The 144179-nt window shown below is 36.4% G+C and overlaps 4 protein-coding genes, 1 long non-coding RNA gene and 1 pseudogene across 11 annotated transcripts in view; 5 read left to right on the top strand and 1 right to left on the bottom strand.

Moving 5' to 3' along the window:
- The window catches only part of LOC136837025 (N-acetylated-alpha-linked acidic dipeptidase 2-like), a 25769-nt gene extending 23872 nt beyond the window's left edge, over nt 1-1897 (top strand). Inside the window, exons 16-18 of the mRNA XM_067101567.1 lie at nt 214-301; nt 581-673; nt 1306-1897. Of these exons, the coding sequence (XP_066957668.1) occupies nt 214-301; nt 581-673; nt 1306-1507 (383 nt within the window). The 3' untranslated portion in view covers nt 1508-1897. The remainder of the gene's footprint in view (nt 1-213; nt 302-580; nt 674-1305) is intronic.
- A 2170-nt stretch (nt 1898-4067) lies between these two features.
- Nucleotides 4068-29146, top strand: LOC136837070 (N-acetylated-alpha-linked acidic dipeptidase 2-like). 2 transcript variants are annotated; one of them, XM_067101674.1, is made up of 18 exons: nt 4068-4584; nt 10874-10998; nt 14304-14441; nt 15103-15259; nt 15375-15495; nt 16343-16488; nt 17452-17641; nt 18191-18281; nt 18468-18652; nt 19420-19539; nt 20157-20239; nt 21146-21274; nt 22051-22130; nt 22436-22526; nt 24255-24513; nt 24967-25051; nt 25769-25861; nt 26785-29146. In XM_067101674.1, the coding sequence occupies exons 2-18, from the start codon at nt 10874-10876 to the stop codon at nt 26987-26989; spliced, it is 2298 nt and encodes a 765-aa protein (XP_066957775.1). In that variant the 5' UTR covers nt 4068-4584; the 3' UTR covers nt 26990-29146. The 2 variants fall into 2 exon arrangements, with proteins under 2 accessions (XP_066957775.1, XP_066957774.1); XM_067101673.1 differs by lacking the exon at nt 4068-4584 and adding an exon at nt 9005-9244.
- A 322-nt stretch (nt 29147-29468) lies between these two features.
- Nucleotides 29469-40305, top strand: LOC136836986 (glutamate carboxypeptidase 2-like; annotated as a pseudogene).
- Nucleotides 40306-47653: 7348 nt separating this feature from the next.
- CysRS (cysteine--tRNA ligase, cytoplasmic) lies at nt 47654-62233 on the top strand. Its single transcript, XM_067101519.1, has 15 exons — nt 47654-47730; nt 49867-50052; nt 50994-51137; nt 51534-51657; nt 52172-52255; nt 52298-52327; nt 53506-53667; nt 55003-55234; nt 56119-56195; nt 56698-56864; nt 58231-58377; nt 59870-59978; nt 60558-60656; nt 61072-61255; nt 61419-62233. Exons 2-15 carry the CDS (start codon nt 49877-49879, stop codon nt 61736-61738), a joined length of 2055 nt encoding a protein of 684 aa, XP_066957620.1. The 5' UTR covers nt 47654-47730; nt 49867-49876; the 3' UTR covers nt 61739-62233.
- A 452-nt stretch (nt 62234-62685) lies between these two features.
- On the bottom strand, nt 62686-110421 carry LOC136837069 (ectonucleoside triphosphate diphosphohydrolase 5-like). Of its 6 annotated transcripts, XM_067101667.1 has the most exons (15): nt 105112-105148; nt 104672-104894; nt 102208-102334; nt 100897-101064; nt 95291-95359; nt 78591-78670; nt 77291-77434; nt 76331-76442; nt 73948-74116; nt 73549-73689; nt 71758-71878; nt 70163-70247; nt 69746-69802; nt 69500-69606; nt 62686-67166 (listed from the first exon to the last, which is right to left on the bottom strand). In XM_067101667.1, exons 2-15 carry the CDS (start codon nt 104795-104797, stop codon nt 67089-67091), a joined length of 1584 nt encoding a protein of 527 aa, XP_066957768.1. In that variant the 5' UTR covers nt 104798-104894; nt 105112-105148; the 3' UTR covers nt 62686-67088. The 6 variants fall into 6 exon arrangements, with proteins under 6 accessions (XP_066957768.1, XP_066957772.1, XP_066957771.1 ...); XM_067101671.1 differs by lacking the exons at nt 104672-104894; nt 105112-105148 and adding an exon at nt 110301-110336; XM_067101670.1 differs by lacking the exons at nt 104672-104894; nt 105112-105148 and adding an exon at nt 109537-109708.
- A 24418-nt stretch (nt 110422-134839) lies between these two features.
- LOC136837068 (uncharacterized) overlaps nt 134840-144179 on the top strand; it is a 9526-nt gene continuing 186 nt past the window's right edge. The window contains exons 1-2 of the long non-coding RNA XR_010852569.1: nt 134840-136524; nt 137841-144179. The exon at nt 137841-144179 is cut by the window's right edge and continues 186 nt beyond it. This is a non-coding gene — a long non-coding RNA (uncharacterized lncRNA). The remainder of the gene's footprint in view (nt 136525-137840) is intronic.

Here is a 144179-nt window from a genome sequence, read left to right as displayed (position 1 = left end):
CAAAAATCATTGAAAACTTATTGATGGGGTATGGTTGCAAATTTCAGAAACGGAAGCTACCTTAGTGTCAGTTGCAAATTTCATTTACCAATCACCTTAGTTTCACCTGTAATTTCCATTTTTGGTCAACCAGAATAAGCTCTGAGAACAGAAACGATTAGTTTTTCTCAGACAATTAATTACTGATGAATATTTTCTGTTAACCCTTTGCAGCTCTTCTCGAAGAATCTGTAGACAACTTTACTTTGGCAACATCTGCCTTTGTCAACAAGTTGAAGGACAAGAAAAACAGCCTTAAAGAGTTAGTATTGTAGTATTTACAAATCTTAATAGAATCTAAAAGTAATGGCTAATGTTTATTTTTGAAACATTCCCCACAATTTTGCATTGGCAACGCCTTGATAGCCTGTTCTTTAGTATCATATCTTCTTGAGATATGATACTAACAGTTGATATTTGAAGCCATTAAGAATAATTCTGATTCGTCACCCATAATTTCTTCATGGTAATATTCCCTCATGAATATTTTCCCGTATATATGTTTTCCTGATTATTTTCCTCTTTTTATTTTTTCACTCAGCCCAATTATGATTCGGGCGATTAACGACCAGATGATGAAACTGGAACGGGTGTTTGTGTTACCTGCCGGTCTACCTGGAAGGCCGGAGACCAGGTGAGTTTCGACTTTTTAACCTTTATTATAACTGTTGGTGTTAGAACCTTTAAACTAATAACACTAAGCTCATGCTTGAAATTAGTAACAAGAACTGAGGTTGTTTGTTATTTTTGTTTTGATTAACATCGTTTCTGTGATACCTCTGCACTCTAGCGGGAAATTTGCTCAATTTGGACATGGTTTCTCTAAATTGGTCCACAAAACCGCTCTTGGGTGAGACTATAGGAAAACCCCCGTCACGTTTGCTACCCGTCAAGGATAATCGACATATTTTTACTAACACAGACATCTGATTTTATATTACGTAATTATTGTGCTCTTAATACCGGGTTCCTGTGGTGTCGTGTGCTTGTGTAATTGGGTGCACTAAGAAATGATTAGTAGTTTTCTTAAGTACCCCATCTTTGAAAGAGCGTTTCGAAAATTCCCATTTTCTATGAAATTACAAAAAAACACTTCCTAGTGTTTTCAATTTGTTCTTAGTTCCTTTTTCTATCACTGTAGGTCTTTCTCAAACGTTTTAAATGTCTTATGATATCTACTGTCATAATATATCCTCTGCCGTTGCAGATTTGCTTTCAGTAGTTCAAAAGATTGTTCGTTAACACCCGTTTTCTTTGTCATTTCAGGCACGCCATCTTTGCTCCCAGCCTGTTCGACGACTACGCTTCGTCCGGTTTTCCGGGGATAGCCGATCTCCTTTACGAATACAATACCCTTCTTCCACATGCCCGCCAGGACAAAGAGAAGGAGATCATGAGACACATCTCAGACCTGACGATCCTCTTCCAAAGGGCAACGGGACTCCTGGAAGACTTCCACATCATATAGGCCTAGGTCAAGGTCTCGATTTTCACATCACAAGAGCAACTTTTCTAGTGTATTTTTAAAGATAGCTTTCCAAACGAACGCTGACTTTTTGGATTCCTATTTAATCAACAACATTGTCTACTTTATCCCAAGTCTGCCGATAAATGGTAAAATTTGTGTGGAAACTTGCTCGTGTGATAATGTGTTTAGATTTTTATTTATTTGTCAATAGACCTAGTTACAGTTTTTTCTTTTTAAACTTGGTTTATAACATCGATGAGTTTCATTGATGTTTTTTTTAGAATTATAAGGACGCAGAAGTGTTCGTTATCAGTGAATAACGAATGTTGTGCTTTTCTATTTATTTGTTGCTATGTTGTTGGTTCTGAAAATAAAATGCTGTTGACTAACCTTGTCCACATTCAGAAATATGGATTCCCTCGTATTATCATTATCATTTTATTATTATTATTATTCTGCGATAGGCATACATCCACGTGAAATAAACCACAAAAAAGGACTAATAACTGGCTGAAGTTAGCTTTCACATAGTGAAAAAACAGTTCGAAAAAAGACGTACAGTTTAGAAACCCCATTTGTGTGGTTTCAGAGGTTTCCAGCAAATATTCAAACTCATATTTTTTTCTTATAAAAAGATACTTTAGCTTAAAGATAAAAAGATACGTTGGCTTAAAGATAAGACTTTTGATAACTCAACAACAGAAATCAAAGTTTTAGGATTTTTCGAGGTTCTTCCTAGTCACGTCAGGGCCCTTTTAGCTGCGTAAATCAACCGAATACACGGCAAGGAAGATGTTCTAATAGGCTGAGTAATTCATGGAAGCCCAGGAGAAGGCAGAGAATCCCGCACTCTGCATGACTCCCAATACTTTCTATACGTCTACATTATCTCAAAACGCTAACTTGTTTTTATCGATTTTTAAGCGAACATTGACGTCATGATACAATGTACTATCTAACTACAATTTCACTCCGGTCAAATGTAAGGTCCTGAAAAAAAATTTTGTGGGAACTGGGCTGTTAATTCTTTGGTAATTGGAAATTAGCCTACTAGGCCGAGACTTAATGGCCCCATAGACGTTACGACCGGCGGAATCAGTTTCCATTCTAACTCTGGCATCCGCGTTGCTCATAGACGTTCGGATTCACTTCAGTTTGCCGAGATCTTTCGAGGGAAAACTTGTCAGCTCACATCGGTGAAGACGCCCTAGACTGCGCTCTGGCAGCAGAAATTGGGAAAACCCCAGCGAAAAATGAGAACCTGGATTAAACTATGGTTGAAGAAGAGAAATGAATTATCTCACGCTTGTTTATTTAATGAAATGAAACTTTACCTAGCTGGCGACTGGTTTAATTATCCGAGAATGGACGAGCTGACCGACATGGAATTATTGTATATGGTCTCCTCTCCCATAGAGATAAAAAAATACACTTGTATGAGACAACCAATATCACTGTACAACAGGTTGCTGGCCACACTTGCTTCCGCGCCACCAGTAGGGGCATATAATCCTAGAGACATGTAAAGCAATAATTCAAATTATGCAACACGAGTTTACAAAGGTAAAAAGTAACTATGTTGCATACACAGCATCCTCCATAGTCTAGTGGTATATAATCTGGTATACAGTAGGTCTATAATCCATTAAAGCAGAGTAGGCCCTTAAACCTACGTTTCTTTAGCCAAGTAAGAGTAGAATGTTCAACTTTTTTTACTTAAAATTTTTAATTCATACAAGGAAAATTTAAATATAAAACTTTTATTTTTTGTGCGGAAAATAACAATGTAATTTAAATAATAGTACTAATACTCACATACGTATGTGTGTGTATTAGTACTGTTGTTTAAATTACATTGTTATTTTCCGCACATAAAATAAAAGTTTATGATAATATTTTCAATAATATTTCAATTTTCCTTGTATAAATTAAAAATTTTGTGTACAAAAAAGTTGAACATTCTACTCTTACTTGGCTACAGACAAGTAGGTTTAAGGGCCTATTCTGATTTAACGGATCACAGACCTACTGTAACCAGACTATATACCATTAGACTATGCAAGATGCTGTGTATGCAACATAGTTTACTTTTTACCTTTGTAAACTCGTGTTGTACAACTTGAATTATTGCTTTATATGTCTCGGGTAATTAAACCAGTCACCAGGGTAAAGCTTCAATTCATTAAATAAATAAGCGTGCGTGAGATCATTCATTTCTCTTCTCAACCATTATATATATATATATATATATATATATATATATATATATATATATATATATATATATATATATATATATATATATATAAATATATATATATATATATATATATATTGCATCCTTCTCCTATAATTTTCAAACTAATTTATCATAAGCCTCATTTTGCTTTCCAACGACGTTCAGTGAACTTCTCCAAGAACTCATCTGCCGACGTAGCTGCCATGTTACCCTTTTAGCTTCTAGTCGAAACTGAAGTAAATCTTGAGATCACGCCATAGATGAGGAGGCTTCGGGCCACCTGAACTAAAACGGAAGCCACGAACCTGGCAACGGCAGGTTGCGAGCTGGTCGGATAGGCCGACGGACTCCGCCCACTTTTGGTCGGAGGAGAACACCACAGAGTGAGGTTTACTTCCGGTTCAGACGACCGGATCCGGTGATCGTAACGTGTATGGGGCCCTTTAGACTCATGCCAATAGTTCTATTTGTTTTTTTTTTTTATTGTTCGTACGAAAGGTTCAGTGTAAATATAAGTGATCAAAGTTTCGCCAGACACGAACACGCCAATTTGTCAACTGCAATAGGTTACAACTACGGCAGTAGGTAGTTCAACCAACCCAGTTTGACAACGGAATAATGGATAGTCATTTTCCAAACACTACTTCCATGTTAGTACCGTCCGTTAGTGCCCCTTCATAAACAGCTCTGTCCTAGAGACCGTTGCCACTAGTTAATCTTAAATGCAACAAAACTGCACCAAGGATTGATTTTTAAAGTGACCGGGAGGTTGTTATGTAATCTGTGGAACTGCTCCTAACTTAGGCCTACGTCTTGACGTTCCATCAGTAATAGCAAGGTAAGCATTTATTATCACTGCCGAATTGGCCAAAATTTCACAAGTAATGTATAGATAATAAACAGAATGCTATGGTCTAGTACACTTAGATAAGTGGCGAAAGTGAAGTTCCTTTGTGTTACTCTTTTATATAAAGCATTTGAAATGTATCAAAATCAAAAGTTCATCTGTCGAGTCAAAATACTTTGTTATTTGATTTGGTTAAACGATTACAGTAAACCGGTATATATATTTTTTAATTATGCTCTGTAATCAAGCCGTTTATTGGCCCCATTTAATTCCACAGAGGTCTCACATCTCTGACCGTGGAAAATCATAGGCCTATAGAAATACATTCAGATATAGTCCTTACGAGAATCTCCCAAAATACATATTCCATACATAAGTGTATGAGAGGTTCAGTTCCTTCTGAGCTGGCGAAAGTCTAATCATCTAATGGATACCTATGTGCAAGAAGATAGGAAAGTTCGCGGATCTCTCTCTCTCTCTCTCTTTCTTTGACCGTTATGAAGTCTTCAAGTTCATAACGGTCAAAGAGAGAGAGAAAGAGATCTGTGGACTCTCCTATCGTCATGCACATATGTATCCATTACATGCACATATGTATCAATTACACTTTCGTCAGCACAGAGGAACTGAACCTATCATACAATTACGTATGGAATATGTATTTTGGGAGATTCTCGTGAGGACTGGATCTGAATGTATCTCTATAGACCTCAGATTTTCCACGGTCAGAGATGTGAGACCTTTGTGGAATTAAATGGGGCCAATGAACGGCATGATTACACAGCATAATTTTAGAAAAAAGTCACAGGGAAAAGTCACAGTAATTCATGGCGGCCGGTTATAAAGTAATAGGAAAAAAGTAACCTAACTCAACTTAGCCTAAAATGTAACCTAACCTAATGATTACCAGCCACCATATATTAATGTGACCTTTTTCCTGTGACTTTTTGTCTTAACCAAAATTTACTTTTTTTCTGTAACTTTTTTTTCCTGTGACTTTATTACCAGCCCCCTTCTCGACCGTTTGTGTGAGAATTCGGGATACAGTTTCACTTTGATACTTTGTCTAAACTATTATTATTAGTGAAATTAATAGTAGTAGTAATAGGAGAAGTAGAACAAGGCAAAAGTAGGCCACTAACATGCTAAGTACGCTTGTAGTATATATACAACCTTCATGATGTAATAAAAAAAAAATTACCAACCCTTGTGAAAGCTTAGTGGTATTGTCAGCAACTCACAGTCTGTGAGTCCCGAGTTCAGGCCTCGCTCAGGTCATGATAAGTTTTCATTGGCACGCGGATTTACTATTCCTGATAACTAGGAACTGGGAATTTGGGGTCCTGCATAGGTCTACCTGCTGAGACAACAGCAACCTTTGCCTTGTTCCTCCAGGTCTCACGTGGGTGGAGAGTGGTCTATAGTATATGATAACATTTCATTTCCTACATATAAGAAGCTTATGTCATATTTGTTATGACTAGTCATATATTAAGATTCCTGAAAACAGTTTCTTATTATCGAAAGATGATGAGTGGTAATTATGTAAAACAAATGACGATAAAGATTAATTAGTATATATTACAATCATAAAAAAGCAAATAACCCCATTTACACAACAAAAGTTCTTTACAAAAGATAAATATAAAAACTGTAGGCTATACACATTCAGTAAGTCGAACCCAAAATTGTGGAAGACGACGGTACAGACACTGCGCTCTCCATTCATAAATTAGTGAAGATGGCAGAAAACTTGTTTTTACATTTAAAAAAACAGGATACGTTGCTTATTTTTTAAAGTATAAAAAGTACACAGAAATAAAATTGCTCATAAACGCTACTATAACCCGTGAGACTATACTGAAGTCTAACCCACCATCAGAGCAAATAATATGTGCAGCATGTTCCGTAAATTAGGCTGATTATTTACAATTAGTTCGAAATAAGAGTTATTAACTGTAATTTCCTTTATCATAAAATCTACAATCTTTGACCACCTAAAAAGTCACCATGGACCACCAGTTGAGTACTGTTTATTATATATATATATATATATATATATATATATATATATATATATATATATATATATATATATACATGTACATACATACATACATACATGGATACATACATACATACATACATACATACATCTCAACAACTGACAGTAACAAAGATTAATTTTATCATAGCTGCGGAGTGAGGTTGAAAAATAGAGGAAATAATGAATTCTACAAAACGTATCAGTAGACTGTGTTTTCAAGAAGCCTGAACAGCAAGTATAGAAGAAGAATATGTAAACCAAGGTATTCTTTAGACTTTGCTGTAAACACTGAGCGATGTTTGACGTCAAGATACGCTCATTATCTTGACGTAGGTCTAATGTCTTGCCTCCACTAGGCTGATGTTGCTGGTAAGCCAACTAATTCTGTTGCCTAAAATTTCCAGAAGCTCTGTTTGAAACGTAACCATTACAGTAGTTCATCTACTTGTGGAACTTCCATAATTTCCATTAATCTCTTAAGTATAGTTTCATTGCCACAAAATCATTTGCCATTTCATACTAGACTTATGCATTCGTATGTATTATGTATGTAGTTTCAGAATGATTTCCAAACATTTTTTTGTTTGACCTTTTTTAAGCTTTCATTAAACTCCAACCAAGACCAATATTGATATCAATATGCCTTCTCGTAATCAACAAAAGCCATCAGAACGAGATTTCTAAATTCCATATATTGCTGGTCAATCTCGTAACACAAACGCATTATTGTGCAACTCGTGGCTTGTCAAAAACCGGCTTCCTCTTGCGATTATCATTTTTTTTTTTTTTACTCTCTAAACAAGGGGAGGATGAGCTTACTGAATATTTTCATCACAACCAATCTAAGTGCATTGCTCTCTCTCTCTCTCTCTCTCTCTCTCTCTCTCTCTCTCTCTCTCTCTCTCTCTCTCTCTCTCTCTCTCTCCGCAAGAAGCTTGCATGGAACTGTTAAACACTCCTTTAAATGATTCAAAAACGAATTAATAGTCCGTGTTATTATTACCTGGTCAGGAATTCTCCTCTGTTTAATTAACTTTATGTCTGAAAAAAAGTGTCCAGTTGCCCTTGATATCATGCAAAAATCCTTTGCCCTTGTGACTTCAAGAACCAGTAATTAACAGAAGTAGAACACGTAAGATAACTATTCTCTGTCTGGGGAAGTAAGTCATTTATCTTGTTGCCTCTAGTTTTTCTTTACGACTCAATGTCACTTGCAACAGACCGAAAAGATCTGTCGAGAGTTCCGGTAAAGCTTTGCTTTTGGCAAGGATGGGCCCCAGTTGAAACTGGTTCCAGCTCACCCAATCCGGTTGTGTGACCTGGGTGTCGTTACACGTGAACACGTTCCGGTGTCTGTTGGTCTATCCAGTGGGTTCACATCCGATTATAATATCATTTATATCGGGACGACTGAAACGTGATCATCTAGAGCTATTATCAATCATGGCGCAGACTATGCTTCATTTTACGGACGAATTATTGTTTTAAATACTCTGTGGTAAAGTAATAGTTATCAGTTTTAGCTTAGGTTTGGCCTATATTGAGTAGGTTACAGTGTTATTTAGCCAGGTCTACAAAAATTCTCTCTTAATAAACAGCTAAATAGAGACGTGATGAACCAGTGCTATTAGAGCTACTGAATCACATATTTCAAGAAGGAAGGTTATCCTTTACTAATTATTGTAAAAATAATCACTGTCAGTTTTAGCATCAGCCTAGGCCTATAGCAGTGTTTATAGCCCAACGCTTATGATTGGCGCACATTAACAGTAATATCGTGAGGAATTCCTTTCGGCTTACATAGAGAGAGAGAGAGAGAGAGAGAGAGAGAGAGAGGTAAATCTACAATCTGAATCCACTTGTGAAAATTGTCTTTTCTAAGCTTGGCCTTCGAATTGATTAGCAATTATACGAAATCGATAAACGTATAGGCCCTAATTATAAAAAAAATAATTCAAGGTTTTTACTTGGCTAAATTCAGTACTTATGCAACTGCCGACTGGAGGAAGGAAAATACTTGCGCATAGCAACAAGCGATTCGGCCAAGATGCAGCAAGCACGAGATGTCTGGAGTGCTTGCTCGTGCCTGAGCGCCTCAATTTCAACCAGGTGATAAACGGTACATGATACTTTCCGAAACTTTCTTAACCGATAAACCGCAAAGGCATTCGGCAATTTATTCAGTGAATTAATGCCTCTCAAGCAATGTTATGTCCTATCGACCTGCAGTGCTTCCTGCTTTGGGGCCAAGCAAGTGAAAACAACGGTACATTGACTCCCGAGTCTTGGTTCTTGGGGTGGCGTTGGGCGGACGTTGATTTAGTCTCATAGGTTCTCGTTGGATGTCAGGTGACGAGGGTGGGGCGACCTCAGGATAGGATTTTGGGGGGACGGAGGTGTCTTAGGGGAGGTGATAACCATCCCTAGCTGGCCAGGCTTAGGTCACTCTTCCAGGACTCGTCTTGAGGAAAGCAAGCGCTTTGGTGCTTGTTGGCAACGTTCTATCGAACTTTTTCACAGCTCTTCGTGGAGGGAGGCAGTTACAGAGAGCAGTCTCGTGATCACTGAGTGATTACTGATTATTGCCGAGCTTCTATTCCAAAAGTGAGTTAGATTTTCCTTATGCCCACTGACTTTCTTTTGAACTGTGATGGCAAATAATAACTTTGACCTTTATTCATTTACTTATTGCTAGTTTATCTTTATAGGCACCTCTTAATATAATATCAGCTTATTTTTGTAAGTTAGCCTAATGGCTAGTAGTAACTGATGCAGAGCAAACGAGGTTTAGGGTCATATGCTTATATTTCAGATAACTTGAAATCATTCTCAAAAGGGAAAATATTAATGGCTGAGAATTTTTCTCATTTTACTACTATTGGCCTAGTTAGAAAAAAAAACCTATATTACTTTTTCGTTTAAAAATATTTTGTTGTTAATGGTTCTGCAGTAATATATATACATATATATATATACCTATCAAGTTTTTTATATATTCTTTTGTTTTATTTTGCACTCTTCTCCTCATATGGTATAAGATTTGTTTTTGGTTTTCAATATCTTTTAATTTTCTTAAATTCTCTTTCTTGTTCTCACCTTTCTTTTCTGCATTCCGTACAAGATAACACAAAAATGATTAGACCTACGTTTACACAAAAATTTAAATTGATTCTCTCCTTTGTATGCCTATGAATAAATTGCAATTTCTTGCTCTAAGAAATAATGTACAAATAGTGTCGTCTATTTGTTCTTTAGCTTCTCGTTTTAATTTCTAATAGCTTTATGAACTTAATTTATATTTACTTTATACTGATGAAAATTAAGCTTCAAATACCACTAATATTGAATATAATTTACCTTGGGAATAACTTACAATCAAAGGGAAGTATATATATATATATATATATATATATATATATATATATATATATATATATATATATATATATATATATAATATATATATATATATATATATATATATATATATATATATATATATATATAATAATGTGTGTGTGTATATGTGTGTACTGGCCAGAATTCTAACGTATGCCATCTGGGTTTGACATAGAGGAAACAGAGACTTATTAAATCTCGTTATCAAACCTAGCAATCAGTTATCAAGGTGGTTATGGGGTGAATTATGAGTTCAGCGGGAATATCTAAAGTAGAGTTGAAATCACTTCTGTCTCTCTTGATATACTTTTGACATTTCAATGTGCTCCGCTTCCTACCTGCTGCGTTCTGTTTACTCTAAATCAGTGGTTCCCAGCGTGGGGCATAAGCCCCAGGGGGTATTTTGATTTTTAAGGGGGGGGGGCATTTCGAGAATGTTTAGACCAAGTTAATGGTCTTTTAGGTTTCCTCAATGTGAAAAGGAGTTCACTTTTTGAATAATTAGAATTATATATCACCACAGGGGGCACCATGATGGCAAAAAAAAAAAAAAATCATTAGGCGGGGCGTGTCCAAAAAAAAGGTTGGGAACCATTGCTCTAAATTATTGAGATTGCTTCAGTTTTTACGTCTTATTCAAGATAAAATCCTTTAGATCACCATTGTGATAAAACTCAGGGTTGCAGTGCTTTTAGAATAAGAAACAAATTAAGGTCTTTGTCTAATACTGCCAACAGGTTTGGAAACTTAGGCGCATTCCATGGAAAATGTTTGGAGGCTGGGGAGGGGGCGTTTCTAACTTTCAGTATGTGATATATATATTATTTTTTTCAGATGTTCGCCCCAAAATCAGGGCTGGGGTTCGTTGTCCTAGCAGCTTTCTTGAGTCTGCTTCTAGGAATCTTCATCGGCCAGCACAGCAGTTCGAAACTGTCTGAAAGTGGCCATCTCAGAGTAAAGTGAGTATTGTCTTCCCCCGTTGATTGGTCAGTGCCGTCATTGCACCTCACGCGGTGCACTGTAGGCATTATTTAAAGTTCTTTGCAGCGTCCTTTCTGGCCCTAGCTGCAACCCCTTTCATTCCTGTTACTGTACCTCCGTTCATATTCTCTTTCTAACATCTTACTTTCCACCCTCTCCTGACAACTGTTTCAACATTATTTTCAGCTCCGAATGACCTCGTGTGTCCCAGCACTTGGCCTTTGGCCTAAATTTTGTATTCCAGGTATTGTCTTGTTTAGCAATAAGATCTGCCCACTACAAATCATCAAGTTACTCCTTCACATGCACTCATTTTTTCACTCTTCTCCTACTCTTTTGAACCCATTTTTCCAAAAGTCTGTACCCCTAAGAGAGGAACATTGGAGAGTGAAGTATCTAATTATAGGAGGCTGAGCAGTAGGGTCTGCCCTTTCTAGGAAATTTTCGTCTTCCTTGACAATTACCAACTTTTTCCCTTTCCCTGTCCTCTTATCACTGACCTCCTTCTCCAAAATGTAGTTAGAATTCAAGATACCTACTCGTATGGAACGAGACCACCGCAGGGGCCACTGACTTGAAATTCAAGCTTCCGGAAAATATGAAATCATGAATGTGGAATATTATCACTAATGCCGAGACTAAGACTTGTCCTGGATTATGAAATGCATTTTTTCCGTGGTGTGGAAGCTTGATATTTATCTAATTTAAATTTACTGTTAAACGAGAGTGGTATTTATTTTCACACAGATGGATAACTGGCTTCAGATGATGATCGAATTCTTACAATAGCAAGCATATATCCCGATAAGTATCTGTATTATAGATTTAAAAGCAAAACCAAGCGAGAATTCCTCCGAAAATTGCCAGTTAGGTAACCCGGGGACCGGAGCACCCTGGACGAAAACCGGTTTGGGAAGGAAGCCAGTCATGCAGGGAGAGAGGAAAATTAAAAACAAGAAAGCATGGCATGACCACACTGGCTGCCTGCCAAGGGCTTGCCCTTCAGATGACCTTTCATGACCCTTTTATCAACGTCTCCAATCTCCTTGGAAATCTTTCGCAGCTTTTATTGGAATCTTTCGCAGCTTTTATTTTCAGTATTTTCATATTTCATGGTTTGAACTTCGTGCTCTAACAGATCTGAATAAACTCTATCTCCCCCTAGGGGGGTTAGTGCCTTCAGTACACCTCACATGGTGCACTGTAGGCTTTACTTAACGTTCTTTGCAGCGTCCCTTCGGCCCTGAGCTGCAACCCCTTCCATTCCTTTTACTGTACTTCCGCTCTTCTTCTCTTTCTTCCGTCTCAATTTCCTCAACCTTCTAACAATTGTTTCATTGTGTAACTGCGAGATGTTCCTCCTCTTACGCCTTTAAAACCTTTTTACTCTCGGTTTCCCATTCAGCGCTGAATGACCTCATAGGTCCCAGCGCTTGGCCTTTGGCCTAAATTTCATATTCCATAAACTGTATCCAGTTCCAGACTTTCATTCAAAGGGTACATTGGCATTACATTGTTTTGCTGGTAGCTTTAGGTAACCCGTAGTAAGGTGTACAGTATTACCTGTAAGCTTCCGTTGCTAGGGTGCCACCTCCCCTACCCACCTTACTGCCGGAAAAGAGAGAGAGAGAGAGAGAGAGAAGCTAGGGTTAATTTGCTCTGCTGCCACCTTCAGGCCACCCAGAGACAAGGTGTTTTACCACCAGTAGGCTTCCGTTGCTAGGGCGCAGCTCACCAACCCCCACCCCTCACTCACCCTCAAGAAGAATGAGAGAGAGAGAGAGAGAGAGATTGTCAACATAGCTCTCGATGCGATAGACTGGCAGAAGAGGATTCCAAATCTGCACTGGCATGTGCTACAATGGCCCCACGGTGACCGCCCTATAGTCCGAAGGCCCGATAGTCCGAAGGTCCGATAGTCCGAAAGTCAGCAGGCCCGATAGTCCAAAGGTCCGATAGTCCGAAAGTCAGAAGGCCCGATAGTCCGACGGACTGTAATCAGCCCCCCACCCCTCCATAGCTAATACGGCAAAATTGTAACCGGTAAACACCCATAAAAATACCAACATAACGTACCCTAGGGGTGTTTACTGGTTACAATTTTGTCGTATTAGCCATGGAGGTGGGGGGATTAATCAGGCGGGGGTAGGGGGCGCTTGCCTCGGAATGCCGGCTTAGACCTACGACTATCGGACCTTCGGACTATCGGGCCTTCGGACTATCGGGCCTTCGGACTAACGGATTGTAATCCATTGGGCCACTTTTAGTTAAGATTTATCATACCATAGAAGAAGAAGGCTCTGCCTGAAGGGTACTGATTACCCCATGGCATCCACGTCGCCATAAATCTTGCCTTAGCATGCAACCTAAATTCCCCGTAGGGGGTTAGTGCCGTCAGTGCACCTCATGCGGTGCACTGTAGGCATTACTTTAGGTTCTTTGCAGCGTCCTTTCGCCCCCTAGCTGCAACCCTTTTCGTTCCTTTTACTGTACCTCCTTTCATATTCTCTTTCTTCCATCTTACTTTCCACTCTCTTCTTACAATTAGTTCACAGTGCAACTGCGAGCTTCTCCTTCTGTTACACCTTTCAAACATTTTAATTTCCGTTTCAGCGCTGAATGACCTCATTGGTCCCAGTGCTTGGCCTTTGGCCTAAATTCTATATTCAGTTCAATTCAGTTCAACATAAATTCCTCAGTCGTTAGTTTGGACTGAGGCTACGACAATCCAGTTCTGTAATTCCTCCTCTCTTTGTAGCTTCTACCTGTATCCACAAACACTGCTGCCTCCCAATATCTAAACAAACCAGTCCCTGAACCTGTCATATTCTCCGTCAGTTCTTACTTCTGTAACTCTCCAGCTTTCTCCAGTAAGATGCTTTTGATCCTGTCTGGTCAAACTCATTCGTCTAATTACTATTCATGGCAGTTTTTCAACAGATACTGTCATTATTAGATTAGGCAGTCCATTTATATATAGATGTATTAAGAACTCTGCATGTTTTCTGTTTAATATATTTAAAAACTAATATTTTAGCGCAGTTTTTAGGCATTATGATGTTTTCATCGCACAGATTATTATTATTATTATCATTATTATTATTATTATTATTATTATTATTATTATTATTATGATCTAAGTCTTTATGCACATTTTCACACTTATCTCTTAATTTCTTTACTGAGAGAAGTGGTCTAATCAAACTAGTTTTGACTAAATCAACTGTATTAATTCTGTTGACCTTCTGTAAACCCCAATGTTTCATTTCGTTTCAACCCCCAGGAGATGCGACTCACAGGGCGGCAACGACGAGAAGAGCCAACTTCAGAAACTGGTCGAGGACAAATGGGAATCGGAACAGCACTTGAACAAGGAAATACTCGACCTCATCAACACCACCAACCTGAGGAACGACTTGAAGTGAGTTTAGAACTTCAGCACAACTTAATGGCTATTGTAGATACGTTAAGTATTAGTGAGTGTTCTGTGCTGGAGATTATGAGCACATGATGATGGGTTGATATATGAGGTAGAAGATGCAAGTATTACCCTACACGATAAAGGGGTTAGAATGAAAGAACAATTCTTTGAGTAAATGAATGTCAGGGCGGAAGACCTGTGGGGCAGCCACTTTAAACTGACTGCTAATGCAGTGACAGAAAACTGTGCTGGCTGGACATTGCTGTGACAGGTGCTTGTGGTACTAACCCTCCATATTCCAAGACCGAGGAGCATCTAATGGAAGGTTACAGTCCATTGGTGTAGGGTCAGTTCGTTTATGAAGGGCTACTACCACGGTGGAACTAAGTGGTACAAACTGCCCATTGCTGACCTAGGAAGTGCTAGTGGCCTGGATTATAGAAATACTGTGCCCTAAAGCAGCATGAGGGTATGAGATTACGTGGTGGAAGGAAATGGCCCCTAAAGGGCAGATGAACCACTTTTCCTGGCGCCAGTGGCAACCTCACTTCTTCTCCCGTGGTATGTTGTGCATGAAGATGATGGGGGATGATTGTAAGAATTAATTATTACATAACATTTCTTTGCATTACTTTCTATTCTCCTGACAACTCCATTCCAGAGAGCTGTCCAGCAGACCTAAATTGGCAGGAACAGAGAGAGACAACGAACTGGCCAGGATGATCCAGCAGAGGTTCATCGAGTCAGGTTTCGACTCGTCCGAACTCGTCCCATACGACGTGCTCCTCAGCTACCCTAACCAGTCGGACCCTAACTTGGTGAGTAACTGTTTTGTCAGAGAACTAATTGAAATTAGCAGTTCGTGCTTCTAATCAGTCCAGTACTGAAAGTTGACGGTTGGCTGAATGTCCCTTATTTCTTTCAATCTTTCAGATCACAATTCATGACGGCTCGGACAACGTCGTGTTCACGAGCAAATTCAAAGAGGAAGTTTTGCATAAGGATGACGGAGATCCGGAGTTTGTCCATTCTTACGCCGCCTACAGTCCACCAGGTAACTGACTTTTTCTAAGTTGACTGTTAATGAGTAGGTGAGAATCGGGGTAGTAAATAAGAATTGGAGTATCTTCAAATGCTATAACAGAAGGCTACTTGGTCATTCAGGGAGAGTGCAAAATGTACAGTAGTAGTGACTCAGAATATGGTAGTGACCTCATTTCACGTCTTACCATGGAGAGGAAAACCTGATGCTAAAATGTTGTGATGATAGTATTCTATATAGATCAGTATTTTGCTGTAGTCCTTCTATTTCTGAGTTTATTGAGGAATATTCATAGTAACGGCAGTAACCAGTCTCGAAAATTCACGGTTTTTTGTAAATAAATATGAATCCATAAATTTATATTCCATGCAGAGTAGAAATAAGTTCATCAAAAACAGGAATAAGAATATCATTGGACAATGAATAGCCTCACACCAGGACCGATGTACATACAGTTATACATAATACACAGTGACACCCATGTTTTGCAGTGCAACTCACGCGGTTCACTGTCGGCATTACCTAAGGTTCCTTTGCAGCGTCCCTTCGACCCGTAGCTGCAACCCCTTTCATTCCTAACAAGTGATTCATAGTGCAACTGGGAGGTTTACCTCCTGTTTCACCTTTCAAACCTTTTTACTCTCAATTTCCTAAACTCTATATTCTATTCTGTTCTGCGAACAGAAATATGAGTACCATTTTCTAATGAGTAACCTCACTCTAGGGCAAACGCACATGCATTGATACATACATACTCATGTTCTGCATAGAGTATATTCTCATATTTCTGTTCATCTCAAACGAATGTAAAATAATCACTATGACAACTGTCTCAACGCCATTCCTTGACTCCCTGAAGGTGACATCAAAACGAATCCGGGAACGGGCCCCATCTACGTGAACTACGCACGCGTGGAGGACTTCGACAAACTGGAGGAACTCGGGATTGACGTCACAGGACATCTGGTCATCGCTCGCTTTGGAAAGATCTACAGGGGGAACAAGGTCATTTTGGGGTTATGCTTTGTGATTTTATGCGTGTGTGTGTTTGTGTGATATGTTAGTGTTTTATGATTTCCTGCAATTTTGACTCAATATTCGCCTCTTTTCCTGACCATGAGAATAAAAACAGTAAAATTGTGTATAGTAAAAATTATGTAACACGCTCCACTTCTCTCACTGCCTTCACCTAATTCGTGGTGCCAGTGTATAGCACTCAATCAATCAATCATTGGTTACGTAATTCAGGGTTTGGCTGCGAACTTCCTCTAAGATAACATAAAATGGGCTTTTGGAATGCTACCATGGATATAAAATATATCTAATCCATTTCCTTCTCTGTCAGACATAGGCTTATGATGATATGTAATATACTAAAGTTTTTTTGCGGCTCGTCAGTCTAAAATATGACATCTAATGTATTAGACAAATACTTATCTTTAATCATGCAAATAAAAGATCTACATCCTTCCAATTGTAAAACTCTCTCTCTCTCTCTCTCTCTCTCTCTCTCTCTCTCTCTCTCTCTCTCTCTCTCTCTCTCTCTCTATATATATATATATATATATATATATATATATATATATATATATATATATATGTATATATATACATACATATATATACATATATATATATATATATATATATATATATATATATATATATATATATATATATATATATAATATATATAATATATATATATATTAAATATTAATAACCGGACCTCATTTAAACAAAATGGTATCTTACAGAGATTTTTATTAAAAAAGTTCTAAGTTTTCAAGGACTATCTGTCCTCATCGTTTGGTAGCCACCCTGTTTAAATAAGGTCGTGTTATTGATATATATATATATATATATATATATATATATATATATATATATATATATATATATATATATATATATATATATATATATATATATATATATATATATATATATATATATGTGCACACACAGGTGACCATCGCCCAAGAGAGGAACGCAACAGGTATCATACTCTTCTCGGACCCGCACGATGTAGCTGCCTTAGGTACTAGTCCTGCGGACGTGTACCCCAACTCCTTTTGGGTTCCTGGGTCAGGGATGCAGAGAGGAACGACCTTGGATGGACTGGGTGACCCTCTCACCCCTGGGTGGCCCTCCACAAGTATACATAAATCAATCTCTGTACTGTTTCTCATCAGGAGGCCGATGTGAATGGCAGCCCAGTGCAGTTGTCTAGCCAGTGAAAGCTAGGAAAATAGTGGAACTCAATCTTGCCCTCAGCTGATTTTGTAACACCCGTCAATCCATCATTTCTCGCTCAATGTAGTAATCAAATTAATACCTCAGTTTTTTTTTACTTCGTTTTTTCGGTTTCTTTCAGCCCGGGTTAGAAAAATTGTTTTGGTTGCCCATTCCATAGGACTCTGAATTGTAAAGAAAATCTGTAGGACAAATCTTTGAAACATTATTATTATTATTATTATTCACTTTTAAGTTTTCTGAACTACAGAATCCACGTCACAATGTTAAAGATAATTATGGCTAGGTTCAAATAATTGCTAAGTATTTTTTATAATCAATAATAACGATATTCTTTTGTAATTATATAATAATATAGGATAATCCTTTAGTTTTTAAAGTTACAAAATTCACAACAATCCATGTATTTCAAACTTCATTATAGTAACAATTGCTCTTAATCTCTCAACAGAGGACGCCTACAGACTGGACGAAAAAGATGTCGTTTTGCCCAAGATACCCTGCCAGCCTATTGGGTATGACGATGCCCGGGAAATCCTGAAGTAAGTGCTTCTCTCTCTCTTTCTCTCTGGTGTGAATTTGGCAGTGACCATTGTCTTGTTTATTCTTGGAAGCCACCCCTTCTTAGGGGAGATAGTTTAATGTTAACAGGCTTTACTAAATGGAGACATCTGGCAACTGTTCCAAATGTAAACAAAAGGTTCTTCTTCTTCTTCACGCTTATCCAGAAAGCTGGGCGGTCCAGCCCCTCCCGCTGGCTGGAAGGGAGATATTAAGGAAGTCGGATACAACTTGGGTCCACAACTGTTGGACGAATTTGGGGACCATTACGTCCGTCTTCAGTCTCACAATTCAATGCACATAACGAGATCTTACAACGTCATTGGAACGATCAAAGGGGAGGTTGAACCTGGTAAGTTTTTATTATTATTATTATTATTATTTCACGGTGAATAACCCAAGACTGATTATAATAAACCATGTTCTCATTAGGTATTGTAAATACGGCAGTGGCCACTTCCATAGTCTTACTTTAACTACTGAATCAAGAGTGATTTCCCCGTGCAGTAACTTTCCAAAGTATAAGTCGCGTTCTCGACGACCTATCGTACTCCAGTCTCTCCGCATGACCAAACCATCTCAAAACATTGATCATAGTTTTTCATCTTCTCTAATTTCCATGAACATCAAGATTTCTCACCTTTCCAGTTCTCCTTTCTCCACAGATTCTGCACAGAAAATTACTTTCTACAGCTTCTACCTCTTATTTTCCTTCTTTCACATTCAGCTTCAACACTTCACTTCCATAAAATAGTGTTAGCTCAATAATCCCTACATAAATTATTACTCTAACTTCCTTTGACATTCCTCTTTGCATCCTTCTGCAAACATACCTCCAAATTGCTATTTGTTACATTTATTCCCAAATAACTCTTTGAATCAAATTCAAATGGAAGTCTTTCGTGTGTATCTATCTATCCATCTATCTATCTATCTATCTATCTATCTATCTATCCATCTATATAAATATATATATATCTATCTATCTATATATCTATATAATATATATATATATATATATATATATATATATATATATATATATATATATGCCCATGTCTATGCAAGTAACTTACTACATAAGAGACTGAAATCATATTTTCTTAACTCTCCCCACAGATCGCTATGTCTTGTTCGGAAACCATCGCGATGCTTGGGGCTACGGCGCAGTTGACCCTTCCTCGGGCACTGCAGAACTGCTGGAGGTCGCCAGGGTCTTTGGGGAACTCAAGAAGAAAGGTTGGTCCTCCTCCTCCTCCTCCTCCTCCTCCTCCTCCTCCTCCTCCTTCTTCTTCCTCAGTTAATTCTTAAACTTATTAGTGAGCTACACAGATCGTCTGAATACTTCTGAGGTTAGTTTGCAAGAAAAGGTTAGGTTAGGTTAAGAGACAGTTAGCAGAAGAATGGAAGCTGATGGCTGATGTAGCCATTTGGAAGTAAATGAACGGATAATGGTAAGGTGAGAAAATAGGTGAGCCACAGAATAGGTGAAATAGGTAGGGAACTGGTATGTGTATAGAAGTCATGGTTCATGTGTGAAAAGAATTTTAAGCCAATTCTCCTGCATGGAAGTAAAATTGGGTTATTTAATGTGAGTGAAAGAAATAAGGTTCAAATTGTAAAAGTAGGTTATTTGTTTAAATGACAGAAGGTTGATAAAACAGTGAAGAGCTTGATGGAATGGAGAAGGTATTGGAGAGGAAGGACCTTAATATCCTACAAGCAATAGACTGCATGCAAGATAAAGGTGAGAGGCAGAATGTTATAGAGTGATCTGATGTACTCCTGATGAGCCCTCAGTGTAAATGCCTGTCCTGATAGTTTTTAATCTTTCCAATCGATTCCTTTACTTTCAGGCTGGAGACCCAGACGAACAATGGTCTTTTGCAGTTGGGGAGCTGAAGAGTTTAGCGCCTTGGGATCTACCGAATGGGTTGAGGTAAGCTGAACTAGATCTCAGTCTAGGTTTTTCATTTCCAAGAAGTTTTGATGTTTTTTATATGATGTTGGTACCTTTCACTTCCAGCAGAACATAACAACATCAATGGAAGTTGTTGGCAAAATCTCAGAAACTCATTTGTGGTTAATCAAATGATTCATTTACGTTACCCGGTAACAAGTTTTCTTGTTCCAGGGCCTAAGCTCTCTGGTGATCATATTCTCCTTTCTCGTTCCAGGGCTTAAGCTACTCTGTGATCTTATGCTCTTTCTTGCTGCATTTTTGTTCCTGGACTTGAGCTACCTTTTAATCTTATGCTTCTTTCTTGTTCCATTTTTGTTCCTGGACTTGAGCTACCTGGTGATCTTATATCCTTACTCGTTCCAATCTTGTTCCAAGACTTATCTTCCTTGTGATCTTATATCTTTTCTTGTTCCATTTTAGTTCCAGGACTTAAGTTACCTTGTGATCTTGTATCCTTTTTCGTTCCAGTCTTGTTCAAGGACTTGAGCTACCTAGTGATCTTATGCTCTTTTCTTGTTCCATTCATGTTCCAGGACGTAAGCTACCCGGTGATCTTACATATTTACTTGTTCCAGTCTTGTTCCAGCACTTGAGTTACCGTGTAATCTTGTATCCTTACTCGTTCCAGTCTTGTCCCAGGACTTGGGTTACCTTTTAATCTTGTATCCTTACTCGTTCCAGTCTTGCTGCAGGACTTAAGATACCTGGTGATGTCATACTCTTTCTCGTTCCAGGAATTAAGCTACCTTGTAATCTTATATCCTTACTGGTTCCAGGACTTGGGTTATCTTGTGATCTTTTATCCTTACTCGTCCCAGTCTTGTTCCAGGACTTAAGACACTTCGTGATCTTATACTCTTTCTTGTTCCATTCTCGTTCCAGGACCACGTGAACAAGCTGCAAGACCGCGCTGTCGTGTACATGGGTTCGGACGCTTGTGCTCGTGGACCCAACCTCCAGGTTGCAGCGAGTCCCCTCATGTGGGATGCCATCAAAAAGATCACGAAACTAGTTAGTATCACACACAAACACACACATGCATACACACACACACACACACACACATATATATATATATATATATATATATATATATATATATATTATATATATATATATATATTTCTATTATAATTTATAAATGTCTTACTCAATATATTTCTGATTCTTTTAGTAAATGTCTCCTCAAGACTAGTTACGAACCGTGTAATGGATTTATTTACTTATTAAACTTTAAATATTGCCATTCCGTATAAAAAGTATGTAACATATCATGTGAGCCCTTATATATATATATATATATATATATATATATATATATATATATATATATATATATATATATATATATATATATATATATATATATATATATATATATATATATATATATATATATATATATATATTCAAGTGAGAGAAAGCTAATGTTTTTAAATCAGTTATACAAAGATTTATTAATATTACTTGACTGTACTGATATTTTTTTAAATTATGCAAGCCTTATTCTTTATAAATTTTACTCATACTGAAACCTATAGAAATTCTTCATACCCTATCACTCACATGCATAGAAATTCTTTATCTCATAATCTTCATATTCATAACAAAAATCTTCTCATATGTAGTACTGACCACAGTTTGCCTTGCACTAAGCACTGTAGACGACTAAGAGCTCCTTGCAGTATTGCTTTCTGCCTTGTACTTGCCTCTGGTTATCTTTGATGACCCCCTACTTGGCTGTCCAACTTCTTTGACACAAAAATTTGTCTTTCCATCACAATCAGATTCCTGGTGTCAGCGACGGTGAGACAGTTTATGAGGAGTGGGCAGCCGACTACGCTTTCCAGAACAAGACTGAACCTGTGTGAGTATGCATTATTATTATTATTATTATTATTATTATTATTATTATTATTATTATTATTATTATTATTTCATAAACTTGGGGAATACCCCAAAACATAACGCGGATTCTGTGTTTTCTTTCGATCTTCGGATCCTGAGCACTTTTTTAGAAAGTGCTCTGCAGATTAGGCCTAAAGCGCAAAAGCTCCTGTAGACCAACGGGAAGAGAGAGAGAGAGAGAGAGAGAGAGAGAGAGAGAGAGAGAGAGAGAGAGAGAGAGAGAGAGAGAGAGTTATCAGTAAGTTTTTTATATTTTCTTTTCAGAATAGAGACGCTTTCGTCATCGACAGATCACGCTTCATTCATCTTCTACTGTGGAATCCCCTCTATGGATCGCTACTTTGCCTTTGACACCGTGAGTAATGATAAAATAAGTCTGATTTTGCATTTGAGTGGAGAGTTGATAAACAGGCTTTGGGGAAGGTGATAAGTATGCTTTGGGAAAGTTGATAAATAGACTTTGGGAAAGTTGATTAATAAGCTTTGGGAAAGTTGATAAATAGACTTTGGGAAAGTTGTTAAATGAACTTAGGAAAGTTAATAAATAGGCTTTGGGAAATTTGATTATAAGCTTTCGGAAATTTGGTAAATAGGCTATGGGAAAGTTTATAAATAGGCTATGGAAAAGTTGTTAATTGGAGTTGGGAAAGTTGATAGATCTGCCTATTGAAAGTTAATGAATAGATTTTGGGAAAGTTAATGACTAGATTTTGGGAAAGTTGATAAACAGACCTTGGGAAAGTTTATATATAGGCTTTTGGAAAGTTAATGTATAGGTTTCGGGAAAGTGAATAAATAGGCTTTGGGAAAGTTGATCAATAGCCCTTGGGAAAGTTAATAAATAGCCCTTGGGAAAATTGATAAATAGGCAATGAGAAAGTTGATAAATAGCCCTTGGGAAAATTTATTAATATGCTCTAGGAAAGTTGATAAATAGGCCTTGGGGAAGTTGATAAATAGCCCTTGGGAAAGTTGATGAATATGCTCTAGGAAAGTTGATAAATGTGCCTTGGGAAAGTTGATAAATAGCCCATGGGAAAGCTGATGAATATGCTCTAGGAAAGTCGATAGATAGGCCTTGGGAAGTTGATAAATAACCTTGGGAAAGTTTATGAATATGCTCTAAGAAAGTTGATGAATATGCTCTAAGAAACTTGATAAATAGGCTTTGGGAAAGTTGATAAATAGCCCTTGGGAAAGTTGATGAATTTGCTAGATGAAAGTTGATAAATGGGCCTTGGGAAAGTTGATAAGTAGCCCTTGGGAAAGTTGATAAATAGGCCTTGGGAAGTTGACAAACAAACCTTGGGAAAGTTGATAAATAGCCCTTGGGAAATTTGATGCATATGCTCAAGGAAAGTTGATGAAAAGGCCTTGGGAAAGTTGATAAATATCCCTTGAGAAAGTTGATGAATATGCTCTAAAAAAGTTGATAAATAGGCCTTGGGAAATTTGATAAGTAGCGCTTGGGAAAGTTGATGAATATGCTCTAGGAAAGTTGATAAATAGATTTTGTAAAAGCTGATAAATAGGCTTTGGGAAAGTGGGCAAACAGAGTTTGGGAAAGTTGACAAATAGGCCTTTGGGAAAGTTGATAAATATGCCTTAGGAAAATTGATGAATATGCTTTGGGAAAGTTGATAAATAGGCTTTGGGAAAGTTGATAAGTAGGCTTTGGGAAAGGTGATAAATAGGCCTTGGGAAAGTTGGTGAATAGGTTTGGGGAAAGTTGATAATTTTGGCCTTGGGAAAGTATATAAATATGCTTTTGGAAAGTTGATATATAGGCTTTGGTGAAGTTTATAAAGAGGCTTTGGGAAAGTTGATGAATAGGCTTTAGGAAAGTTGATAAATAGACTTTGGGAAAATTGACGAATAGGCCATGGGAAAGTTGATAAATAGGCCTTGGAAAATTTGATAAACAGGTGTTGGGAAGTTGATGTACAGACCCCGGGACTCTTACCTTAATATGCCATCATTTACAAAGACATATAGGGTTATAAAATCCCCCTTTCTTCTTCTTCTTCTTCTTCTTCTTCTTCTTCTTCTTCTTCTTCTTCTTCTTCTTCTTCTTCTTCCGCAGAACAAATACGACGTCCACCTCTACCCGTTCTTCCACACGGGGTACGACACCTTCTACATGGTGGACAAAATCGTCGACCCCGACTACAGAATCACTCAGGGATGCGGCAGGATGACCGCCCTCCTCCTCAAGTATTTCTCGGACTCCGCCGTGATTCCTTACAGTCTGAATAGGATGGCCGAGACCATAGAGGAGGACTTGGTCAAACTGACATCGGACGGCATTGGAGACAGACTGGTGCAGATCTACGATAAGTTCCGTGAGTCGTGGCGAGGGTGAATTTCTCTTAGAGAGAGAGAGAGAGAGAGAGAGAGAGAGAGAGAGAGAGAGAGAGAGAGAATGATAATATCATTGAGAGAGAATACGATACCTTCTTAAAATGTTCGGACAGATTATTACTATATAAGTCCTGACAGGTTTTTCATATATATATATATATATATATATATATATATATATATATATATATATATATATATATATATATATATATATATATATATATATATATATATTTTTTTTGTATGTATGTATAACTGAATCACGAAGATGTGGAAAGCAAATACCACGAAGGAAAGGTGAAACAACAGAGTGGTTTCTAGTTCCTTCGACACACGGTCCTTTGCTGGCTAGTAAAGGACTGTGTCGAAAGGCCTAGCAACCACTACTTTGCTTCACTTTGTATATATGATATTTTAATTTGCTCTTCCAGCTGTTCTCGAAGAAGCTGTAACTAACCTCACACAAGCCATAAACAAGTTTGTCAAGAGAGTTGAGCAGACAAAAGATACCATGGGGTGAGTATTACCTACTGAGTGGGAGTATAGATGTTTCCCAAGAAGAAAAACAGAGTAAGTTTATTTTCATTAATTATCAACTGTTTGGAATTTGTTTTTTGTAAATGCTTTTTGTAATGTACTATACTTTCCAAACAAGTTGATAGCCAGTTTTTTCTTTTTTGTATGAATTCTCATTTTTATGACCTGACCCTCAAAAGTAACATGGAAAATGTTTTGTCAGTCTAGCTTAGATCCGTAGGAGGTTAGTGCCGTTAGTGCACCTCACGCGGTGCACTGTAGGCATTGCTTAAGGTTCTTTGCAGCGTCCCTTCGGCCCCTAGCTGCAACCCCTTTCATTCCTTTTGCTGGACGTCTGTCCATTTTCTCTTTCTTCCGTCTTATTTTCCACCTAACAAATGATCCACAGTGGAACTGCGAGACTTTCCTCCTTTTATACCTTTCAAACCTTATTACTCAATTTCCATTTCAGCGCTGAGTGACCTCATAGGTTTCAGCGCTTGGCATTTGGCTTAGCAACGAGGCAGATAAGAACAGAATGGCGTTTGTTTACTGTGCTTTAAGACAATCGTATCCATATTAGTTGCTTTAATCGTAAATAATACTAAAGATTTTGATGGGTTCAGGTCACGAGCCTTTAAAGAATAATAGAAAGCAGTCTCAAGGAAAGAATATTCACTGCGAAGTTCAAACTCAATGTCCCCTGTCTCTCTTTAGGCCGATGTTGCTGAGAGCTGTCAACGACCAAATGATGAAGCTGGAACAGACCTTCATTCTGCCGTCTGGACTTCCAGGCCGACCCCTGGAACGGTAAGTAAATTAAAACAGGTTTATTGATGTATTTTGCCTTGAGATTATCTGACACCAAAAGGGATTTATACATAAGTGTGTCTGGCTTGTCTTATTGAGTTGGTAGCGGAAAGATAGTCAGTGACTTTAAACACGCAGCTATCGACTCAGTTATTCCCAAAGGAAATTTAACTCGATGTTAATAGATTATTTATGGTTAATGTTTAAGTGTATAACAGTATCATTATGTGAAATTAGTGACCAGTTATATAAATACATACATACATACATACATACATACATACATACATACATACATATATATATATATATATATATATATATATATATATATATATATATATATATATATAATGTGTGTGTGTGTGTGTGTGTGTGTGTAAAAGGTCAGGGTAGTAAAAACCAAAATGTTTTTATATTATGTTAATACAGAGACAGAAATAAGCGTAAAATGAATGGGAGTGGAAAAAAAATTTGAAATTGGGACTAACTCTTTTTGAAGTGTATGTGTAAAAAGGAAGGGTGAGCAGGTGAGAAATATGGAGATATAAATAAGAGGTAACAAGGTTAGAATTGGTATGAAGATGAATCTGAATTTTTTTAGGTGGTCTGGAGATGTAGAAAGAATGGGAAATAATAGGGTGGTGAAAAGAGGAGGAAGACCTAGAAAGTGTTTCTGTCGTCCCTCAGATCTTAAAAACTACTGAGGCTAGAGGGCTGCAAATTGCTATGTTGATCATCCACCCTCCAACCATCAAACATACCAAATTGCAGCCCTCTAGCCTCAGTAGTTTTTATTTTATTCAAGGTTAAATTTAGCCATGAACTTGCGTCTGGAAACGCTATAGGACAGCCAACCACCGGGTTTGGGGCTGAAAGTTTAATGGCCCGAGCATTTTTCTCTTGTTTATCTTGTGTCCCAGACACGCCATCTTTGCCCCGAGCCTCTACGACGCCTACGGGACCTCGGCGTTCCCGGGCATCAGCGACCTCCTCTTCAGAATCAACACTTCGAAGGACAAAGTCAGGAAAGAGCAGAGGAAGGAGACGCTGCGTCGCCATATTTCTGACGTCACCATCGTCCTCCAGAGAGCAGCCAGATATCTGGAAGATTTCCAGTTTATCTGAAGAGTTTGTTGAGGTTGAATTCAGACAACGTTTAGGTTATGATATATTCTGGTTTGACTTTTTGCTTTTGATTAATTTAATTATTTAGTATTAAAATGTGCATGCATTGTTTTAAATCAAGTTGAAAAATGAGAAATTTGCCCAAGAATCTTCTGCCAAATCGAATGTCCTTGAGAATCAAGCAAATGAATAGTAGGTGTGTGTGTGTGTGTGTGTGTGTGTGACAGTATATCTATCATGACAGATATTGCGGTATGGTATATGAGTGTTTTTGATTAAATACAGTATGGTTGTCATGGCAGAAATTGCAATCTAGTAAAATCAGAGCCTCTATTAGTAGAAACACTAGTAGGAATCACTGGCAGGTGCACCAGGTGTTGCTATTATAGTTTTAGCTTTAGTTTGCCTAATGCCAGCACTGGTTCATGCTCTTGGGCAGCCTGTAATCTACAAGATTCACACTACAGGCGAGGAATCTCAAAAATACTTTCAGATTGACAGAATTAGTTGATTTGCAAAATATTTCTACTTTCAAGCATCGAGTAAGAAGAAGGCGGGAAAGATGATGCCCAAAGTAAAACCATGATCTACCCTGGGCACCTGAAGGGAAGGGTAGGCCACCCACAAGTGTAAATATATAGAAAGACATGACTTGCAACGTCAATCAAGTGCTCATTGGTACCCAGTAACAGATCACTTTGGATAAGACCATTTTTCATTATAAGAGAGTAACAAAGTTGCAGTGCTAAGCACTTCCTTGCCGTTTCTCAAAGAGTCACAAGAGCTGATTAAGAGAACGTCAACTAGAGGCTTTTGCGACCTAGCGACTCATCACGATCTTGCGTCGTCAGCAGATTTACATTTTGTGGGATGCCGTTTTTTGCTGTCATGATCCGAGTGCTGAACGAAGAATTTATTGATCGAATAGGCAAGTCTCGCTTTCTTACTGATTTCGTTATTTTAACAATGCATAACTTTGGTAATGAGAATACTTGGTGCAATTGAAGTTTCCACCAGTGGAAAGTCCAACTGTAGTTTCTACCAATAGAATTATATACAGAATCTTTTAGTAGAGACTGCTTGTAGTTTCTAGTGGTGGAGGCTGGTCAGAGTTTCCACTGGTATAACTACAGTTGTACCTGATTGTAGTGTGCCATATATATATATATATATATATATATATATATATATATATATATATATATATATATATATATATATATATATATTACAAGTTTGATCCTGTTGTGCAGCTGTAACGGTGTGAGTCAAGTGGCTGACCAAGATTTGTAAGGTATCCGGAGGAATAGCTGATCAGAATAATGGCCCCGTTGTATAACAAAATAAGGTGGCAGAGGAGACTGTGAGACTCATAAGGGCATAACTTAATATACTATGGAAGCAATATGACAGGATTTTAATTAAAACAGGTGACAGGAGGACGGATAGGTGAAGAGCAGTGGTTATTTAGACAAGGGAAAGACCGCCTTGAACCAAATGTTTGTTTTGAGAAGTTTGAAGGTAAAGAAGAAAAAAGCTTTATGTGACATACATGGGCCTAGAATTTCTCTTCCGTTGGATAAATGGAGCAAAAGAAGTATCGGAAACAAAGGGCCTGATTAGCCAGGAACCGCGAGACTGCTTGCAAGACAGGAGAGAATGATGCAGCATGTGTGCGGGGTTTTCAAAGCACTGCTGGTGAGCTAATATTGTGGAGGCATTACTGCAGGGGTTCATCCACGATTCAGCTGTTGAAGCATGAATGTGACGTTGACCCTTGAGTTGCTAATCCTCCGTAGCCAACCCCTGCTTTGCATACATCTGCAGACATCCTTTATGCTATAATATAATTATTATCCTATATATACTATAATATTGTGTTGTTATTATTTATCGTATAACTGAATGTTTGTTACGTCACATGTTGTGTTATAAGAAATACACAGCAACTGATCGATTTACTGTTATCTGGAGTAAAGTACAGATGAAAATAATTATTTAATTAAAAAAAAAAAAAACCACAGCTTGTGAATACTATACTTATATATGCCTTAATTAAAAAATAAAGTGTGCCTCTGTACTCTGCTCTTGCTTCAGATAAGTTTATTTATTAAATTTCCTTCCTGTGCAATGAAACATATTAAAAATCAATTCTTTGTTCATTCATTACCTTTCCTTTTCATAGTATGAAATAAAAATGAGGACTTTGGTTTGGAAAAAAGGAATCCAAACATTTGCACAAAATTCAGGTGAGATATTTATGCTCATTTTCGTTGACAAGGCGACAGTAGCCATATTTAAACGCATATCAGCAATATAATCAGTAATTAATATCATTTGACATGGATGAATAGGCCTAATGACAACCGCATTCATGCAAAGACAGAATTAGCAGAAGGCGTGTTGTGCCTACAAGCCAAGACGTCACACCGTCATTCGGTGGACTGCTAAATACCACCACAATTCACATCAGTGATGCCACAAGTTAAGTCTTAAGCAACATATATTCGAATGAAAGTGACGTAGAAGACAGAACTTTTAATAAAATAACGGGACGCGATAAACGTCTACACAGTACATTGTTAATTTAGATTAAAATATGTCTGAATGCCATGAGAGCTACCGGTTACACTTAATCTAATAACAACATTATTTGAAATGGTATTTTAAAATTAGAATTTACTATTGGATTAAAAAAAAGCATGTACGAAAAGGGCGCATAGTGTCCTTTGGCTAATTTTTTTCACATCAGATCACATTTTCAAAGGCTACATAAACTCTTTAAACCCGTTGTTAAATAAGCAAAGATATTGTTTCAAACTAACAGCGCAATCTCGGGCGAACAGTAACTTAAAAGTTTCTCTAAGTAATACATTAACACACTGAATATCAACAACAGTCTAACTGCTTCTTTTTCTACCAATGGAAATTAGAAAGCAAGAGGGGCGAAGAATGATAAACCGGGTACGTAAAAGTGCAAAGAAGAGGAAGAAGAAGAAGAAGAACAAAAACAACAACAACAACGACGAGGTAGCCCCTAACCAGGGTCCATAATCAACGGAAGAGAAGGAAGGAAGGTAGGAAATCCTTGGTAAATCAAATGGTGCCTAAAGACAAACATAAGGTAACAAAGGCAGCGTGCAGGTTTTATAGAGCAGGAAAGTGCATGAACGGTCAATCTCGTGAGTACTTGCATATGTGGAAAAGCAGGTTTTATACTAGAACCCCAAAACAGTCAGAACAGAAAAGTAGGCCTAAGCGCAGAATGGAAGTTTTTCAAAGAGGGGAACTACAAATATGACAGATACTGTTAATACTTTCACAGTATCAGAAACCAGAATAGGGCTATAGTACGAGGAAAGGAAAGAAACATAACGGGATTTCTAAATTTTGCTGGTCATTCCCATAACACGAATATATGATTGCGCAACTCCTTCCTTGTCAAAAACCGGCTCGCTCTTGTTATTATATAAACTTTTTTTTTCTTTCTCTAAACATTGAAGATGAGATTACTGTATATTTTCGTCACGACCGATCTAAGTGCATCGTCCTCTCTCTCTCTCTCTCTCTCTCTCTCTCTCTCTCTCTCTCTCTCTCTCTCTGCAAGAAGTTTGCATGGAAATGTTAAATACCTCTTTAAAAGCCCATTTCCAATCAAATAAGCCATTAGCATAGTCGAAATAATAATAAAAAATTAAATAGTCCCGCCAGTATTACCAGGTCAAGAATTCTCTTCTGTTTAATTAAACCACAGTAATATGTCCGTAAAAATGTGTCCAGTTGCCCTTGATATTATGCAAAATCTAGCCCTTGTGACTTCAAGAACCAGTAATTGCCAGAAGTAGAACATGTAAGATAACTATTCTCTTTCTGGGAATTAAGTCATTTACCTTGTTGTCTCTTGCTTCTCTTTATGACTCAATGTCACTTGCAACAAACCGAAAAGATCTGTTGGAAGTTCCAAACATAGCTTTGTTTTTCGCAAGGGTGAGTCTAAATTGAAACTGGTTTCAGCTCACTCAATCCGGTTGTGTGACCTGGGTGTTGTACACGTGAACGCATTTCCGGTATCTGTTGGTCTATGCAGTGCATTTGCATCCGATAATAATATCATTTATATCAATACAACTGAAGCGTGATCAGTTGGAGCTATTATTAATCTTGGAGCAGACTATACTTCATTTTACGGACGAATTATTGTTTAAATACTCTTTGGTAAAGTAATAGTTACATTTTAGCGTAGGTTAGGCCAGTAGCGAGGAGGCTACAGTGTTATATAGCCAGGTCTGCAAAGTACTGACTAATTTTTCTTTATTAATAAACAGCAAAATAGAGACGTGATGAACCAGCGCTATAAGAGTTATACTGAATCACATATTTGAAGAAGTAAGGTTTTCATTTACTGATTGTTGTAAAGTGATCACTGTTAGGTTTAGCATCAGTCTAGGTCTAGGTGTATAGCAGTGTTATGACCCAGTGATATGACTGGCGCACATTTACATTAATATCGTGAGGAATTCCTTTCGACTTGCATATCAAGAGAGAGAGAGATAAATCTACAACCTGAATCCACCTGTGAAAATTGTCTTTCACGAGCATGGCGTTCAAACTCATTAGCAATTATACGAAATCGATATATGTATGAATATACATAAAATATACAGTTTTACTTGACTAAATGCAGTACGTATGCAGCTGCCGACTGGAGGAAGGAAAATGCTGCGCATAGCAACAGGCATTCGGCCAAGGTGCAGGCACGAGATGTCTGGAATACTAGCTCGCGTCTGAGCGCCTCAATTTCGACCAGGTGATGAACGGTGCATATGCTCTCCTTAAGTTTCTTAACCGATAAACAGCAAAAGTATTCGGTAATTTATTCAGTGAATTAATGCCTCTCAAGCAATGTTATATTCTATCGAGCTGCAGCGCTTCCTGCTTCGGGCCTAGCAAGTGAAAACCAACGGTACATTATTGACTCCTGAGTCTTGGTTCTTGGGGCGGCGGTGGGTGGACTTTGATTTAATATTTTACTATAAGTAGGACTTAGGGGGCGTTAGGGGAGGTGATAACCACCCCTAGCTGGCCAGGCTTAGGTCATTCTTCCAGGACTCTTCTTGGGGAAAGCAAGCACTTTGGTGCTTGTTGGCAACGTTCTATCTGACGTTTTCACAGCTCTTCGTGCAGGAAAGCAGTTACAGAGAGCAGTCTCGTGATCACTGAGTAATTACTGATTATTGTGGAGCTTCTGTTCCAAAAGTGAGTTAGATTTTCCTTATGCCAATTTATTTTCTTTTGAACTGTAATGGCAAATAGTCACTTTGACCTTTATTTAATTACTCATTGCTAATTTATTTTTATAGGCAAGTGAAAGAAATAGACCCATGTGCTTTTGGGAAAATTTCCATGTTTAACTAATATGTGTCAACACGTGTCAGAATTTAAGGAATTAGTTGCGTTTTCTTCTTAAACTAAATAAGCACAGGCTCCTGTTGAACCAGTATAAGAACTTGATTGACAGAGGATCAAAATTGTACTCTGCACCACTTAATATCAGCTCATTTTTGTAAGTTAGCCTAATGGATAGTAGTAATTAATGAAGAGCATGCTAGGTTTAAGGTCATATGCTTATATTTCACATAACTTCAAATAATTTTCAAAAGGGAAAATATTAAAGGGTGAGAATTTTTCTTATTTTATAACTATTGGCCTAGTTAGAAAAAACCTATAGCCTACTTTTTTTTTTTTTTTACATTTAAACCTATTTTGTTATTTATGGTCTTGCAGTGGTAACAGAAGGTTGATTATATATATATTTATTTATATATATATATATATATATATATATATATATATATATATATATATATATATATATATATATATCACCCACATTCTTTATATAGTCTAGTGGCCAAACTATTTTCCTTTTCACCGGCTCCTCTGTTGCTCGTGAGAAGTTTCTCCAATTTTACACATACCCTTTTATTTTGTATTTTTCCCCTCATATGGTACAAGATTTCATCTTTCTTTTCAGTATTAATCTCACGGAACAGAAATTTTCTTATTAAATTCTCGTCCTTGCTCTCACCTTTCTTTTCTCTATTCCGACCAAATGACAAAAATTATTAGACCTACATTTTCACAGATATTGAAGCTGATTCTTTCTCTTATGTGTCTATGAATAATATGCAATTTCTTGCTCTGGAAAATAACTGATGTGTAAGTAGTGTCGTCTATTTGTTCTTTAGGTTTTCGTTTCCATTTCTAATGGCTTTGTAAACTTACTTTATCTTTACTTAGCATTCATGAAAAGCTTCAAATACCACCTAATATTGAGTATAATTTACCTTTGGAATAACTTGCAATCAAAGGGAAGTATGTGTGTGTGTGTGTGTGTGTACTGGCCAGATTTCTAACGTATACCTTCTGGGTTTGACACCGAGGAAACAGGGACATTAATCTCGTTATCAACCCTAGCAATCAGTTATCAAGGTGGAGACGGCTGATTTATGAGTTCAGAACCTGAATTCAACGGGAACATGTAGAGCAGAATTGAAATCACTTCTGTCTCTCTTGATATGCTTTTGACATTTCAATGTACTCCCCTTCCTTACCCGGCTGCATTCTGTTTACTCTAAATTATTGAGATTGCTTCAGTTTTTACGTCTTGTTTAAGATCAAATCTTTTTGACCACCATTATAATAAAGCCCAGCGGGCTTTTAGACTAAAAAGGAAAAAAAAAAGTAGTTTGCCTGATACTGCCAATAGGCTTAGAATCTTGCTCGCATTCCATGGAAAATGGTTTTGGGTGGGGGGATTGGGGGGCGGGGTCCAAGAAGTTGTACCCTCCCGTACGTAATGCATGTATTTTTTTTTTTCCAGATGTTCGCCCCTAAATCTGGGCTGGGGTTCGTCGTAGCCGCTCTCTTGAGTCTGCTTCTAGGAATCTTCATCGGTCAGCGCGGCAGTTCGCAACTGTTTGAAACCGGCCATCTCAGAGTGAAGTAAGTATTGTCTTCCCCCGTAGGTTGATCAGTGCCGTCAGTGCATCTCACGGGGTGCACTGTAGGCATTGTTAAAGGTTCTTTGCACGGTCCCTTTGCCCCTTAGCTGCAACCCCTTTCATTCTTATTACTGTACTTCCGTTCATATTCTCTTTCTTCCACCTTAATTTCCTCAGCCCTCTCCTAAAAACTGTTTCATTGTGCAACTGCTTCGAGGTTTTCCTCCTGTTACAGTACCTTTCAAACCTTTCTACTCTCAGTTTCCCTTCCAGCGCTGAATGACCTCAAAGGTCCCAACGCTGGGCCTTTGGCCTAAATTTTATGTTCCATTAGCTGTATCCAGTTACAAACTTTCGTTCAAAGGGTCCATGAGAGAGAGAGAGAGAGGAGGGTGTTTATTTGCTTTCCTGCAAGTTTCAGGTCACCCAGAGACAAGGTGTATTACCAGTAGGTTTCCGTTGCTAGGGCGAAGCTCCCACACACACACCCCACCTCTCTTCTCCCTCACTCACCCTCAAGAAGAATAAGAGAGAGAGAGAGAGAGAGAGAGAGAGAGAGAGAGAGAGAGAGAGAGAGAGAATCAGCTGGCAGGAGAAGTTTCCAAATCTGCTCTGGCATATGCTGCAATGGCTCCACTTTTAGTTGTCAAGATTTACCTTGCCATAGAAGAGGGAGATTCTACCTGAAGGGGTACTGGTTTAACCGTGGCAACTACATTCCGCCATAGATCTTGCCTTGGCGTGCAAGCTAAAGGCCTCAATCATTGGTTTGGACTTAGGTTACGAAAAACAGTTCTGTAATCACTCCTTTCTTTGTAGCAGTACTCAAAAAGACTCCTCTCCATCTCAACCTGAAGAACTCTTGTCATAGAACCTGTTATATTCTCCGTCAGTTCCTGCTTCTTCTGTAACCTCGATTTCAGCTCATGACTTGTCCAGTATTTCCCCCAGTAAGCTGCTTTTGATTCTGTCTGGTCAAACTCTTTCATCTTAGTAATACTCATGACATTATTTTAATAGATATTGTCTTTTTTAGGTTATAAATCCATTTATGTATAGATGCAGGTATTAGGAGCACTGTCAGAAACTTGTTAAATGTGCTTAAAGACTGCAATATTTTTAGCAACACTTTTAACCTATGTGATGTTTTCTTCACACTACTTTTTTATTAGCATTTATTATCAAAGACTTTATGCACATTTTCACATTCATCTCTTAATTCTATTGCTGAGAGAAGAAGTCTAATCGACTGTATTAGTTCTATTGACCTGTACACCCTAATGTTCCATTTTCTTTGAACCCCTTCTTAGGAGATGCGACTCCCAGGTCGGCAACGATGAGAAGAGCCAACTTCAGAAACTGGTCGAGGACAAATGGGAATCGGAACAGCACTTGAACAAGGAAATACTCGACCTCATCAACACCACCAACCTGAGGAACGACTTGAAGTGAGTTTAAAACTTCAGCACAACTTAATGGCCATTGTTGATACGTTAAGTATTAGTGAGTGTCCTGTGCTGGAGATTGTGAGCACATGATGATGGGTTGGTATGTAAGGTAGAAGATGCAAATATTACCCTACATGATAAAGGAGTTAGAATGAAAGAGCATTAATTTGAGTAAATGAATTGTCAGGGCGGAAGACCTTTGAGGCAACCACTTAAAACTGACTGCTAATGCAGTGACAGAAAACTGTACTAACTGGGCACTGCTGTGACAGTTGCTTATGGTATCAATGCTCCATATTCCAAGACTGAAGAGTATCCAATGAAAGGTTGCAATCCACTGATGTTGGGCCAGTTCATTTATTGAGGACCTCTACCACAGTAGTACTAAGTGGTACATCCTGTCCATTGCTAACCTAGGAATTGCTGATGCCTGTATTATAGAAATACTGTGTCCCTAAAGCAGAGGAGTGCCTAGTAGAAAGAAATGGCCCCTAGAGGGCAGATGAACCCCCTTTCCTGGGGCCAATGGCAACCTCACTTCTTCTCCCTTGGTATGTTGGGCATGAGGACGATGGGGTGATGATTGTAAGAATTAATTATTACATAGCATTACTTTGTATTACTTTCTATACTCGTGATAACTCCATTCCAGAGAGCTATCCAGCAGACCTAAACTGGCAGGAACAGAGAGAGACAACGAACTGGCCAGGATGATCCAGCAGAGGTTCAACGAATCAGGTTTCGACTCGTCCGAACTCGTCCCATACGACGTGCTCCTCAGCTACCCTAATCAGTCGAACCCTAACTTGGTAAGCAACTGTTTTATCAGAGAACTAATTGAAATTAGCGGTTCGTGTTTCTAATCAGTCCAGTATTGAAAGTTGACAACTGGTTGGCTTTCTCATATTTCTTTCAATCTTTCAGATCACAGTTCATGACGGCTCGGACAACGTCGTGTTCACGAGCAAATTCAAAAGAAGTTTTGCATAAGGACGACGGAGATCCGGAGTTCGTCCATTCTTACGCCGCCTACAGTCCACCAGGTAACTGACTTTTCCTAAGCTGACTGTTAATGAGTTGGTGGGAATCGGAGTAGTAAATAAGAACTGGAGTATATTCAAATACTATAAAAGTACTTGGTCATTCAGGAAGAGTGCAAAATATAGTAGTGGTCCAGAATATGTTAGTGACCTCCTTTCACTTCTTACCATGGAGAGAAAAACCTGATGCTAAAATGTTATGATGATATTGATGGTGATGATGCTGATGAAGAGTTGCAATAGCGGGAACAAGGACACTATTATTAATTAGTCGTATTTTATTGTATAGATCAGAATTTTACTGTAATCCTCTAATTTCTGAGTGTTGAAGAATATTCATAGGAACTGCAGTAACCAGTCTCTAAAATTCACATTTTTTTGTAAATATAATTGCATAAATCGACAGTATATTCCATGCAGAGTAAAAATAAATTCATCACAAACAGAAATATGACAATCATTGGTCAATGATTAACCTTGCACCAGGACAGATGTACATACAGTTATACATGCACAGCCATGTTTTGCAGTGCACGTCACGCGGTGCACTGAAGGCATTACTTAGGTTCTTTTGCAGCATCCCTTCGGCCCATAGCTGCAACCCCTCTCATTCCTTTTTGTGGCTCCGTTCATATTCTCTTTCTTCCATCTTACTTTCCTCAAACCTCTTCTAACAATTGGTTCTTCGTGCAGCTGCGAGGTTTTCCTCCTGTTACGCCTTAAAACCTTTTTACTCTCAATTTCCGTTTCAGCACTGAATGACCTCAGATCCCAGCGCTGGGCCTTTGGCCTAAATTATGTATTTTATTCTATTCTACAAACAGAAATATGAGTACCATTTTGCAATAAGTAACCTCACTCTGGGTCAAACGTACATACAGTTATACATACATACCTATGTTTTTTTTTTAGTATAGTGTATACCCACATTTCTGTTCATCTCAAACGAATGTAAAATAATCATTATGACAACTGTCTCAACGCCATTCCTTGACTCCCTGAAGGTGACATCAAAACGAATCCGGGAACGGGCCCCATCTACGTGAACTACGCACGCGTGGAGGACTTCGACAAACTGGAGGAACTCGGGATTGACGTCACAGGACATCTGGTCATCGCTCACTTCGGAAAGATCTTCAGAGGGAACAAGGTCATTATTTGTGATTTGTGTGTCTATGTGCATGTGTGTTTGTGATGTGTTAGTGTTTTATGATTCCTGTATGTTTGTGGTCGTGTGACTAAAATTTTGACTTAATATTCGCTTCTTTTCATGACCACGAGAGTAAAAACAGTAAAATTATATAGACAAAATGATATAACACGCCACTTCTCTCACTGCCTTCAACTAATTCGTGATGCTTATAGTGCACAGCACTCAGTCAATCAATAATTGGCTGCGTAATTCAGAGTTTGACTGCAAACTTCCTCAAAAATTCCATAAAATGGGCTTTTGGAATGGTACCATGGATATAAGATATAAACCATTTTCTTCTCTGTCAGACATAGGCCTATTATGATATGTAATAGTACTCAAGGTTTTTTGCAGCTTGTCAGCCTAATATATGACAACTATCGTATTAGACATATACTTATCTTTAATCATGCAAATAGAAATAATGAAAGATCTACTTCCTCCCTGCTTTAAACTCTCTCTCTCTCTCTCTCTCTCTCTCTCTGTATATATATATATATATATATATATATATATATATATATATATATATATATATATATATATATATATATATATTTTCTGACTCACATCAGGAACAAACCCAGGTCATTCCAGTTGAAAGACCTGGGTTCGATCCCTATGTGAGTCATAAATTTAATTCTGTTCCACGTGTGATTGTGTATTGATACCTCTATCATATATACCTATATATATATATATATATATATATATATATATATATATATATATATATATATATATATATATATATATCAGGAGTTCATTTAAACAGGATATTATCTAACAGACTTTCATTCAAAAAAAGTTACAAGTTTTCCAGGACTATCTGGCCTCATTGTCTGGTAGCCACAATGTTTAAACAAATTCATGTTATTAATTGTATTAACGCACAGAACAATGTGTAAGTGATGTAGTCTAATTATATAAATAAATAAATATAAATATATATATATATATATATATATATATATATATATATATATATATATATATATATATATATATATATATATATATATTTGCAGGTGACCATCGCACAAGAGAGGAACGCAACAGGTATCATACTCTTCTCGGACCCGAATGACGTGGCTGCCAGAGGTACGAGTCCTGCGGACGTGTACCCCAACTCCTTCTGGGTTCCCGGATCAGGGATGCAGAGAGGAACGACCTTGGATGGACTGGGTGACCCTCTCACCCCTGGGTGGCCCTCCACAAGTAAACTTAAATCAATCTCTGACTGTTTCTCATCAGGAGGCCGATGTGAATGGCAGCCCGATGCAGTTGTCTAGCCAGGGAGAGCTAGGAAAATAGTGTAACTCAAACTTGCCCTCAGCTGATTTTGTAACACCCGTCAGGCCATCATTTCTCGCTCAGTGTAGTAATCACATTATTACCTCATTTTTTTTTCATTTCATTTTTTCGGTTTCTTTCATTGTGGCTTATAAACTTGTTTTGGTTGCCCATCCCACAGACCTCTAAATTTTAAAGAAAATATGTAGGGCAAATCGATGAAACATTATTATTATTATTATTATTACTATTATTATCATTATTATTATTATTATTATTATTATTATTATTATTATTATTATTATTATTATTTCCTTTTTTCACTTTTAAGTTTTCTGTACTGTAGAATCCTCAACACAGTGTTAACGATAATTATGGCTAGGTTCACATAATTGCTAAGTATTTTTCATTGTTAATAATAATGATAGTAATAATTCTTTTGTAATCTATAATAACAAAATCCAAGCGGATCTTTCTTGTTTGTCTGCTGCGGGTGAGGTCGGGGTAGGTAGGGGATCGGAAGCGTAGGCGAGACATGATACATCCACCCGCCTCCTGCAAACCTGTTTGTCTGCCCTAGGTGGGGGCAGGGTATGTAGATCATCGGGAGTGTAGGGGACACATGACACATCCACCCTCCTCCTGCAAACCTGTTTGTCCGGCCTAGGTGGGGTCGAGTAGGTAGAGGATCAGGAGGGTAGGGGAGACATGACGGGCAGCGCCAGGTTCCAGTGTGGTGTAGAGCAAGCGCCATCAATCTCATTTCATAATAATATAGGATAATCCTTTCGTTTTTTAAGTTCAGACACTTCCATTTATTTCAAACTTCTGCATAGTAATACTTGCTTTTGATCTCTCAACAAGGGGACGCCTACAGACTGGACGAAAGGGATGTCGTTTTGTCCAGAATACCCTGCCAGCCTATTGGGTATGACGATGCCAGGGAAATCCTAAAGTAAGTGTCTGTCTGTCTGTCTGTCTGTCTCTCTCTCTCTCTCCTCAAATATGACTTTGTTGGTGAACATTGTTTTGTCTGTTCTTGGAAGTCAACCCTGTTAGGGAAAATAGCTTAATATGAAATATCTTTGCCAGAAACATCTGGCAACTGTTCCAAATGTAAACAAACGATTCATCTTCTTCTTGTTGTTCACACTTATCCAGAAAGCTGGGCGGTCCAGCCCCTCCCGCAGGCTGGAAGGGAGGTATTAAGGAAGCTGGGTACAGCCTGGGCCCACAACTGTTGGACGAATTTCGGGACCACAGCATCCGTCTGCAGTCTCACAATTCGTTGCGCATAACGAGGTCATACAACGTCATTGGAACGATTAAAGGAGAATAGATTCACAATTGAAAACAATCTGAGTAATAAAATCACAATTATATAGTAAATATATTAAGTTTCTGTTAAAATGCATTTAACGTTATTATTATTATTATTATTATTATTATTATTATTATTATTATTATTATTATTGCAAGGTGAATACCCCAAAACTGATTATCAATAAACCATGTTCCCATTAGGTATTGGGAATATGGCAGTTACCACTTCCATAGTCTTACTTTAACTACTTAATCAAGAAACTTTCCAAAGTATAAGTTGCTTTCTCAACGACCTATCCTACTCCAGTCTCTCCTCATGACCGAACCATCTCAAAACATTGATCAAACCTTTTCATCTCTAATTTACAGGAATCTGCAGATGTCCCACCTTTCCAGTTCCCCTGACTCCATAAATACTGCATAGACAGTTACTGTCTATAACTTCAACCCCTTTTAACTTTCTTTCACATTCAGCATCAACACTTCACTTCCATAAAAGAGTGTTAGCACAATAATCCGTATATAGATTATTATTCTCACTCTCTTGGACACCTCTCTTTGCAGTCCTCTGGAAATATCCATCTCAGCGCTGAATGACCTCATAGGTATCAGCGCTTGGCCTCTGGCCTAAAATTCCATATTCTATTCAGCTTAGCTTAGCAACAGGGCAGATAAGAACAGAGTGGGCGTTTGTTTACTGTGCTTTAAGACAATCGTATCCATATCATTTGCTTTAACCGTAAATAATACTAAAGATTTTGATGGGTTCAGGTCACGAGCCTTTAAAGAATAATAGAAAGCAGTCTCTAGTAAAGAATATTCACTGCAAAGTTCAAACTCAATGTCCCCTGTCTCTCTTTAGGCCGATGTTGCTGAGAGCTGTCAACGACCAAATGATGAAGCTGGAACAGACGTTCATTCTGCCGCCTGGACTTCCAGGCCGACCCCTGGAACGGTAAGTAAATTAAAACAGGTCTATTGAAGTATTTTTCCTTGAGATTATCTTACACTAAAAGGGATTGATTCAGAGGTCTATCTAGCCTGAACTTGTTGGATCAATATCAGAATGACAGTGACTTTATACACGCAGCTATCGCCTGTCAAATTAGTGACGAATTATCATATATATATATATATATATATATATATATATATATATATATATATATATATATATATATATATATACATGTTATCAGGTTATCTGACAACTTTTATTCCCACAACCCCCAGGGGCAGGAGAACTTACCTAGGGAACAGTTGGCATCACTGACGGCTCATGACCGAAGGTTCCTCCAACAGCCGCCTCTCTCTCTCTCTCTCTCTCTCTCTCTCTCTCTCTCTCTCTCTCTCTCTCTCTCTCTCTCTCTCTCTCTACTTTACTGAGAGACCTCCTAACCTAAGTGTGTGTGTGTGTGTGTGTGTGAATCAAACCCCAGAATACAAAAAAATAGACATTTATTTTGCAAATCTAACAAAGGATAGGCAAACGAAAAATCATGTGTTAGGTAATAAATCCCAATTCCACTACGTCCCAAAGCAAAATAAGACTGTTGCAAGAAATATGTAGGAACTAACTCGCTCTTTCCACAGAGCAATCCCAAAATCCACTACATAAGTTTGTCCGTAATCTGTCAAGAAAACGCATAGTCACTGCGGCCCCAGTTTCATTCCCACGAGGGGCTATATGCCATATTAAGGTTCTGCCTCACCTAAAACGTTCTGCAGTGGACCAAGCAATGCCCATTAGACCAAAGTTCAAATATATAATGTGCACAATAGAAAATATCCCATAAAGGCAAGTATTAGTCACTGCAAGTCAATCAGGTCTGAAATGCAAAATCATAAAGATTAGTCATTTTCCTAAGATTTCTACCCACTTTCAGCAAATGGGAATTCCAATTCCCAGTGTGTCCTAAACACTTCCGACAGTTATGACTTCACACAACCCAATAAAATGACTTTCACAAGAGCGCATTGCACCAATCGCTTTTCACAATGTACACACGAACATACACTTCATTGGGCACACCTAGAAATCCAGCTCAAACCCACCCGGGACCTCGGCGTTCCCGGGCATCAGCGACCTCTTCTTCAGAATCAACACTTCGAAGGACAAAGTCAAGAAAGAGCAGGGGAAGGAGACCCTGCGTCGCCATATTTCTGACGTCACCATCGTCCTCCAGAGAGCAGCCAGATATCTGGAAGATTTCCAGTTTATCTGAAGAGTTTGTTGCGGTTGAATCATTCAGACAACGTTTAGGTTATGATATATTCTGGTTTGATTTTTTGCTTTTGATTAGTTTAATTCTTTAGTATTAAAAATGTGCATGCATTGTTTTAAACCATGTTGAAAAATGAGAAATTTGCCTAAGAATCTTCTGCCAAATAGAATCCCCTTTAGAATCAAGCAACTGAATAGTAGGTGTGTGCGTGTGCGTGTGTGTGTGTGCGACAGTATGTCTGTCATGACAGATTGCAGTATGGTATATGTGTGTTTGTGTTTAAATGCAGTATGATTGTCGTGGCAGAGATTGCAATCTAGTAAAATCAGAGCCTCTATCGGTAGAAACTCTAGTAAGAATTGCAGGCAGGTTCACCAAGTGTTCCTACTATAGGTTTAGCTTTAGCTTGCTTTATGCCAGCACTGGTTCTTGCTCTTGGGCAGCCCGTAATCTGTCATATACTGTACAAAATTCACACCACAGGCGAGGAATCTCAAAAATACTTTCAGATTGACAGACTTAGTTGATTTGAAAAAATATTTATACTTTTCGCCCTAATTCAAGCATCAAGTAAGAAGAAGGCAGGGAAGATAATGCCCAAAGTAAAACCATGATCTACCCTGGGCACCTGAAGGGAAGGGTAGGCCACCCACAAGTGTAAATATAGAAAGACATGACTTGGCAACGTCAACCAAGTGCTCAGTGGTACCCAGTAACAGATCACTTTGGATAAGACCATTTTTATGATAAGAGAGTAACAAAGTTGCAGTGCTAAGCACTTTCTTGCCGTTTCTCAAGGGGTCACAAGAGCTGATTAAGATAACGTCAACTAGTCGTATACTTAGCAACGGCTAAACAGCGTACACAATTTGTCACCTCTATCATAGCCTTCCGTATTTGTGGAGTGCATTTGATGATATGGTGTTTATAATTGTCATCTTTGGCTACCATTTCCTTTACAATTTTCAGGTCGTCATTTTTAGAAATGAGGCTTACCTATCCATGGATTTTTCTTTACAATGTTATCGACAGTGTCGTCTTCATCCTTCGGGACATAGACTACTTTTATTTTTGGTTTAAGCTTACCCTTCTCATTTACTGATATATTGCTGATTTTCTGAATCTCCATTTTTGCCTTTGCATTTTTCCTGTCTGGAAATCTTACAAATAAGTGTCCATCTCTTGTTGTTTTAACCTGTTCAACTGGCGCCATTATTTTACTCATAATTTGTCTCTTTTCATTAGCTGCTGTGCTCTCTTCGTTTGTAGATTTAATCAGGAGCACTTTTTTTGTCTTTAGTAATTCAGCATAAGTTTTGTCCTTGGTCTTTACATCTTTATCAACATTATCAATTTTGTTTTGGATTTCATCTATGTTGATCAGTACGTCACTAGTTTTCTGAGCCGAATCCTGAATCAACTTTGCTAATATCTCTGTGTTTGCTTTTATTTCTTCAAGTTCATCTTTAATGAGTTTTTTGTGTGTTCTTTGTTCAGGCCTCTTGCAATTGTCACAGATGTATATGTTGTCACTCCGAAGTGTGGGTGTGTATCTGTCCTCAATACTTGAACATTTGTAGTGGAACCATGTATCACACATTTCACAGCAAGTTGGATTGACTCGTCCTCCTCCAATATTTTCTTTAGTGTTCCATCTTTGCGTGCTGCTTCGATAATTATGAGATAATGTTCGTATGATAGGTTGATCTTTCCTCTACTTGATTTAATTCTTACGGTATTTGTTTTCTCTTTTCCCTTCCTCTTCGTATTCACTTTGAACATCGCGCAAGTCAGGCATTCTCACAGAGCACTCCACAGACACGTCGTACTCGCACGAATGCTAGGGGGTAACTTTGTCATGTAGAGACTGGAAGGTCTTGGGGTCCATTCTTACATAACTTGGAGGCGTTTGTTGCTCACCTCCGCAATTCTCTTAAAATATTCGCATGAAACCCTAGAGCGTTCCTTTTCATGAACCAGCTTTTACACCATTCCTCTTTACCCTGTGCTCTTCTCTTCTTCACACATATGCCTATCAATAAGGCACAGAGTCCCAGTCGCTTTCTGTTCTGGCTAAGAGCCATGCTGCAGTTATCGTACTATGCTCATCTCCATCCACACTTCGACCGACCAGACACGGCCGTGTAAACAACGGACTTCATTTTTTTTTTTTTTTTACAGATTTTGTCTGGCAGGGGACTAGTCTCCCAGACAGTCTGGTCGTGTGGACGGGTCATTACTTAAACTTGAGTGGCAATGTATTAGCCAAAGACCAATAGTGCTATAGGTTCGTCATTCATGTTATTTTATTTATTTATTTTTATTTTATTTATTTATTTTTTTGCGAGATGGTTGTGCTTATTATTGAAAAAAATGCTGGACAAAACATACAAGAAGCTTGTATTTATGGTGTTATTTATATACTTCAGATATTCTGTATCTTTGTGTCTCCTCGGGCTAAGTGTACTCATCTGTCCTTGCCTAGTGCATTATTACTTGCTAGAGAAAGCCTATTTAACCACAGATCAACTTATCGCGCTGTTAAAAACCTTCCCCTTGCCTTAAACTAGAGTCCATCTTTGCCAATGAAACTTAGCTGTTGGTACTCTTTGTGAAATTATGAAAACCCAGAGTCTAAGCTAATTACATAGACTTGTCAGGTTCACACACACAAATTTGTCGCGAAACGTAAGAATGAGTTTATAGATTCTCAAAGATTTGTGAGTCCCGATTGACTATGCGTCAGTTATTTTTCCTCATGTATCATTGTAATGCAAAATGGCTCTTTACTTTGGTCTACAGTTCGGTACTTCGCAATGAAAATGCAGTACAATGATATATGAGCCTTGCAAAATATATATTTTTTGTCAGTGCATCAGTGAAGTCACAATACATGATGTACATAGCTAGCAGTCTGGTAGTTAATTTACTCCTTTGTACCGAAGGAAAATAGGCAGGATTATATCACAACATAAACCCTGCTTTGTCCATCCGTTCTCAATATATTGTTATAGTAATTATTATTCAGAGTGTGAGCATATGCATGTGGGAAGAATTGCATTTGCTTTGGCGAATGTTTGCAGTCACTCGACGCTCGAATGTTCATTAATGTTTATTGTTATCTCTTTATACATATGAGTGTTGTTCAGAAATTTTCTTTCATTTATTCTGTACTTTCAACTTTAAAAAATCTTAAATCATTCATCTTTTGTCTGTTCTTTTCTTTATTTCTGTGAGAACATGTTTGGCAAGTATATGGGTGTATGCCCATTACGAATAATAATAATAATAATAATAATAATAATAATAATAATAATAATAATAATAATAATAATAATAATAGTACGTGATTCAAGGTGGATTTGTTTTCATTCATTAGTAAAGATTAAATACCTATTAGTTTATTCTCCCTTCCAGATACACGAAATCATAGTACAACCTGTGGGAGCTTAGCAAGACACGGAAGAAGAAGCATAGCCTCTGTTATCAGCTGAAACTGTGGAATTTCCTTTTGAATCTGTGCTCCTTTGATTCTCGCCCCCCACCCCCCCCCCCACACCTTCTTTTCTTGTCCTTCCCCTTTCTTTTTCTCGGTTCCTTCGGGCCTGGGCTGGTAAAGACATATAGGCCTCTGTATAAGTAAGAAATAGGCCTATAATTAAAATCTTGTACATTGGAGAATTATTGTATTACTATACCTCTGTGGGTATCTTGTCTGTTAATGGTATTGTTTAGAAGTCTATACTTGTATCTATTGCGATATTATATCTGTATATCGGAAACAAAGTCTGAACGATTTGTAAGGCTTGATGATAACAAAATCCGTCGATTCATATCTTTTGATAACAAAATTCCTTGATTCATATCTTTGGATGATGTAACAACCGAAAAAAATGAAGAATCGCTTTTGGAGTCTCCTTTAGTGAACACTTCCCTTGATTAATATTTGATTTTAGTGAGACACCAGTAACCATAAATCATGCTAATTTTCCCATATGAATTTCTTTTTAGTTTTTTTTAATCTGACCTGGGCTAAACGGGCAGTAGGTGTGGCCCAGGCCTTTGGCTTCTGAGCCAAGATTAATCTTGAGCTGCAGGGTAGCCTATCTAGTGTAATTCTAGACAGTCTGTACGTGGAGAGTTGGAATTATTTTTTCCCATAAATTAGAAAGATCAGCATATTAAAACTGAATACATTTAAACAGTAGCGTATATGCAAAATAAATGGATAAATCATGAAATATATACGCAATAAACAGAAAGTGTGAGTGAAGCATAATTTCGTCAGCCGTGTAAGTTGGAAAAATGACGTGTTCTTTTGAGCGCATTGCTCTTGGTGATTTAAATCTTGCGTCATTCCAACATGTGCACCTAAGGCGCATTCTACTGTGAACTATAATTAGGGCACAATATACTCGCTCAAAATATAGTATGAAGTAAGTAAGTTTGCGAGGGGCCTTTTAAGACATTCTGATTTTTAAACCAATAGATGAGCGGCAAATTTAATTCATGAATAAAATAATATCTAGATATTATAGGAACATATGGCATTATATCTGGGTATTATTAACTTCACCTGTCATGAAATACAATATCATCAGGAATTTTCGCCCATATCATTTAGATACTTTAGACAAGTATGTTTTAAATAAACAATGACCATGTTTATGCTATTATATTGCCAAAACAGGCTAAATCACACAGCTCGTAAAACATTTAATGGTAGAATACGCTTTAATGAATAACTTGCCACCTGCCAGAAGTAGTGAAGAGAGACGATGGTAACTTGTTCAGATGGTTCTTGGTTTGTCAGTCAAATTATCAGTGAAGTAAATTTATAGGATACAGATGCTTTTATAAAGCTTCGTGTTACAGTTTGAACTGTGATGTCGAGGGATTTCTAATTCCTCTTTATCTACTTTTCTAGATCTTTTCTTTTTTCCTTCACATTTAAATTTACTTATTGTATCGGTGACACAGTATGGATCCGAGACTTAAATCCACATCTTATTTTTAATATTTCGTAGGTAATTACATATAAATACAGTATTTCGGGGAATATGACATAAAAATGAAAAACGAAAACTATGGATTCTATAGATACAATACAATATCTTTCCGTAAGTTTCTCTTTTGCCACACCGTGGAATATTACCACGTGTCAACAATAGGACCAACTGACATAAGCCTCTGTTGCCTGAAGGTACGGAACCAAGGTAAAGTTATATATCGTTGCTTAAGTTTTAAAGACAGTAATTGTAGCCATGATTTTGTGATTGATGTTGCTTTGAAAAAATGTGGGTAAAAAAAGATTTTGCAGCAGATTATTAGGTTACGTAAGTCATTTGTATGGGTAAAGTATGGTGGATTGCGATCACTCTGTTCCTGTCGGCTGACATAAGCTTTCCGGTAGGCAAATACCTATTGTACTTTTAACCGTTATTGCATTTTAGACTTGAAAAATATCATTTACCTTACTTTGTGTGTGTGCTTTGAACGTTTCTGACATTTTGCTAGCAACTGATTCCTTTTAGAGCTAATGTGTGCCCCGAACATTACTGACATTCGTTTTGTGAGCTAATGACCGAAACAGCCACACCTAACCAAAACTTTGGAATGAAGTCTGGTAATTCGAAGTCTTAACCTTGTACAAAATTAGGGAGCAGATGCAGAGTAGGGAGACAAGGGTAGGTGTGAAAGATCCCTACCTTTCCTAGAGTGCCGTGTCCTGACCTAGCCAGATCTTACCTTCCTAACCTAACTTAGGATAACGTGCCCTGACGTGGTCCTGGCCCTCCCCCTCCCCTGAAGTAACATGGAATATCTCTGTTTCCCTACTCTGCATACTATCCAAAATTAGTTTGAAATCATTCCATAAACTTACATTATTCATAATTAAAGCTATCAATGGGATTAATGTCTTTGTATGTCACCCATTTTGTATTTTCCTTCCACACAAAAATCCCTCTTTTTCATTGTGGTCCCCAAATTGTTGGATATAGGCTAAAGCATAGGAAAATTATACTTTCAAGTCCAAATCATGTCAGTGGTTTAAAGTAAAATTTTACTGGTTATGCAAAGCCAACGCTTAACCTGTGGTAGGCTATATAGATGAATTATTATTACTGCAATGACGGTTATAGGATACTTTTATAATCTCACTAAATACACGAAGCCTGTATTGTTCAGACTGCGTAAGCTATTTTGTCATCCTGCCATACAGTATATATACAACAATTTGGCATATAGCCTTTAAAACCCCAGTTGGATGCCTGGAATTTTTGGGGTTGGGGAGAACCAAAACTAAGTGAATTGCACCAAAAGAAATGGCTTTAACTGCATCATTTAAAACATGAGCATTTAAAAATACATGCTACATGTTTCACACCCACAACTTAGTCAGTAGGCTTACCAATCACAAAATACATTGCTAAGCACAAAGATGTGGCAAGGACAGTTACAGGGATGCAACTTAGAGTAGCATACTGGGTAAAACTGAACGCTACTACCATGGCCTGGTTCTTGCCATTCGCCGACTGTAATATAGAAGGCCTTCGGTTTATGATTTTTTTATCTTATATCTTTTGTTTATGTGTATCATATTTGCTATCGTTTGTTCATGTTTTTACATTCATCCCCAGGGGGTTAATGCTAAACACGGTGCCCAGTGAGTACATAAACTGTAGCTGTCAAAACAGAGGAGTGTAGGGGTAGTTTTCAGTTTAACTACATACTGCAAGTCATGGGGGTTTACATCCTGACTAAACATTCCCAGAACTAACCTGACCTAGATGCATGATTGCAGGCGGTTGAGAGAAGACACTGGTGTGCCACTTCTTACTGCTGCTGCTAGCTGCTCCCGACATCATGGATTTGTTGGAGTGCCTGTAAAGCATATGGCCTTATCTAGGCATCACTGCAGATTTAAAATGACCAGTGTCTCTGAAATTTCTGTTTAGATGTAGTATATTACGTGTTGTGTCTTAGAGATATCCAGCAACTTTACACTTGGCTTAGCAGAGGTTTTTAGCCAAATCCATCGGCATATAACAGGCTATGGATATGTATGAATTTTGTTTTTCTGAAAAGGAAGGCAATTAAGACCAGCCTAGGAAGTTATTCCTAGCCAGTTGGTAATTAAATTATTGGTAATGGATTCATCTTAAGTGAAAACTTAGATTACTTACGTGGGCACTTAAAAGTATGCATCTCAAGTTGTAAGTCTGTAGACTAGTACTGTAAGCCTAGAAAAGGAATCCTGAGGAATTTTTGTGAAAATGAGTGTTAGGTCTGGAACAATGATTTTTATTCAATGACATTTTAAGTGTTATTAAAGATTCTCCCTTTTACAGAATCTGAATAATGCCAAAGCGGCCAGATCCTAAGTGGTCGCCTCCTGCGGGGGTTGAATCTCCAAGACTACACTTATATAATTCCCTAACTCGGCAAAAGGAGCTGTTTGTTCCGCAGGGAAAGGTGGTTACGTGGTACAGCTGTGGACCCACCGTCTATGATGATTCTCACATGGGTCATGCCAGGTATGAGTCTCAGACTTCTCATTTTTAGAGTGCAATTTTTGTTTTTAGAAAGATTAAGAATTTTTGTTTTTTTAGTAAGATTAAGCTACCACTCTGTTGGTTTCGAATCTCCGTAGGTTGTTTCTGGTGATGTTTTTAATGTAAATAAGCTGTACAGGTAACCAATTGGTTCTTAGCCACGTAAAAGTTTAATCCTTAATAAGTGTAATAAATATATATTATATTAAGGGCATCACATCTCAGACTCTTAACAGAAACAATTTGTATTTTATTGTTCCAGTAAAACACATTTCTCATTAAAACTTAAAATGTTTCAGGTTTTAATGAGCAATGAATATAAATTATGTTAAAAGGGTTTGAGATCTGATGTCCCTAATGCAGTGATTGTTCTTTTGTTTAAAGAGCTTAGAATGTATAATTTTTTATGTAATATCAAGATTGCAACATAAGATTGCTTCTTTTGAAACTGGAAAGAACTCTTAATGTCACACTGCATGTATATTTAGAATTCATTGGTAGTAAGTATCAGTGGTAGTAAAAGATTGAATAAGTTCTTGCCTCAAAGTAATCCTCAGAAAATTCTTTTTTTTTCCTGTTTATATTTTGGATTTGGATGAGCCTTTTTCTGTACAACTGCAACAGTTGTTCATCTTTGTTTGGAAGCCTAGAAGTGAAAGAATTGAAAATATATAACCACAAAAAATGGATTGCTTGTGAAATGATGAAAATGGAAGTTTGGATGGCTTATAATGATATAGAATTAATGAAAAGTTGCTGAGTGACTGACTAAATATAGGTATTCTGTATTCTGGTACTATAAGATACAGGAAACACACCCAAACCATGATCAGTACAACATAACTGCCATTTCATTCAATTTTTAACTTCATTTTCATTGTTGCATTTAACTTTATTCAGTACTGATACATTCTGTTTTGCAGGTCCTATGTCAGCTTTGACATTCTTCGTCGCGTTATACAGGACTATTTTGGTTACCCAGTCAACTATGTCATGAATGTCACGGACATTGATGATAAAATTATAAAGAGGGCGAGGACTAGGTACTTGGTGAAGGAATATGAAAAGTAAGGTTCATTAAGCATTTTCTTTAAAGTTTGTATTAATTTGTCGTGTTAGAGTTGAGTATGTTAATTTATTGGTCCTGTTAAGTCAGTAATAGAGTAGCTCTGACAACTGACTGTACTTTAAGGAATTGATTGTAATGTAGTTTCAGCTCTCCAGTTTTTGCTTCCAGGTTCCATACAGTAGTCCATTACTTGTTTGTGTCCAATTTTACAGGAAAAGGATAGTTTTGCTGGAGCTAACATTTTTATAGTATATTTGTCATGCTAGTATAGTTTATTGTATATTTCAAACATTTTTGGTTAGTTGTTCCTTGAGTAGTCAATGACTTAAATCCCTTGTCAACTGCATTATATAAGGTAATGTGATTTGTATGATCAAAATATCAAAACTTTCAGAACTCTTACATCTATGGAGCAGCTGTATGAGGATGTTGCTGCTGCAATGGAGCATCACAATGCAGTCATAGCCACTACTACTGATCCTGACAAACGGAAAATGTTGATGGACGAAGTTCTTAAGGTGAGAGTTAAGTATGTAGCTGTGTCGAATGGAAATGTTGTATCAGTAGTTGCACATTTTAGTACAAAACCCATTAATCATAATTTGTCTTATTCCATGTAAAACAGACCCAGGTACACTCACTTTGGAGAGTAATGTGTCTGATATCTCCAGTTTTGTACATTTTTGCCTTAATGTTCTCTTTTACTGATGTTTCTTGGTGGTCCACAGGGGATCTTGCTACCTCTCACCATGCTATTTTATACTGTTGGTTTAAAGACCTGAGGAAAATGAAGGGGCTTGGATGGTTCTGTTTCTATTGTATAGGAAGTGGGGAATATCATAACTGTACTGTACTTATGTAGACTTACTCTTCAAAGTTAAAGATGGATAATGTTTTGTTTTTTATATACTACTTTGTAGAAGTTGCATTCTGCTAAATGTTCCAGGAAGTCATTTTGATTGTATCTTTGTTATATATTGTATATGCTGCTGATTTGGTTAGTTTTCTATTATATATAATTGTTATAAACAGGTTAAAGCTGTTGTCGATTCCCTGAGAGACTGCGTCAAGAACAACAAGAGCCCCGAGGAGGTATCTGAAAAGTTTTCATCTCAAGCAGCGTATATATAATTGATAATTCCATATTCTCTGAAACAGAAGTTTAATAAAGATATGGAAGCCTTGAATGTGAGTTCTGAATGGAATATATGCCATTAAAATTATTATTACAGCATTCAAAATGTTGACACATTTACATAGAACAAGCCAAAATGACCATTGACCTGCTAGGAAAATAGCCACAAATTGAAGCCTGTAAGTTTTAAAAATTAGCAAACTGGGTGTAGAGATGAGAAATATATTTTATTATAGTTGCAGATGATCAAAGGAAATTGGTATTCAGATATACTGTGTGCATGTACAGTCGGCGCAAAAAAAAACGAACGCAAATCATAGCAATGATATAAAAAAGAAAATAAAAGGAAAAATTTTAGTTCCTTGTTTTTTCAATCATTTCTCCATTATTTTTAAGCAGCTTTTAACCTTCTTGGGAATGTGCTAAATCTTTGAAATATTGTGTGTCTTCAAACCAAAACTTACGGATGGCAGAGGGGGAAAGATGCCCAGCAATTTTCAATTGAAATAATTCCAGTAATTCTCTGAATTTGCCTCGCCAAGGTGCTCCATCTTGCATAAATACACGATGCCCAAAAGTTCCTTTGTAAGGGACTAATTCATTTTCCAAGACATTTTCATAAATCTCTCCATTCATTGTCGTGCTCTCTGGGAGAAAATATAAAGATACCCCATATCCGGAAACATCCCCATACCATCACATGGATGTTTCATGTGACTGTTTTGATGCTGAGATGGAATAAAACTACCCTTTCCCAATCCTTTTCAGTCCATATTTTCTGCAAAAAGCCATTATTTTTTCATTACAGCAACACGACATTCAAAATACGTTGAGATCAGGGTTTTGAGACTTCAAAATTTTGGCTGGCATTGATGGATGTTCCAAAAATCCTTTTTAAAATGATCCTTTTGTAGTTTTTCGTGGACAAGGTCTGTCTTGGAAAATAGCCACTCTCTTGCAAATGACATTGAAGTTTTCCTGGGTCAAATTTCTGTTTTAAAAATTAGCAAACTGGGTGTAAATGATGAATGGGGCGACGGCGCGCAATGACAGCCGACCTTTGTGATTTTAATATTAGTCATGCAGATGAGACAACGATAAATTGGGAAAATATTCAAAGATAAAAGTACTGTGTGTGCATGTATATACTGTATATATCTAAGTTGTGTATGCTCTGTAGGAAACTTCACACTTCTTGTCAGTAATATTTTGCATCATTAATATCTTTCAGGTTCTTCCAGCTGATATGGTAACAAGAGTGTCAGAGTATGTTCCTCAGATTGTAGATTATGTCAAGAAGATTATCGATAATGGGTACGCCTATGAATCAGGCGGTTCTGTTTATTTTGATGTGGGTAAATTTGACTCAGACCCAAATCATTATTATGCCAAGGTGAGTACTGTGTTAGTTTGTTTATATAGGTAAGTTTAAGCTGATGGCTTCTTTTTTTTAAGGGGAGATGCCACTTATGATTTTTGTCATTTTTGGGGAAATTCTTTCATGTTAATATTTTTTGTGATGTGATATTATATCCACTCATGTGTTATATGAAGTTTTCACTAAATTTCTTGAGGTTGTTGGGGTTTTTCTATTCCCACTCCCATTGTACAATCACAAGGGAGGTGAATGCTAGTCAGCTGCTCCTTTCATGATAGGATTAGGAATGAAGTTTATTTTAAAAAATATGGCATCAATTAACATAGTAATTTACATGCCCCATAGTTGGGTGTAGTGCTGTCAGTGCACATCACTTGGTGCTCTGTAAGCATACTAACAGGTGTTTGCAGTGTCCCTTAGGCCTTTAGCTGGACCCAAATTTTACCCTTTTTTTTTACTGCCATTCCAGGTTCTTTTCTTCAGTCTTGCCGTCTGACTTCTCTGATTGTTACTTCTTAGTCCAGCAGCTATGGAGATTTCACTCATGTTTCACATTTTGATCCTTTTACTTCAACTCCTTTTATTTTCTTGACCTCTTTATCTTGCTGTCCAACCACTCCCACTCCCTCTTTTCACTGGGACCACTCACTTGGACACATGAATATCCTGTCTAAAAGTACTGTTGTGGATTTGTACTTTATTGATAAAATAATTTTTAAAAATACACTCTGTGTGTTCAACCTGTTAGTTTTGAGTGTAATACTGCTCTGAAACTTGAAACAGGCTGTAAGGTTCTAGTGCAAATTGCAGTTGGTCTCAATAAGACCCAAGTAGACTCGGCAACAAGAGCAGGTTTAAAATGCAAAATTAATTATTTTTAATTGGAAAGTTAGGAAACAAAACAATTTTGGATAATCAAGAAAGTGGCGTAACTAGTATATGATTATTGATATGCTACAAAATGGTTTTAACCAGATTGGTTATAAGTTTTTCAACATTCGTAAATGTTATTGTCTTATGCTGATTAAGACAACGTATTTTCTGGAAGTAACGTAATTTTCTGTTTCATGCATGTATATCTCACAGAAGTGATTTTGTGCAAATTTTATTTCTTGATACCTGAAGCCCTGCATAAAAAAGATGTCATTATTGGAACAAGATTTAGCCCCAACTTTTGAATAATGTGGACTATTGGTTTAATTTTGGAATAACTTGATAAGGCATGAAAAAATGTTATCTTTGTCATTCAGTATGCTCCTCTTAAGATTCTAAAACAATGAGCCAGCTTTGATTAATAAAGATTATGACTTAAGTAGTTGAAGCTGAGGAAGGCTTACTATTTCCAAACAGCTTGTCCCAGAGGCTTACGGAAACCAGGAAGCTTTAGAGGAAGGTGAGGGTGCCCTTTCTACAGGCAATGCTCAGGAGAAAAGGAGCCCCAATGATTTTGCACTATGGAAAGCTTCTAAGCCTGGCGAACCAGCATGGCCTTCTCCTTGGGGGCAAGGTCGGCCCGGGTGGCATATAGAGTGTTCGGCAATGGCATCAGCTATACTAGGAGAATCGATGGACATCCATTCAGGTAGGTGATATTGTGTAGGGCCCATCAAAGCTATATGTTGGAAATGTATTTGTGCTCAACCTTTTGTTGATGTTGTCCTCAGTAATTTATCAAGTTAGTACGATTATGTGAAATGTTTAGTTCAATGAGTTATCCCAACACAGGTAAAGATATTAGTTTCACAGGGTGAGCAAGTAAAAGATTATTTCTCACAATTATTGGCCACTGGTTAACAAGCAGGGGTGACAATCAAACCAAGACAAGTTGAGTTTTTATTTTTAATGCAGGGAAAAAAGACTGCAAAGGAAAAATGAGAATTTAAGAGGGAAACAAGGTAAAGAAATTCTACTGGCTAATGGGAAAAGACCAAAGGGAAAGGATGGAAAGTAAAAGAAGAAAGCAATTCAGTTGGATCCCAAGGGACACTGCAAAGAACCCTTGACACTGTCTGGACAGCAAAGTGAGGGAGAGATCAAAGGGAATAGTTGAAAACATTGCATCTGTTGAAGGGATGCCGCAGTGAACCTCTTAACATACACAACTGTAGATCATGTAAAGCACACGAGTGTTTTAGTACAGATGCTGTAAGACAGGTTATAGAGCTGGAGAGGTTAAGCCAGGTGTTCCTGTGTCATTCTTGTTGCTGTGTGTGTCAGAAAATTTTTTGTTGACTAAAACACAAATCTCTCTCTCTCTCCATTCCAGTTATACATACACATATTTACTGCATCTAGTTATCTAAAATTGTATGTTAGCCTTATGAGAGAGAGGAATTTTAAATATGTAGTCATATTAATTTGAAACTAGTTTGTTTTTTTTTAACACCTGTGTTATTTTTGTCTTAGTGTAAATTTTTGAAAAGTGTAATAATGCAATTGTTTATGACATTTCTCTTCTCTGCACAGGTGGTGTTGATCTCAAGTTTCCCCACCATGACAATGAACTTGCGCAGTCAGAGGCTTATTATAACAATGACTATTGGGTATGTTATATACTATTCCTTTTTATTGTTATAGCTTTAGTAGTGTTACATTTAAGGAAAGTGTAAGTTATTATTTTCTTTTTTATCGTTGCATATACTGGACTGAAGTGTATGGTAGTGCATGATTAATGGGGTCCAGTATCTTCCATAATTTTAAACACTCAAGGATGTTGAAAGTATATGTTAGTTAAACGTTTAGTAGAGCCTGTTTGACTGTTAGTTCAGACTCTCACTGCAATGGAACTGCAATGTTTGAAGCCTTGGAGTACTTTAAATCATAAACTCCCTTTCGAAATATTCTTCAATGTTTTCAGTCTACAGTACATGAAAACTAAACATTATTTTGTAAATTAGTATATTTTAATGCCGATGGTCTATAGAACTGCCAACTTAAAGTCCTTTCTGTAATCCAGCCCTAGGGAAAAAGAAACAGGAAGGAAAGAATGTGTTTGATTCAACACCAAATCAGAGATGGATTTGACTAACTTAAGATTTCTTTCAGGTGAGGTACTTCCTGCACACAGGCCACTTACACATTGATGGTTGTAAAATGAGCAAGAGTCTCAAGAACTTCATTACTATTAAGAAGGCCCTTGAAGAAACCTCTGCATCTCACCTGCGCATTGCCTTCCTCCTACATTCGTGGAAGGACACTTTAGATTATAGCTCGTGAGTTTCAGCCACGCTATTTACTTTTTATGGTTATTTTGGTGGTGTTTCTTCCTGCAGAATAAATGATGGATATTTTTTCTATGGAAGTTGGCTTTTTCAAGTCTCTGTGATTAATGAGACTCTCCTCTTATTTTTCTAATCTTTTCTTGGTTTTGTTGTCTTCTCTTTTCATATGGAATCATTTGAATTTGTAGCAGTATCTTATGCAATTTAATGGTTTATTTTTATGCCTGACAGTAAAGAATCTCCAGTTTTTTTCGTATAAGTTTTGACTGATATTTTGTGGCTTGTTGCAAAGTAAAATGGAGAACTCAAAATCATATCATTTTTTAATGGTTTTGTTTAATTTTCTTTGCTATTTCCTAATTTTGATTTCAAGTACAGTACTTAGAGTGTTAGGTAGAGCTATGGAATGCTACATTTTTAGGGAAAATGTAGGTTTAATCTTTGCGAAGGAGGGAGTTATTTTTTCAAGAGTAAGGAAAAGTCTATCATATTCTGTTGCAGGACAAAAGCTTGAAGTCATTAAGTCTAGATTATTATAAAAACAAATTTTTAGCTGAAATGGTAGATATAAAAAATGATCATTGAACAGGTCAAAGGAAGAATGCAAACCCTCATCTTTTATATGGGATTGGGGATAAAAATTTAGGCCAAAGGCCAAGTGCTGGGACCTATGAGGTCCTTCAGCACCATTTTATATATGGATATACCTTTGGCAAAAGCTGGTCTAATTATTAAAGCTTGGTAACAAGATAGTTAACTAGCAGCCAGTAATTGCAGTTTGAATGATAGCCGATTTTTGTGACAAAGTATTCTCATCTCAGAAAAATAGGGTTCCTCTGCATTTCATAGACCAAGTCTACTACAGCCAAATTCATCCACTGGCCCTGTCAACTCTGACATCACAAATGGCCAAGCTGGATAAGTAATTATAGGAGTCATCCTTCCTGCTCACAAACTTGACTGGGAAGCTGGCATTTTTGGGTGGGAAGAATAAACCTGAAGTCTGTTCCAAACCCGCTTCTAATCAATCCTCACACTTGCCCCAGTTGCTAAAGGAAAAGGGAATGCAAACAGTTGTTACCATACTTCAACTACTGGACCAGCACTTGCCAAAGGTATATTCATATAAGACTAAAGTGCAAATATCCAAAGTTGCACTTTTGTTGGTGAAAGTTAGTGAAAGTAAGTAAGAAAGGACCCGTTAGAGGTATTTGATAAGAGCAACAAAAAATTCTTCTTGATTTGATCTTGTATGTTATTTTAATATTTTGACTTCCCTGTTCAAGGAGGCTTTAGTAATTTATTTTTACCTTTTTTTATGATGTATTATTATGAAATTTAATTTATATTCTGACAGGAACACCATGGAAGGGGCCCGGCAATTCCACAAAATGATAAGCGAATTTAACCTCAACGTTCAAGATCTGCTGAGGAGGACTGGCTGCACAAGTGAGGTGTGGACGCTTACAGAAGTAAGATTACAGGAAGTCTATGACAATGCAAGGTTTGTCTGTTAATGTTGTACTTGAACTTTGCTGCAATTCACTTTATACCTTTCTCTCAACCATGATCCTAATGGATTAGCAGGGACATTACTAAAACAATTTTAGTGTGTATTTACTTTTGATGAGTTGCTCTCTCTCTCTCTGATGGTTCTGTTGGGATGGGACAACAGTGCTAAAATTATTTTAGAAACAAGAAAAATTAAACACTGTCAACCAACAATATCACAGGGACCTGATGTGGCAAAAAATAATTACAGGATGATAGACCAATTACTTTATTAGCCAAAATTTGAAACACTCCATTTTTGGGTGATATTCTGGAAAAAGTGAAAATAGCCCCTCCTTTCCTCTGTCTTGTAGCCCCACCCACTACAGGTTATTGAGAGAGGGGAGGCCATTTCTACTCCTTCCTAGAGACATCATGTGAACCTTGATGTATCCTGGATTGTTTGTGATGAACCCCTTATCTACCAGGTATTTGAAGTGCAATTCTCAGGGATGAAACATGTCTGAAAGTGTTCCAGAAATAAAGGCTTGGCTATCTAGCTCCATCAGTTGAACATCCAGTACACAAGCAACAAGTGCTTGTCCTTGCCTTTAAATGACCAAGCGTTGCCTTACTTATTTGCCTGTAAATAATCAAGGGTTGACTTACTTATAAATCAAGCAGCAGGGCTTTCATTATATGGCCCACAGCACTAGCATAGAACAAGACTCAAAGGTGTTCCTTGCTGACTTTATGGGCAGTCATGTGTTTTTAGAACAACCCTGTTTCACTGGCAAATGCTTCTCCTCTTTCAGTATAAGTGTTGCTGGGTATTCAGTTTGTTTAAAGGCCCAGGAGAATTCTTACAGCTCTATCTTCTGCTACTTCAGGGCACATCACATCCTTTAAAAGACCCCTTCAGACTGATATTCAAATACTAAGTAAATACGAGAAAACATGATGGCTCCAAAAAGAAATTGTGTGTGCAATGATTGCAACAATGTTGGCGAGGTATTGCGTGAGACATATTGATCAGGCATCCATTAAGTGAAGATGTTACAACCCACAGTTGTTTTCAGTTGCATGGTCCATTAAATTTTGCTTAAACTTCCATATCCAGATGGCAAGACTGAAATGGTTGCAGATGAATTTGCAAATGTTAAGGGGCTGCATTATGTTAAAAGCAGTAATTCTGTTAAATATGTTTTTGTTGTTGAACGTGGCTACTTCATACTTCTTTTATGTTGCAGTCATGTGTTTTGAAATAATAGGTATGTAGGTAAAAGATGTTAAAAATTTTCCATTTTTTCTGTATTGTATTTGTAATAAATTTCAGCTGATTATCACAGGATGATAAAGAGGATAGCTAAAGCTCTAAGCCTTCAGTAATTTCTCTGCCCTAAATTTCTCTGTATACCTTTGCTTTATTTGTAAATTTATTGTTATAAAATAATTTTTCTCAACATGCAGAAGTGAACTGAATTGTCCTCACTCTTGTCTTACAGAACTGGTGTACATAAAGCACTCTGTGATAACATTGACACAAGGACTGCCCTTGACCACATCAGGGATATGATAACAGAAGCAAATAAATATATGAATAACACTGCTAAGGTAAGTGTCCAGTTGCATATTGCTTTTAATGAGAGAGCTTCATAGTTGTTTGCAGTTTGCAGTGTGCCCTGTGCAGCATAATACTCTATCCATTTTGCTATCTGCTCAGGGTTCATAGTACCTTGGATGAAGGTACTTCAGAGAGCAGCTACTTAGAGGTGACTCATAATTTGGCATAAGTAGTTGCTCAAAAGTAACGTTTTTAATGAAATAAAAGGAAGAACTTCAAGATGGATTAGAGAGAGTGGATGATAATGTTAAGAATTGGCAGGAACGGATCAAAACAATGAAAATGATTCGGAATTATCAAAATTACCAGAGCAGATCAGGATAATATCACAATGGTATATAGTATACAGTCCTGAGACATTCTAAAAGAGCATAGTAGCTATCTACATATAGGTCATAGACTCACATGCATAAAGTTCCTTGCAGCTACTCCCTTACTTGTCTACAAGTCATTCAGATTACAAATCTAGGGTCATTTAGACTACAAATGAGGTCTCCCAGTGATTAAGTAGTTTGATATGATGATGTTTTTGTTTTCATTGTAACCAATTTTTCCTGTTTGTTTTGCAGGTTAATTCCCAGTTGCTTGTAAACATTAACAGCTATGTTAGCAAAATGATGACAATGTTTGGAGTGATTGTAGGAGACCAGTCAGCATCTGGAAACCAGGTAAGCACTTCTTGTAGAATATATTTTTGTTCTGACGTATTGTTCCTTCTAAATGAATACCATATATGGCAATTCTTCGTATATCAGTGTGTTTATCTGAATGTTTAAAAAATATTAAGGGGAAATTAATTAAGAAAAAGTTAGAAAACGGCGGGGGCCCAAAGAGTTGCTGAATAGAACTACAGTTCTGTCAGCAGTATATCACAGTACTCTCTGTGGGGGATTAAAGTAAAAAATCATCGCTTGATAGAGCCGAGGATTATGAATATGGGTAGAGGCTAGCATTTCTTTATGATTTGATAAATTTGTATATCAGACAATTTCAAGATTTTCATGAGGCAGAAATTTTAAGTTTGTCACTGATAGACTGATAAAAGGGGAATGGAGACAAACTAAATTTTTCCTTGTTTTCCAGGGTTCGGATAAGTTAATTGAAGTAGCTGAGGTGTTGGGTAAGGTTAGAGAACAGCTCCGTCAGTATTCAAGAGATCAAAGCCTGGATGTTGCTAGTCTGCAGCGACAGCTTTTAGGACTTTGCGACAGCATACGAGATGAACTCTTGCCACCACTTGGAGTAAGGCTAGAGGATAGAGACGATGGTAAATTGAAAGCTTTTTCTTTTCAGTTTCAGAGAGAAATGAAATTTTTGTATAAAACTATAGAGTTTTCACTTATGTCTTACATAAATGAAATTAAGAAATTTGTAAGCCACACTGCTATGAAAGTCCCTCGGCTTAATTAATGAAAGCATTTTTTTCCCAGGTGCTACTTGCATCAAGTTAGTGAATGCAGCTGAACTCATGCAAGAAATCAAAGCAAAGAAGGAACAGGAAATTGCAAGGAAGCAAGAAAAGGAGAAAAAGAAGGCCGAACAAGCAGCAAAACAAGCCAGCAAGGAAGCTGTAAAGGATCCCATCGACATGTTTCAAACACCAGAATATACGCAGTGGGATGCAAACGGTATTCCTACTCATGATAAGGATGGAAATGAAATAACTAAAAGCCAAACGAAGAAGCTGACCAAGCAGATGGAAGCCCAAAAGAAAAAGTATGAGAAGTGGCTTGCGCAACAACAGTCATAATGAAAATGTGTTATAATTCATTTTGCAAGTTATTAAATTATGGAACTAATATCTCTTTTTTGACCAATGAACATACTCCGTCACACTTCAGATCAGGTGCCTTAGAGTTCTGTAATGTAGAACAGTTGCTTTCTATTTAATTTTATTTGGAAGTGGGGCTCGCATTTTTTTAATTACTCTGGATTGAAATAACATTGTGATTTTAAATAATCTTCCATTATTGTATTTCAGAAAACTTAGGGAACCAGATAGTTATTTTTGTAGCTCTGCCATAAAACATGCCATGAAATACAATACTTATGGATAAACTTTCGGCTTGATGACCTCGGGTATCAGTTTTTAATAACACTACCTCAAGATGTGTTGTTCATTCAGATCTAGTGCAACTTAGCAAGAATTGTCTTTTCTATTTGTTACAAGGTTTTTTTTTTTTTTAAATACCAGAGGAGATGCAGTGTTGATATACAAAATTTTTAATTAAAATGCCAGAAATGATTTTTTTTTTTGCCATACCTTATACCATTATTTACCATTGTGTACAACTAATTTGGCACTGGTAACCACCTCCAATCAACAGAGCACTGGTGCTTCCATTTGTAGGAGTCTACTTGGCAGTTAGTCTGTTGTAGCAATCAACTGGCTGATGTATTACACAAAACCAGATGATACATTCATGATACTACTGAGTATCCATTGGTAGTTTTCATTTGAAAACCTTTGTCATTTTTACTTCTCCAAATTTTTTTATTCATGTTTTCCAATTTTCTTCACAAACATACAGTATGTGTTAACTACTTTACCTTGATTTTGAAAATGACTAATTTAAAATTTTATATTCAGTAGTTGCACGAATCATCGAAACCTCGTAAAAAGAGACAAAGATAACCAATTTCTTACATTCAAGTTTGGAAAAACAGAAAATTCTTACAGTTACATAAAGGCTTCAATTCAAGTGAAGGAAATTTTTTATTGATAAAAAATTACTAATAAACCATAATATGGAAATTACAGAAAATAATTTCTGTATTAGTAAGTGATCACTATACCAAAGTTACATGACATAAGGGTTCCCTAAAAGAATAAAAATATTTGGGTACTTACATTAATAGGCCTCATTAAATTAGCACCCGAATTGTCAAAAGGGAACACTTTCAAAACAAGATGAGAACTAAGACATACAAAGTCAAGTTGCATAAAACTTGAATGCAATATCACTGACATTTTTTCCACAACATACGAAAGACCTGAATGGTACAGTAAGAAGGTTATTTATATGCTGCAGCTATAAAGTGATCAAGACAAATGGAAACCACTTGCATGTGAATTCTCTTAATGATGGTCAGCTTTGTTCAGTGTACATGAAAATTCATTTTTCTGGTCACTGGCTTAATCCAATTCTGTGCACCTAATTCCTTTTTAATGGTGAAGAAACCATGGTTTGTACAGTCACTCAAATCATACTCAAATTATTACATTCTGAAAGGCTGTGGCTTATATGTAAGTTATTTATGTATAGGAACTTTTTTAAAAATGGCACTAAACATCCTAACTAAACAAAGAAGGAAATTAACTGTAAGGGGTGAACTTTAAGTCCGTGTTGGAACTGAATCTGAAGAATCGATGTTGCCATTATAAAATCTTTACATCATCTTTTCCCTTTACAGAGTTGGATGTGAACTGACTTGACTCTCTCCATTCTCCTGTGCCTGAGATCCCTACATGTCTAGTCTTTACATAAACACTTTTTCCATGGTTTCCTGAGCCTGCCTACAGGTTTTAATGCTCGTACTTCCTTACCTACTGCTTTTCTGGCCAACCGTTCCTCATTTTCTAAATCTTATATTCTGGCTATATTCCAGCTGCTGGACATCACCTCTCTCCCACTTCTTCATTTGTAGTACAATCTTTCTACCACACTCTTGCCCTTCCAGTAATGGGATAACTTGATTAACCATTAGTTATCTGTATTGGGTAGTTTAACCAGACACTAATTTTAAATAACCTATGGCCAGCCACTAATAACTGATAGTCTAACTATCTCTTTCCATTTCATCCATGCAATCCCTGTTCACAGTCTACCATGTCCCCAAAGTAGCAGAAATGTTCTACCAAAGACCTGCCCCTCTACCATATCATAGCACAGTACATACTCCACTTCCCTCTATTTCCCCCTTTACTTGTCTATTATATTTTAGGTGTTATAAATCCCTTGTCCATACATACTTGGTAATTCTAAACATCTGTAACAACTGGTACACAGTACAGTCACCCCAATACCTTTCCTCACATGACACTTTCCTGATTTAACTTTTTTTCCTTTGCACCCTTGCCATTCTCCACTGCCGCTTTGCTTTTGCAGATTTTCAGTCCTTGCCTACATTCCACTCTTCAACCTTTAAGCATTACCACAACTTCATGATTCTACTCTTAACACTAGGTTACCTGCATATACCAGAGCCCAAGGGCTGGCATTTCTGCACTTTTGTGTAGCTTTCTTCATTCTTTACTATAATAAACACCAAAAGGGCTCATGGTTGATCCTTAATAACACCAGTATCTATCTCAAATTCTTCAGATATACCTGCCACTGCCTTTACTTTAGACCAATTATGTTCCTATTCTGTAGTTGCTTCACTGACTGCTTCTGTCACTGACCTCTGGCATGAAGCCAAACTGACAATTATGGATTTCAACTATTTTTCTCAGCATTTCATCCACCAGCATCTCCAAAATTTTAATGGCATTCCTAAATATCAAAACATCATACGAAATTAAATTTCCTACATTATTAATTATGAATTGTAGAATCCCTCTTGCATAAACTTATATTTACAAACACCACAGTTTAAAATGTTATCTTGACATTGAGTGCTTCGCGAACCACAACCAAGTGACCAGGAGACTGGAATATTTACAAGAATTCCCTAAACAACACAACTTTTTGTACTCCATATAAAAAATCTTGGACGAAAGCATAATTAAGTGTTTTCTAAATAAAATTACTCAATTCACAGGCGACAATTATAAGAGAAAATCTCTTTAAATCCCTAGCAAATCATTGCAAGATACTGCCTCACCAACTTCTTGGAGAAAAAGACAGGTTACATAGGTACTGTACAAGCAAAGGATGCCATACCACAGTACATGAATACCTAACTACCAACCAATCCCCATGGCTACAACTGCTCAACAATAATAAAGTGAAGTACTTGAATAACTAAAAGCCACTAACTTGACCTTTGAGTAAATGAATATAAAATAATTAGTAAAAATTAAGACATCTAATACAAAAGAACTAATATTGCCAGTAAAACTGGCAAAACCTAATTAAAAAAAAAAAAGTTAACATTGCACAAGTTGTGGCCATTGCACATAAACTGCTGTGAGTATGTACACAAATATCCACCATGCATTTGTATTTCAATATTCATCACTCATCCACTTCGTCCATTACCACAAACTACATGCTGCATTCTTTTGATAATCAACAGTACCAAGTATTGCATAATAAGTACAATATTCTTGACAATTTACTCTTTAAAATTTGATTAAGTATAACTGATAATAAAATTTATACCTAACCTCAAAGTTCAACAATTGGACATAAAGGTTCCCTTTCTCTTTTTGATTGAAAATATTTCTCAGTTCTGAAAAAACCTACCACCGCACATCACATATCAAGAACAGCCATATTCATTACCACTTGCTTCAACATCATTTACAGGTATTGGTAACTAAAAACTTGATGTAATTTGTAATAAATATATATCAATACTTGCTTATCAACCTAGTCAACAATATACCACATACAGCTTAAAAGATGCAACAAATACATGATAAAACCTGTACATTATCAACAAGAAATTATACAACCAACAGTCATTTGATTCTCAAAGTCATTTGCAAAATGAAAAAATTTCCTAGGAAACTATTTCCAGAAACTGTGTAGGCCCCTCCTAAATATTAACTTAAATACCAAACCCAACTAAATACATTCTGGTAACTAAGGCAGTTTCTACAGACATTCACAGATGAGGTTTGTCAAGTGTATCCAAATCAAGTATCATTAATAATAAATTGTTTAAACTCCCAATCAAGTAAAACTGATCATTACCTTTGAAGGTTGCTTAACCACATAAAACACTACTTGAGATCACCTTGGAATTCAATGTGGCCCCTTTTTTAGCATGGTACAATTAAGTAGATGATTAAGTCAGTGTCTCACAAATAGTGTACTTCAGGATTTTTTACTTTAAGGACTAAGTCATGGGTCCATTTACCAAATTAAAAACTTTAAGCTATTGCTTTCATCCATGTATCAACTTGAATATTGTGTTTTGTGAGATGGCCAACAGCAAATTTTCAGTTTATATAGCTGTAGAACTTAATGTGCATTTTGCCTCATCTAATTGTGAAAGTGATTGCAACTGTTTTAATATCACTAACTGTGGAACCTTGCTCTCAAAATCTCTCTAGTACAAGCTAATCATACTTTCATTGTACATAACTGCACATTAATGAATGAAGAGCTACATCATGCACTGCTATACATGGATGCCAACTGATCTCTCCTCAACAACAAAGATGCTTACATCGAGAGCAAAGTGATGTACATGCATGACTTCATTTTTCAAAAAAGTCCAGGAAGATATACAGTATATCAAATGATACAAAAAAAAAAAAGGGTCTGTGTGACACACACTTAAAATGTTACCACTTTGCCAAACCTAACCTACCTGAGTCTGTAAAATTACCTTCCACAGTATACTTGAACAATGAGGTATATTCTACATGTGGCATACCTACACAAAATAGGTGGCGTTTAAAATTCAGCTGTTTGCCAAAATCAGTTTCACAACATCCAGGTATTTGTTAAAACGTAAAAGGGCAACAGTATTTCAAATACTTCTTCAACATCACTAAGTCTGCCCAATCTGTTTTTTTTTTTTTATTTAGTTAACCTACAGAAATATAATCTTGTATATTTCACTGGTCTCAAACATAAAAAAAGAACTTCAAAAGAATATATAAAAATTAAAATATGCATATAGGAAAATGTGTTTTGATGACAGAAAAAAACATGCCACTTATTTCCATGACAATGGCATTTGACAAGAAGCTGAGAATCACAAGCAGTACACGCAAGACAAAATTCAACGTACATTTCAAACATCACTGGAAATTAAAATAAAAAAAATGCCCCTTAGTTATCAATTTGATAATTAGATCACAGATCTGTATACACCATTCCTCTTGAATTAGCAGTGATATGACTTTAAAACATTTCCTAACAGCATACCAACATAAACAACCCCAACCTTTCAAAACCACCTTTGATGAAATCAGCCACCTAGATTCCATTGTTTATGACATGGAATGCTAGGCCAAGGCCCCAGCTTATTTCATAACCATCAATCTTCTTATATAACTGCAAAAGAGAGAACACATACTTTATTAATAAAGTGCTTTATCACAAACTTAAACTAATAACTAGGCTCCTAGCTTATACCACTGGTCAAATGTGCGAATACAGTTAAAAATGTGTAATAGCATCGGAAAACTTTTTTTATAACAGAATATGTACTGTCCTGAAAAACTGGTGCCATGTCAAAAAAGGTCAACACTCCATGAAGAAATATACACAATATGCAAAAACTTTTACATCAGCCACTTGAATTTTCTTTGATAAAAATGTCTACCTTGCATAAATTAAATTATTCAGTACAAAGAAAATGTTCTGCATCCTCCTTTCATCAAATTTCCAAACCATCTCTAAATTTGAGAACTCATTTTCCAATCTCTTGATACCACATTTTTCCAACAACAACTCATTCATAAAACAATCTTACCCCATAATCTAGCCATAAATCTCAAGACATATTAGTACAATTATTTGCCTTTATTCTTTCTCCTTTTGAGATATTTTTATTTACCAGCTGTCTGGTTATCTCTCTAAATTTCACCCAAGCTGAAGGTATTCTCCAACTATTCTCTCAGCTCCCACTTCAAAGTCCAGCGTGTTCCTAAGCTAAACATGAATGCTCTGCCTCCCCTAAGACCTGCCTACCAGTCTTAATGGGTTCTAAACTCTCTTCTCCTTTTGCTCTTATAAAACATAATACATAATATTGAATTTCTCTTATCACATATATTTTTGTAATCCTGAGTGTCTCTTGTGACACCATCTATCACTTTGGTATACAGTCGATTTCCTCTCCAAACCTTTTACACTAAAGCCAAAAGGTTCTTTCTTGACTGAACTTCACCATAAGCTCCCAAGGACCCTCCTTTTTGCAACCCTTTTGCAGCTTCTTCCAATGCAATGATAAACAGCACATGCTTCAGTGCTGATCTTTACATTTGTCTCCAGTTCCCCAAATAAACATGCCAACATCTTCATTTGCGATCTAGTTCTATGGCAGAAAAACAAGTTTCTGATAGCCCATACCTTCATAATGGCCATTTAATTATTTGCCTAATGCCTTCCCAAGATCAACAAATATGTAGTTTACAATAATCTCTTTAGGGTGCCCTTGTCCTGTAACTGTCTCTGTTGTTGATCTCTGGCAAGACGTGGCATGAAGGCAAGCTGACAATTACCAATTTTAAAAGTTTTACCCTGCCTTTCTTTCAATGCTTTTTCCAATATTTTCACAGCAAAATCAAGTACGTAGCCTTGTTCCTCTGTAATTTCCACATTGCAGTGCATCAATTTTTCCTTTGTATACCATAACAGTATACTAAGTCTATTCCCATTCTCCTGGTTCCAACTCTTCCTTCATCAAATTTTGGTAGATTTTACTAGGTTCATGATGACTAGCTCTCCTGCTTCTTTTATTAAGACATGATTACTCCAAGTGGTCCCAGGACTTTTCCATTTTCCATCTTTCCAAGGGCCCTTTTATTCTCTCCAGCTGTTGTGCTATCTATTGGTCTTTCTATCCAGCCAATTCCCTATAGTTCATGTTCATTGTATTCATTAAGTAGATAAAGTATGCCTATATCATTCTAGTGCCTTTATGTTCCATTTTAACCTCCCCATTTTCATCTTTTATATATTTTGCCCCATTTACATCTTCCTCTGACACTTGACGATCCTAAATATTTTCTCTATTCCCTCCCTTAAGGTGCAATTCTGATTCAATTCCTCTCAACTTCTTTACCCTTGCCATCTTGCTTTTAGCCTCCCTCCTATTTCTCCTGTCTACATCTCTATCCTCTTCCCTGCCTGTCTTCTGCTATGGGTTGAAAGTTCTCTCTCTCTTCAATTGACCCCTTGTGAAACTTCCAACCACCAAGTCTCTCTCTATCTCTATATACATACCACTTCCTTGTCGGAGCACTGCAAACTTCTGCTGTCTTTTGTATGCCTTCTTCCAGCAGCTTCCACCAACCACTTTTTGATGATATACTTGCTGTCACTTTTCAACAATAGTCCTTCAGGACTCTCGTTTTTCGTTTTTAATGTTTTCATTTTTTTAACTGGGTCTTTTTGATCTACTTATCCCTCACTATCAAATTAGCTCTACTTTATTTAGCTATAATGAAGAAGTCGGGATTTCTCAATAATGAACACAGACCCAGAAATGCAACCAAACATGTTCAGTATTAACAGCTGAGGGTAATTTTCTTTACATGGAACTGAAGCATTTTGTGCCACACAAAAGAGCTAATCATAAGTTATGGGTTTGTGATGAAACAAGTTTACCTTATAATTAATGACAAACTAACAAGAAAGAAAAATAGTAGTGCCAACTGTACCTTAATTGTATTTTCACCCTTCAGGCCATAACCACTGGTGAGGAATGCTCCAATGTACGTGAGGTCTAAACATGCCATTGGCTGTTCAGCATTTGGAATATTACAAGCTGTTGAAGAAAGAAAAATCTTTATAAATAACCTCATGCTGCTTTTCTCTTCTCATATCACAGTAACATTCACAGATTACTGCCTAATTTGAATATGTAATTCTTTTGCAGTTAACTACAACATAACTTAAAAACTTACTTTGTACAGCAGCTTGCAGAAACTCTTGGACAGTGATGGTTCCACCATTGAAAGGATCTATAAAGAAAGAGCATGGTTGGAGATTAGTGATGGAAAGAAAAAATTTTTGTACAAAATATGATCCAGACAAACATGCAAAAGTAACAGTCTTGCCTTTCTATTAGTATGATAACTGGACAAATATTTGTTTCTCCCAAATTAAACTGATGTGCCAGAAAAAAACAATTGAAGTGCACACTGATTCAAACTTCCAATGCACATTATTACTAAGTAATTTTCATAAACAAATACATATGTTTCTGTGCAGCTTAACAATATGACAGACCTCTATAACAATTCTAATAAATATTTTGGGCTATTATTCCATATAACAGCAAGTAAGAGCTGTAATCATGAGAAGATGGCTACAGTACTTACCAATCAGCCCTCTTTCTGTTGCTCTGTCAAAGAAATAGCTGAAAGCTATGACATCTCTCGTTCTCAATTCTGAAGGAGCATGAACCTGCAACAATACCAAAAAATATTTCAATGAAATAATTTGCAATTATTTACCAACTTGAAAATAGGTGGTGATAACAGCAGTCTTACTGCAAAGGGTTATGATTTTACATAAAGATAACACCAAAATATATAAACACTGCATCACCTAGTGCATGAATTTCTCCACTGACAACTACAGGTATCACTCCTATGGGTGGCAGGAGTCCATAATGATTTCTTTTACAAGGTAATCAAATTAAATATAAGCTGTGCAAAATAAAAAAGTAGCATTAAAATCACTTACATTGTAAAAAGAATTCCTGAAAGCCAGCTCTTACAACAAATACCAAGATATATCCCCCCTAAAAATAACTATAAACCAGGATCATGTGAAGTACTGTACAAGCAATCTACAAAATATCACTGATATTACTTAATGACTGTGTATGTAAACAAATATTCAGAATTCCCATTTTCCAACAAAATTCGTTACCTTCCAAAAAGAACCACCATCATAACCTGGGGCATCTTCAAACCCATTCAAGATCATGGCAAATGAAAGCTACTGGCCAGCCATCACTGAAATCTGACCATTGTTAAGAAAGTTACATACAGTACGGTACGATTTTCTCAAATTTCAAGGGAGATCAAATTTAAACTAGTCCATATACAGTAGTTAACAGTGCTTCCACATTGGTAAAACTAACACTTCTAAATGTCTCACCAAGTACATAAAATAAACAAAAATGAACACGAGCTCTAGGTCACAGTTGTATAACTTTGAAAACAACTGAGCTTGATAACAGGCATGGGGAAGGTTTTAAGATTGTTCAGGATCGAAGTTTATAACACCCTCTTGTAACTTTGATAATTTGGGTGAAAGTACTTCAGAACTTGACAGGATTAGCAGTCTTGTCACTTGAAGGGAAGCCTAACATGGGAATGTACCAGAAGATTCAGTCACTATACAATTGTTTCTTCCACCCATCTTTTTTCTAATTATGATACTCATGTGTCTTCATGAAATGTATGCTAAGTATGCTACACCCCTATAGGGAAGAGGTTTCTGTCACCAGAAAATTACTTTCAGTTTTACTTAACAAAAATTAATGTGTTTTGCATAAGTTTTGTAACTTACACTGGCATTAAAGCAGACAAGATACAAACCATAATATTATTTCTGCAAAGAATGGAAACAAATTCTTTATTCAAATGATGTAGGTTCTTCTCTCATTATCAATGAAGGTAACATAACCCTAACCTTCTTTCTGACTACAGTATATGTACATTAGGAAAATACTGTAATTAAAGACTCTGAAACAATATGACAACTTGTAATAACACTCCTTCTATATACTGCCAATCATTTATATTGCAACTCAAGTTGGATACTGTATATGGTAAAGTGAGTTGTTCTGAAGTCCCCTGATGCAATATAGTGTGAATTTTAATCTCAAAACATATGGAATACAACACATCATGCCAATTACATGACTCTCCCTTGTAAATTTAAAAATTACCTGGCAACTTACCTGATCTTTTATAACTTCAACGCAAGTTTTGAGGCAGGTTGTATGATCTGCAACAGGACGGTTTTCACTCAGACGACCAGCCTGGCCTCTGATTTCTTGGTATTTGGCTTGCTCTGGACCTCTGATTATAAGAAAATGTTTGTGATAATTCTGCATGATCAATATTCTCATGACATTTAGAAACTACGTACTATGTGTGGCACATCAAATAATCAGTATGCAATGCATCATGAATGAAACTGCAAGACTAGCCATCAAACTTTTAATTTTAGCATACAAACTACATACAAGAAATAATTTTTTAACATTATTCAGGCTTCAACATAGTTCCAAGTTAACAATTATGACAGAAAAGAATATACTTTAGTACCTTAATAGGCTAAACTGTCCTGGTAAATAAAAATAATTCTACAAATAATACAGTTATTAGAATAATCACGGTAAATAAGTTATACAGAAACCTGAAAAGAACTTATAACTGATATATGAAATATATGTAAACAGAAGATAACTGAGGTTTATCTTTGTTTAAAAAAAATGACTTTCATCCACAAACCCATATTCATAATTAGCCCACATACGTAGTCCTTAAATACCCACAAACATTAAAAAGCTTACATGAGCCTGGTTCCACAATAACTAACTGCTTCATTTTTCACACAGCTCACTGGATTCACAAGATTTTAACCAATTGTTCTAAGATTTCCAAAAGCATTTATTCATTCCTGAAAGATTTCAAGATTGTCTAAAGCATTTATTTCACCTTATCACCTTTGGATTATGCAACAAATTATTAAGACAACTATAAACTGACTACAGGGATTTTGCTATCATTCAGGATGATAGTAGAAAAGGATAATTATTTCAAGTAATTTTTCTTCAATTTTGAGAGGATGACACTACCTGTACATCAGAGAGTGGTAGTGTTATTTTGTTTTTTGCACTAAGTTACCAAAGTAATGGCCTAACTTCAGGCCAGGCCTTATAAATATACATTTAGGATTATTTTTTTAAGTTAGAGCACAGAAGCGTAAAGTCTGTGCTTTTCCTAACTCACATTTTTGCTATGTTTAGGCAGTTTAATATTTTATCACAATTTGCTTTTGCCTTGGTATTAACAAGCTGGTGGTGTCAAATGAATGAATTACCAACTAAAGCAACATATGGAGGTGGCTCATTAAAAGCAGCGACACTGACTAGGGACTGCTTAGAAGCAGCAGCTGCAGCCTGGATCAAGGTTACTTATGTAAATTCATGTGATAATTTTAAACTGTATTTGCTGTGAATTTCATCACATTTCTCATATATCCTAAATAATTAATGTCAACGTGGTTCAGTACCACTTTAATAGATTTACTCTCTTTTGCTTTTGGTTGCGCATGGATTCAGACAATAGGGTGACTGTGAGTGGATCATAAGGTGACTTGACTAGTAAACTTTTTTGGTATCTCTGCATGGATTCAGACAATAAGGTGACTGTGAGTTGACCATAAGGTGACTTGACTAGTGAACTATTTTGGTATTCAAGTTTTAGGCCATGCTGCAATGCACATGTCAAGGGTTCCTGGGCAATGCATACAGCTTGTTTGTCATAAATGAACAACAGCCTGTACCTTCCCCTGATTAACAAAAGCCTGTGGTGCCTGGGGACACTCAGACTACAGATGTGAAGTAATCATGAATAAAGGACTGGAAAGAAAAAATCAGTTTCGTTTCTAAAAAATTAGAAATCCGCAGCTGTCATACACAGTAAATAATACTCACAAAATAAAAAGCTAGGGTAATAATTACCTTACTGTGTATGTGTTGCCACCGTAATTCCACTGATGATCTATAATGGGGTTAATGCAAGGAGAACGGATAATTCCATCTTCTCCTCGATGCTTAAGGAGCACAGCCTGACGGGCAGCCATGAGTCCCAAACCGAGATAGCTGTGAAAAAAAATCCTATTTCAACCCTACTATGCAGATTAACAATACAAAACAACAGTGACTACATAACACATCAACCCTACTTTGCTTTTCTTCAAGACTTCCCAAAATACTAGTGCCTAAAAAAAGGCAAATTTATTTAACATCAAATTATCTGTTTTCCTCAGTACAACTTAGAGCAGAACTTTTTATTGCAATATCAGCATGAAACAAAGGCACAGGTTAGATGTTAGAGAAATATTATGTATACTTCACTACCTATGTGTATAGAGCTTCAGTTCCCGATGAAGCAGAGAGATAGAGGTGAGGTAATCTTCTGGAGTGCTCATCAATGTGTCACTCTCTACAGGGACAAATGTAATCTGAGTAGAACCACCTCCCAAGTCAAGAGCCACTAAGGTTTCCTTGGCATCACCACCTACACGATCTGAAAGAACAAAAAAACCACACCACTGAGTCAAAACACAAACGAACTGAAAAACACTAATGAACTAAAATATACATATAATCACATTACATAATAATACCACTCTTACAGGATGCACTTTCCAGAACTTAATATTCAAAAAACCATATGCTTTACAGAATACTAACATATGTAGCAAAATTTATCTCTGAATCATCTGAATCACTAACACCCACCATACATACAAAAAATGGACTGCTAACTCTATCTGCATATATAATCAGATGAGACATTGCCATACTATGTAAGGATAAGAGAATTCATCTTAAGGGGAGCGTTGACTCGAAAAATCAAAATTTTCTGAGATATTTTATATATGGCATCATACATATCCTGACTATCTTCTCAGAAAGTTTTATTAAAAAATTCTAGTTTAGGAGTTATAAACAAAAACAGTAACCCTATCATAGAAAAATTACATTTTTCGTATAATGTAATGATAATGTCAGTATATCGGTAAATTTCCTTTTAGCTATGAAATAATAATATCTAAATGCGTTATATGGCAACCCTGTGGACCTAGTACGCATCAGCTAAAGCCAGAATCCGCAGGGCAGGCAGTGACGTCAGACAGTCAGTCAGTAGCAGCTCAGAGCTTGACTAAGTAAGACGCCTGGCTGCCCAACCTGAGCCGTGTTTTGACACTTTCATCTAGCTTCATTTAAGCGAAATATTACTTTGCAAGTCTATTGTTATATATTTTGGCTTTTCAAATATGTCATAAAAACATCAAACTGTGTAACAGCAAGCAAATAAATACACAGAGAAGCAAAAATATCAATATCTCAAAACTAAAGTTATCAACATTCAAACTGCATCTCCTCCATAACGAATGCACCGATCTCAATGAAACAAAAAGCAAATGAAAGCTAAATAAACTGTCTACAAACAAATAGACAGTTTTTTTCATTTTGTCCCTCAAAAATTTTTGGGGAATTTTTTTCCAAAAAATCAATCGAAGTTTTTTCAAAAACGAAAAATATTCATAAAAAAAAAGAAAAAAAACTGAAAAAACGCTCCCTTACTTTGTTCTAATATATAATATCTGTCTACCACGTAAATTTGAGCTCTTAGTTTGCAAAGTTATGGAGGAGATGCATTTTGAAAAATTTTTGGGGGTGGGGTTACCAGCTAATGGGGCGGAAGACAAAAATTATGGTTACAGTCCTTTGCCTATACAAAAATAAACCCAGGCACAAAATTTGAAACTGATTCATTAAAAACATGGGAGTTATTAGCGAAAAACGATTTTATCAAACACTCCTCATATCGTTATAAAACTTTGAAGGCCGATATCTCAAAACTAAAGTTATCGACATTCAAACTGCATCTCTCCATAACGAATGCACCATCTCAATGAAACAAAAGCAAATGAAAGCTAAATAAATTGTCTACAAACAAAGAGAGAGTTTTTTTCATTTTGTCCTCGAAAATTTTGAAATTTTTTTCCAAAAAATCAATCAAGTTTTTCAAAAACGAAAAATATTCATTAAAAAAAAAGAAACAAAAATTGAAAAAATGCTCTCTTACTTTGTTCTAATATATAATATCTGTCTACCACGTAAATTTGAGCTCTTAGTTTGCAGAAGTTATGGAGGAGATGCATTTTGAAAAATTTTTGCCATAATGGGGGCGGAAGATGAAAATTATGGTTACAGTCCTTTGCCCTATACAAAAAATAAACCCAGGCACAAAATTTGAAACTGATTCATTAAAAACACGGGAGTTATTAGAAAAACGATTTTATCAAACGCTCCCCCTTAAAATGTAAAAGGTATTATCATCATACAAAAAAATATGACAGGAAACTCAAAGAGAAAAATTATTTTCCCCTCTTTCCTCTTCTCCTTGTATACATCTCTATCCTCTTCCCTGCCTGTATTCCAACAAACCTTGAAAATTCTCTTCATCTTTTCAACTGCCATTTGTACATCATTTTACCTCACTCCTTATCGTGTGTCACACTACAGTACATACTGTTACTGCTGCCTTCCATAATGCCTTCTTTTTCTTGATGTCATATTTTTTTATCATACTAAGGTTTACGCACTTCTTGAATAATAATTTTGGAGAATATTACGGTTACCTAAATAATTGATTGCTTTTTCTTTTCAGCACTAAAATGAGAGTAAAAACATCCAATAAGTGCCTTGAACACAAACTCCAAGAACCTACCCATAAGATAATTAACAGTAAACCAGGAGAAAATTCCTTCATCTCGACCATCCATTATACCAACAGAGTTGTCCGTAGTGTGGAATCCCGATCCACCCAGTAGTTTTCGAACCTGAAAGGAGTTTTTTAAACTTTTGTAAAAATCAAATTAATTTTGAAATAAAATAATCATTTCCAAGCACTGCAATATCAGCCTCACAAATCCCAAACATTCCATTCCAGAATTAAAATAAAGTCACCTGCTAGTGGAGGATATACAGTGTATCAATTCTGTGACTTGTTTTCACTGATTTGAGTGTGTGGGGAGTACGCAAAATTTTACGAAGACTTCACTAAACTGACGATTCTTTTACAAACTACAACTCATTTTTGTGATTGTTAGTGATTACCTTCTGATTTGGCAAAATTTAGGATGAATTTATTGCTAAACTGGCTATCATTTAGTAAAATGCTATGTTATGTAAAAGATCAAGGGTCTGGCGTTATAATTAGATGACAAATAAAGCACAGATAAAAGAGTATGACTTCGTAAATAAATGTACCTATTTTAATTTCATACATGTGATGCACTATACATTCAAACATACAATACACTTCATCCATTCTTTTTAAATACATCTGCCCACACATCTACACTTGTCTTACATAAAAAATATCTTTAATTTTAGTCACAGGGTACAATGGTCTTAACATGAACATCTAGTAAAAACAAAAAAATAAAGTCTGAAATGTGAATACAATAGAATATACAATTTAGGCCAAAGACCAAGTGCTGGGACCTATGAGGTCATTCAGTGCTGAAACAGAAATTGACAACAAAAAGGTAAGAAAGGTGTAACAGGAGGAAAACCTCGCAGTTACACAATGAATCACTTGTTAGGAGAGGGTGGAAAGTAAGATGGAAAAAAAGAGAATATGAATGGAGGTACAGTAAAAGGAATCAAAGCGGGTACTACTTACTTCTTGCAACAATGCCTCTGCCTTTTCTTCTGGCAACAACCGAAGTCCAGCAGTTGCTTTTAGCACCAAAGGTGTGGATGACCAGTGTTCTTGCGGTATTCGACCTTTCGCTAGTTCAAGGAGTGGAATCAACGACTTAGCACCCTGAAATTAATCGGATACCTTGAAATTCTTACCCTGATGTTCCCAAAATCAAGATCTTGACTGCTTTTAAGCTGGACAACACTAAAATTAGATTCTAAAAGGTTACTAAAATTCCCTGTTCAATGAAATGTCTGGTATGCTAAACATTACTTGGGCATTATTATCAAGTAATTTAACAAGACAATAAAATTTTAAAATCCAGAGTCTCATAGTGTAGTACAATTAGTGTGGTACATCCCTATAACAATGCCTGCATTAAAGCATAAATGTGCTATTTCATACTTGAAAAAGCTGAAATTAGTTTTGAATTAGTACTTTAGTTAAAACTAACAGGTAACACATGGGAATACTGTACATACAAACTTTCAGACGACTGGAACCCCCTGTGAATCACTTCCAAGGAATTACTACACATTTCAACCTGAACACAAACTTAAAAGAGGCTTACACAACAACTGTCATTTTAAAAAATATTACAAAAAATATAAACAAACTTTATTATGATATTTTTAAAAGCTGTTTAACCAGACAACACACTGTCCCATAGGGATGTACTTAGATGAACCAAGTATCTGAACAAGAGAAGCTTAAAAGTAATTGGACAGGAGAGTAAGAATGGACAAAAATAAAGGTTTCTAATTGAGGTACAACAGGGGCAAAGCAGTTAGTGGTCAAAGGGAGATTGTAAACCAATTTATATGACATACTGATATACATTCTAGAAAGTATGTATGTGATGTCTGTTGAAATCTGGATATATATAATGCTAGGGGGAAATTATACAAGATTCGTGACTACAAAGCAATTATATTCTGTTTGGGCAGGAAAATTACTGTTGTAAAAGACACTTTACATGTCCAGAAAACTGAAAACTACAAATATTCTACAAATATACTCTTGATATACTGATTTCCCTCAAATATGTGAATATACCAAGAAGATAAAATTGTACCCATAAAAATTAAATGAGGCTAATTTTTAGTAGTAGATATTTGTTATTCCAAGATGATAACTGAGTCTTATTTATTGGATTCATAATGAAAATGACTTTTGTATACAAAATAAGACAGCACACATAAGTCAAAAGAATAAATAATTTCCAAAATCCTATGAATCACATCCAAACCAATTAACAAAGTGTGCTAAAGTGACATACCTCCTCCGGATTATCTGCATAACTGGACAAGCCAGGCTTTACTTCATGCCACAACTCATCATCCAATTTCAAGGATTTATCTGAAATAAGTTCAAATTCTCAAGGGAGGAAAAGTCGGAACTAATCAGTAACTGCCTTCACACTGTTTCATCAAATGGTAACCAGTCTTTGCATTTCAGAGCAAATGCAATATGGATCACACAAAAAAATTACCTGTTAGGCAAACATAATAGAAATAAAAAACAAACTAGTTTTCAACTCATGATACAGACAATGGAAATCAATCTTTAATAACCAAATTACTATAAATCAGTGGTTATATAGGACTGAAGTAAAATAGAGAATATGACATACTACACGTATACAGGAATTTTACAAAATGCAAAATTTCAATATTGTATTACTGCCAACAAGATACAATACTGCATTGAGAAAGTATCAATATTAATTTTTAATAAACTTGGTCTTGGTACATCTTTTGATAAAGTAAAAGAACTACTTCTAAATGGCTTATACTTTACTGGAAGCACTGATGAAGTCTTAAGTGTTTGAAAGCTTACTTGCATGCCAGAAAGTACTAATTGGAGTCATATTCATCTTGTGAAACACAAGAGCCCCGCAAATTAGTGCCTTCGATCCTGTCCAACTTTGTACAAACCTGACTAAATAAGTTACAACTCAACAAGCTATCAAGACTGGACGTCCAAAGTATTTAGATGTGCTGTGCATAATGCAATCAGCAAATGGCATCAACAGAGATTTTGCTACTGGTGGCTTTTGGTTATCTGAATCAATACTCATCAAATGTTGATTTTTGAGCTTTAATATCCCAATACAATGTTTCATAAAAGTCCTATCAACTTGGACACAAGTCCTGAGAAAAAAGTTCACATTCAAAATATTGTACTATACCTACACTGCTCACAGCTTTGAGAATACGTACTGTATATCTAACGTGTGAGCAACTGTCATGAAAATATCAAATGTTCAAAAGCAAATATTCAACATGAATACCACATGATTTGAATGTCTGTATCATGAGCAATAACAAGCAATAGAGCAATTCACATATGCCCTGAGGAAATGACAAAAACGTTAGTTAACAGTCTACAAAAATACGGAAACGACGAACCAAATTTCAGAAATACTGTATTTGCTGGCAGATAAGATAAACTTGTAACTCGCCCCAATACTGGGGAGCATAATCTATAAAAATTACATGTACAACCCTTCTCCCTGATTTTCACAGCCCCTGACATTAGAGCATACCATTGTCCCTTGAAATTTGTAGGTTTCGAAATTTGAGGGTTTCATAATTTGAACTTTTATGCTTAAGGCTTGAAATGATATTTGACAAAAGTCAGGGCAAAACTCTATTTTTTTATAGTATGGTGTAAGAACTTTAGTAAACTTTTACACACCAATAATATTGCTGTATATTTTGTAAAACATTTTAATACCTTTAATTTTATCATGAAAGTTTGTAATTTAGGGAAGCAAAGAATAAAAAAAGGCAATCAAAAACATCTAGTAATGAATACAAATTAACCAAACATAACTTTTCTTCCTAAGCATAGCCTAAAATCACACACTCTCACATACCAATATATCAAAATACTGGAATTTCAATCACATTGAAAGATATTCTACACTAACATAATTATGTAAGTGGATCCAAAAATTTACTAAATCATTTCACCCAGGGTCTAGAGACTTCCACTGCCCTATTAAAAATACAGTAGGCTATACAACTAAAGGGTTCAGAACCTTTTGTCTTTCTCCATGTTGGCATTCAGTTCTGGTGGTGGATTTATTTCACTGAACTTTCTTTATTTGTGTAAACAAAGCACTGGTGTTAGCCTAGCCTTGAGTCTCACCTCATTAGCATCATTCCTGCTACTTTACATTACTTATTTCATGAACTTTCAAAAGAACTTTATTAGCATAAAAAATTGCACATATTTTCATAATAGTACCACAAATATAACAACAAAGCAAGATAAGCACTCTTTTTTTTGAGTTTGTAAACATATCAGGAAAAAGGACTAAAGAGTCACTACAAAGAAAATATCTGCAAATACAAAATTTAACTTTCCCAGTACTGTAGTGCTCGGATTTGTGACTTCGGTTTTGATCATTTTTACTATAAAGTGAAGACTATTACTGTACAGTTGTGCTACCTTATAAGCCTACTGTATATTTGTTAAGATAACTACTGTGACTTGACTATAAAAAATACCGTAATCTGAAGGTATACCAGTTCCAGCCTACTGCCACTGAAACCACTAGCTGCTAGTATCCTAGAATAAGCAAACCTAAGCCTATGAGATGGTCAAACTACTAACAGATTCTCAAATTTGCAGGGAGCTGGCAGCCCTAACACCTTGAATCTGAAGGGACAACGGTATTTGAAAAAGCAAATGTTGTCTTTGTCCCTCACGAAATAAGTATTTTTCTGAATTATAATACAGGCCTTTGCCTAACTTGATGACTAGCAGAAGTCTAGCCTTTCATCTCTAGCCTTCTCTTTCCATGTTAACATTAATTTCTGATACTGAAAATTTAACCTATTAAGAGTTGGATTAGGTCATTCTAAGCCGTAGTTCCGCGGTGAGCTAGACTATGGCAATTGACGTTTTCCTATGTTATTTTACTTGCTTTACAAGAATTTAAAGTAATATTTTTGGTCAGCTGTAACTAAACTGTAATTGACCTTGAAGACTACATGACGGGGTAGATCTAATATGGCATTCCAGGGTTGTAACAGCAAAATTGTAAAGTAAACACCCTAGGTATGTTACGTTGGTATTTTTAGGGTGTTTACTAGTTACAATTTTGCTGTACTAGCTATGGAGGGGGTGAGGGAATTTTGCCATATGAGTTATGGAGGGGGTGGGGGCTTGCCGTGGAATGCTGGCTTAGATCTACCCTGTCGGTATCATGTAGTCTTCAAAGGTCAATTACAGTTTAGTTACACCCGCCCAACAAAATATTACTTTAAATTCTTGTAAAGCAAGTAAAATAACAAAGGAAAACGTCAATTGCCATAGTCTAGCTCACCGTGGAACTACAGCTTAGAATTATCTTAGATTATATTACACTACTGTATTACTGGTATTCATGGAGTATATGACATGCAGTCAAAACATATCACAAATACTTGTACATACAAATCATACCAACAAACTTATATAATCACAAAGATATATGACAGCATTCATTTACATTATTTTTTGGTGCAAGGTATACAAGAAAATCACCATTACAGCATCAAAACACTTCATAATTACCTGAACTTACGAAATTGTGTGAACAACTTATGCAATCATGTGACCATCTGTATGGCTAGCCTGAAAAGTCTCCTTTTCTCCTTCCTCTCGGTCACACAATGAGATATACTTGACAGAAATATTGTTATTTAAGACATGAGCTACACAAGAGACTTAAGCTACCATTATGCTGTCCAAAATGCATTACTGAGGCTATCATTACAAGACAGTATATACTAAAGACTTTTTACAACATTAATATTAGCATCAAATATGAATTGCAGTTATGGGTATGTACACCGGAAGACTACAAATGCTCACTGTTGTTGGATACTGTGATAGAAGTAGCCTAAAAGAGTGAAAATGCAACATTCAGTAGAGACACAATAACAAATAATTACTGCATTTCACCACTGTTAAAGTTAATTACATATTATGCAGGTAATATATATATAGAAACTTTATATTAAGCTCTTCGTTGGATGAGTCGGTAGAGCTGTGGACTGGCACTCGCTAGGCCGGAGTTCAATTCCCCGGCCGGCTGATGAAGAGTTAGAGGAATTTATTTCTGGTGATAGAAATCCATTTTTCGCTATAATGTGGTTTGGATTCCACAATAAGCTGTAGGTCCCGTTGCTAACCAATTGGTTCTCAGCCACGTAAAATAAGTCGAATCCTTCGGGCCAGCCCTAGGAGAGCTGTTAATCAGCTCAGTGGTTTGGTAAAACTAAGGTATACTCAACTTTATAATTAAATATTTTTTTTACAGACAAAAGATCAGTATGTATAAGTACTATTACTTTAATTAAAAGTCACTGACAACTGTAACACAGAACAAAATATTTTCTTTTTACGACAGAACTCACTGTCTTGAGTTTTATATATTAGATGACTATCAATTTTTTCTTATCTTTGTAATGAAAATAGAAAATTCATATTAAAAAGTTCTGTAATACATTCCAATGTATGGAGCTTATATCTGCAGAGTCTATCTTATGAAAGACCTCATTAATGTGATTACAGCTAGAGCTAGTTTATGTCAGACATAACAAAAACAAGGTGCTCAATACCTCCTTGGACTAAAGTTGTATCACCTTGTAGGGAGCATCATAAATTGCCTTTACCTTTTCTGAAAAAAAGTCTTATATGCCAGCAAATACAGTAGATAATAAAGTACAGTGTGTATGTATTACTGTAAAGAAAAGAAATATACATTTTCTCTATTGAGAAATAAAAATGATAGAACTATCTGGGTAACAATAAAAGAAATGCAGAAACTCTGCATCTTAGGGAAAACAATGAAGCACTGGGGTCTCAGAAAACCTGTAATATATCTTGAAAATGGAAAAAGTAATTTTAAAAAGTTGAAACATTGAAAGCGAAGATGTTAAGCCTTTTAAGGCATACAAGTATTAAAAAACAAAGCTGATGTATTAGATAATACATATAACCTGAAGTCCATAACAAAAATGCTTCGCAGACAAATAAGGAATTTTAAGTGTAAAGTGCCTTGAAGTTATATTAATGTGCAAAAATTCCTAACTTACGGAAATTACACAAATAACTTTGGAATTCTGTAGCCATGATTTATAACTATGATCTGAAAAGTGACTTGGAATAAGTATTGATAATCATTAAAGTTTATTATTATCAACAAAAATTACATTCAGATTTCAAACAGTATGTTACCAAAAGTACAATCAAACAAAGCAATACTCAACAAAACTAGGAAAAATACATTTAAGTAACTATAGAGCAAAATAAAAATCCTTTAATCATACATCTTTTCAAACTAAAACAAACCAAAACTTATCTACAGGCTAAGAACTCCAAAAAATCAAGAATAATTAGCCCTAAAATAGTACTACATGATGCATATCAGTACAATGTCAACACAACAAAAGGTTAATGTATGCTATTTTTTGTCCCTCAACGACAATGCATTAAATGTACAGGCATTATGGTTAGTACAAAAAATAAAAAAGAAAGAAACATGATAGTCTCCTCTTAATTAGAAGGACCCCAAAAATATGAAAACTAAAACGCAATCATGAGTCCACTTGTTAGTTATGCAACTTCAAATAGAAGGTAACTACCTAGGAAATAAGATTAAATGGCTGTATGCAGACGACAATTGTTATGCAAGTCGTTTTAGCCAATGGGGAGGGAACCAAGACCATGTCCTGAAAATGGGAATGAACTCAAATGACGGAGTGGGAAGTAAACCTATTCGGGTGAGAAATAAGAATCCTTGAGAACATTGTCATAAATAATAATAATAAAAAGAAAAACAAAATAAAATGAAACCTGGTGGTATTTAACACTGGAAATAAAGACTGTTCAGCTCAAAGAAGAACTAGGAGGTGGAGAAGCTTCTATAGTGAATCTCAAACCAAATGCGAGTTATTGTATGCTGTCTTTAAGTACCTTAATTCTGCAAAGCTCAAAGCTTATTCTTCTGTACAGAACACTTCTTTTGAAATTTTTTGGGAGAATTGAATGATCAATACTATACAGAAAATATGACAATGCACACAATACAACACTTTAGTGCACCCTAATAAAATGGAAATGAAATCAATACTAACATAGCAATGTATAACCTCCATTAAAAAACATAGCACGGAGAATTTAAACTCTAGCAAACTTGCTAAAAAAAAAAGATGCATGATAGTTAGCCCAACAGAGTGGCAACTCCTGGATCAAACACAGTAGCAGAGGCACGTACCAAAATCTAAACTCCTGCATTAACTAATAAAAACAATTCACAATACAGTACCTGAATGCACTTGTACAGTAACTCAATCAACAATTTTGAACATCAATTTCAAAACTACAGCCAAATTTTTAACACACCTATCACTCATAAACACCCATTTTTATGGTCTTCAAAAGTCATAGACACTGCAGTCTTTTTTTAAAATAGACAGAAGGCGGCACTTATTATGAGCAAAGGGTTTGTACTTAAAACATTAGTTTTATAAAAACTGATTTCTTTCACCATATACCCATCACTCCTGTACAACATGAATAACAACTCTGTAAGACGGTTCAACCTCTAGAGGTCGCCAAAATGGTAATTATGACCTGCAGCATCCATGGAGAGATCTTGGGATTAAGATAACTACGGACCTTAGCCCCCGGTAAGTTCATGAGGTCGAACAAGAGAGGGAGAGCTTCTGTATAAGTGAGTCGAACAAGAGAGGGACAGCTTCTGTATAATTAAACATGAAAACTTTGAAAATCTGCCTTTTTCATTATTGTACAAACCAGAGCCTTTAATATACTGTATAATTTTACGATGCACTCCACAATGAAGATGAAGGAGAAACCAGAGGAAAAGGAAATAGAGTTCTTAATTTGTCCCAACAGTTTCGCCCTCCATCAGGCCTCTTCCGGGGAACTTTATTGACTAATCAGTTTAAGAAAAACATATACCGGACATATGTTTACATTTGGCTTCAAGACTTACATAAAACAAACAACCACAAATGGTTAACGATGCTTACAACTGTTACAGGATAATATAAAATATAAATTGTCTAGTACATAGTTCGTCCAATGAGGCTAAACAGGTAATTAAGTGAATACCTAAGTCAATATATTACATAATTTGTACTGGTTTTTCATGATATGTAGAAATAGCAGGTCTGTCCTGAATAAGCCTATACTGCCATTGAAGTTATTGTTTTCAGTATATTGAATACATGCTGTTTCTATTAGATTTCTTTCTATAAAATTATTGTTTCTGAACAGGATTCTTGCTTGAGACCACTGAATTGGATAAAAACACTCTCTAGCATGTTTACTAATGGCGCTGTTTCTTTGATCAGTAGCAATACTATATTTATGTTGTGCAATTCGTTTCTCAACAGTTTTTGCTGATTGTCCAATTTATATTTTATATTATCCTGTAACAGTTGTAAGCATCGTTAACCATTTGTGGTTGTTTGTTTTATGTAAGTCTTGAAGCCAAATGTAAACATATGTCCGGTATATGTTTTTCTTAAACTGATTAGTCAATAAAGTTCCCTGGAAGAGGCCTGATGGAGGGCGAAACTGTTGGGACAAATTAAGAACTCTATTTCCTTTTCCTCTGGTTTCTCCTTCATCTTCATTGTGGAGTGCATCGTAATATTTTATCTTCGTGATTGAGAAGAATACAACTAAATACTGTATAAGTATTCCCCGTGCAAGCTGGAAATGCTCATTGAAGCTTGGTAACGAGTTAGTTAATAGGTGAATGGCAGAGTTCCATAAATCAGCTATTAGTATTTCATCACTTCTCCCTCAGTAACAAGGAATATGCACAACTACAGTTAAACATCAATGAAAATTATATCACCGAATTACCAGACTCCCTTGCCAAAAATTGACTAATGAAGTCTTAACAGAATTAAAACAGTAGCTGGAGGAACAAGACCAGGTCATGGAAAGTACAGAACAGAAAAAGTGACAAAAAGTTGGCTAAAGCCTTTTATCCACCTGAAGCAGCAACTTCATTACAGTTTATCATGCCATCACTGAGGGCCTCAGCTATTACTATTCATGATGAAAAAAGGAGGTTTGTACGCACCTGTCTGGATTCTGACTTTAATAAAATTACTCCAAGGCAAAAATCAATCTTCTCAAGCACAAGAACCATTCACCACCTCTTCAAAAACAGAATAAAACTCTAATGTCAGTGCTTCACCTTCACCAACAACCCTCTCTTCATCATCTTGTCCACCATCCACCAAACACCATAATATAGAACAACAACTGACCCTTCCATTATGTAAATATCAATGGAATGAGAGTAAATTGTTAACTTACCCCTTCTAATCAATACAGAAAAAATTCAACCTAAATAACTACGTACAAAAATCCTACAGTAAGCTACTGGAAACTGAAACTGCTCATTACCTAATCAACGTCAAAACACAAAAGCTGATTTACAAACATGAAAAATTTATAAAATATTCAAAAATTACAAATACACTCTAAACACAAAAAACAAACTGTTGCTAACCTCTGCACAGGCTTATGAGACTGACAGCAGCAAATATAAGCTACTCATCAAAGTGCAGAATCTTGTTAATGATGACATGGCAAAAAAGGAAGAATTAAGGTTGAAGTACAAAGGACATTATGGAAAAAGGATAAGAACCTTCAGGCAATCCTGTAGTACAGAACACAATACGAGAATTTTACAATGCTGTCACTAACTCAACATATATATATAAAAAAATACAAGACAATTACCTCCTGTGAACCAGAATATCAAGGTGGCACATGCTTAACACTACTTCCACTGTTCTTCCATCCCTTAGACAAAAGACTGCAATGTCTGGACATTCAAAGACCAGAAAATGTGGGCTTCATATGAGTGATGGATTTGTCGTGAAACAAATCAAATCTAAGTCTAATGTAACCTATCCAAACCTTTTGTATTTTTACATATGCAGTGCCCATCTACTAAGCAACCCTTTCCTGAACAATCTGAAATATTGAAACACCAAAATTACCTAAACCCTATCACACTCAAAGCATACCAGTTCTAATGTATTTGAAACAGGTAAATCAGTCAGTGCCTTGGAGTAAGTTGTGACCCATTGTGATCTAGCAAATTTCAGGTAAAATACATCTGACAATGTTTCCTAGACCACTTCTGTCCTGCAAGTGATGTACTTAACAAAATTAAAACATCCTGGTGATGTATGTGGCATCCAATCACAGCATAACGCCCAAGCAAATAAAGCTTTCTTTACAGCCATTAAGCTTATTGTGACATTTAACAAAATTAGCCCCCTAACACTCATCCACATTAATAACAAAACTGGCAAACAAAATACATTAAAATTTCAAAGCTTACTGTACATTTAATTTCAAACATACAAGGACCTATGTTTTTCTATACTCTCACAAACCCTGTGGATCCCTTATGGCTCGCTGATGAGTGATCCTAAAGCCATCCCAGTGTCATTTACGATTCTTGGACGAGTAGTTTTTGTAAATTCTAACCAGTCATTTTGAACTACCTATTTTGGTTTTTACATTTTTTAAAGGGTTAATGGGTCACAATGTGCACATCACCAAAGGTGAACGATAATAAACTGATCCAAATATTACAAAGACCATTATCTTTCTTAATTTTCATGTGACTACATTACTTTGAAAATGAACATACGTAATCTACTAATAAAATAACTTTGTAGATTCTTTTATTTCAAACCCAAATGCCATTTCCATCAATAACATTGCAGAATACTTACTCCAAAGCAATGGCTCATTTGTATACAAATAGGCTATTATCACTGTCATCAGCTAGTACCTGAGGACAGTCCCACAGCACCTAACTGCTGTGCCATGGGAATGCCACACTAATACTAATAAAGTACAGAAACTCTGACTTACGACTCGACATCCTTTCATGAATCTGGTAATTGGATGCTCAGTATGTATTAACTTACTCTCACTTATTCAGTACCTTAAATGTTGCATTTGCAAGGTTGATTTAAGTTCTTATTACACCGTTTTTGGAAAATCTGGTCATTAGTAGAGATCAACGTTAAATCAGGGTCCGTGCACTGTACTCTATTTGCAAAACGAAATCTGGATGGCTAGTGTCCATAGTATGGATGGATGTCATAACCAACCTCAAAATATCTAAGATATAAATTTAAATTATGGCCTGACATGCAGATCAAATGAATATTGACTGTTTACTCTTGGTTGTTTGTTGACATCATAGGATGTTTAAATAACTGAAGTCGAAAAAACCTTGGCAAAACTGACTGATAACAAAACTAGCAATAGTTACAGCATATCATGCATATTAACACTAAACTCAACTAGATTTTCCCACATTCAAGGACCTTTAGCAAGCTTCTACAGTTCTTTACTACAGTAATCTTCCTTGCTAAAACTGTTCAGTTTCTAAAAGGAGCAATAACCCACAGTCTACAACAGCATACAATAACTACAATTTGCATATTAATTCACATAGCAGCACCACAGACAGGGAACATCTGTGAATTCTGAGCCGTCAAGCAAGCACCTCCCAAGATTTGCAGATCTCTCTAGCATCAGCCGGAGGATGCTGCTCGTCTTTCGAGGGAACTGCAATCAGGAAGGGGTGAGGTCAAGACATGAGCCTCTAACCAACACCCTCCTCATAAGGTAGCGTATCTTTAAAGGAGCCAAGCCGAGATGGGATTGCTGGTCTCAGAAAAAGCTAACTGGAAAAACAGCAGCAATGCAATATTTTTGATGGGTTACTTTTATCACAAAGCCCCTCAACAGGACACAGTATAATAAAATGTTCAAGTAGGCAATAGTTAAGTTTGCAACAACAACCACGTACAGTACTATGTCTGTCTGATGTGGCAGCTAAGACAAACGGAATGAGGATTCAATAACAACAACTTGTAACTCACAGAGGTATAAAACATATCAAGTGAAAAAAAAAAAAACATTCAACTGGCAATCCTTTGGTCAGAGAGAAGCTTTTCAAAAGCAGGATTTGTACATGAGCATCAAAATAACAGCAGGATTAATAAATGAAAAAACAGTCAATGTTACCTAACAGTAACAGTCTAACTCTGTTCGTGTTTTGTCGAGCAGTATCTAGGGTAATCATAAAAGTTTATTATCTGTTTACGATATTTTGCGCTTGATCAAGTGGCAACCTGTTTCTGGCTACGCAACCACTTTCAAATGACAGCAACAATAAATCAATCTCAAGTATGTTACACCAAATTATTTTTCTTGTAGGGATATTGTTCATGAGAGTCCCTAGCCAGTTTTTTATGTAGGGGAATTATCAAGTACATTATTTTTCTATTTTTTGGACAAACTACTTCTCCATGTTGCTATGCATTAAGTTGTGCTTACAATCAAAGCAGCAGAAATCAGTTTAGTAACCCAATTTCGAAGAAGAATAAAAGGCTTTATAAACAGTACAGTAGTTAACTAAATATGAGGTAACACAAACAAATACAAAAGTCAGGGAGGGCATCCTAAAAGATACTCTTAAAGCTGCAGTTAATACTGTATTCTTATTGTCTTTTTAGCAAAGTCACATAATTTGGTAACTATATAAACAAAGAAAATGATTCATGACACTAAGAAGCTTGATCAGTTTTTCACACTGACAGATTGCAATATGTTCAGGTATTCAATTAACAGATTTTCAAATAAGCTGCACAGTTCTAAACAGAAATGTAACCCATGAATAATTTTCTCTAATTACCCTAGGCTTCTCAAAAAACTAAACATCCCAAAATTGCAAAATTATTAAAGCGCACCAATCTGCTTGGCTGCATGCAATTTCTAATTGCTTTCTGGGGTTAAAAAGACAAGTTAATTCTTTAAGCAATACACATTCACAAGAAAAGGACTTTTATATAAAAGATAGACAAAAATGACAAAACAAACCCATAACTACTTTTACATACACCTCTTTGCACAAAAATAATACAATGAACTCTTGTCCCTTTAATTTGGTAGTCCACCTATCACCGCTGATGCCATTAACCTTCTGTTCATTTCTGCTTACACTCGGTTTAAAGAATTTCAGTTTATCGTCCTCAAAATCATATGATCAAAACAAAATACAAAAACGGCCACACAGCTATCACCTGTCTGAAACATATTGCACTGGCAGACTACCTATTGTGATATCCACTGGTAGGACTACAAGGTTCCTCTATTACCCCACAAAATAAAATACAGTATCTACAGTTCAACATATGCCCAAACAGAATAATGAGAGCCTGACATCAAATGCATTGCAAAGTGTCTCAGAGCAAATATATGGTGTGCAACATTGCAATTCTAGCTAGGACAGCAGCAAGCAGATGACAGTTTTTATGCAAACTTTTTAGCCAAAGGGGAAGGGTCCAATACCAAGTCCTAAAAAGGAATGGGCTTGACTCATAGAGTGGAAAGTAAACCTGTTCAGGTGAGAAAAAACCCAGATACTGGAGACAAACAATTCATCTGTTCATACATGTCATTATACTGACTTATCTTTGTCTTCTCGTTAAAGTCTCTACATATAAAATAAGTTTAATGATAAAATCCTAACATGCTCAAATTTCATATTTCTATTCACCTAATGAAGAGCGCACACACACACACACACACAAACATTATTTTCTGACATTGCACATTAACTCTGCTTAAAATGAGTATTTAATCAATCTTTCTTACTGCCTCTACACCAATTGCTACAGCACAATCCTTACTCTTTATGGAACCATGTTACTAATTCTAAATTCTTTCCAAAATGCTTATCTCTTTCCTGGCTAAAAACAGATGATGTTAGCATCGAGTAAAGGTAATTCTAAATCTGCTCAGTCTCATTTGTTCTTAGGAACCCATATCATAAAACTGCCTTACTCCATGCGAACAGATCTAATCACATCAACCTAAAAGATCTTGCAAGTAGAAAAGTTCCGCTAAGCATGCTCAGCTCATGCTCCATTCACTTAGGGATAGGGTGTCATTTCTTCATAAAATTTCTTCAAATATGGTTGTGCTATTTTTTCCATTCTCGAGGCAAGAACTCACTTTTGAAGCTCCATTCACGTGGGGGCCAACAAAGTTCCCCTCAAAAGACCTGTCCAATGTAGGGGGGCTGGACAGCAACTCAGTTATTCCCCTACTCTCAAGAGACAAGTTGACATACATTGTGAATCCTGCACCAGTTCATGTCTTCTAAATCTTTATCACATCTCATTGCAATACAGCCATGACTGTCAGGTCTCGAGTTTGATACAACAAGATTTCTTGGTCTAATGCTGCCTCCTCCATCGAAAGCACTCAGGATAAGAGACGTGGACTACCTTCAGTCTTGACCCTAACTGTCTTCTCATCTGATAAAGCTTCACCTCCACATGTTCCCCTTTCCTGTCAATCTCCCTGTAACCTCTGCAAGGAAATATCCAGTCTCCTTGTTACATGCTCCTCCCATTTCCATATTCATTCCTCTTGCTCTTTTGTCTCCTCCTGCAACTGCATCCACTCCTTTCCCTTCATTGAGAATCATTCATTTACCAGATGCCTCTATGCCAACCTGGCTCAATACAAGTTTTTCTTCCATGTATTAATCACTGCCTTGTTTTATGGTCTTGGCTGTTAAAATGGCTGTTCCCATGCAGGGCCCTGTTCCTGTTTATGTGACACTTCTGGCCTGGCTGTTCCCACATTTCATGCCTGTTTTCACATACCTGACTGACCCCAATTACTAAACGGCCCTGTGTACTTAAATGCCCTTAATTACTTAACTGTTAATTTACAACTCTCTTTGGTTAGGGACTGACTTCAGGGGCTTTGGATCCCTTGGAAATATATCAACATGAAACCTTGGGTCTTTGAGGATATCTGCAACGGCTGCTGCCTTAACATTTCTCGACACAGGTCCTCCCTCACTGTCACAACCAAACCCCTTAAAAGTCCTACCCCTTCAATGCAGTGAAGATGCATTTCCCTGACAATAAGAGGGCCTCAAAAATTGCAGAAGCGAGCCACTGAGTAAATTTGTCCAGGGATGCTGGGATTCTACAGCTGGGTCTTCCTCATTCCAAATTCTTCAGAATAGTGACTTTTTGGAGGTTGCTTCAGTGGCTACTACCACCCCTTGCAGGTCCTTTTCCAATGCCTATCTAAGAAATGAGTGAACTATGCTGCTGATGTGATGAACAGGATTTCCAGTCCACTAGAAGCCTCTCTTTCCATTCCAGCCAACTTCATCATGTACCTGATTCATGTTAATAAGCTCTTTTCTTTCTCTGTTGTCGATGGTTATCACTCTGCCCTCTCTTCACTCTTCCTCCAAGATGACTTAGAACTGGGGAACAATAAGAACCTTTCTGACCCCTTTTATCATTTTCCCAAGTCAATTCCATCGGCTACCATTAACCTCTAAGTTGGGGCTTCACCACACTACTGTACAGTCAAACTATACTGTCTTATGAGCCACTGGCAAAAACCTCCTTGCAGAATATGACCCTCCAAACAATATTCCTAGTTCCTCTCACATCCTCTCTATGTGTCAGTGAACTCCTTGCCCTTTAGAGTGAAGTCTCTCAATCCAGCCACTGGTCTTCGGTGCCCTGAACTTCATTGCCTAGCCTCAGTCCTCTAGTAAATGCAGCTCAATCTTGAACTCTTCCTATTCCTTTCTTACCTTCCTCTTTTACTGAAGACAGACTTGTCTCCCTTGTGGGGGACATCAGGATGTACCTTTTAAGGATGAATAATTCCAGCCTTCATTCATTCCAGTCCTCTCATCTTTATCTGTTTCTTCAAACAAGTCACCTGGTCTTCAGTTCTGAAAAATCCTATTGCTTATTGGCAATGTTACTTAAAAATCTCTCGATGTTCACACACTGGGGCCAGCTGTCACATCAGGCCATTTTTATGGTCTGGGAGAGACACAGGTCAGTTATATTCATCCTCTTCATGATCTCGACACATGAGGCATGTGTTTTCACGGGTATCAGCCTTTATACATCATGTGCAAGATGAGTGTACTACTATACATTGTAATCAAATCTTCCTTGGCAAATCCATTATTTACAGAAGCTACCTTGGTTTCAGATGGTCCGTACTGCTTTACTGCCCATCACTATGAAGGTTTGGATTTCTTGCTAATCAATCTGCTCTCTGCTAAATTGCAACTCAGGCTATTTTATGATTACTGGCTTCATAAGAAGGAACCCAATAATCATGAGCAGTGGGACCTTTCTACTTACAAGATCTTTCAAGCTGCTGTGACTGGATCCAATCATATGGAGAAAGGTAATTCTATGATTAATTGTAGAAAAATGCTTTATATTAAAAATTTAACTGACTAGTTGCTTTTGGATAGAAATCACTGTTAGAAAAAATTGCACATTTAGTCAAACCATTCTGGGACCAGCTGGCATGAGGGTTCATTTCGTAAAGCATCAAAAAAGTGTAACAAGGATGAAAATGGACATCAAACTATGAAGACGAAAAAGGAACTGACAAAAATGTGCTATGCAAAAGCTAATGCGCAGTGACTTACACAGATGATGTGAGCCTTACACACTGGAGCAAAATGCTTGAAGTTTCTTTATCTTTAATGAAAGTCTGCTCAGCAATTACCCTTTTTGCAAATGATGTGTACAAAAAACCTTAGAAAAAATATTGGTTTGTAACAATTCCGATGACTTTTGGCTGACTAAATACTGTACTCACTGAATTACGACTTTCATCCAGGAATAAAAATGTAATTAAGAAGTGATCATAAAACATTGAAAAACAAAATTTAGCTTCTTAGAAGTTGAGTTTTCTGTCAAGTCAACTATTGTTCCACTATTCAAAGACTGCCTAGCAGAAAATATTTGATTTGCAAATACAAGCCCATTCAACTACTACTACATATGATAAAATTACAATACAGGTTATCTGTGCAAAATAAATACCTTCAACACATTACACAGGATTAACTTAGTAAAACTGTCACTGCCCTGAGCTATAATTACTTTACTGTAAATTAAATGCTGAAGAGCTTGCTACCGCCATTTTACTAAATAATCTTCAAAGACAACAATAAGAAAAGGCCAACCCTAATTCCCCCCCTTACAAACTGTATTTAGTCTTTCAAAGGAAATGACTCAAACTGTACTTTTATTTTCCATTTTCACCTCAACGTTGACACTGCAATTGCCTTTTAAAAAGACTGTAACTTTTGCATCAAACATTATCCTCACTATTATTCTATAGACAAGTATTTCAAGTTCAGCATAGATGCAATTCATTACAAAAAACTTCTTATAGATCCAATTCATTAGATAAAACTTTTAATTTATTCTAGACAACAGTAAACCAGAAAAATTCAAAAACAGAAATTAGCATGAAGCTGCGGTCATCAATAAAAGTTTCCTTTTCATTCAACTTTGATGTCTTCCCATTTTCTCATCATTAAATCTAGTGTCCCGATCATCCAAATACATTAATATTTATGCGCAAAAAATAGTCGACATTGTGTGGTAATGTGAACAAAATAAGAACAACTTTTTTCCAACAACCCTGCAGATTAAACCTATAAGTTGATTCTATGTAAACCTGAATTTATCATTTTATCAAAACAGACCGTTTGTTAATATCTTATAACAAAGCGGTAGGAATCTTTGCAATTACAGTTTCCGAGACTATTGATCTCACAGTAACAAGCAAAGCTTGATAAAAGTAAAATGTAATCATCAAAAATATTACTGTAACAGTAGTACCATCAACACCTGAGATTTTCTTTTGAATGAAATAAATTTGAAATTCTTCATAAAGCAGAATAAATAAAAAAGGGCCTTGCAAAATAAATACATCAATGGTTAGCAGTGCAAGTAATCCCATCACAGCTTGGCATGCTCAGCAAGAAGGGAGAAAAAGGATGAACAAAATTCATAGACAAAAGTTTACCATAAGAAGAGTTATTTGCGATGAAGCTAAGTGGTCCTTTGGCCACTAAAGTATCCTCACACACTCCGCCTGCCAATAACACCATACACACTAATACGGTTGCACAAACACTGAGTTTTGACATTGCATTATTATTATTAAAAGGATGTAGACAAGACAGGGAATTAAATTATTCAGAAGTCACATTTAGAAAAAAAGTCCATAAAAATAACTGACTCGAGAATTTCAGGGAAAATTTTAAAAACAAAACCAATTGATGGAAGTTAATGAAAAATATCCACCTAAAAAACATTACTGCACATCCAACTGAACTTTTGAGCCGAAGCTCTGCCTTGAGATGGGCAGCCTTTCCACATAATAAACCACTTAACTTGATACTGTCCAACAACCACAGCTCGTTACAAGATTGAAACTTAATTTTTTCCTGGCACACTGAAGTACACGTTTTTGCTATACCTCTCCCTTTACAACAGACCATTCACTGAATAACTGACAAATGTTCCACATCATAATGGCTCTTGTTCTATCAAAACTGGGTAGAAAAATATTAATTTGACTTCCAAAATACTATTAGTTGGCACTTTTTTAATGAGATGTAGGTTTTTAAACATGTAAGTTAAAATAAGATGTCCAGGTTTTGTTAACAAGATCTTAAATGAAATTATGTTTTACTGATATGACAAGTATTATGTACTATAAGAACAGATCTGTAAGTAAAAGTGTTCAGCAAGCATTAATTTGAATGAGAGCAAGCAATGCTATCTACCCTTCGAGGAAGATAGGCAGACATATACTGCATCAATAACACACAAAACATTCTCAGTTTTCCAAACATGAGCCTATATCAGCTTCATTTTACAATGTTCCCATTAGTCCATTAGTATTCTTCAAATCTAAACATATCTATTCTCCAAATAGAGTAACAAAATTACAACAGTCTCTTCACTCTCAAACCTTCCTCTCATCAAACCCTAACTCTGAAAATATATATCATATTTTCTTCACAACAAAACCATAAATTATAGTGCCCATTCTGTTCAGCAAGATGTTTCCAGATAAAAATGATCACAGATGTGGGGTTACTTGCAGTGAAGAAGTGCTGTATGTGCACGGCAGATCCACTGGTTCCTGGCTGCCTTTATCCACATAAAATGTATAAAATTCTTACAATTGTACAGTAGCTAACTTTCATGCAATGCTTCTCTATGTTACTATTTTCTGCTGCACTGTTCATTCATTGTTCACTTTCAATTGTTTTTTAACAGTTTATAAGTGCAGAAGTGTCTCACACACACACAGTTTGGGATACATTCTGGCGAAGACATTAGTCAAACATTATGTAGTGTGCTATCCTGAACAAACTAGTCAGGAATCATGCCTAACACTTCAGTTGTACTGGCTAAATAGCAAAAGCTGCTGTACTGTTTCAATAAATCTCACAATGTGTACAATTTGAATACTTGAATAATATAAAATATATCCTGTAAATGTGCATCATGATTGTATTTACATAGCCTGGGAGACCTCAAATATCAACAGCAGCCTTTTAAAATTTATGTATAGTTTTTTTGCAGTTTTAAATTATACCATGTGGGACATCATACAACATTTAAAAAATAATAATGTATGCACTATGTAACAGTATACTGTAGTAAAGAACAGAAATACAGTATACAGACATACATGAAAGTGGATAGCAAGGCCCATGGATCAGGTTGCCGGGAGAACAATCTAGCAGTTTATTGTCCATGAATGATGCAAAAAGATAGAAAGGTCAAGTCCCCATAGCTGTAAAAAGGGCTTTGCAAATGATGTTCACCCACCACTCTGCTACTCAAGGCACTGGTAACCACATTCCAGGCCCTTGGAATGGGTTTACCAGATTTCTACAGAAAACTGACAGACTGGACTCCTTGGTTCTTCAATCAAGTGGTGGTGGTTATTGTGTCAGAAATGACCCAGACTGCCTGTCCTTCCAATGACACCACAAATGCTTGAAGGCTTATAAAAACCTACTTTTACACCTTTCATTCATTTTCCTATAATCATGAATAGTTTTTAATTATTTCCTCAGGGCCAAGGACTCCATATAATTTGCTTAGTTCCTCTATAATGAGTATGAAGGGGTTTGAGGACCTTTTTCCTTGGTGGAACTGAAAATAAGGCTCCCCAGCTAAGAACAAAAAAACTCCAAAATTAATCCATATTCCACTTGATTCTTGGATGCATAAAAACAACAAATTTAATGCACAGGGTTGTCTCAAAGATGAAGCTCCCTGACCTGTGGAGTTCAGAGTAATGGGGCATGATGTTTGCATTCCTTCAAGCTATAAACAGATCCTACAATATTCAACAAACAGTATAGGGCATGGACAACTCTATTAGACAAATCTAAACTAAGATTCAACCACTTTCAGAATGGTCCTGTAAAAAAAAATTAAATTCTTAAACAATTTTTCCCTACAAGGCTTCAACTTAAACAGATTCTATCACTTCATTCCTCACATTCTCACTATCGTAAGTGTAAGAACTGAAAAATGTGGCCAGTGTGACAGCCAGGAACCATCAGATCATCCACACATGAACTTGTGCTCACCTACTGCAAGTGGCTCTTCTCCCTTCACAAAATTTTGTCAGGGAACATCTTGTTTATAAACAACACAGACACAGCAAGTAATGGGTTTGAATGAAGAATCAATATTGTTCTGAATAAGTTACAGTTCCATAACTTATTTAAAGTAAATTATTTATAAACAATTCACAAATATAATTTTCTCAAGCCAACTATGAAGAAAACACTGACTTTTCTATAAAAATACAGGTAAGCACCAGTAAATCTTTGCCTACATTCTTCCCATATGTCTTGTTCAAAGTATTGTAAAGCCTTACTTTTCATCAAATGAATTACAATCAGTTCAAAGTTATACTTATCATAACATTACAGCAATTTCTTTTGTTTGCCTAAAATAGGTCTTTCTTATATCGAAGCAGTCTTAAACACAGAACGTATAATAAAATGGTGCTTCCTGCTGCTTCTTAACCTGCCGTGCAAACTTGTAAGTGTATTTGATCACTGCTCCAGAATTACATTACAACTTTCTTCTGACCATAAACTTAGCGAGACCTTACACTTGATGTACCATCAAGGTAAAATAGTAGCCATCACCGTTGAATTAATGTGAAACAAATTTCAAAACTGAACGCTTTCAAATTTTTTCTCCTATTTCAGCAAGGTGTAAGGCAAAGCTCAAGGCTGATTAGCATTGCTTTGGCAGGCAAAATTACATGAGCTCACCTAACTAAATATTCCAGTTTACTAGCATTCATTCAACACCCTTCAAAAGTAAAACTTAAGCTCACCCGAAAGTCCTGGGGCAAAGCAATTACTCTTGTTACTCAATATGCTTTCTATCACTTCACAATGTTTATAAACTTCAATGCTGCATTAGTAAAAGCACCAGAAAGCCACAGCAGAAACTCCCTAGCCTATAATAATCAAGCTGCACTCCACTACTATATAATGCCTTTCTTTTTTCAAGCTTTCGCCCTCTAAATCACCTCTGATTTCACAGACCCACCACAATCTTCTCTTGAATCATCCCTTATTAAGATTCCAGCCTTGGTGACAAACCATAATTTCCAGCCAACTGTTGATCAAAAGAAAAAACTACTTATTGTGACCCTGATCTGGAATGATAAACCAGTTAGCTTTGGATAAAATATCAAGCACAGATGAACATATGTGTCATGATCCCTAACTTAAGATGCCAATAGGCCATATGAGTGCTGAAACTGCTTGTGAGTGATGTAAAATGCATAGCACTAAGCAAGGGTATATCCCACTAAACTTTTACAGTGCCAGTTTGCTTTAGGCCCCCCAAGGCCAATGGGCATCCATTTTACGGATTTTCTTCCACAGTGAACTAAATGCTTATGGGAGTGCTCAGATATGATAGACCGAGTCCTCTGATTTCATGGGGGGGTCATGTGCCTACTTGACCACATCATGCAGCCTGAGGGAAACACAGTTCTTGTATACCTGTTTTTTCTGCCTGCCTATGGACTATAAGACGAAGGTTTATATATTTCACAGACAAACACTGAAGAACAAAACTAAGAAAATGTCCTTTCAATGAACCTGGACTATCTCAAAGTAAGCAAACTGTTCCATGAAACAAAGGCAGCTTACCACATATCACTGCTTAGTACCAAGTGATTACGCCACTGACAAGCAACTAAACCTCACAGCCTCCGGTCCCAACATACGGCAATTTTTCAGTACATCAATGGCCTGTTTTTTATAAACAATCATAATTATCGCAACGTGTGTTTACCATGATTAATGGAACCACAACTTTGATATGTACTAGCAACCATTTTCAAAATTGTACATTACCTTTAAAAAACAACATTCAGATTCTGTAATAGTATATTTCAGTTTATGTGTATAAGTTTAAAATTGCAAATGGCATACATACTGTGCTGGTCTTACAGGTTCATTCTTTAATGTCAAGTATTTTTTAAATATTTTAAAAACAAGGCTGGAATAAATTACTCATTCAACTGAGAGTCACAAATCTACTCAAAATTCAAATCCATTGAAGCTTTAAACAATGACTAAATAAAAACCAAGGCAAAGAAGAGTTTCTTAAAATAACCTGCTATACCAGCATTCTTACACCTTCTGACTTCCCATTACAAGATATTTCTAGTCTTGCTACTGAATATAATTTCCAGCTATCGCCCCTAAAACAACTACTGGTAATTACAGTAAATAAAACTGCAATAAAGAAAATTCATCTAACTACAGTAAATCAAAATCCCTCAACTTCTGTACCATAAAACTCCTGTTGGATAAAATCTTCCGTTGAATAAAATATTTCGTCCATAACTCATCTGCACTCATTCCCAAGGTAGTAAATTAACAAACAACCATTTGCACACACAATTCTCTCAAATTCCTATTTCAAAGTCAATTACGATCTCAGATAAGCAAACATTAAATTCAGTATTTTTGTCATTTCAATGCAGCCTTTTCTCAGCATCCATGGTTTACAGAAAATGGGAAACTCCTTCGCGAAGGATCCATTATTTATGGGATGACACATAAAAGACACAGAAAATATTTATACACATGGATTATGCAGGTGTTCTTAAACAGTGTCTTATATTTTAAATTAAAAATGAGGTACACATCTATTTTAATGAACTATGTTAATTAAAGGATACATGACACCACAAACAACAAGACTATATCAAAAGGAGCATTAGCACATATACAAAAAATTAAAAACTGCAAGTAAATGACAAAAAATTAAAAAAAACTTTCCAATAACATTAACAAACAATTAAAATTCCAATATTTACAATCTCATGAGAATGTAAGGTATGGAACGCTTTCCATTAATAAAAGCATAAGCTGGTCAAAACCACACAGTACAATAAGAATCACTAAGAACAAGTGATTTTAAAATCTGATAACTCGGACCGATTAAAGGCAAATAAACAAAACACCGTCATGATGTGACCACTACGTTTAAAAGAAATGACGATATTAATATCTCATATCCACAGATGTGTCTACGTTTGAGCGCTGCCACACGTACCTGCTAAACTTTTGAAGAATGTAAACGCCAGAACCCTTGAACCAGTGGAACCTGCATCTATGATAACCGCATACACGCGCTCTTGCACTCCAAGGGCAACAGACACACGGTCCAGGGAGTTCGTGCTGTGCCCAATACTCTTTAAGGGCCATGTGTTGTTTAGCGTAACTGTGGTAAGAGAGGAAAATGTTTGTACAAGTTATTTTCCTTTTAATATTTATGATTCATATCAATACTGGCTTCCAAAATACTACCTATATACAGACCAATTCCTGAATTCCATATCACCTTGTCAGCAGCAGTTACATGAAGATGTTAGTAGTGTCATAATTTCTCCATTTACAAAATCATCATCCACTTTCTAAGGGTCAGGTTCTGTTTTAGTTTTCCTTTTCTTCTACATGACAATATCAGTTAAGGACTGTCATTTAATCTAGCCCCTCCTCTAACCAAAAACTCAAGTGTCAACAAGTTTGATCACTCCTTCCAACCATTCACTCTCAGAATTCAGAATTTTCAATTTCCACTGTAAAATCTGACTATGAAGAAAAATAATTAAGAAAACTCCAGTTGCATTAATGAGAATATACACAGCTCCAAGTGACTATCCTTAACTCCCTGGAAATTGAAGGAATTTCTTCTGCATAGATTCTTGGTTAGTCTCCCATTTAAAAACTACTAATTGGTTATTGTAACACAACAATTTGTATTTTCATACAAATACAATGATGGCCTATGTCACAGGCTGCTATGGCCACAGTATCTTTTTTTCTTATATGAGCCACTGAGGGCTACAACAAACACATTAGGTGGAAAACAAAAATAATCATCCATCTGAAATCCAGGATTTGGTATCACTAAATGCCAAGGCCAATGAGAAAGTATTTGTTCGGCCAAATTAAAAAGTGTACTGGCAGTTCCTGAGACTTCTCTGGTTTAATAACTAAGTATTCGTATATGTCCATTTCCCTGCTGCAGATCCTTTCCAGTATTCCACCAGCCCCAGTTACACTGCTTGCCACCTTATACAGTAATTTTCATTCTTTCCCTTTCTATTTAACTTCTTTAACTTTACAATCCTCCAATATTTACCCCATTCAGAAAAATCCTTCTGAAACCTATGAAAGTGGTCTCATTAAACTAATTTACAATAAAATATAGCAACAATATACTATACATGTCTACTTCGGCTGGTTAATGACAAAAATTCTTAAAGTGTACAATTGTTGGGTTAAACTTTAATGCTACACTTCCCATGCACAAATCATTTTGCCTCTAACTTACTACAGCAAAGTGTAAAACATAACTAACCAAGTATGACGAGCGTGGTGAGCGAAAACAGAACTGCGTAAAAAAATAATCTAGCCAAACGGAATGATCTGTGGACTGCTCCCGACGACCGGACACTTTTGGCAGCGGCACTCATGTCTGACCCCGACTGTGGACAAAAAAGAATTAAATGTGATTTAAAGCCATTCTCTTTAATGTGAGGGAGAGCAACAGCATATCGAATACTGCACAAAGTCAACGGATGTTTCGCACAGAAAAACTAAAAACATTCAGTGCTACTGCCAGGATGAGAAAAAATTCTTTTTCCTAAAACAACATCAATTTTTTCAATACACAACTCATCAATCATGTACCACTTAGAATCACAGTGCAAAACTGTTAGATAACATAATGGCTCGTGAATGGAGTGTGGAGAGGTTGAAGTTAGCAGGCAGCTGACAAAGGTGTTAATTGGGGACAGTGAAGAGAAACTGTGAAGGCTAGTGAATGAGTTTAAAGGTATCAGCAAGAGGAAAAGCTTAAACTAAACCTAAGCAAGGCTAACATTATTATAAGGGTGAATGAATGTTAGTAGTAAATTTCAGCAAGTATTTGGGAATAAGCATAATCAGACGAAGGCTCGATGAAATAAAAGGCAAACCACAGAATAGATGAAGCAAGGAAGGTGTCACAACATATGCGAAAGATCTGGAGGAAACTTGGAGTGTCTAGGAGAGCCAAGGTTTAATCTATGAAAGAGTTCCTAAGCTGATCTTCCTTCATGGAAATGAAGTTTGGAAAAGAAAAATATGTCGAGATGAACTGTTTGCATGATTTAGGGCATAAGGAGAACGAAAAGGGTGGAAAAAGTCGACACACACGCAGCAGTGGCCAAGAAGATTAACACAGGTGAAAGGATGGATCAGTTTGTTTTAGGATCTGTCACGCAGCAAAAAAGATAAAACACGTTGGTGACAAGTATAAAAATAGTCCTCTTACCTAGAAAATATTAACAATACGAGACTGAATAGAGCAGTGTGTGTCTGTGTAGAGGGAGTTTGGCAAAATGCTGATGAGCCTTCTGTGCAAGCACATGAAACTACCGTGGATGCTATCTACACAGGACGTTCACCCACTATCCAGCAGGAAAAGTTTGAATTTGGCAGTGATCAAAATCATGTCTTTTCTTTGAAGCTACCCAATTAGGAGAAAAGGCTTCACGTTTTACAAATAAATAGCAACAGTAATATCAATAATAGAGTAATACATTTATACTGGTTACCAAAATACAGTCCTAACAAATGCCAAGTACAGTCACGTGTGAAACAAAGTGAATTCCACCTCATAACATCTAGGTTGGGACTGATGCCAAAAGCCTACAGGCATCACTTTATATTGCCATTTGGCAAATGAGCCAGTTAATAAATTCAAACATTTTTGACATCAAATGTAAGAATCTTTCAGGACATAGAGAGGAGCCATAGTTCCTATAAACATGACAGATTACACATACATATTACATACATATCAATAATTATCAAGAAATGCAACCTGGCTATTCATGTTACTTCTATCCATAACAAATTGTTAACAGATAAATTTTACAAAGCATCATATTGGGAGGTCTATAAATTACTTGGATCCAAAGCTTTCAAACCGAAAGCATACATCAGTATGCCAGATCTCTAATACGCCATAAACGAATCGACAGGGAAAAGGGAAAATATATTTTAAAACAAGAGCTTGAAAACACGCACTGTAACTTAGACAATACTCTTTATCATCACATGTGATAAGTCAAAACAACAAAGAAAAACCTATTGTTGTCCTCTGAAAAAAAACACGCTGAGAATGTGCAGTGAATGGATTACCTTAGAACATTCTTGGCATGCCTTCAACTGGGGGATGGTAGGGGCATATATATATCTCTGTGGCTTTTAACCACTAACCTAGATCTCAAGTTCAAACACTACACTTTCTTCAATTCAGGATATCTGATCTTCAGTCTTCTGTGATGATTAGGTACTCCTTGACTTGAGTATTGTTATTGTTACTATTATTATTATTATTATTTATTTTTTTTTTTAAAGACAACAGGTGCATCTGCAATGCTCAATTTGCAAAAGTTTTCTGCTAATTCCAATTCTGTCTATTAAGTTCATGGATGCTGCAATTAAGAGTTTCCATACAAGCAAAACGAATATAACTCCAGTTACTTGAGTATTGTAGATATTACTGATCGTGTGTTCGGATCAGAATAAAGAAGTTTGACAAATAACAATATGTGAGAATGTGTACAAAACACAGATGAATGCACCTCAAAGAAATTTTGCACTAATATGCATTTCATGCCTCCAATGGATAGTGATTCAGCTGTTAGGTTCAGCTGCACTGCAAAAATATTTACAATACAGCGCTATACCATATACTTAAGCAATTCAAAAAAGGGACACTACACAGGTCATTTAAAAGCAATGGAAATTTTCAAAAAACATCAAACCCATACCATTTCTATATCCACAAAGCAAGCTTCTCCAGAGTCATCAAAGAGTGGAGGCTCTGGTACATTTTTCACTGCAGGTGACTTATGAACACCTCTCGACCTCAAACCGAAACAATTGTTTTCCATCATTTTTCTGGGCAAACCACAGAAACTTATAACTTATAGTCTTAAGCGCCACAGTTTGCTTTCTCAGCAAAATGTCACAGACTTTCAACAAAATTTTACTCTTTTCTCGCACAAGAATAAAAAAACTCATAAGAACAATGACAATGCAATACCACATCACAAACACATCATTTACTATTAACGAGATCACGGAACCATCACTCCATCACAAAAACATATTTTCACAGATAAGTACGCTACCCGCTACCACAAACAAAACAGTATTCAACATTAATGGCCGATAAAAAAAGTAAGTTCCTGCATAAGGATGTCTATACGATATCACAAGACAGGGAACCGGCAAGTGAAGCAACTGCTAACTGTACACCTGCCTGCCATGAGCAGGTGTAACATGTGGCTCCAACACTTGTAACTCAAATAAACACATCTCCAAAGGAAAGCAGGATGACGAAACTTAGGTCTGTCATAAGTTGAGTTTGAAAGATGTGCATGACAGTTATAAAAAAATAAATTACATAATATTCACTATTATGCAAAAACATCTGGCAAAATAGATTTCAGGATGATTACAGCAAAAGATCTTTTGGTTCCTGATCTAACTGTAAATGCAGCTTGGTCAGTTAAGACAAAAGTTTTATTACCCTGGTAAAATGATTGGAATACGAACACAACTAACTTAAAAAAGAATATTATTCAACTGAGAGAGAGAGAGAGAGAGAGAGAGAGAGAGAGAGAGAGAGAGAGAGAGAGAGAGAGAGAGAGAGAGAGAGAGAGAGAGAGAGAGAGAGAGAGAGAGAGAGAGAGAGAGAGAGAGAGAGAGAGAGAGAGAGAGAGAGAGAGAGAGAGAGAGAGAGAGTGTGTGTGTGTTAAGTCATCTTTGCTCTTTGCACTTCTCATGGATTTTGAAAGTGTTTTGAGATAGGAGAGAAGGTTCAGACTGGATTAACAAGAAAGACTTGACACTCTGGACATGCAGATGATGCTGTTTTAATCAACAAAATGCTTGCTTAACAAAATGCATCATACTTCTGAAGAGACGGAACTTAAAAGCTTAATCTACGGAAAACAGAAATAAGGAGAACAGAACATGCACAAAGGGATGAAATAACACTACGTGGAGAAAAGATAAATGAGGAAGAGTCTTTCCTGTATGGTAACGGATTTAGGAACAATGACATTCAGTGCAAATTCTCGAGTTGCAACTTAGTGAAAGCCTGAAAAGGGTAATTCAAACACAGGACAGGCCGAATAAGATTTGGAAAATCAAGCAGACTCCAACTGCATGAAAGTAGGATTGTACTTAAGTCTCACAAGATCTGTATTGTTGTATGGACAGTGGTATAAACTTAACAGACCTCAGCTTAGCAGATCTCATTACTTAATGGACTCGCACAAGTCCGATAAAAATATGTTCATGTCCGCCAGGCTGGATGGTGAACGGAGAAACACATGCACTCATGTGGACTGACACTTTCCTGGCTATGCCTGTGAGGGTGGATAATGAACAAGCACATGCACACACAACTAATGCTTTTCTCTTTGTCCCTCATGTTAGGATACAATATGTATGCACTTACTGTGGGTCCAACCTTCTTAGGATAATTATGTTTAGAAAGAAACAATGTTCATGTTTTATATACATTGTATGGGTTCTGTATACAATACTTTACATATCTTGTAAGCGTAAGTAGGTATAGGTATGTACTGTACACATACTGTGAGAAGTATTTCGTTTTGCAGATATATATCTGACTTTGAATGATAAGTAATCCAATAATTCAATAATTCAAACTGAATAATAACTACTACAAAATACTGGTTAGGATAGACTGTGGGATACTTTATATGGAATTGCACTAGACTACAGCCAATCAGAGTTATCCTTGTGGTAACCTATTGTTTAGGTCTTTGTTACTTTGCGGATTTCATTACTTAGCAGAAGAGGCAGACCTCAAGCTGTTCATTAAGTTGAGATGACTCTGTACATAAGTCTAGTAAGAGCTGTATTGTTATACAGACATGAATCATACAAACTACAGTATGACAATGGAACAATATCTGAAAAGACACTGTCAATTATAGAATAAAGCTCTTAAGAAGATTATTAGGAGTCAGATACAAGGAAAGAGTTGGAGGAGTTACTATTGTGTATATGAAAGAGAGTGAGAGATGGCTTAGACATGCCCTTCACTCAATCCCTTAGGAATGGAATGGAATATAGAGTTGAGGCCAAAGGCCAAGCACTGAGACCTATGAGGTCATTCAGCACTGGAAAGGAAACTGAGAGGTAGGTAGGTTTAAAAGGTGCACTGATGGCACTAAACCCCTCTGGAACACCCAGACCTACTTGGATGAGAACTAAGAGCAGGGAAAGCTGAAGATGAGTGGGGATAAAGCACAGGAAAGACATGAGTGGCATTACTTCATAGAGACCCTTCAGGTTACAAAGGCAATGATGATGATGATGATATGCAATGCAGGTTCGCTTGAGTTGGAGTTTAGAGAAAAACCTTATAAGACAAATCAAACAGCGAACGGGCTGGATATTATTTGGAAATCAAGAAATTAATACTGCATAAAAAAAGTATGATTATATATCAGTCTAGTGTAATCTCTACTGTTGTAAGGACGAGTCATTCTCCGTCAGTGTGTCAATCACATGTGCCTCATCAGCACAACTTCTCCGTGGCTCAAGGACTCCAGTTAAACTTGGTACAACAGAAGATAACCATGCATAAACATATAAGATTTTGTTGATCTGACAATAAAGCTTTGAGGAAAATTAGGAGTCAGATGACATTATGGGGTGATAATATAGGGAAAAGGTTAATTACCCAATACCACAGGATAAATTTACAGAAGTAACAAGAAGGAGATGGTTTTTACGTGTCCTTCACACAAACCCAAGAAAAATAGAATATGATAGTGTCAGCTTTGCTTCTCTGGGCACCAAGAGAGTTCAAAGGTCCAGACATACTATACAGATGAGAACTACTGTATAAGATGGGTGGCCAGAGATCAGCAAAGCTTTGTGAAAGTTAACGCATAGGAGAGATATGAGTGGTGGAATTTCACAGAGGCCATCTGCATTGCACAGCACTGGGGGTTTGATGATTGAAATTTTTAAAAAATACCTGTACTTCTAGTATAGTATACAGAAAACACATCTCTCAGAGGCATAAAAGAAACTTCTTACAAACCTTTCATCACTTTCACATGATAATTCCAAAGTGACATTTTCAATAATCGTATTGTACAATGGTTTCTCGATTCTCACTAATCTGCTTTTTCCACTTAATTTTCACAAAATTTCAACAAAAATAAATTGTACCATATATTATTAAATGAATTACCAAAACTTTTGGCCATTTCACAAAAAACTTAAACCAATTACTTTACTGAAAATTTTCTATCAAAAAAATATACTTTAAAGAGAAAACAGAAGGAAAATAATGGCAAACTGTAAGAACTACTTGTCAAGTTAAATAGGGGGCATATTGATGTTCTACTTTTTAGGTATATGAGAGGGTATATATATTAGGGTGGGACCTCATGGATGGAGTTTCAGGGGCCTTATTAACTGTCTCCCTCCTTCAGTTGGCGGTACCTTAGAAAAAACATCATTTGCACTAAAAATTTCTAGAAAACTGTGAGACAATGAACCTTACAGATGAAAAGACGAGACCTATGATCAACTGCAAACTGTATCTAGTAATACTTTGGAAACGGGACAAGTCGTGGAAGATATGAATGCGAAGAATGACCATAATTATGAAATTTACAGGTTGAACTAAATGAACTAACTGAATGACAGTGTCAAAAGATTGATATCAAGATCAGGGATAAAAGTTTTAATAGAGCTCAAGTTTTTGTCCAACAATTTAAGATGCAAGTCAGCTGCTGAAGACCAAACAGGGGACTAATATTCAAAATATGAAATAAAAGAATAGACAGGTCTCCAAAAATCTTGGAAGACTTTTTTTTAGTAGCCTAGCCTACGCAATCGTATGCGACTAGATTTTGCCTTAATCAAACTTCCAAAAATGAAATTTACAAGCAAGAATTTTAAATGATTTTCGTGTATTTTCAAAAAATGTTAATGAAAAATAACTACGAGTTTTGTTAAGGCCTAAAGTTTTAGTTTTGCTAAAGTTTAACTTCACTGCCCATAATTGCACCATGCACTAATATTTACCAGTTGATTTGTCTTATATATTTTTTACTTCTGTTTTACAATCTAATCTTAAATTCTCAAATTTCCTTCTCTGTATTAGCTTACTTAACCTTGGCTACTTGGGTCACTGAACTTCAAGAATTATTCTTCTCCAAATTGAATTAGTATGATTATCATTATTATTTATTATTACTATTACTATTATTATTAGTATTATTAATGCTATTATTATTATTATCCTGACCTATATGCAGCTTATTGCATAATTCGGGTCAGCCCACGATCGGAATACCGGCAATCTTACAATACTCGTAAATAACCTACACCGTATCCACGTCATAACTCACGAAGCCAACAACCTGACAACAATTAACCCGAAACAATTTAGCGAATAAAACGGAGAGAATTAATCATCTTGGCGACACAGAGAACACACAAGAAATGAACAACCCAACGACCGACCCCAAAAGACATTGTTTACATTAGGCCTTCGATGACGGAGGCCTCGCCACCGACCATTGGAATAAATTCTCACACCTTCGAACAAAACCCGACGAAAAACACTTGCCTTTCTGTGTCTGACTCCCTCCATGTGGTACAGGTGTGGCCCGAAAACACTTGCGTTATGTGACTTGTTATTTTTACCCAGGTGCGATACCAGGCGTCCACAGGAAAGGTAGAGATAATACTACGGACCTGCCGTCACCGATCTGCCATGGTGCCGTGGGATCGTTCACTGCGGCCCGGATCGTGTTTGTCGCTTTTTAGTCTACCCTTGCTTTTTCCTTTCTTGTTAAGGAATGTTATTCTGTTTTTAACATCTTTTCGTACCTTGGTTTATTTCGTCAGTCTAAATTCCATTACGTCGTTTCTTTCGGGGCGTCGGTATTGTTCGCTGCCTTCGATTATTCTCGATTCCCTGAATGATTTATAGACGTTTCTGCCTTTTCTTTATATTTCTGTTGGTATTCGGGTAATTTATTATTATTCGGTGACTTAAATTTACTAATAACACTCTAAATACATCCTTTACTTTACTTTCGGTCTTGTTGCAATCCTGGAATTTGCTTTTACTCATCAGTTGTCAGTGACTTCATGATAAGATATAAATGCATGTTTACGAGCAAAAGTCATGATATTATCAAAGGTCTAGAGATCGGCTGTTTTACCTCGTTTTGGGAATACTTGTTTGGGAATGGCCCGTAAGCTCGCTTAGATGAGAGAGAGAGAGGGCACTTGAAGATGGTCTGTGTATTGAGCAATAACGAAAAAGTATCACGTGTGCAGTCAAACAAGCAACAAGCGAAAGGTCGTATGCAAGCTAATACTCACTCCACATGAATATAGATCCATTTTTATTTCTTTTCACAGAATGAACACTAGCTTTCAGTGGAAGTCCGAATATCGCCGATCAGCTACAGTGAGCTGCTCCGCACCTAGATTAACTTAGACTAACATTCATAAGCATTTTCCCACATGTTTCGTGGCTTTTCCGGGCATCAGCACACCTGATGCCATAGAATGAGTGTGGAGGAAGAACGCGCTATACATTATTTACTAGTCTCGACCCACAATAGATCGAGTTCGTAGAAAATATAGACCCCTGAACCTCGGTCTGCCAGAAACCAGAATTACACTCGTATTCTCCAGCATCGGTCTAATTGCGGGTTTATTTTGGAATGCTTAATGATGACGACGATAAATACGACAACTTACTGACAGGGAATCCATATCAGATGCAAAATTCTATTTTATTTGTTCACACAGAGCACCATAGCGTGAGAGAATTTTAAGAGATTCGCCATGAATGCAAAAATCAAAGCATCATTAAATTTAACGATTCAAGATGTCAAAGCAGAAGGAATAAACACATATGGACAAAAAATGAAAGAAACATATAAAACAAGAACAAAATGGGTTAAACACGTAAGCACTACAAGGTTTGGTGAAATCAAATATTAGCACAAACTTTCTGAATCAAAGCGCCATACCAATTCGCTCAGTTTTGTTTTGCAGTTTCTAGTGATTGGTAAACTTTTTAATAATTGCAAAATGCCCATCCACCATATTTTCCAAAGGGTAAACACAAGCTAACACATGTACCCTCACTCTACCGTAAACAAATCAGATACTTTGACCAGGACCTGAGCACAAACACTAATGGGTCTATCTCTCCCGTGGGAGTGATTTGTTATGAATGTCCTCAATATTACTAAAACAAACCACGTGGGCCACAAACCCCGAGTCACTTACAAAAATGGCAGAAAGCTGTGATGCAATCACAAACTTTCTAAATCAAAATCACCATATAAGTTTGCTAAACAGCCAACAGTGCACCATAAAATGGGAATGGTGTTCCAAAGACATTTCTTAATTGGTGAAACATTTTTCTTGTCGTAGATAAATCAAACTTTCGCTAATACTGAAAACCAAGGTTTCTAAAGCTGTGTTTATCAGAAACGTAAAGCAAATAACAGGTTAAACAAATAAAGTGACGCATGGGTAAAAATAGATAAATGAAATCAATTAAGCGATGGTTACCTGTTTGTCCAGTGAAAGAGGACTTCTGTACAGAAGACTTCCATACCACAAGACTCATTCAAAGACTGTTACCCCCTTCAACAGCTATTCTTCTTCTTACAAGTATTTCTGCGTTCCTGAATAACCGGGCCCTTTATTCTAACACTTTTACAAGTGTACACCCAACACTTTCATGGCTTGCGTCTACTCCTTCCTTCAGAAATGCTTAAGATAGATTCCTGTTTCAGATACACCTTGTCTTCCACCCCACATTCTTTCTTCATTTCCATGCCACATCAAATTGCTCTGGTAAATGCTTTTACCTTCTTCAACTGTTGTTCTGTACATTACCACACCATCAGCATATGCCTAGCTTTTTTATTTTTTCTACCTTCTTATTTCGCATTATATATATATATATATATATATATATATATATATATAAGAAGGAGGAGAGAGAGAGACAGAGACAGAGAGGGAGACAGAGAGATCAATGACAGTAATTTGTTTCATTTATAGCATGTAGACACGACTAAGTTTAATCTTTATCGACATCATCAGCATTCAGGATGCGTTGAACTTACCTAATGTACCTGCTATCTCATAAGTACGATGCCCTGGCAAAATTATTCAAGCATATTAGAATCGGATTAAGAACCTTTTTGCGAAATGCTAAGAGCAATGGGCTATAATTGTAGACGCTTTAGCAGTTATAGGCCTAACCAAAATTTTAGAATTTCATGTTGGCTGATTATATAATTGATGAAATGTGACCCACAGTCCTATATTCAACCGATGTTGGAAAGTGAATTTTCGAGCCATTGAATCCATTAAATTCATTTGAAATGCGTTGGGAAACCGCTACAGTTATGGCGAAGAAACAAGGAGAGAGAGAGAGACAGACAGACAGAGAGAGAGAGAGAGAGAGAGAGATTTTTCCTTGTGGCTATCAATAGCATGAGATGATGACATTAAATCACCTACGTATTTTCCCATCAGGTTGGCAGGCCTGACACACACGTGACTAGCAACATAAACTGGTGATATGTCTCAAGTGTCATTTTTTTTCTATTTTTTAACGATTTACGGCAAATTTAGTTTCCAAAAGACCTTGACTAATGAGCGGAACGAAATGAATTTTAATTCGAGGCTAAATATCGTCGTTGCGCTAACTTTTTTTTAATTCTTTTTACGGTCGTTACCACATTGAGTTGCCAATTTTGTAATTTTGCCCGATGCCACCTGCAGAAGTTGCGGCTGGAAATGAAAGTTAAAAAGTGGAAATGAAAGTTAAAAAGTGGAAATGAAAGTTAAAAAGTGGGAATGAAAGTTAAAAAATGGGAATGAAAGTTAAAAAGACTGTTCTCTCTCTCTCTCTCTCTCTCTCTCTCTCTCTCTCTCTCTCTCTCTCTCTCTCTGTGAAATAGCGGACCTTGTTATTAAAAGTTTTTGTTTACGAAAGCAAAGGGCTATTTGGAACGTCATTTTTGAACTTTTTAACTATATATATATATATATATATATATATATATATATATATATATATATATATATATATATATATATATATATATATATATATATAGAGACCCAGAAAGGATGGGTGAGAAGAATATTTGCTTCACTTTATATAAATAAAGCTGACAGAGGTCATAGGAGAACCTTTGGGATGTAACATTACCTAACTCACTGGGGAAGGTGTATGGTAGGATTTGGATTGAGAAAATAAGATAAATGACAGAAGTACTGATAATTAAAGACCAGTGTGAATTTGGACAAGGAAGTGGGTGTGAGGATCAAGTGTTTGTTGTGGAACACTTGTGCAGATGTAGGAAGTTTGAAAATAGCGGGAAACCCCTGATTTGGCTTAGAAAAGCTTTTGATAAAACACACAGAGAGACAGCTAGGAAGCCTATAGGAAACTGGAAAGCGTTGTCTTAAAATAACAGAAAATCACTATATTTTTCTACAAAAACAAGCCGGGAAATTCAGCAGGAGACCAAGGAACTGTTGGCAATGCTGAGCAAAGATGGGCAAAGATAGTACAAAACCAGGACAACACGACACACAAAGAAGCTAATGACAACGGGGGACTTCATGGTAGTTATGTAACCCTGGTGGAAAATGACCTGACGGAGCTCCTGAAAACACTCCTAGACTTGGGCTTTCGTTGCCATTGCAAGAAGAAGAACTATTTAGAAGAAAGAGAATCGGAACAAGGCTACTTATTGACTGCCTACGGGAAAGTTGGCGCCTCCAACATCCAGGAAGTTTCAGAGTGCATGTACTGTACCATGTGAGTGAACAGAACACCAGTGTGTGTGTGTGTGTGTGTGAGTTTCGAGTGATGATGAGAATGGTGTGTGGGTGTACAAAGCAGCTGACGTTGCGAAAATTACGTGTACAGGGAGTTCATCTATGATTCAGCATTCGCAGTATAATTGTAGCAGTAATAACTATCTTCTCTCTCTCTCTCTCTCTCTCTCTCTCTCTCTCTCTCTCTCTCTCTCTCTCTCTCTCTCTCTCTCTGGAGCCACCCCTTTAGCGCTATAACAAAACCACAGCTCTTTGCAGCTAAGCCCTGCCCTCTGCTGATTGGTTGGCAATGGTTTCGAAAAGCTGGTTAATCTGTGGTTCTTTTCATCTTCATTAATTTTGCAATGATGGTTTTACCGAACCAAAATAAGTTCTGCTGATAATCAAAGGGAAACTTTAAATTAAACCCTGAAATAAAATTACAACACACATCTCTCCAAAAATGGTAAAAAAAATAAAATAAAATAGGAAACTATGAATGAAATCAAGTGTTCTCCGGTGCTACAATGTTTTTCTTTGTAAATGAGGTTCACCTGACCACGGGAAAGGACGGAGGTGACACAGGGAATGTCTGCGTTCAAATCGGTGCACTTGAATCACAGGCCAATGATAATTACCGTCTGGTATTGTCAAAAGTGTTCACTATTTTAAATTTAAACACAATGACTGTCTCAGAACTATGCAGACTGGTATTTCATATTGATTTTAGGAAATTTTACTACATTTTAATAGTCATTACACACCAGAATAGGCTTACTTTTAACTTAAAGTTACAGTATGATAGGCTATACGAGTCATACTGGACATAATTTGCTGACAATTTTCTTCAAGGCATTATCCCCTTTCGAAATAACAGGATCATAAAAATGACGTAGACCTACAATGTCCTGTCTTTTTGTCGGTTTACGCAGCTCATGACGTTTGGATTATAGGCCTATCTTATTTTCAGCCGTTTTATTGCGGTTCTTGTTTTGGTTATTCTTGTTTTTGCTGCTGCTGTTATGGTGCTTGTGGTGTCTTCGAAAACTTTGCATATGGTGACCTAACATTGCAGAATAAACATAGACCCATTCATAAAATGGTAGTGTAAAGAATTATCCGCCTACTCTTGTTAATTGAAATTTAGTAATTTGCCTTAATTAAAAGTAATCGAGATCTTTATGAATATATAGTGTGCGCTAGAACATTCGCCTAATAACAAAGAGAGAGAGAAATTACTGTCTCTTATCTATCCTATTGTCCAACAGGTAATCTATAAGGATGCCCCAAAAATCAAGTGATTCATGGGCTACTCGCAGACTGGTTTGGATCATCTCATATACGTCTTTTTCAGCTATCATTTATTTTTTTCTTATTTCGGTATGTATCTTATGATGCCTTCCTACCATAGCCTTCATTTCCGTAGAAATGTTACAGCAGCCTTGTATTTTCCCATCACAGTAATATAATTTGTTATCCCTTTTTGTAAATATATTTTCAATATAATTCATTGAGAGCAGTTCGATATTTGTGTGTAGGGCTGAGACAGCCTTATGATTGGTCTATGTGCGCCATTGGCTACATGCCCACAAATTTTACTTTTGTTCTCTGTGGTATAGGTGGCGTTACATTTACTATGACCATCGACGCACGTACACATGTATGTGTATATGCATGTGCTTATACGTGTACATTTCACCGTATACATAGGCATTATATATCGTGAGGTCGGAGCTACTATATTAATTACAAGCTACTCTATTTCCAACAAATATGGGTAGAAAACTATTTACAATAAGAAATTGACGTGTAGGCCTATGCCTGTCATTGTCTCAAAATTTGAGAATTTGATGTGTAGGCCTATGCCCTGTCATTGCCTCAGAATATAAGAGTTTGATATGTAGGCCTAATCTCACAATGATTATAACATTCGATATGCAGGATTATGATGATTTAACCCACTAATATCGGAGCTGGCTGCATAAGTCTATGCATTATTTCAATTAATGTGGTCTATGTGGAATCGCTTATGTAGGCCAACATCAAGCTAAAAAAAAAAAGCAAGATGCTTGTGTATTTAGGTTGCGCATGATTAAAAAAAAAAAAAGATGAACAGACAGATACCAACTGAACTCAAATTTGTGGTGTCATCATTCATGCACGGAGCTCAACATTACCGAATGGAGTCATATCCTTACTGGTAAGTGGTAACTGGTAAGGTAATCATTTGGACTGTTAATTAGTGTGACGTCATTCCCCTGGCGTGCAGTGGGCTGGGCATAGCTGCAAAGAGCCGTGGATTTTGCTATAGGATAAATTACCTGAATACACACACACACACACACACACACACACACACACACACATATATATATATATATATATATATATATATATATATATATATATATATATATATATATATATATACATATGACAGTGCATGTGTTTAAGACTATACTATCAATAGCGCCAGATTTTAGACCGAATCAATCAATTCCCGCACATCGAGACCTATTTTCTAAATCATCGAGAAGCTGAGGTTCTGTGTACGAAAAAAGGAGGTTATATTAAGAGGAAGGTATCTTATTCTCCATAAGTCTCCCTTGAATTATTTTAAGACTGCTCTAAAGGCAGGTGTTACCTCGACGCCTAACTCTCCGTTCCTGGCAATCAGTTTTGACGGAGACACGTCTTTTCAAACTGGTATGCAGGTGGTACTGGAGTCTCTCTCTCTCTCTCTCTCTCTCTCTCTCTCTCTCTCTCTCTCTCTCAAATACACACTCACATAGATGTGTGCGCTTATGTAATTTTAGTCTAACATTCACAGAATGCTTGAAACACGTATTCTAAGTTCTGTCCTCCCCCCACCTCTCTCTCTCTCTCTCTCTCTCTCTCTCTCTCTCTCTCTCTCTCTCTCTCTCTCTCTCAGTCACCCACAGACTTGAGTTGCGTAGGTGTGCGCTTACGTACCTTTAGTCTAAACATCTACAGAATGCTTGAAACAAAATTATCTAAGTTCTCTCTCTCTCTCTCTCTCTCTCTCTCTCTCTCTCTCTCTCTCTCTCTCTCTCTCTCTCTCTCTCTCTCTCTGTGTGTGTGTGTGTATGTGTGTACATACTCACACAACATGCAAAGGTAACAAAACCAGTGCTTCTCCTTAGAAGGCAGGTGAAAGAAAAGTACCGAAAAATTGAGCCTGAGAGAATAACTACAAATAAAATCCCAAGTCAAAACGTGTCAGGCAAGTGTAAGGATATACAGGCTTCATAAGGACACTGCTGTCGCCATCATCAGAGTCTGGTGCAAATTGTGACAGCCCGGGCTATCCTGACAGTACTAGTTGGACCATGGATTTAAATGAGGAGATATAAAGGCAGGTTTATAATATTTTAAAAGTGTGATAAACGGGAACAGAGAGAACCCTTGACTCTCAGTCACAATATGGTTTTAAATAGTTATAATTAAAATAGTCGCATCTAAGCTGATCTTGTTTTCATCCAGGGGATGTTTCAATTCAATTTTATCATTAACCCCGCAGTGATATGGTTTTTAAATATCCTAAAATTACATATATTTCATCTGTATCTAGATTGACTTAAGAATCTGATTACAAATACACCAAACAAACATTTAGCAAAGTAATACATACTAAACCGAAATGCTGTTTTTATTGTGTATAATCTTATAATCTCTGATAGTTCTTGACAGTGAGTTTTCCTCACTTTATTCTTGTATCCTTGTTTTAACAGTTTTCTCACCATTACTCTGCAGTCATTAATAAAACACAAAATCCATGGAAGCGTGACTAAACAGAGCAATAGGTTTACTGTAGTGCACAAAGCAGAAACTCGCAATATAATTACTATTTCAACAAACACGCAGACGATTAGGCCGATAAGCAGATTCTGATCTCTCTATTTGGCACAGAGTAAACTTTCTACAAGACAAGACGGTAAGTCTAGACTTACTAAATATATTACATAACATAAAAGTTATTAGTGATTCCAGGCTTGTGAGTTTTGATGTAGTATTATTATTCAACAAAGTACCTGCTCCTGACTTTCTAGAATACTTTTTTTAGATATCCTAAACGGCAGACAGAAGTATACACCACACTTTAAGAATAATTTAATAGATTTGGTTGAAGTACATGAAAAAGATTGGAAATTTATACTTGACATGTTACTCTCAAAATTTCTGTAAACACATAAGGAAGATTTCGAGAATAGATTATTAAGCAATATTCTTCCTCAAAATGTAACAGGGTTTAAATATATTGACGACAAGATATTCATTCGGTCTGAAACGAAAATGTAAGCACGGTTTTGGTAGACGGTTTAAACTGAGCACGTAAAATATACACCAGTGTTTCCGCTCATTTGCATTTTTATCATAACCACAGCAATAGAAACAAGTGATAAATGTAAACACATCGCCAATTTGCTTAAAATTGTAAGTCTTATATGGCATTTAGGGACAATCATACAATGCTTTATACAGAACAAAGGTTGTGTTTGACGAATCCCACGGGTGTCAAATCATTAAAGGAGAGAAATGACCAGCATAATTAAATATAAGAGTTATTTATAGTATATGCCTTTTTTGTGCACTTCAGAACAACAATCTAGGGTTAAGTGCGAGCATGATAAGTTTAACATACGATCACCGTGAATATTCAAATCAGTATCTTGAGGCCAAAGCTTTTAGTCTCATCTTGCTAGTTGAGGAGAGTGACAAGTCCATTTAGATTAGATTGGAAGTGGTGTAACCGCTATTATTACATAATAGAGGTCACTAGGTTCAACGAAGGATTGTTGTTCCCTAAAACAAAGGAAAAAGATTATAGTTTTTGCATTGGGAGGGAGAAAATAGCGGCAATTTAGTACCATATCAGTGAATCAGAATCTTCTACGCGAGTATGTTTGCAAAGATAAGGGTTTGACGGTATGACTGGTAAACGTGCCTTCACGCTTTAAGTAGCATTTCCTCCATAAGTTACGGGTAAGATTGTACACTAAATCTATTAAGTCACATAAGTTTGTGACTTGCAAATAGGCTTACATGCTTCTGATGAAGTTAAAATAATCAGTAGATTCATATATTTCTTTTGTGTTTTAGTGCAAACGTACTTTGATTTTCGCCAAATGTTCCCGCCAAACAAATTATAAGTTCCCGTTCCTTTGTTCGGTCTCTAGACCTAGTCCTAAGCTGTAGGAGTGAGCGTAGTGTCATTACTGTACCTTTTCCGTAATCCCCACGGCAATTCCCGTCTACTCCTGTCTCCCAATGCATAAGCCGCTTCTATATATTTCCCCATCCCTTGTCGTAATCCATTCGTAGTATTCTAATTATTCCACTTACTCCGAAATATTTAAAAGACATTTGAAACATACGAGGATATTTAACGTAGACAAATTATTTTGAAAATTTAAACTTGGTCGCCGGAACTTGGGCGATCGGACACGTTAAATCCCAGATACCCCACTGGTCAAGGTGAAGGAAGCATCACCATGACTCGGCTGTTTTCTTTTATGTTCATCATACAACCTCTCTCTCTCTCTCTCTCTCTCTCTCTCTCTCTCTCTCTCTCTCTCTCTCTCTCTCTCTCTCTCTCTCCAGATATCAACAATTTTATCCCAGTGAATGATTTCTTTGGCAACAAAGGTCTCTCTCTCTCTCTCTCTCTCTCTCTCTCTCTCTCTCTCTCTCTCTCTGCCATACTTCGATAATTGCTGAAATATATTATGAAGGAAATCAGTAGATACGATTAGCAGATGGAGAGAGAGAGAGAGAGAGATTACTAAATTACAAAAACTATAGAGCATCCATATATTAATTTTCTAATTACAGCTATAGTTTTTTAATCATCCTTATTTTTTAAAATAAAACATTTACTCCCAACTGGATTATTACTGTTTTTCTATTCGTCTCTCTCTCTCTCTCTCTCTCTCTCTCTCTCTCTCTCTCTCTCTCTCTCTCTCTCTCTCTCTCTCTTCTCTTTTACAGTTTATTTCATCTTTGTTTATAATAATTTCTTATAAAACAGTTTCAATGAGAGAGAGAGAGAGTCTGAATGAAAACAAACTTGCAACAAATCTACTGCGATCACTTGCTGAATTAGACTTCACCTTCAGACACAAACATTCACACACACACAGACGCACACACACACACACACAAACAACTCACCACTGAAAAAACATACTTGAGTCACATCACTCGAGTGAAGATGCCAAGTTGAAGCAAGAACAGAGCCGCATTTACCACAAGATAAAGGCATAGAACCAATAAGAGCAGCTCCGCCGACCGATAAAAAGAGAGGTCCCACTTCCCTAGACCTATAGTTTGTTCCAAACTCAGATAAAAAAGCTTTTAATAAGTAATTCTGTAAATATATTGCTATTGGCTTGAAACAGTCAACGGTAATATGATTGAAGAATTATTTAAAAAGGGTAATTCGTAATTGTATAGGCAATATTTACATTGCACTTGAATTTTATTTTTTTTTCGGAGCATCGCATTGCAAGGAAGTAGGTATCTAGCCGGTTTAGAAGGAGATAGAATGCCCATTCTTTAAATTACATTTATATAGCATAGATAACCTTGCTACATTATATCCAGACTTAAAAATAAGACTAGTTTATCGTTGTTTTATGACACACGACAAACGGCAATAGAAATCACACGAAAACAAAGTAAAAGCTGTGCACAAAAAACATAAACCTCTCCCTCTAGACTTCTCTGACGGAAATCTCTCTCTCTCTCTCTCTCTCTCTCTCTCTCTCTCTCTCTCTCTCTCTCTCTCTCTCTGGCAATACGATGACCTTGATGTTACTGACAATGTATTTTATGTATTCCATTCGAAGTATTGCACATCACGCTCTGCCTTCATCGTTTCCCTGGCAACTCGACAATCCGCGCTGAATATTTCGTTTGTGTTAGACCGAATTTCATCGGAGAATTTATCTTATCACACGTAATGGACTTCGTATCTTGAATGCTGGACACATTTCCTCTTCAATGGTGGAAAGTAAATAAAGAATTCGGGTGATAAGGAGCGATCTCTACTTGTAGTGTGATAACAATTGTTTATAGACTGGGTGTTTGTCGTCAGTTCCTCTCTCTCTCTCTCTCTCTCTCTCTCTCTCTCTCTCTCTCTCTCTCTCTCTCTCTCTCTCTCTCTCAGCTGATTTTTCCGGCCACTGGTAGTCAAGAAAGTTGGTATATGAGACTAGAACATTGCATAAAAATGGATCCATTATGCTTTACTGCCCATAGTATACACAAAACTCGTTCGCCTCAGAAGGATCAAATGGTTTTCATTGTCTCTCTTGCCAAGCAATGACCACCACACAGAAGTCGTTGGCTCGCAAAGCTAAGCTAAGCTATGGAGACTGGTAGCTGATATGGGCTTAACTAAACCGCCTTCAGAAGCGAGATGAATCAAGACAGCTTAAGAATGTGGACACTGTGATTTAGAGTTCTCTTATGTACAGAGATTAAAGTATGCTTTAGTTAAAAACTCCAAAAGTTATCGAGGAGTTAACTAATCCCATGCCATCGTTAGCCAATCAAAACTGTCCTTTCTCTCATCTGCCAATCCTATTGGTTGAGATTTCGAAGTGCGGGTTGAAAGAAAGTAAATAGACCCAGGTTAACTATTTGAGGTTGATCCGACCATTTTTTCGAATAGTATGTCTTGAGTGGTGAAAGTGTGAGGACGTATTATGAAGTTGGAACTTTTAACATGACAAAAAGGTTAGACCAACTTTATTTTCAAGGTTTTTTCTATATGAAAATCTCATGATCATCAATATTGTATTTAAATAATAATGGAGAAACAAATCCACGGTTATGTTATGTACATATATTTAAAGATAAATCTGCACAGAAAGCTTTCGAGAACTCGAACAGTTTCCCGAAAGCTTTCTGTATAGATTTAATTTTAAATATATGTATATATACATAACTGTGGATTTGCTTCTCCATTCAAGACTCATGCTACTATGAGTATTTTTTATAATAATAATAATAATAATAATAATAATAATAATAATAATAATACATGCCCTAAATGATTATAAGAACGTCCTGGGTACCAGAGATGAATGCATAATAATAACAGTAATAATAATAATAATAATAATAATAATAATAATAATAATAATAATAATTTGCACTTTGCTGCCATGAAATTTGAGTGTAAGGTGGTCGGTGACATGCTCTCTCTCTCTCTCTCTCTCTCTCTCTCTCTCTCTCTCTTTGTGGGTGGTCCCCTTTTAAGGTTATTATTCCAAGCCATTTGAAGGCATCGAAGTAAATCCTCCCCTATGAGCTGCTGTGTGTAACACCCATGAGTCTTACAAGAGAGAGAGAGAGAGAGAGAGAGAGAGAGAGAGAGAGAGAGAGAGAGAGAGAGAGAGAGAGTCTCTCTTTCCAGCTCATTTGCCACCTACACATATGTGTATGTATGTTTTAAACATTACCTCGGTTCATTTCATTGTTTTACGTAATAATAATTCATGCATTGCCTCTCTGAAGTTTGTTTAATTTTAGAAAGTAAAATAAAAAAGTTCACCCTTTTCTCTTCAGTAATTCGTCTGCTTTATTTTTGTTCCCAAAACCTACATACCAGAAACCATCCTGTAATATTTAATTTTTAAACAAAATATGGTATTATTGGTAATACCAGCAAGCACATTAAATATATATTATATATTTATTCTTTTAAAATGGATATAAAAATTTTATATTATTTTTTAGAACACAAAAGACAATAGTCCTTTCATCGGTAGACAAAAACAGAGCAGACGAATTTTTCAAAGGGAACGGGCCTAAACTAAATATACGACAATTATACAAAACCTTAAACAATGTAAATAAGCTAATTTTTCATTATAATGTCGCAAATTTATTATCTCCAAGGTTTAACAGGCTTCATTCTGTGAGCTTTTTGCATAAATTATTTAATATAAAATGCGTTCAAGTTAGGCAGTATCTAAAGTTTCCAGTGATTGTTTTGTAAAATATTTCGCCAAGTCATTTTAGAAGCTTCCACTGGCTATCTTTAAGAGCTAATCAATCATTACTTCTTTCTTAATTGATATCTCATATTGGACAGAGAGAAACTTCACACACCACTCTGAGAATCTCATGCTTGATATGAAGTACTTGCAAGATATTGCCAGTTACTTTACATATAATTGTTTTACGTTAAGCTTTTAAATAATCTGATTCTGGTCATTAATGTGCTTATAGATATAATTTAATATCTATTTAAATCCTTTCGGGACAAGCTGAGTTAATTTATACGTGACAATTTCGATGATACGGTGTTTATGTTTTAGGTCTGTTTCCCATCTGAAATGATGTCTGCGTCTGGTTTTACAGGACGACTTTCAAAGGCTCCCAAATTCTTAACTGTTTTAGCGAAGTCTAACCCTTTCGATACAGAGCACTAATGAATGCTTATTTTCCTTCAGCTTAATGCCTCTATAGTTTTGGCTGACGATTTGTATTAAACTACTTTGTGTTTCACATTATTTATACGTCAGCTTTAGCAATCTGTCTTACTAATTCTTTTACCAAACACCTTTAGCACAATACCTTCAGGATTATTAATTTCTAAGTGACGCACGTCTTTATTATAACTTTTTACTATTAAATAATAAGTTTTCTTACATATTTATTTATATTTTACTCATCTTAATAACAAAACTATTTCTGTACTGAAAATTCAGAAAAACAGACAATAGCTACATATTGCAACTAGCCTGAAAAACGGATAATTGCCATATAATGTTTTTATTTTTATTTTTTTTAGCACCCCTTTCATGAAAAATGAATAAAATTTACGATCAAAGAAAACAGAAATATATTTTCGATTCATGTCTTATTTCATTCTGATAAATATTACTCATTTCTTGTAAAATTAAAAGGAAAATCTTCTCGTGGCAAAAATAGTTTTTAGATATCACCATTTTTTTATAGTTACTTAATCTCACAATAGATGGCGAAACAGCGTTGCTGAGGCCCTCAAATGAGTTTAATCCCTTATACTTGTTAACCAATCAGAACCGTCCTTCCTCTCATCTGCCAATCTCATTGGCTGAAAATTCAAAGTGCCTGCTGTGAGAGCTTCGAAAGGAGATAGTCCCATGTTAACTATTTGAGAGTTATTTGATCATTTTTCGAATAGTATGTTTCAAGTGGTGAAATTGTAAGGACCCATTTTGAAGTCGGAACTTTACCGCGACAGAGAGGTGAGACAAAATTATTTTTAAGGTTAAATTTTTTATATAAAAATTACATGATCATGAATACACATACTTGAATAATAATAACAATATTAAATGTCTTAAATGATTATAAGGACATGTTGCAATGATATTTGAGTGTTAGGCGTGACTCTCTCTCTCTCTCTCTCTCTCTCTCTCTCTCTCTCTCTCTCTCTCTCTCTCCATTTGAAGGCATCAAAGTAAATATTTCCATGTGGGTTGCTGTGTGTTTTCTAGTTTCTTACGAGAGAGAGAGAGAGAGAGAGAGAGAGAGAGAGAGAGAGAGAGAGAGAGAGAGAGAGAGAGAGAGAGAGAGAGAGAGAGAGACAATCTGCTGGATTTTGTATGAGGAAAAGGCATTCAGGAGAGTTTTTAAAGTTTCGTCAATGAGAGAGAGAGAGAGAGAGAAGAGAGAGAGAGAGAGAGAGAGAGAGAGAGAGAGAGAGAGAATCTGCTGAGTCGTTTTACTATGGTGAGGTGGGAATATCGTCGAGGTCCTGTTCCCAGCTGCCACCCACACCAATCTCCAAAGACACTGACCAGAGGCAAAGTTGCCCTATTTTGTTGATCTCATGTATGTACAGTACAGTATATGCGTGAATGAATATCTCTGAGTACTTAGACCGTACCTTGGTTCATTCCATTGTTTTATTCAATAATGATTCATGCATTGCCTTTTTGAAATTTAATTGTTTCAAAAAGTTACAAAAAGTTCGAGTTTTTCTATTCAGTAGTTCGTCTGCTTTGTTTGTGTTGCCAAACGTACAGAGCAAAAATCCTCTTAAAATATTCATTTTTTTTAATGAAAAATTCATTTTTTTTGTAATAACATTAGAGAAAATATTATTTATTATACAAACATTGTTTTGAAGTAGAAATAATAATTTAAAGTTGTATTTCACAATAGACAAGACTACAGTCCTTTTATAGAAGTCAAACGCCTAACAAATTAGAGCAGACGAATTTTTGGAAGGGAAACGGCCCTAAAATTACTTACCACAATTATGTGGAGCTTTAAGCAATAAAGATTAACTAATTTTTCACTATAATGTCGCAAACTTAGTATATTCTACCTTCAACAGACTTCATTCTGCAAGCTTTTTGCACGAATTATCTGAGATCAAATGCGTTCAAGTTAGGCGGTTTCTGGAAGTTTCCAGTGATCATTTTGCATGGAAATTCTCCAAGTAATTTCTAAGAATTCCACTTACTACCTTTATTAGCCAAGCAATCATTATTTCTTTCCCAATCAATATCTTATATTTGAGAGAGAGAGAAATGTTAAGCTTTTAATTAACTATTTCTGATGAATTTGTATGCATATAGATATAATGCAATACCATTTTAGCATCCATTCAATGCAAGGTGACTTAATTTTCCACGTAACAATTTTAATTTTATGGAGTATATCTTTTAGTTCTGTTTCCCATCTTGAATGATGTCTGCATCTGGTTTTACAGGACGACTTGACAAAAACTCCCAAAATTTGAAATGATTTGGTAAACTCTGAGCTTTTTGATGAATAATGCCGATGAATGTTTATTTTCATTTAGTATAATGCCTCTATGTTTTTGGATGATGATTTGTTTTAAATTATATTGCGTTTTACTTTTATTTTTACGTCAACTTTAACTATTTGTCTTACTAATTCTTTTACCAAACACCTTTAGCAAAATACCTTCAGCATTATTCATTGTTAACTAACACACATAGTTACTATAACTTTTTACTCTTAGATAATAAACTATCAATAATATTTATTTGAATTTTCCTCATCATAACAGGAAAAATATTTCTAAATCAAAAATTCTGAAATGTAGACAATAGGTATATATTGCAAAAAGCCTGGCTCGGGATACATGCCACGTAATGTTTTTATTTTGATTTATTTCAGCAAACTTTGCAAAAAAAATGGACAGAATTTAGGGATAAAGAAAATGAGAATATATTCTCGATTCATATCTTATTTCATTCTATTAAAACTCCACATATTTTACGTAAAATCGAAGGTTAAATCGTTTCATGAACAAAATAGTTTTCGGATATTACCTTTTATTTTATTTACAGTTACTTTAACTCTCATTAGATGTTATAACAGCGTTGCGAAACCCTAAAATGAATTACAAAGTAATTATGAAGCAGCTGAATGCACTGAATTACAAACACAGCAATGCTTTTAATATAAATTTATGAACTGATAAAAATAATTATAAACAGTTGTAAAGAGAGAGACTGTGTCAGGTAGTGATTTATCGCTCACCTGTGAGTTCATTAATCCAAGGTGATAATTTACCTACGTTGCATTTGGTCAGGATAACCGCTTGCACTTGCTAGCCAATCAAAATCATCCCTTCTCTCGTCTGTCAATCTCATTGGCTGAGATTTCACAGTGTCCAGGTGTGCATACGTGTTGAAAGTAGATAGTTCCATATTAACTCTTTGAGAATGATTTACTCATTTTTCGAATAGTGTGTCTTCATTGGTGAAATTGTAAGGACCCATTGTGGTTTTGGAATTTCTACTGTGACACAGGTAAGATAAACTTTTTTTCCAAGGTTTATTTTTGTATATAAAAACCACATGATTATAAATAGCCAGTTAAACAATAATAATGTTAAATGCCTTAAATGATTATAAGGACATGTCCGATATCAGAAATAATAGTTTGCTTTTGGATGTGATATTTGAATGTAAGGGTGGTGACTCTCTCTCTCTCTCTCTCTCTCTCTCTCTCTCTCTCTCTCTCTCTCTCTCTCTCTCCATTTGAAGGCATCAGTGTAAATTTTTCCTTGTGAGCTGCTGTGTGTGACCTAGCTTGAGAGAGAGAGAGAGAGAGAGAGAGAGAGAGAGAGAGAGAGAGACAGCCTGCTGAATGGTTTTACTCTGGTGGGGTGAGAATTACCTTCTTGAGATCTTGTCACCCAACTGCCACCCACCTCAATCTCCAAAAATAGTGACCAGATGTAAATCTGCTTGATTTTGCTGATCGTATGGATGTATGTATGTATGTATGTATGCAAGAAAAATTTATATGTGCTTTAAGACATTACCTCTGTACATCCCATTGTTATATTTGATCATTTATTCATGCATTGCCTCTTTGAAATGTGCTCGTTTTAAAATGCAAAGAAAAAAAAGTTCGTGTTTTTCTTTTCAGTAATTCGTCTGCTTTATGTGTTGTCAAAACCTACATAACACAAATCTTCATATAGTCCTTTGTTTTTCAACAAGATTTGATATTACTAGTAACACCATTGGTATTTTATATTGAATATTATACAATTATTGTCTTAAAATAAATTTAAAAATTTAAAGTTGTGTTTTAGAACAGAAAGGACAATAGTCCTTTCATCAAATATCGCCGTCTGCCAATACAGAGTAGACGACTTTTTTTGCTGGGAAACAGGCCTAAACTAAATGTACGACAATTCTATGAAACCTTAAACAATGTTAACAAACTAGTTTTTTTAATTCAATGTCGTAAATTTGGTATATTCTAGATTTAATAGACTTAAGCTGTAAGATTTTAGTGCAAATTAATTGATATCAAATTCATTCAAGTTAGGCAGTCTAAATGTGTCCAGTTATCATTTTGCATAATAATTCTCTAAGTAATTTCTACAACTCCCACTACCTAGCTTTAGTAGCTAGTCTGTCATTATTTCTTTCCTAATCAATATCGCATATTTAACATGGAAAAATTTTGCACAGCACCCTTGAAATCTTAGACTCTGTTTCGGGTACTTGCAAGATATCGCCACTTACCATGTATATCATTATCTTACGTTAAACTTCAAAAATATCTAGTCCTGACTTAATTGTATGTTTATAAATATAATGCAATACCTCTTTAAATTCATTAAATCCAAGCTGACTTAATTTTCTATGTGATGACTTCAGTATTATGGTGTTTATCTTTTAGTTCTGTTTCCCATCTTGAGTGATGTCTGTGTCTGGTTTTACAGGACGACTTTTAAAACCTCTCAAAATTTTAAATACCTTAGTGAACCTTAACACTTCTAATGCATTTGATTTGTGAATAGTTATTTTTCCTGCATTCAGTGCCTATATGATTACTGTTAAAATGTTTTTTAATACTGTGTGGTGTTTTACTGTTAGGCTTACCTCAACTTTGACAATTCGCCTTACAGTTTCTTTTGCCAGACATCCTTAGCAAGATACCTTTATGAGTCCTCATTATTAACCTAAAAACATCGTTATTAGTAATTTTTCCTCATAAACAATAATTTTGACTAGAAGATCATTTTTATTTAATTAATATTTTTAAAATCTAATTTTATATATTTAATTTATAATTTTCTAGACAATAGTTATAAATTGCAACAAGCCTGACTTGAAAAAGTTGCCATGTAATGTTTTGTTTTTCCTTTAATTTTGCAATAAATGCTTTGATCATTAAAAAATTTTACAATTACAGAAAATATGAATGCATATTTAAGTAAATTCTCATATCAGTTTGATAAAAATTCTCATAGTTTATGTAATATCGAAGGATAATCTTCTCGTAAACAAAATTGTTTTCATTTACCACTTTATGATATATTTTACTTCATAGTTACTTGAAGTCTCAATAGATGTCCCTAGTGGTACTGATTAGAGTTGTTAAAAGTCTAAAATCAAAGACGATAACTTTAAGAAACCACAAAATATGTTGAACAACTAATAGTACATGTTTGAATATAAATTTGTAATATAATAAAGCTGAAGTGGAAAATTTACTAGATATAATTCTGGTCCATGTTATATATGAGGTTAATTTGATGATGTCATTTTAAGCCCATCTGCTTCACCTATGTATTTTTATGTGCCCATAGATATAATTTGTTACCGAATTGATATCCATTCAATATAAGTTGATTTCATTGGCAATGTGACGATTTCAGTGTTTTTGTGTTTACTTTTCTGTTCTGTTTCCCATTTTCAATGATGTCTGCATCAGTTTTTACAGAACAACTTCAAGTAACTTCTAAAATATTGAGTACTTATAAAGTTTAACCTTTTTGATACACAATAATTATAAAAAATTTTATTTTTAAATATCTTGTTTGCATTTTTTTCTGTTTAAAGGTTGATATTAATACTAAATAATGTTTTATTGTTAATCATGCGTCAGCTTTGACAATTCGTCGTTCCTTCTCTTTTACCAAACATCTTTACAAGATATCTTTAGCAGTACGCATTTTTAACTAAAAACTCGTCGTTATCGTTGATTTTTAATCTAAAGAATAAATTAGAATAATTAATATTAATATATTTGGTATATTTTTTGACAAAAATATTAAATACTGAAAATTAGAAATATTAGACAATAGTTACATATTGCAGACAGGCCTGATTGTAACAAGTGCTATGTAATGATTTTATTTTGTTTTATTTTAGCAATTTTTTTTACATGAAAAACTAATAATTTCCAGAATTAAAGAAAAAAAGAATATAATTTAACTTATATTTCATATTAATTTAATAAAATTCCTCATATCTTACGTAATGTTGAGGATTAAATCTTCGCGTAAACAAAACAGTTTTCAGTTACTATTTTGTGCGGTTTTTGAACTCTCCATAGACTGAGAAAAGTCGCCGTATATTTCATAAGGTATCGCTAGAATCTTACTTTATTACTGCTGAATATATGCATAATATGCGTATTGCATTTAACCTAAGTCCACTGAATTATTTATTTAACGATTCTTTTATATATATTGTTTTGATATATCAGTTAACTTGTTCTTAATAAAAGGGTTTTCAATTAAAGTCTCGTTCTACTTCTAGTTAGCCACATATCTGTTTGAAGGTAATAATATAAAATGACAACAATAACATCTCTGATGTTTATGAAAAGATAACTACAACATCGTGTCTTTCAATTGTACTAAAACTATCGAAAATTATTTGAAATATTAACGATCAAAGCCTTCGAGTGTCTATTGGAACTTGTGTCACGTGACATCTGTCAGACGTCCCGTTCATCAGCTGTATTTTGTTGTTTAGTTAAATATTCCTAATGTAAGCCCCTCTCTGGAATGTTGAAAGCTCATCATTAATGAATATATTTGGTAGATTAAAGAGGTATGCATACATTGTTTTCTAGAAATTGTGTTTGTTAGGCCAACAGGAAATTGTCTGGAAGGCTGTTCAAACCGGCCATAATGACTTCGCCTTTAAGCTACTGTGTTGTATACAATCAGTATTATATGAATTTACATCTTAATTTTCTTCTTCATTGAGGTACGCTACCGAAATTAATAGTGAAATTGTAATATATGCTTAGTGTTGGTTGTGACTTGTAGCCTAAGATTCACTGGTAGTGGTGTAGGTAGGATATGATTGTATTCCACTCTTGGGTTAGCCTGGACCGGTCCTGGTTTCGGCCGTAAGTCACTTTAGGCCGTAACATCCAAAACAATGTAAGACATTATGTTTATGGTATTTACTGTTATGTTTATGGTATTTACCATTATTATTTCATGTTTTATGTACATCCCCAAGGGGCTGGTACTAAACACGGCGCCCATTTTGCACGTAAACGTTGCTTACAGCCGAAACGACCTGAAATGTGCCTGGACAGTCTAGCAGATGTTAGGCACTTTGTTACATAGACCTGTTTGTTTGTATTTTGTGAGTGTCTGCGTTTGTTGTTGGTGAAGAGGGAAAGGAATGATAAAGTGTTCCGTAAGCCACTGGCAGTGATAGTCAATGGAGCCATGGTAGTATTAGTAATATCCTGAATATCGAATAGCTGATCCGTTGCTGTAGGATATGATGAAATTTACGGCGTGGCAGTTAGGCTCGGGCTGGAAGGAACAACATAATTAGGCCTATTTTGAATTTATTAGTTTGCTCAAGAGAATGACAGAGGCCATACTAAACCAACATTAAAATTGCAGAAATAGGCCTAACATTATTTTATCCTTTATTACAGAAGTAATCATATAAATAAAAGGTAATTTTGTCTCTGAATTAAATCTTATAGGTGGTAAAACTCACAGTAAATCTGAGAATTTTGAGTAAAGCAATGAGAATTTTGAGTGTTGGTGCTGAAATATTTTCTCTAAACACTAGATATATTCAGTTTTGATTAGGTAAATGTAATTTAGTTAGGCCACTTAGCTCCAGAGATGCTAGTGTTCTCAGACTCATCCCAAAAAGGATGGGTGCCCATTCTAAACAAAAAGTGCGTTATTCCTACATGTATACAAACCATCAGTCTTTACATGAATTACCTTCAGCGCGAGCTGGAACAGGCTATTCTAATACAATAAGGTTGCTCAGTAATTAACTACCTATGGGAGGGGCGAGGGGTACCCTCACCTCCTCCCACTGCTGAGCAATGTATCCATTTGCCCAATAGCCTTGTTCAGAGACGGACGTACTTCACCTTCTCAGCCTGATGTTAGCTGGTTATTCTACGCTTCGCTTCAGCTCTGGTTTTTACCCTCCAGTTTTCTGTTGTGATGGTGTACTTTTTTGTGGATATTTTGCTTGTGTTCTTTTTCTTGGTTTTTGGTCATGGATAGCCAAACCCAAGAATCATTTAAGCTTGCTGACAGGCAACCTAAACGGGTTTGTCTTGTTGTAGGGAAGCAATCCAACTGCTTCCTTTCCTCCTTTGATGTCGACCCGCATTCGGTTTGTACTAAATGTCGCAAACACAAACGCACTGTTGATGATCCTTGTGATGAGTGTTGTAATTGGACCCTGGAGCAGTGGTTGCTTCTCTCTACAAAAGATACAAGAAGAAGGCTTCCCATCTGTCTTCAGAGGGGTATTCTCCCCCAAAGACTCTGGGTAGTTCTCTCTGCCTTCTGCAGCAACTACCTCTTGCTGCTACCTCTTCTAGGGAAGAGATCCTTCCCCCTCCCCCCCCCTCATTCTCCTGTTGCTTTGTTAACAGGAAGTTTGTGTGGGAGGGTGGGGCCTATCATGATATATCGAGGGCTTCCTCTGTTTGCTCTAAGGGGGAGCATTCCCTCTCAGAGCAAAGAGGGACAACCCCTTCTAACCCATCTGTTTCAGGTCTAGGGGAGATCAAGAAGACATTTGAAGACCTTAGGGATCTTTGGCCTTCCCTAGGTCTTCCTGGTGCAGGGTCTTATTGCACACCTTAGTGCCTCCAAGTTACCTCCTGCCACCACTGTGTCAGTAACTGGGACTTCAGTCTCGGATAGTGTCGACAGGAACCATGGCTACAGTTGCGGCCCCCACAATCATCCACCACTTGCCGATCCCATCAGCTTCCAAGCTCCCTGTGACGTCTTCTGCTTCCAAGGATCTTCTCCTGGAAGTACTGATGAAGAAATACAAGCGTGATTGCAAGGGGAAGTCAAGGAAGAGGCACTGTACATCTTCATTGTCTTCATCATTGTTGTCGTCATCATCTCCTGTTTGCGTCTCTTCCCCTTCTCCTTCTAAGGGGTAGCTTTCGTGCAAGTTCGAGTGAGCATGTTCGCTCTTCCAGGGACAACCCTTGTTCACGTTCTTGTGAAGGGATTCATTTTCCCAGACCTGTGAAACGAGCATCACCACAGGTTGATGACTGTTCATGGACTTCCTCTCCTGCCAAGACCTCAGCTTCTGGCAGGTCTGTGAAAGTTGCTAAGCCCATCTCACCTGTTCCCTCAACCTCCTGGGGTTATACCGGGAGTCAAGAGGCAGACAGGTCTTGGGATGGTGATTGGGAATTGTCTTCCCATCATAGCGCTTCCTTATGGACTTTACGGACTTACATCTTCGGTTTGGTCCTGGGATCAGAACGGGTGGATGCTCATGTGGTGGAGAAGGGGCCAGGTGTTTCCATGGTGGCTCCCAAATGGCCACATGCCAAATGGTACCCGGACCTGCTAGCTCTATTATCCAAAGCACCGAGAGACATTCCTCCCTGGCACAACCTTCTTTGCCAGCCCCACGTCAAGAGGCCCCACCAGTTTATAGAGTCCCTATCTCTTCACAGGTGGAGACTGTCCAGCATCTTTTGTGAGCGTAAGGCTTTTCTCACTGAACAACAACAGAGGTGTCTGGATACCTTCGGAAATCCTAAGCAGACATCTATCAGGGGAAATGGGGCATTTTCTGTGGTTGGTGTAGAAGGGGTTTCCCGTCGGAGCTACTGTTCAGCAGGTAGCAGACTTTCTTGTCTTCCTTCATCGAGAGAAGCATCTCTCAGTCTTAGCAGTTAAGGGCTACAGGGCAGTCCTGGACCTAGTCCTACACCTAAAGGTCATTTATCTCTCTTCCTCATGGGAGATCTCTGTGATGATGAGAAGCTTCGAAAAGTCTTGCCCTCCCAGGGAACTCAGGCCCCCTGAGTGGAATGTGACTCTCGTTCTTCAGAGCCTGACTCGTGCATCTTACGAGCCCTTATGAGAGTCGTCAGACAGGGATCTGACCCTCAAGGCTGTATTCTTGCTTGCCCTGGCATTGGCGAAGAGAGTAGGCAAACTCCATGGTCTTTCTTGTATTGTCCAACACTCAAGGGGATGGGGATCTGTTTTGCTCGAATTTGCCCCGGAATTCATTGTGAAGACTCAGATTCCATTGGTCCCTGACATTAGATTCGGGTCCTCGATCCCCTCCCCAGAGGACTTTGTAGTTAATGAACCAGATGAGATGCTACTGTGTCCAGTTAGGGTGTCAACGACTCTTTGTTAGTACTGGCAAGACCAAGAAAGAGGTGTCCAAAAACACCATCTCTATTTGTGAGACTATCAGATGGGCTGAATCCTCTTCATTTGGTGTGGAGCATGCCTGTTTGATAGTCTCACAAAGCCATGTTCTGACCTATCATGAAATCAGGGCATTGCTCTGTCCCTTGCATTCAGGAAGAACCTGTTGGTTCATCAGGTGCTGAGAGCATGAGTGTGGTCCCGAAAAACTACGTTCACCTCCTTTTACCTGAGGGACATTGCCCATAGGCCCTTGGACACCTTTTCCTTGGGTCCTGTGATGGTTGCTCAACAAGTTGTGTAGCTCATCTAGTTCCCCTAGCGGGATTTGTAGCATCTTGTCTAATATGTACGGTTGCAAAAGTGAGAGTGTATGACTGCCTCCCTTTTTTCCCTTTTCTTACCCATTCTCTCCCAGCAGGCAGAGGATTGGTTGATATACCATCATACGCTGGATGGACAGAGATGCAGGTGAATGATCAGCCTTACTATTTTTGTAATTACTATGGTCTAATAAAAGCAAAAGTCCTACCCTCTCTGTAGCATTGGTTATTTTAGCTATATTTTATGCGACATAGAGTTTCTCCAAGCTTTTTCAGACTGATGCTGCTGTTCAAACCCATTACTTCAAAAAGCCTGGAAGTCTGATCAGAGGCATGGGACTTTTTTCTTTGCTTGCTGTTGCACAATCGGGAAGAGACCCAGGTGAGGCAAACCACCAGTCTGTTGAGAAACCTATTCAGATCCTCCCACCAATCAATAAGTCTTCCTCATGTAAAGACCGGCGGTTTTTATACTTGTAGGAATAAATGACAAATTTTAAAAGTAATTTGTACTTTTCCTAAACTCCCCACCTTCACCACCCCTATTTTGATACCTGGGCTATTAGGCAAGTGAATGCATTGCTCAGCAGCAGGAGGTGGTGAGGGTACCCCTCGCCCCTCTCACTGGTAGTTAACTACCAAACAACCTTGTTGTATTAGAATAGCCTGCTCCAGCTCGTACTGAAGGTAATACCTCATGTAAAGACCTCAGGTTTGTGTGTTAGGAAAAAATGGAAATTACTTTAAAAAATTTTTCCATTTTCAGGGAATTGGAGCGGAAAGGAATGTCAGGAACACATCAGTGTCCTGGAAATGAAAGCAAATTGGTTGGCTCTGAGTACTTCCAAGAGTACCTTCAAGGCAATACAATAGTCATTATGAGCGACATCATCTCAATTGTTGCATACTTGAACAAATGGGGGACAATTTCCTGTGTCCTGATTCATCTAGCAGTTCACATGCACAAATGGTCAGAAGTCAAGGGACTGACACTAACTGCCAGGTACATTCCAGGGAAGAGAAACATGGTGGAGGATACCCTGAGCAGATCGGACCGGAAAGTGGGAACAGAATGGCCCTTGGATTAATCAGTAGCAGACAGACTGTTTGCAACGTCAAGGAATCACAAGCTACACCTGTACTGCTCCCCCTTCCCAGACAAGAAAGCTGTAATGCAAGACGCATTCCAACATAAGTGGGACAACTTAGATGTGTACGTGTTCCCCCCCCCGCTTTTCAGCTAGGGCCGAAGAGTAATTAACAGATTCTTCTTTTCCCAAGGCCTGAAGATGACATCAGTATCCCCAGAGCCCCAGACGGAGTGGTACATGGACCTCCTGCATCTTCTGGTAGACATTCCAAGATGCCAGCCTGCAGCACCAAATCTGCTAAAATGAGCACCGCGGCAGAGTACATTGATCAGTAGCCACCCTGCAACTTCACGGCTGGAGACTATTGAGCAACTTCTTAGAGAGAAAGGTTTTTCTAGAAAAGTTGCAGATGTCATTGCCAGCTCTATTAATCAGTCTTCCCTCAGACTCTACAAGGGAAGTGGAAAATCTTCCTGGATTTTTACATCCCCTCAAAACACTATAAAGGATGTAGCTGATTTCCATCTTTTTCTGAGACATGAGGAAAACCTCTCTGTATCAGCAATGAAAGGCTACAGAGCCACCCTCTCAAAAGTGTTTAAAGCAAGAGGCATTGAATTAGCAACGTCTTGTGAAATTTCAGATATGATGAAACATTTTGAGAAAAGTTGTTCCCCCTGAGTTCTAAAACCTCCTGAACAGAGTATAACCAAAATTTTGACTTCTTTGACTAAGTCTCCTTACAAGCCTATCAAGACCACTTCAGACCAGGACTTGACTTTAAAGACAGGGATCCTGCTGGCTTTGGCATCAGCGAAGAGTAAGAGAAATTCATGCACTTTCATATGATGTCACTCATACCCATGGTTGGACAGAATTGACTTTTCAATTTCTTCCAGACTTCATTGCCTCAGGCCGGCACAGCATAGACTGTTCATTAGTACAGGGCGGACTAAGGAGATTTCTGAGAACACAATCTCCTTCTGGCTAAGAGAGGTGATAAGCAAAGCCTACAGTTCGGAATGAAATGTATCTCCTGTCCTAACAAATATCATGGCACATGATAAAAAGTTGTAACAGTTGCATTTAGGAAAAACTAGGCCATGGAACGGATTCTTCATGTGGAGTTTGGAAGTTCCCTTGACACCTTCACCTTGGATTTAATGGTGTTGGCTCAGCAAGTAGTGTAACAGATGTGGCATCTTAGCGCCGTTGGAAGACATGGAGCGGGACCTTTGCCTCGAAACACCGCTTAGTTTCAACATGTGGTGTATACGAAGTAAGACCTCCTAGCTCCATTGAAAACATAGAGCTGGCATTGTAGCTCAGTCACATGCTTAAATCTCCGTGGAAGTCCATGAGCAAGAGTGAGTATTATTCTTGAAAAATTCTTTTTCATGTATCTTTTCTTGCTAATGTTTTTTTTTTTTTTTTAGAGAGATCATCCTCCTATCCATGTGGGAACAAATGACAAATTAAACAGAAATTTGTATTTTCCTAACATACAAACCCACAATGTCATGTGACTTTAATTTCCCTCCTCATTCCACCCCTCTTTGCCTGATCTCTCTCACGTCCTCCTATGGTGAACATATGGCACAGTGACACTCCAGCTAATTTATAATTGAGGGTGTGAGGTCCTGGGTACGCCTTATGTAGCTAATGCTGCGCTTCAAAGCAAGTCTGTTATAATCGTCCGCACATGAGCGCTTAAGGATATCCTATTCACAGGATGTTGTGGGTTTGTATGTTGGGAAAAATACAAATTTCTGTTTAATTTGTCATTTTTAAGAGGTTGTCATCAGTTGGCTGCAAAATAGCATGAAAAAAATATGAATTGCTTTTCATGTTTTAAAGGAAACAATGGTGTGAGTTGATGCATTTATGAACAAAAATGTCTTTTAACATTGTATTGTATAATGGTGTTACTGTATACTTGAGTTTGATTGATGTACTGTATATGCAAAGAAGTTTTAATTGTGAACAAGTAGATTAGGGGCGTTTTGGTTTCAGTTATCCTGATCATAGTTATAATGAAAGTTTAGTACTGTTAGTCATTAGACTTGAGGCAGTTTTCAGTTTTTAAAACATCACATTTAATAATGTTTTGCAGTTTTAACTAATCTGACTCAGTTTTGTATTTAGCAATTTTGTTACATGTCAAATTGCCAAGTTGATTTGGGATTCAAGCAATTAAGTAACGATAGATAAATCGTCATGTTACCAATAGTGACATTATGGAAGGTTGTTTTTAATGAAAATGGAGATGGGAATAGAGTAATCCAATTCATTTACACTGTATTGTACTGAAGACTGCTTATTGCTGGAAGTGCAGATTGAATAAAGGACCAGTAACTGCCCCATTTTTAGGATTTTTCAAACATGTAGCTTAGTAGTCTATTAAGAGAGGTTAGATTATGTAAAACAGTCATTTTTCAAAGAGCATAACTCCTATTTCATGGCATCAAGGAATATCCTGTGTAAAAGATTCAGGTTTACATTTGGGGGAAAATTGCAGTTAACTTAAAAATTGCTATTTTATATAAGTGATCATAAGACTAACTTGTTAACACAGTAATAGCACCCTATAAAGATGAAGTTAAACTCATTATGGATGTAATGTGTACAAAATGAAAACTTGACTGGTTTCTGGAGGTAATTGATTAGTGAATTTGTTTTACAGATCTGTTGATGTTACTCAACATATATTGCAATCAGTGAGCACTGAAGTGAAGTGCTGTGATTGAACCATTGATTTTGGGTAAGCTGCAAGAGGATAAGTTTTCATTTGCATATGTAAATGGGACTTTGTGAAGCACAAACATCAGACTTACTACAAATGGAAAGTTAAGTATATATAAAAGTTTATTGTAATTAGTTTAATGGTTTCAGCTTCCCGCTTTGAAAGGTTTATAGAAATTTGCGTTGTATCTCAAGTAGGCTGTGTAGTTCAGAAAGCTAATTATTGCTGCTTAATATTTGACTTATTTAGTCTTAATTTAAACCTTTTATGTGAAAGATACAGTATTTTCCTATTTTGATGACTTTTTAGATCAAGATTTTTTGTAGCTTCACAAAGTACATTGCCATTAGTTCTCAAATCCAGCGACAACCATATGGTTAATGTCACAGTAGTATTTATTCAGTAACAATAGGTAAATCAGCATGTCATCAACACGACATTACTGAAGGTTTTTATTTGTAAAAACTAGCGAAGGGAATGTTGTACTGAAGACATTACAAGAAGTGCCAAATTAAATACAGCATTGCCAACATTACTATGTAGGATCAGGAAGTACCCTCTTTTAGGAATTTTTTGAACTTGTAATTATGTTGTTTATTAAAAAAAAGGTTATGTAAAATTATTATAAAGAACACTACAATATTCCTATTTCATGGCACCAAGGAATATCCGGTATAAAAGATTCAGGGTGGCATGTGTAGGAAAGTTGCAGTCAAATTTAGTACACTTATTGCTATTTTCAGTTATTATTTTGACCCTATAAAAATGAAGTTATTCAAGCACCTTATATATGTATTGTGCATAAAATAATAACTAGACAGATCTGATAATGTGACTTTTGACATATATTGCAGTGAAGTGCAGTAATGCACTGTTGGTTTGGAGTAAGCTGCAGGATGGTAAGTTTTTATTCACATATGTAAATGGGGCTTTGTGAAGCACAAACAACAGACCTATTACAAATGGAAAGTTAAGTTTGTTTCATTTTGATTAGTGTAATGGTTTCATCTCAGGTTTCAAAGGTTTATATAAGTTTGATTGCATCATAAATAGGCTTTGTAGTAAAGAAAGGTAATTATTGCTTCATAGAACATATTTAGTCTTAATATAAACCTGTTTTATGGTAGTGCCAATTTCCTTTATTTTGATGACTTCTTAGATCAGGATTTTTTTTTTTAGCTCCTCAAAATTGAGAACTTAATAAGGTAGTGATAGTTGCACAGACAGCTGGAACCAAAATGAGTATGTTTCATCCTGAATAATTGTAATGTTAATGAAAACTGCATAAAGGATGCTGGGTCATTGTTTAAAGTAAGCCTCCTTAGAAATTTTAACTTTTCTATTACTGTATATGTATATATATATATAGGTAGGGAGGTTTAAAAAATAATTTCTAGGACTTTATGCACTATTATTGAGCAGTTTATGAGCTTTAAACATATTGGATTGTTAAAATTGTTTTAAAAAATTATTTTGAATGTAATTATAAGCTTAATTTCTTAAGTTGAAAAGTATAAGGCCTAAAGTTGTTATTAAGATGTAATAGACAATGTATTTCAGCTCCGCACATTAAGTAGTTTTATGTCAGACTTGCATTAGGTTATGATCCATGGCACACAGTCTTAAATAATCATACCTCAAATTGCCCCCCCCCTGACTCCTGTGCCATTTTTGTGGTTATGCATGTATGGTAGGAACTTCCTGAATCTTACATAACATTATTCAGATTATGCATTTGCTTTAACTTTAAGTAGCCAGGGCTTTTTCACATTTTTAAACTATTTTCCCAATTGTCTTGTCCTAGTGGTTTTCAGTTTATGAACCCAGTGTTGCATGAGATCTAAGCACTGCAACTGAAATTATGGAGGGTGATTGTAATTGGCTCCAGAGCTGATGATGGTGGTGTATTTCAGTGGCAGATTTGGAGCAGCCTTCTGGACAGATTCCTCCTCAAAACTGGAGAATCTCAGTCACACTTTTAGAGAAAAAATCATGAGTTTATGCTGTTTGTGTTGCGTTCTTGAGAAACTTTGAAACATTGAATTATTGCAGCCATTTGAATCTGCTTAAAATTGCTAACTTTTCAGTAATACATTAGTTCTGAGTTCTCATACAGTGCATTGTAGGCATTACTTAAGGTTCTTTGCAGCTTCCCTTTGGCCCCTAGCTGCAACCCCTTTCATTTATTTTACTCTACCTCCATTCATATTCTCTTTCTTCCATCTTACTTTCCACCTTCTCCTAACAATTGCTTCATAGTGAAACTGCGTGGTTTTCCTCCTGTTACACCTTTCAAACCTTTTTACTTGCCATTTCCCTTTAGGCAGAATGACCTCATAGGTCCCAGTGGTTGGCCTTTGGCCTAATTTTATGTTATATTCCATTAGTCATGACGACAGGAAAGTGCGTGTGGGACGAAGATCTTTGTGGTGTACATAACTTTTAGTAAAATTTTGGTATTGTGGAATCTTTAAGTTTTATAAGTCCTGGTTAATTTTCCCTGACATTTCCCTTGTAATTATGAGTCAGATGTAGTGTATTACTGTATATTAAATTGTTTTGTATTAACAACTACGTTTAGAAAGTAAGAAAGAGAGAGCAGTACGTAAATGGAATTTTTTGCTTGAAAACATTTGAGCCAACCATGGAATATAAGATAAATCAAAGAGGAGTAGGACTTTGCCTGTGTAAAAATGTTTAACCAGATTGAGAAAATGTTGCTTGATACTATGAAGTTTTAACCAGTTCCAAGTCACAATGATAATTATAAAGCTGAATACAGTATATTGTAATTTGCTCATTGAAACTTACACTAAGAAGCCTCTGTCACTCTTATTTGTGAACTTTTAATACAATTTACTCTTTAATAACTTTAACATTTATTGGGACTACGTAAAAAAGACCCTGTCCCACCTGTGCCCTTCTTAGGTAAAGGGGCCTAGGTATAGATCCTTGGCATGTTGTAACTTATTATCTTAATACCTGGTAAGCCAGAAGATCTCAGTCTGACATGGTATTAATTTCATCATCTTTTCAGAAAGCATCTACCACATGCAAGTATTCACAGGAAAAGTTGTATAGATATTCTCGCACATGGAATTCTGCAAGCACAGTATCTGCTGTGAAAGAAGACTGCTAACTTCAAGATATAACTACAGTACATTGTTATTGATCTGATTTATATTAAGGACCAGAATGTAGGGTTTCTTGATAATTGATAATTGTTGTTATTGATAAGGATGAAGTATACAATAGAAAAATAGTCCCAAAGCATAAATGTTCGAAAGAGTCATACTTTATTATAGAGAGCTTGTGATTTTACCTTCTTTGACTATTTAAACTAGGATAGGGTTAAGTTTATCATTTTGTACAAGTGTTAGTTTATCAGAGTCATAAAGTAAAGGTTTGCTTATGATTCTTAGAAGGAAAGTATGAGTTATCAGAGTTAGGTGGTTCACTGTGTTTTAGGATATACAGTGTAGGTTATTAATTAAACCTATTGCAGTTCAGTATTTCATGATGTATATTTCACATATTCATATCTTCTCAGTGTTTAGCCATCCAGTAGCTTGTTACTTAAATTATCTGTTTAGAGACTGGCAGTAAAGTAGTTCTGGCAGTAAAGTAGTTCTGTATTATTTATCTTTATAAAGTTTATTTACGTGACACTCATATTGGTTTTATATTACTTATTAGGGATTTACGTAGACTTCTTATAAATTTTAAGATACTTAGTTCCCTCTACCAAGATTTCTTATCACTTTAATATTGACTGTCAGTTAGCTAAGCATTTTTCAGAGTTTATAGTTTACTTTCAAAAGAAATTCCTTATCTTGATATAAACTAGAAAGTAGTTACGTGTGCTACAAGATACAGTCCTTTTTTTTTATGTAAGATTCTTAAGTTTGATGTCTCTTACTTGGTAGTTCAATGGGTTGCAGGATACATTGCCTTTTGTACTTGAATTTATCAGTATATTATTGGGAAAATTGGTACATGTATATTATTGGTGATAAGTAGCATTGTATGTTTCAGGTGACAAATTATGAGATTTTTTAAAAATTTTAATGCCACATTGATGAGTAGACTGTCTTGGAGGATTCAAAACATCTTGAGAACTAGTCAGTTTTTTCACTAGAGCACTAAATATTTTTCAGACTCATTATAAAAGGGAAATTTATTTCTTAGTGAGCTTTTAGCAATTAGAATAGTACAGTAGCTATTTAATTAACTGCTATTATTAAGCAAGGGATAGATTTTCCATGAATGGCATAAATTCAAGTAAGGTAATGTTGAAGAAGTTGAAGAGCAAAATGATAAGAGGTAAAGGTTACTGATTTGAAGTAAAGGAAAGATATGTGATAGTCTAGAGATTTTTTTGTTAAGAGATATACTTACCCTGAAACTGCCTCAGTGTGAAGCTGTGTAAGTAGCCATGTAAAGTATTTGTCATTGCAGAGTGTGAGTGAAATGTTAAAAGTTGTCAAATGTGAGATTAGTATAATGGAAGTGTTTTGTCTTGACGTAGGAAAAAATCCTTTTCTGTCAACTTTTATAGTTGTAGTACTGTATTTTGTTAAGGATATTATCGAGGTGTTTTTGTCTTTACAAATGTAAATGAATTGGGAAATTTGCTTTTGTCAATTCTTGGTGCTACTGTGTCTAGACATACAGAATTGTTTGTTATAAACATAAGGATTTTTTTTTATTGTTAACATATTTCTTACAATTTCAGTTAAATTTCAGTAATATATATAGGCAGGTCAAAATTTAGTTAACTGTAATTTTTTAAAATTTAACCTAAAAATTTGAATAATGGTGAAATTGTTGTAGTACCAAATTGTACAGTTATTTTATTATACAAGCACTCCTGTATTTCAGCTCTTTACTCAGATCTCTCAAGGTCTCCTAACTTTATTTGGCTTTGAAATTAACTAGGGCCATTTTTAACTAGGCTCATGGTACAGCAGAGCAAGAACAGAATTGATTTAAACTCTCATCGCACCAAAAATAATTCCATAAAATCATAATTTTTATCACTCCTTAGTTATTCCTTCTAAAGATTGTATTCCAGGTTTGTAAATAGTTTCCAAATTAGGGACATTGAGATAGAGATTGTCTCATTTTGCCAAAGTCTTCAGTAATCTAAAGCAGCAATGATTCTTTGCATTGTTTTTAGCCATAGAAACAAATATTTAAGAGAATTTAAATTTTTTCTCTTTAAATCTGGAGCTGTAACATATTTTGCCATAATTTGAGCTGTGAATTGCATATCTTATTTTGAAGAAGTGAGGCATTTGTTTTTAGAAATGAGGGCAAAGTGAGAGCTAGAGCAGTATTTTAAGATTGTATATATAAAACTGAATGTTTAAAGAAAACTGTTAAAATTGTTGCTCATTATTAAGGAATTTAAGTTGAAGTACAGAAGTGCTTATATATAATCATTGTGTAGACAGAGTACTGTGAATATTGTAGATAGGGGAATGGAAAAACTTAAAATAAAGGACTCCATGGAGCCAGCATTGCAGTGTCCCATGGAAGGAGTGTCCTTAGCAGAAGGTACTAAAACCAGCCATTTGTCAGCTTCAGAGCTAACTCTGACCTGTTTTCTAAGCTAACAGCAGATTGCCAAGATGGAAAAAGCCTTTGTACTTCCTTTGTGCTTTCCCAGATGTACTTCTGTTTGATCTGTCGCTCCAAAAAAAATATTTGACCTTTCAAATGGAAAAGGAGACTTATGTTGCAGGTAGTCCAAAAGGTTGTGGTAATGTCACCTGCTGATACAAGCCTTAGCTGCTTCATTCTTTTGGTTGTATTTACGTAAGCAAATGCTTGATGTATGGTGTCTTTTGAACTGGTGTAGTGACCCTGTTGATTTTTACAGCCAGAATTTTGTATCAAACAGTTGCATAATGGCCAAAGAAAACTCAGTTCCATTTTTCTATGTATGACATGCTAGAAAATCTGTCATTTTAAAACATTTTGCCACTCTGTTTTCAGCTTTCAGTGAAATTTCATGCAAGTTTGTCTTCCATGTCTTGTTGCAGAACTTGAGTAATTTATTTATTCATATAGAGAATGAGAAACACTAAGCAAAAGACTAGTGTTTATGATGTTTATGTCGTCAGACATGTTATTTCTTGAATGACTGGCTTTGTAGCTGATAGGATTCTTACCTTAGAGCTCTGTTCATAAACTTACTTGTAAATATACTTGTGGAGAGGGTTATTTAATGTGTTCAAAGATTTTTATATCTAAGACTGATTGAGTTTTACTATG

Source organism: Macrobrachium rosenbergii, chromosome 57 (genome assembly GCF_040412425.1).
Source record: "Macrobrachium rosenbergii isolate ZJJX-2024 chromosome 57, ASM4041242v1, whole genome shotgun sequence".
In the NCBI taxonomy this organism is placed as follows: Eukaryota; Metazoa; Arthropoda; class Malacostraca; order Decapoda; family Palaemonidae; genus Macrobrachium; species Macrobrachium rosenbergii.
Note: the sequence above shows the minus strand (reverse complement) of the source record. Positions and strands in the feature narration are given on the sequence as shown.

Coding starts and splice junctions, on each gene's coding strand:
- LOC136837070 (XM_067101674.1), top strand. CDS start 10,874: ATGTTCGCCCCAAAATCAGGGCTGGGGTTCGTTGTCCTAGCAGCTTTC. Junction 14,442..15,102: donor AACCTGAGGAACGACTTGAA/GTGAGTTTAGAA, acceptor ACTCCATTCCAG/AGAGCTGTCCAGCAGACCTA. Junction 16,489..17,451: donor AGATCTACAGGGGGAACAAG/GTCATTTTGGGG, acceptor GTGCACACACAG/GTGACCATCGCCCAAGAGAG.
- LOC136837069 (XM_067101667.1), bottom strand. CDS start 104,797: ATGATGGAAAACAATTGTTTCGGTTTGAGGTCGAGAGGTGTTCATAAG. Junction 101,065..102,207: donor CACCACGCTCGTCATACTTG/GTTAGTTATGTT, acceptor CTCTTACCACAG/TTACGCTAAACAACACATGG. Junction 69,803..70,162: donor AACAGAAAGAGGGCTGATTG/GTAAGTACTGTA, acceptor CTTTCTTTATAG/ATCCTTTCAATGGTGGAACC.
- CysRS (XM_067101519.1), top strand. CDS start 49,877: ATGCCAAAGCGGCCAGATCCTAAGTGGTCGCCTCCTGCGGGGGTTGAA. Junction 53,668..55,002: donor CAAATCATTATTATGCCAAG/GTGAGTACTGTG, acceptor ATTTCCAAACAG/CTTGTCCCAGAGGCTTACGG. Junction 58,378..59,869: donor GAAGTCTATGACAATGCAAG/GTTTGTCTGTTA, acceptor CTTGTCTTACAG/AACTGGTGTACATAAAGCAC.